A 144,179-nucleotide genomic window follows, 5' to 3' on the forward strand; every position below is an offset into this window, starting at 1 on the left:
TGACCAAGAGTGCAACCTTCAAAGGGAAATTAGGTCAATGTCCTTCTCCAGGAAGAGTATCAGAGAAATAGGGCCTAGATTCTCCCCCTGAATCTACAACAGCAAACCAGAGCCTAAGGTTACCAGAGAACATTGCCTGGAGTGTAGTAGGTACTCATAAATCCTAGTTTATTCACTGACAAGTGAGATCCAAGAACAGGAAAAAATATGTCAAAATCCTTCCAGTCCTGAGGAGGGCATCATAGTCCAAACTGTTTCATTTTTGTCTTTTTATTCCTAGCATCTAACAAAGTGCTTGGAACACACCCTAAATAAAGACTTGTTGATTGATTAAGGAGGAAACTTCTGTGGCTACAACTTTTCCTTCATTCTCCCTCCCCCAATTCCAGTGGTCACACCAGAGCAAGAAAGGAGAGCCATTTAAGGAAATAGCTTAATATTTATTGTTATTATTATTCAAAGATGCTTAGCATACAACTAATTTGGAATTATAAAGAAGTGATCTGGTAGAAATATAGCATTCATATCATTTTATAAATTACCTGAACTATCTACTGTACCTGAAGGGATAAAAGGTCTTAATGAAAAGGTGAGCCTCAGCTGTTCTAAAAATGACTAGCCAAAATTCAGGGAGAACCCAATTACCCCATTGGAATAAAAACACTACAAGTTCCTTATTGGTTTTGCTACTCCCCCCCCCCATCCCTTTTTAAAGTGTTCTATAGTCTAGACAATGTTTTGTTGTTGTATCTATGCCAGCTATGGAATTGCATATTACTTACTTTGAGTTTTCATGGATTCTAACTGTTCATCTGCCTGTTTCTTCACTACAACAGATTGGGCCTTTCTGAGAAATGGGTTAAGTCAGGGGACTGTCATTGTAGCTCTACTTTTTTCTTGTGATTATTAGGGCTGATGGTACCTATGCCTTCTAGGATATTCATGGGCAGAGGGAAGACAATGGTGGAATTCTTTTCTGTGGCCACAGTAGCTAAAGTTTGCAGATAGCGGAGCTGAAGAGCTACAGGAGATTCAGACAGTACCATGGACGCTGACTTCAGTGATTTAGAAGCATTCATCTCTCCTTCTGCTGCCAGTACCTAGAGTAACAAGGGAACAAAAGATCACATTCACCACTATGAATCTCAATTAAATATCAGCAGTTCCCACAGGCCATTTGGGAATCATCACTGCTCCATCTTTGGTATTATTTTACAAAGGGATGACTAGAAGTTGCAGTCATCATCTATTCTAGAGAATCTTTTCTTCATCTTATTGCAGACATTACAAGATCTAATTCAAGTTCTGATAACTCTTATTCATGAAGAGCAATGGATGCTTCTGATTCTGGGAGAGAACTATTCTTTTCCTGGAAAGGTGGGGTGAGGGAGAGGGAAGAGGTAGAGACAGATCTCAAGGCAGACCCTGGGTTATGGTCGGTGGGTCCAGGGTAATTGTGACCAGGGCTTCCTAATACAGACACAAAGCTAGGATAACAGCTAGCAGGTCCCTTGGTAGGAAGAGTCCTGAACTATGGCATCAAGTCCTGGATGGACTGGTGGCTAGGAGAGAACCTGAGTCATAACTCATGACTCTTGTAGGATCTACAATGAAGAGTCCTGGTAAGGGTAGAGAGTAGGTCCTAGGAGACATGTCTATAGTTTGGTAGGTAAGGTCTAGTTGGGAGTCTAAGTGACCTTCAGTCACAGTTTATGAATCCTGCAGTAGAATGTAAGTTTCTTGGCAGTAGAAATTGTTTTTCATTTTATCTTCATGTTCCTAGTTCCCAGTCCAGCATCTACACATAGTAGGTAGGTGATTGAATTAGATTATATAATAACAGTGAATGAAAATATCTCAGTGGGGTTTAAATAGCACTTGGAACACCATGGTCCTCTCTTATTCCTTGACTTTCTTCTCTTCATCCCTATTATCTTTTTTAATAAAATTAGATTTTATTTCTTTTTTATAGGAAATGAATCTCTAGATAGGGGAGTAGAAGGGATATAGTTGGAAATGATGGTGATATGAAAGCAGACATAAAACAAACCAAGAATTGTTTGGGAGTTTGACCACTCTTTTCACTCATCATTGCTATTGCTCTTAAACATTTTTCTACTTTTGATGTCCAAATTCAATGCTTTGTAATATCTGAGGCTGAGCTAATTATATATCCAGATGTGTGGCAAGGAAAGATTATAGAAAAGTTTATTTCATAACAAAACCATTGAAAGAGTTATAGGAAGGAAAATTCTCATCTCTATTAATTCCTCAGAATACAGGGAACACCCCATTTAAAAATCAAAGTTGTTATAGGTTAGGATTACTGGTAGAACTGGAAAGTCTTGAGTTCACTCCCTATTTTCAGCCATACCAGCTTAGACATAAAGAACTATATTAGCTCCAATTTTCTCCTTAGGTAGATTGATCTGGAACCCAGCTGAGGTCTTTTGAGCAAAGAAGACATAAAGTCAGTTCTAAGACATTAGCAATGGGCACTTGAGACTCTTGTGAACCCCTTTCTTCAATGATTTTAACCTCATTTGGAAGTTTTGACTTGCTTTTATCTTTCTCTGAAAGGCCTTTTAACTGCCCTGAAAACTGCTTTTGCCTGGAAAGTATAAGAATATATATTTATTAAATGCATTATTTATTTGAACCTCAAGTGGCCAATTGTATCAGATATAGAACTACTCTCTGAACAAAGGCAGAATACTGGATATTCCCAAGAAACTACTTGGGGTCAGAGCTCTGATTAGGAATTAGTTTTAACCTTATTCTTAATTTCCTCTTATGCTCTCTAGGTAGCACTTCTTTACATAGTAGAAAGTCTTATTTTCCCTAAGTCCAGAGGAAAAATTCTTAAGAACTTTATTAAGAATAAAAAAAATCCTTTAAGGTTTGCAAAACAATTTACATATCATCATTTTATCCTCACAATAACCCTGAGGTTGGTTCTATTACTATCCCCATTTCACAGATGATAAAACTGAGATGGAGTTAAGTGACTTGCCTAATGCCACACAATCAAATAGCAGGAATATTTCTCACCACTTTGGCTCATTTTCCCCATGATCCTCAGATTGGAAACTGACTCCTAAAAATGAACAGCTCTTACCTTGGCTCTAGCCTCTCTAGTGGCCTCAGCTTCTGCTGCCATGGACCTTTGTAACTGCAAAGGAATCCGGACATCTTTAATCTCCACTCTGGCCACCTGAATGCCCCACAGCTCGGTAGCATCATCAAGTATTGTCTATTTCCAAAATAAGAGAAAGTACAATACCATTCAGAAGACAGGCCATTCCTGTACTCTAAATTTATAAGACTCATTCCACTCTTTTTTTTTCTCCTTTGTTATTTACTCCCTTTCTTCACTTTTTAGGCAGTTCCATGGCTACTTTACTGGATTTAGCTTGGTTTATTACTAAAAAAGATTACAAGAAGATAGAAATCTAGACTGATTCCTGGATGGATTAATCTAATCAAAATTGCTTCTGCTAGATAATGCTCCACATCCAGATGTGAATAGTTTTCAGTAAGCAAGCCAGAGAGATCAGGCCATAAGGCAAGTATTTCTGAGAGTGGAAGCTCTCTGCTCCCTAATGCTCTCTTTTCCTCACCCATCCCAAACTTTCCTAACCTCTTACAATTGGGCAAAATACTTAGTTTACTTCACAAGCAAATCTCCATACTAGCTTAAGCCTAAAATAACTCAATTCTTTACCTCAAGGTTCTTCAGAAAGATAATAAACTAATATTTATATGGTACTTTAAGTTTTTCAAAGCACTTTAAGTGTAGAGGGTTTCCTCAAAGCCTTAGCTTCAAGAAGTTTCAAGCTCTTATTATCCTCATTTTACAGAAGATGAAGCTAAGGGTGAGATTAAGTCATTTGCCCAAGGTCACACAACTAGTAAACATTTGAGGCAAGATTCAAATGCAGATCTTTGTGACTCTAAAAATGACATTCTATCCACTATGCCACCTCACTTCCTCTTAGATAATCCTTAATTTATAATGGCAAAATGAAATAAATAAGACAATAAGGTCTGAAAAATCACTGGGGCTCACTGTCACCATTTTTTCTTCAATATACTTTATGATTGTGAAAAGGGGAGAAAATACTCCAGAATGAAACCTATGTCCTTGAAAGCCATTGCTCTTATTTGTGGAAAGAGGGACAGATATATAGATAGATATACAGACATACCAACAGATAGATAGATAGGTAGATAGATAGATAGATAGACAGACAGACAGGCAGATATATTATAGATAGACATAGATAGATAGATCAATAGACAGGCAGACAAAAAGATAGATAGATAGATAGATAGATAGATAGATAGATAGATAGATAGATAGATAGATAGATAGATAGATAGATCGTTATAGACAGACTGATAGGCAATCATATAGATAGATGGATGAATGGATAGATAGATAGATAGATAGATAGATAGAGCGTTATAGACAGACTGATAGACAGACAATCTGAATGGATAGATAGATAGATAGATAATCAGACAGACAGATAGACAGATAATCATACAGATAGATAGATAGATAGATAGATAGATAGATAGATAGATCATTATAGACAGAGACAATCAGAGAGATAGACAGAGAAGCAGACAGATAGACAATCATACAGATAGATAGATCGTTATAGACATACTGACAGGCAGAGATATAGATACATAGACAGACAGACAGTCATATGGATGGATAGATAGATAGATAGATAGATAGATAGATAGATAGATAGATAGATAGATAAAGACTCCTCCAAGCATGAAATGCAAATTGTTAATATTGTGTGCATTTACCTGAATGTTATGAGCAATAACTTCTCTGCCAGATAAGATTTGGGACAAAGTTTGTGTCCCTAAGACATTCCTCAAAGTGGTCTGGGCCAGTAGGAAGGTGGCTTGGTGAACATCAGTGACATTAGCCACAGCGGAAACAGCACTGTGGATTCGGTAATAGACCACTCCATCCACTTGTGTAGTTACAGAGTCTCTAGTGAGGATCTGAAGGAAAGATACAAAGAAACAGCAAATGGTTCTGGGTCTGTGTTCCTATAACAGCTGTTGTGGCGTGGTTAGAGAGTCTGTATTTCAAGTTTCCAAATGTGCTGAAGCTTTTCTATCCCTGCTCTTCTCCCTTAGTATTCCATACCCTGGTCATCACTTTTAACATGGAAGAGAAAAACTGAAATCTGTGTACCCGGGTGTATTTTTTAATAGAATTTTAGAGCCGGAAGGGATCTAAGAGGTCATAGATCTATTCTAACTTCTTCATTTAAATAATGCAGAGAGATTAACTGAAGTTCATACAGCTAGCCAAAGCTCAGACAACCAGGATTCTAGCCTAATGTTCATGCTAATACACACACACACACACACACACACACACACACACACACACACACACACGGTCTAGAGTTGGAGAATTTTTTGTATGGGGGCCATTTCTCCATCTAGTATCCCATTCGGATTCAGAACAATTATCAGAAGCTATAATAGCCTTATTTAACTTTTGTAGATCCATTCAGAGGTAGAAAACAAGTTTCCCTGATTCCAGCATTTAATACTTGATGATGTTCCATTCAAGGAGTAGTTTTGCAGCATCCAAATGTGGATGCATTTGAAGGTGGTTGCTTTTTGTAGCCACTAGATGACACTAGAGACCATGCTGTATTTTTTGGCTAACAGAAAGGCTTAAACTATGGCACTCCCCAGAGAGAGATTACATTGATTTGGACTGAATTGACCTCTTCTTTTTGGCATTTTGTAGATAAGATTCCCCAGTGTATGACACCAGGGAAGAAACTGAAAAAGGTATCTCATAAAAGTAGAGAGCTTTCCAGAAAGAGATGAGAATTATTCCGATTTGGGAAGACAGGGTTGTTTGTTTTATTTTATTTTAAGTTGTTTTTGTTTGGGGGAGTGAGGAGTCCATTCCATACTTGGGAGCAGCTATAACAAAGGGGGCATCCTGGCCTGCCTTGCAGTAGCCTTCTGTTGACCTTATTTTCCTGTGAACCTACATGAGCTTGTCTGGGTTCAGATGAGTTAATTAGTTAATTAGTTATAGCTAAATTCATTAAAAATGTCTTGAATTCGTTTTTATAAGAAAAAAAAATGACTGAAACTGCTCATTTGCTTGTTTACTACTTAAAGAAAGACATTCTCTACATTTGAAAAAAAAGGCAACATAAAATCAGAAGCCTTCCTAAGGGGAAAAAAAAAAAGACTACTATTACTGTTATTATTGCTTATATAAAGGTTAGGGGAAAGCTTTAAAGTTTTCTTTCAGAGACAACTTTATATCTGCATTTTTATCCAATTTCTTTCATAGAGAGTATTAAGCCAGAAATTGGATTTTAGTGGGGAGGTTTTCCTATTTACCAAATAGAACATTAGCATTTTGAATGGCAAATATACACCGAAATTTCACCCTTTAACATTTGATATTCTTAAATTGTCTATAATGTGATTGATGTAGGTACTCCTTCTACGATTCAGATGGCTACCTGGCTAAGATTTATAAGCTGATTTTCATAGATTAAATTTTTAAATTTATTTTTTATTTATATATTTATATTAGATTAACATTTTTAAAAATCATCATTCATCAACCAATCAGGTAATGAGACTGAAAGTATCCTGGCTGGTTTCGAGAGCACATATATATTGATTCTGAAGCCTCTCTAGATGGATAAGCCCTTCCAAAACTTGTACTCTCTTGGCATAGCATGGGAAAATTTAAACTAATATAATCATGGGTATCATTAAAGGAGATGGATCCATAACTTGCAGGAATAAGAAGTTGCTAAACCCCACTGTTTTATACCCTACAGTGGTGAGTTCTGGCCTGAGTGCAAGGTTTCAAAACGATATTGATTAAAAAGAAGAAGGATACTGACGACCTGGAGAATATTCAAAGGAGGGAAACTAGACTGGTAAATGGCCTTGAGTCCATGTCAGAATCAAATTAAGGAACTGTCTATGTTTAGATTGATGAAAAGAAGGCTTGGAATGCAAGTAAGGAGGGACTGATAGATGTCTTCAAATATTTAAAGGACTCTATCATGTAAAAAAAAAAAAGAATTAGACTTGTTTTGTTATATCCAAGAGGAACTAGGAAAAATGGGTGGAAGTTACCAAAGTCAACATGGGCTAGAAATCAGGGAAAAAAATTCTGGAATAGACAGCCTCCAATAAGAGCTGGTTCCTCTCTCTGGAAGTCTTGAACCTAAGAATGGACAACTATGTATCAGGGAAGCCTATGAGGTCTCTTCTAGGCACAGAGCAATTATCCAATAACTCTTTGTTACAGTGGAGGTTACTTTCATGCATAGGTTGGACTATATTACTACTGTGCTCACTTTCAACTCTCAAATTCTATGAATTTGTGACCCCACAATCACCTCTATGGAGCAGTCTTCAGAATGGGACTTCAAGCAAACTCCACCCAGCCAATATTAACTCACATTTCAATGACACTTTGAGGTCCACAAAGTGGGTTTTTAATCCAACAATCAGGTGAAGTATTATCATCCCTATTTGGCATATAGGGAGATAAGTTCAGAGTGGCAATGATTACTTGCCATGGAAGTGTAAAAAGCAGCAGAGTAGAAATGGGCTCCAGACTTAGAACTTTCCTTAATTAGCTCTGTGACTTTGAATGAGTCACTTCATTTCCCTGGTCATTCATTTTCTTGCAAAATGAAAAAAATGAATTAGATGATCCTTTCCAGCTCTAAAATATTATGATTCTATGAAAAAATATTTGTTTGAGTTAGGTTTTTTTAATGTTTTTATCTCATATTTTAGAAATTTTAATTATGGATTGACTCCTAATTTGAATAAATTATTTTATATTCCTCCAATTTCATATTAGTATAATGAATGAGAAAAGAAACAACCTTGCTTAAAACCATTTTATTTTTTGTCTCCTTTCTTTGACTAGATTCCCAACATCTGCACATTCCTATATGCTCTTGATTCTTTTGTTCTACTCTTTACCTTGCTGAATCTTTACAAAAAAGATCCTAGGACCCTGAACACAAGAGCTTTGGGAATATCAGTGCCTCGTCACCCCAACTCAGCTTCCAGCTCCATAGATTCTGTTGCCATCCTTGTGAAAAGGTAACTTACCTTTCTCACTACCACCAACTGCTGAGCAACTGCCAACAGCAGACAAGTAAGTCCAACAAAGTCTTGGAAATAGTAATACTCTCTCTGACCACTGGTCGGGCTGCTACCAGTTTTAGGTATCATCCTAGGAAATAGTTTCTATAGAGATATTGCCTGGAAATTCCTACAACTGGTGCAATTTGTGACAGCTATTGACATTGACAACCTAGAAAAGAAACCTTTTTGTTGCCAAAGTGCTCAGCACCATCAAATAGTTAATCAGAAATCTATTATTTTATCAGTGGAAATAATATTAAAGATCATAAATTATCACTTTCTTTGCTGCTATACACTGAGAATAATTGGATCTTTCCACCTGACTCACCGCTGAGACTTTCTATATGTATTGTATCCTTTATCAGAATGTGTGTTTCTTGAGAGCAGGGATTGCCTTACTTTTCCATATGTAATTATTTAATTTAATTACATAATACATAATGCATAATGCCCAGCCCTTAGCACAATGTATTACACATAGTGAGCACTAAATGAATAATTTTTTTCTTTCATTCAAAAGGACAGGCAGGATCTTTTGAAATTCACAGGAGTCATGAAAGCCATGTGTTAAAAGCCATGAAACTCCTATGTTAAAGAAGTAATAATGGGTAGAGGTCATGTTGCATTTATTATCCTGTGATACTCAAGCAAACTTAAAAAGGCAATGCAGTGGTCCAAGGCTTTATGAAAGTAAAGTTGCCCAATTGAGTTGAGTAAGGCTACTTGAGATTTCCATATACTTTAAGAGTTTGGGTTTGCATTTCTAATAAATTGATCATGAATTATTGGTACCTCTTGTGGGGGAATGTTGCAGGTCACAGTTCGGAGATCGACTTTGACATAAACATCTACACATGGTAGTATCAGGATAAGACCTACCAAAAAGAAGGCATATTTTTAATGTTTTTCTTGAATAGTCAAAAATACATAACACAACAACAATAAATTCCTTGAGGTTAAATTAGTACTCCAAAAACTCATCTGACCTTTTCATATCTGCCATTGGTTTTGAGTTTCTGCTTTCTAAAAAATCAGGACAATTTTAATAAAATGTGTCTGAGGAAAGAGATCATTATAGATCCATATGAAAGGCATATCACCTAGTATTGAACATCATAGGCTTCTCCATGTGGAACTCCTCAATTATCTCTATATTATAATTCAAAAGAAAAATGTAACTCTGGGAATCTTCCTTATATTCCACATTCCTCTAAATCCCCAATGTATTACAGAATTGATAGATCTTCCACAGCTGTCTTCTAATTCAGTTCTACTGAAGGGGAAGTGATATTTTTAGTTTCTCTGTGTCACTAAAGTATTTGGTAAAAAGAAGTAAAATAAGATGCTAGGATAATAATAGTTTCCATCTGCATAGTGTTTTAAGAATTACAAAGCACTTTCCTCACAAATCACTGTAAGTATATACAAAGCAACAATTTTGGGACTGGCAGGAATGCAGGTAAAATATTGCTAGTTTTACTCTGACCTTCCAGGCTGGGCAAGTGAATCTCCTGTTATATTTTGTCTGACACTAGAAGGCAATAAGGGAAAAAGTGATAATTAAAAGGAATTTTCTCTCCAAACCTAAGAAGCAATTTCATTCAATAAACAGGAGTTCCTTGAATAAGAATAGGTAGTAAAAAAAAGAAAGATATGATCTATCTAAGGGCTTCTGCTGGCTTTTGTTGGCTAGCTGGATATGGCTGTGGGTCTGACTCACAAAAAATAAAAGATGAAATGGTTACTAAGGCAGTAGATAAAAGAGCTTGACTGAGGGAATTGCTGAACTATGGAGGGTATTATCAAAATGACAAAAAAATTCACCATTTTACATATCAGCTAATTAAAACTCAAGGGGGTTAAAGCAACTTGCTCACTGTTACACAATTAATAAGTTGGACTATAACTAGAATTTTCTGCACCTGAAGCAAGTGGCAATGATAGAGTGTAACTGCAATACATATGGTAGGAAGAAAAAAACATACACATTAAAATACCATGAAGTTTTTAATTGGTGAAAAGAGAGGAAGCCTACCATAGAATGAAGTTGTTGCTACCATCATGATACTGGGAATCCCCTGAATACCAAGCTCTAGTACCCTGCTCATTGATAGTTATGGCTCAGCTAGTAAGAACCAGAATTTGAACCAGTCTTCTGACTCCAGTGCTTTTTTTTTCTTTTAAAAAATCTTATCTTCTGTCATAGAATCAATATTGATTCCAAGGCAGAAGGTTGGTAAGGGCTAAGCAATTGGAGTTAATTGACTTTCTCAGGGTCACACAGCTAAGAAATGTCTGAGGCCAGATTTAAACCCAGGACTTCCCAACTCTATGCCTAACTCTCAATCCACTGAGCCACCTATCTGCCTCTTTAAGGCTTTTTCTACCACACTATTGTGCCCCCTCACTCCTATACCCCTCCATGCTATGGTGCCCCATGTGAGGCTTTCACAGAGTTGCTAAACTGATGATTTAATGCATTCCTGCCATTAATTAATTATTCATTTGGAGGGAGAATATTGAGAGCAAATGCATTTAAAAAATTAGTGTTGACACTTTGAATGCACCTATCAATTCTCATTCATCATATAGAGTTATAGAAGCAAAAGACTGGCTTTTGATTCTGAGAACCATGCAAGAGGCTATTAATCCCATAGAGGAAAAAACTACTAGGAGTCCTTCTTTCTCCCCCAAATCCTGATCTTTCAACCTTTGTTGTGACTTGATTGGAGGATCACTGCCTTATGGTGACTTTCCCTACTGATGATAGGTAACAGATGAGATACAAAGTGATGGTTAGCTTCAATTAGCAAAAGTGAGGAGTCTTTTCATTAACAGTTTGGATGACTTCCCACTGGTCCTTATGGCATTCTGAGGTAACTCATTAGAGACGAGTATGACGAGTATACCTGGGACATTTAGTACATGAAAACCCAGGGGAAACAGGTTTATTTGTAAAGGATGGCTTATTTTTCCTCCAAATCAAACTACATGTAACTATTATATTGTCCTCAGATCAAGCTTTATTTTATTTCCCAGACTTAGTTTGTCCAAGTTAGAATGGTTCTGTTGCCCTAGTCTAAAGTGATTAATTGCTACATATACTTTTTTTAATAGTCCCATTTCCTCTCTTTTGTCATGGTCAGAAACCCATTCTCTAAGCCTTTAGCCCAGCCATTCTGAACCTTTTTTACATGATAGATCCTTTGTTAATCTGATGAAGATGTTGGGCCTCTTTTCAGAATATTTTTAAATGAATAAAAAAACAAAATTTCAAAGGAAACCAAAATATATTGAAATATAGTTATCAAAGAGAATTTTAAACACAAAAATGAGTACACGAACCCTAGGTTAAGAACCCTTGTGGGTTTTTAAAAATGTATTTATAGAAAAGGGAAGGGGTATCCAAATTATACTTCTTTTCTCTGATGATTCTGGTGTTAATCTGACCTGACCATCCTCTTACTAAATTCCCACATATAAAAGTATTCTCCATTTGTTACCAAACAGTTCTTTAGATCTCATCTATATGGCCACAGTATTTCATTGGGATTTTTAATACTATATTTTTCCCTAGACATCTGGCCTCTTGAGAAAATGCCCTAAGACCGGTGTTTCAATGGAGCTATAACTAAGGCAAGGCCAACATCCTAGGGAGCCTGAAGGATGGATTAACCCCTCCCTGGGCACATATAACCACACATAACCACAACAGACTATCTCATCTCCTCCTTAACACAGAGACACAGAGACACAAACAGACACAGAGACAGACAGACAGACAGACACCCCCACACACACACACACACACTTTCAAATCAAATTAGCCCTGAGGACTAGGATTCATTCTTAGAGCCCTGATTACTTGATATCTTTCTTCATTGACACTCATTATTTGTTTTGTCCTATGAGAAGGAGGATACCTCTCAAAGTATCTCCTTTCCCTTTTCAAAAAATAAAGTCTAGATAATATCTCTAGGAAGTCCTACCTTAGAGCAGTATTACCCAAATTGCTAACAAAGTTTAAATGCAGAATACATTACTTCTTACCTGGTCCTTTTGCTTTTTTTGCTTGGATCCTTCCAAGTCGGAATACAACAGCCCGTTCATATTCCTTAACAACCTAAGAGAATAGTAGAGTGGGTTAAGCCTTAATGTGGTCATTCAGTAGCTTTTAGGAATAATCTCTATTATTTTCCCAGGTATTACCTTTAGGCACATCCATATGGAGAAGGGAAAAGTGATGATCATCAACAGGAAGGAAAGGAAAACCAGAAACCAGCCACAAGCTCCAATGGTTTTACTCTGGGCACCTGTTGAATGAGTACAAAGAGGCAGGTCACCACTATTTTCCATTAATGAGCTTTGACATCTTTACTGGCTGCCATCCAGTTGTGAATGGATGGATTCACCAAATTCTGCTGAAGTAGCATGTTTAGTCTAACCAAAATCTGAAGTTCATGTTCAGGTAGGGCTTTATTGTTTATTAATGTACTTTTCTTGAGTAAAATTTCTCATGTTTTCTCTTACATAAACTGATGGGTGGCATTGCACCCAATTTGATTTGATTTAATTTTTTTAAAGCTTTACCTTTCATCTGATTATCAATTCAGTGCATTAGTTCCAAGGCAGAAGAGTGAGCAGTAAGAGGTAGGCAGTGAGGGTTAAGTGACTTGCCCAGAGTTGCGGAGCTATAAAGTATCTGAGCCAAATCTGTTTGAACATAGGACCTCCTGTCTCTAAATCACTGAGCCGCCCAGCTGCCCCCAATTCAATTTAATTTTTAAAACACTTATTAGTATCTGCTATGCCAGAGCCTGTGGGAGAAAGGTTGAGGAAAGAAAAAGAAAGGAAGAAAGGAAGAAAGAAAGAAAGAAAGAAAGAAAGAAAGAAAGAAAGAAAGAAAGAAAGAAAGAAAGAAAGAAAGAAAGGAAGAAAGGAAGAAAGGAAGAAAGGAAGAAAGGAAGAAAGGAAGAAAGGAAGAAAGGAAGAAAGGAAGAAAGAAAGAAAGAAAGAAAGAAAGAAAGAAAGAAAGAAAGAAAGAAAGAAAGAAAGAAAGAAAGAAAGAAAGAAAGAAAGAAAGAAAGAAAGAAAGAAAGAAAGAAAGAAAGGGAAAGAGAGAAAATGCCTTCAGAAACTTACTTTCAAACAGAGGGATTGGGGTGGGCGGAAGGGGATGATATGTGTCTAGATTAGTACAAAGAAATTTGAAGAGAGTATCTGAATATAGACTACACTTATACAATGAAAGATCTCAGAAAAAATGTATAAGTACATACAGAAAAAGTAAACAGCTTAAAGGTCACATTCAGATGTGATACAAGACAGATTTATGTGGTCAGAATGTAACCTCTCTATAGTATCCCCATTTTACAGATGAGAAGGCTGAGGTTCAGAGAATTTAAAGTGGTGTGACTGAGATCATAAAAGTAACAGTGACAGAATCAGAATTCCAGTTTCTAAGTCAATGGCCCTCCACACTTTTTTAAGCAGGGAGAGGGGGGGAGAGACAGACAGACAGACAGACAGACAAACAGACAGACAGACAGACAGACAGACAGAGACAGAGACAGAGAGAAAGAGACCTTCTTTTGTACTAACTCATAGGAAGTACGTTATTCTCATTTCTTGGCTTCCAACTCTACTACCAAATTATTCTGTATTACTACATTAAATGACCTTTTCTTTGTACTCATTCTCCTTAGTAGATGAATATAAATGATGAAAACAGGGGAGGGATCTGTTGCTAACTTATAAGCTCTTTCAGAACAAGGACTATTATTTATTAATAAACTTTGTTTCTCAATATCTAACACAATAAGCTATATATAGTGAGTGCAAAATACATGTTTACTATGTATTGTTTATGTGTTAAATATTTACTCTATGGTTTATTAGATATTTACTATGTATTTAGATGTATGCATTACTGTTTAATATAACACTCCATAAAAATAGTATTTACTGTATGCCTTATATCAGTAATATTGCACTTAAGCCTGAACTTGGGCTCTCTCATAGAGAAAATCCATATTAACACATTAGAGCTAGTTTTCCCTACAGTATATTTCATTTATACAGTAGGCATCTACTGAGAAAAGCCAAGGCAATTCCTCTTCCCCACTCCCTGCATAGAACAGACGGGAAGTATAAGAGCTCAAGTGAGCTTCCAGCTGGAAGTGTCTCATGGGAAAGGACAGGTGCCCCATGCATGTAGCCAAAGCCATTCCCAAGAGTGTTAGATCCAGGACTGTGCAGGCTAGAGGCACAGAGATATGCCTGGATGCTAAGGCAAAGATGTGAGCCTCACCAAGAGATTTACTTCTGCCATTGAAGATCAATAGACCTATCAAAGGCTGAGGAAAAACACAATCTGTAGTACACTGGGTTGCAATTCCTTTTAGCTATTTATTATTTATTTTATATATATATATATATATATACATATATATATATATGTATATACTATATACATATAGTGAAAACTAATTCACACACTAACTTCTCTGGGACTAGGAACTCAACCTCTAGGGAGGTAAACAGAGTTCACTGGGGGAAATTTCCCCAATTTCTTTACTAAGGACTCAGATACAGACATTCCTTACTCTTAAATAAACCCGTTCTATTTTTAATGCCTTTGTCAGCCTGGCTGCTTACAAAGGAACTAAAGGTCCTTTGAGAGATATGCGGCAGCTTCTGATATTTCCAGGGAAGACATTCTATTCAAGAATAAAACAGTGAATGCAGGAGATCTTGTGACCTGGTTAAAATACAGTATCCCCAAAGTCTTAGAACAGTTTTAAACTTTTAATAACAGAAAACTGCATTAAGGTTTCTAAGGTCCCCTATATACTAATGAATTAACAGCTTCATCAAAAATAGCACACGGGATGGGGATTCGCTAGTGAAATACAGTGGTAGCATAGAAAGAATGAGGTTAGCAATATGTCAGGTGGCTTTCATTTGGGGACAAAGAAAGCTGATATAGAGAATACCAAATACTTGATATCGATGTGGCTCAGTAAATCATGAGTAGAATGTTCAGTCAGGAAAAAAAAATGTTTTAGATGTGGAGATCACAGAACACAGCAGTTCCAATGGTAAAAATGGATTGTATATGACCTTTGTGATGAAAAAGGGCAGATCTTTTCAAACTGCCTATGGCCGTGTCATAATTTTTACTTCAGCACCGCTGGTCCCTTTTCAAGAAGAAGCCCACAAAATCAAAAGAAAGAAGAATACCCAGAGATTCTAACAGCTGTCCAAATTAATGGAGGGAATTCTCCAGGGAAGAGAACATACCAGAAAAGACTTCAGGGAAAGACTGGGGACCAGGGAGGGGAGAAAAGAGATGAGTCCAGATAAAGAAGTTACATTTCAAGTAGCAGTAAGGGAGAAAAAGGAAGGAAAACAGTTAGGGACCTACAAAAGATGCAGTAAGCAAACATTAAGGGGTAAAGAAGGAAGAAGTGAGATGAGACAGCTTTGTCTTGAGATTCCACAAGAGTCAAAGGGCAGAAGAAAGGAAGATCAAAAAGGAGGAAAGAGAGCATTCTAAAAGACTAATGGTAGAAAAGACCATTGAGAATGGGAAGCCCATTGTAGATGGATCTCAAGATCTCTAAGGTAGAAGAGATAAAGAATCTGAAATATAAAACAAGTAGAACAAGAGAAATGAAAGTTCAAATGAAATCTTGACATATTACTTCCTACTACAAGTAGGAAGCAAGAGTTTAAAATTATTGTAACAAGGATTGGTACATGCACAGAAGGCCTTTGATGACACCTCACCACATGAAGAGGCTGGGGACAGAACTTCTGGGAGAGTTGTGATGATGTGTAATAGAAGTGCCTTGGAGAAGCTTTTGGAGCATATTTAGATAATTTGTAACTGGTGCCAATTTGCTAACCATGTAGTTAGAACTGGGAGTGCCTTTAAAAGGACTAGTGATTAGAGTAAAAGTCTATGTTGGCTTGTACCCCAAGGAACAAGGAAACTTGGGACTCAGCCCAGGGTTAGCTGAGAGGAGGACTCATCTGGGAGCATTGGCTGAATCAATGCTGGAACTGATGCTAGAGACTGAGCTAACTCTGATCTGACTCTTTCTAGAAAGCAAGATGGAAAAGAGGAGAGTGTTCCCCTAAAATGATGAGGAGAAATATCTGTGCCTTTATTCTTGAAATAAATATTTAGAAATGAAAAGAAAAAAAGAGGAAAGAAAAGGGTAAGGAAGGGAAGAAGGACAAGGGAAGAGAGGAAAGGAGAAGAGGCAATGAGAGTGGAGGAGAGAGAGGAGGAGAGAAAGGAGAGGAAAGGAAAGGAGAGGAGAAGAGAAGAGAAAGGAGAGGAAAGGAGAAAGAAGAGGAGTGGAGAGGAGAGAAAAATCCAATAAATACTTGGTCTCTAAATGCATCACAGCAAAGTACTATGGATTAAGATAGTCAAGGTTCCTGGGAAATGAAGTATAGGCAAACTATATTTACAAGGAAAAAGTTTGTGAGATCACATTAAAAGGAAGGAAGAAAGAAAAAGAAATAGAATCAAGGTCTTATAGATAAATAATCCAGGATCAAAAATGCAGAAACTTATAAATGTATTAAAAAATTGAGAACTGGCCAGAAGAAAAAGTTAAGTAAGCATAAGAAATGCATATAAAATACATGTAAGCTCTGCAAAGTCTCATAATCCCATAGATGGAGTAAATATTCCCTTCTGCATAAAGCCGTTCCTGGTTCTTCTCATAGCTAGCACCACCTCTCTGTACTGCCCATTACTTTGTATTTTATATATATATAGTAACAGTTAAAATTAGTTTCTCTGCTAAAAGTATTATATTTTTAGAGGTTTATTAAAGATTAAGAAATAAAGAAAATACAAAATAAGAAAGCACATGCCTAGACACAGAGGCCATTCACAACCACTTATTCTACATCTTGCCTGCTAGCCCCTTGTGTTTGGAAGCAGAAGCAGAAGCAGAGAGAGGGCCAAAGTAGGTGGAGAGTCAGTTTAAATACAAATTGTGTTCTTGCACTCAGGTGAGGACTCAGGGAGATTATAAGGCATTCTGGGAACTACAAAGGACTTCTGGGAATTGAAGTCTGGGGTTCAAATCTCCATTTTACAATATGAATGTATATGTCTCCTCCCATGGAATACAGCTTCTTGAAAACAGGAATTGCTTAATTTCTGTCTTTATATACCTACCCAGGGACTAGCACCTAGTAGGGACTTTAAAAAAAGTTTGTTCAATGATTAATTAATGGGAAGATGAGCTTCCTAATTTCTTCTTAGAAGAATTTACTAGACTATCACTCAACTCTCCCATGTCCCTTGGTCTCTTGGAGGGAGAACCATTGGAAGGGACTTCAGAGTTCATCTAGTCCAATCCCCTCATTTTACAGATGAGGAAACTGAGGCTCAGAAAACAGAACCCAGATCTTATGACTTCAAAATCATTGGTCTTTCTATTATACTACATTTCTTCTCTTGAGCAAATAATTTTACCTCATTGGTAAAATGAGGAATTTTGGATTAGAAGATCTGTAAGAGTCCTTCCTCTGTAAGTGCTATGACACCTATATCTATGATGGCTTCTAGAGTCAATTAGATTGACTCTAGGATAGGGGCCAAACCCTGGACTTTTCTGAGTCACTAGTTTCCCTCTCTACTACACATGCAATTTTTTTTTAACCTGGGGAACACACACAAACACACACACACACACACACACAAGAAAACAAACAAAAAAGCAGCCTTGACCTTTCAGAGGAATCCCAAGGTACTACCAACCTTGTGCGTCATCAATCACCAAGCAGAGAGCTCAGCTTCGTTAGACGCTAAACTTATTGCAGAGTGAATAAGGGAAAACACGCTTCATCATCCAAGATTTACACCTGAGCATTAAAATTACCTAGGCTGTCCCTGTTAGGAGAATTGGTGATGCCTATGCTTGTCATTAGCAGCAGGCTTAAGTGAGAAGCTGTTGGGCTCTGCTCCAGAGTCAGCCAGGGCAGAAAGCATTGGGATCAGCTCTGGACCCAGGCGGGGGTACGACTGCTTCCTGCATGAGAGAAAGCCTTCCTGTTCTAGCAATTTTGAGTCCTGACTTTCTTACTTTGTGATAAAAATCAGTGAGCAAAGAGATAGAGAGAGATAATTTATAATAATATGTATTTATTTATACTAATATAATAATAATCTGGAGGAAATACAAACTAACTTTGCCATTATCCCAGTTCTCAACCTTCCTTTCTTTCATTATTTCATAGATGTAAATTACATAAGGATTCTCAAAGTACCAAGTTTACTAAGTAGTCAGCTCCAGATCAGGCTTGTCTATTTCTCACTAACCTTAGCATTACTTTTAGTAGATCCTGATATTTGGCCGGGGGGAGGTTGCTGAATTTGAAGGCAGTTAAATCTGAATTTACATCCTGCATTGGACACTGACTAGTTGTATGACCCTGGGTACCTCACTTCAGTTTTCTCAGCCTCTTGTTTTTTCAGCCCAAAACAAGAGATAATAAATATTACTTATCTCAAAGGAATTGTTGGGAGGATCAACTATGCTAACTCATGTAAAATGCCTTTCAAAAATTAGTGTTCTATAAGTGTTGTCTAAGTAATGTGTGGCTATTGTCGTTGTTATCCTGACTTCACATTTTCTCAGACTCCTCACCTAATGCTCTTTTATTACCTACCATTCCTCACTAGCTTCAGCCCAGCACGGTCAGCTGTGATTATAGATTTAGAACTGGAAAAGGCTGCAGAAGTCATCATAGAATCATAAAAGTAATTGAAGATACCCTAAAGGTCATCTAATAAAAGAACTTTATTTTATTTAGGAGAGATGGAGCTCAGGCTGATGAACTGACTTGTCCATGGTTGCAAAGAGAATACGTAGTATAACTGGAATTCAAACTTCATCTTATGGCTCCAAATTCTACTTTCCTAAATCTCTCACCAATACTCAAAGTCATATTGCCTCCCAAACCCTGAATTTTTATATTTCACTCTCGGAGCAATTTCTTATTCGCACATATCTTATTAACTCATCTTAAACATTTTCTTCCAGTGACGTCCAGTCTTCATTCATCTCCTTCCTATTATCCTAATCTCCCCTAACGTTGCTTGCTCTGTTGTCTTGGCACTGTAATCAGCCTCTGTGATGACTTGCTAGCCACCATCTAGATTTCTTTATCCTTTAGACATTCGAGTCTTCCTTGCTTTTAAATCTTCAACCCTGATTTAACTATGCTATCCAACTTCTGGGGAAAAGTCTCAGAATCAAACTATTATCATTAATCATTATGAAATAGCAGTAAAGAAAATACAATGTGACCTTGGGCCACTCAGTTTCCTCATCTATAAAATGGGGATAATAATAGCACTTATCTCCCAGGATTATTGTAAAGATCAAATAAGATAATATTTTAAAAGTGCCCTACAAACCTTAAAGTGCTACATAAATCCTAGCTATTAATAATAGTGATGATAATAATAATGGACATTTTATATCACTTAATATGGGTCAGGTACTATGATTGATAATTATGATCACAGCAATCCTGAGAGGTAGGTGATATTATTCCCACTTTGCAGTTGACAAACTGAAGCAAAGAGAGGTATAAGTGATTTGTCCACATAGCTGTCTGAGATAGAATTGGAACTTCCTGACTCCAAGCCCAGACCTTTCCTACATATGAAAACTACAACAAAAACAAAAGACAAACGAAAAGTCCCTTAGTTATTACTCAGCAGGTACTGTTTTCCCCAGCAATCATTTTATTCTATTCTTACTCCAGCATGGAATAGAAGAGAGTGAACTCACATTGCAATTGGGAATTCTTGACTAGCTATGGAACACCAGACCTCCCCAAGTCTCTGTTTCCCCACATAAATGAAAAGGTTGGACTTAATTGCTTTTAAGGGCCCTTTTGGTTCAAAACCGATGATTCTATGATCTTATCTTATTCTTCACTTTGGCCAATTTTCCTGAATTCTTGATTAGGACAGCGACTGGACTTGGCACAAAAAGAAATACTAGAGAAAGAAATCTCTTCTACCAATGCTTGTCAGCTCTTCCTCTGGAATATCTAGTCTTGGAAATCAGCCAAGAGCACTAAGCAGTATACATACACACATGAGTATATATATACACATACACATATAAATCCAAATATTGCTAAACACATATGCATGGTTTCTACATATATGTATATATATACATACCCAATCACATATATACATGTCTATATAGCCTATATATTTATTTATATTTTATACACCCCCAATTTTTTTAAATACTTGCCTGTGGCAAAGAAGAAAAATAAGATGGAGCTGAATAGATTAGGAGATACATGGGCTTGTCCATACATACACATATACATACTCATTTATATATACATATGTCTAAGTAGCCTATCATAGATTTATTTCTATTGTTATATATTCCATAAGATTTATTTCTATTGTTATATATTCCATATAGATAAAGAAAGAAAATATTGAATGTATTTTTTAATTTTTAAAAAACATTTACTTATAGCAAAGGAGAAAAATAAGATGGAGCTGAATAGATTAGGAGATATATGGGCTTGTCCATACACATACACATACATGTGTGTATATATGTATACATATATACTCATTTATATATATATATATGTCTAGGTAGTCTATTATATATTTATTTCTGTTATATATTCCATATAGATAAAGAAAGAAAAGATTGAATGTTTAATATTTAAAAAAAAACATTTGCCTGTAGCAAAGGAGAAAAATAAGATGGAGCCCAATGAATTAGGACATATATTGTATGTGCATATATGCATGTATACATATATGTGTGTGAATATGTATCTATATATAATACAGAGAGATATTTAAAACTCATTCCCTGTTTTTTACCAACTCCTTTCCTCATCCTTTTGTAATCTGGCTTCTATTCCTGCCACTCTACAGAAACAGCTCTCTAAAAGGTTTCTGATCCCATTCTAATGGTCAGATATAAAGTCCTTTTCTTGATGTTCCTCGTGCCTGACTTCTCTCCAATATCTGATGCTGCTAGCAATAAATGTTCTCCTAGAAAGTCTCCCCAGTTCTCCCTCTCCAACAATTCCAGAGTCTCCTTCCCCAGCCCTCTGAAGTGATAAAACAGGAGCCCTCTTTTCTCTCTGGACTTTCTGTCTTGGCTCTCCTTCCTCTCTTTAAATGGTCCTGGAGCTTCTTAAATCGTTCTAGGTCTTCTAATTCAATTTGTGCAATTCAGTTCTGTAGATGGCCTCTTCTAAACACCTAGCATACTCTAATTGACATTAAAATTATGGGGTGTAGATCTTATTCTCTTACTAAATCACAAGCTCTTTGAGGACAAGAACTATGTTGTTTGTCATCTTTTTATGACCAGTCCTAAGCACAGTGCCTTGTACTTGCATCAAAAGGTAGGAAATACTTCTTTGTTGAGTTGAATTGTGTAATGACTGCTTATTTGTATGTGTGTGTGTGTGTGTGTGTGTGTGTGTGTGTGTGTGTGTGTGTGTGTGTGTGTGTGTCTTACTTCAGTGTCTAGGTTATAATTCCTCGAGAGCATGAATTGTCTTCATCATCTTTTTTGTAGTTGTTACTTAATAATGGTTGTAGAGACATGAATTATTCTACCGGGGGTGGGGGGGGCGGGATCTGTTAAATGTATCCTGAGATGACCAAAAGAAAAAGGGCATCAGACATCTCTGGTTTGGTTATTACGTCATAATCAATATCCAGTTATTGGCTATCAGAAACCAAATTTTCCATAAGTGCAGATCTGAGTTAGGCTTTCATCTACTGGATTAACTCCAGTGTCCCCCTAATGCCTCTTGAATAAAATGTAAGCTCCTTTGTTTGGTATTTCTTTTTTAAATCCTTGACCTTCCATCTTAGAATTAATATGGTTCCAAAGCAGAAGAGTAGTGAGGGCTAGGCAATTGGGGTTAAGTGACTTGCCCAGGATCACACAGCTAAGAAGTATCTAAGGTCAGATTTGAACCCAGAACCTCCCATTTCCTGGCCTGGCTCTCTATCCACTGAGTCACCTAGCTGTCCCCTCTGTCTGGCTTTTAAAACCCTTTGCTACCTGGCCCTAACTTGTCTTTCCAGTTTAATTATTCATTTCTTCCCTTACGATGCTCCATAGCCCTACTACTCTGGGCTTTTCTGTGTTCCTCACATATGACACTTCAGACCCATGTCTTTTCACTGGCTGTCCCCTTTTTCTGGAATACACTTATGCTTCATTTCTTAATAAATGTTTGTTGATTGATTGATAGATAGATAGTGTGCTGGTGTAAGACATTGATTTATACCCACGATGAGAAAGTCCCATAATATGGATTTTGGAGCTCAGATTACATTGAAATATCTTATTTGGAGCATGTGACTGAAGGATTTGACTAGTGCTTAATGCTAGGCAAAGAAAGACATTTTTCCAGCTTGTCAGGATAGATGGAACATTGGGCTTGGAGTCAGAAAAGCTCCCATTTGAATCCTGCCTCTGACAGTAGCTGGGTGAGCTTGCACAAGTCACATATGTCAGTTTCTCTATCTGTAAATAGGAATAATAAGAGTTTGTTGTATGGTTAAGTGGCAATTAGGTGGCAAAGGGTATAGAGCACTGGACATGGAAGACCCAAGCTCAAATCTTAACTCACATATTTATTAGCTATGTGAACCCAGGCAAGCCACTTAGCTGCTGTCTTCCTCTGTTTTCCTAATCTACAAAATGGGAATAACAAAAGAAACTACCTCCCAGGTTGTGAGGCTCAGATGAAATAATTATGAAAAATGCTATATAAATATTATCTTTTACTAGCATTATCTTCCTAGCCTAAAAGTTCATTCTTTGTTGTTGGTCCTAAGTATATGGACATCTCTCTTGGGCTACCTCGCTACATTCACAGTTATATAATTGATTTGATATGGGTTTACCCTGAAACAGTTCAGATTCCAACCCTCCACCTCCTGCCACATGAAGTTTCTATTTTTATTTTCCCATAAATCCACAACAGGAAACCCTCCCAGTGTGCTAGGGGTCTTCCTTTTCTTCTTTCAACATCATAGAGGTACTGATGTATGCATTTTGTCCTTCGGTTGTCTGCCATTTTTGCTAAGTGACCAGTCCAACTCCTTTTGTAGGCATATGGGATATGGAAGCTCATTTACCTAATAATGGGAAAATATATATGGAAACTCCTAGAGAGTTTCCTCTCTATTTTTTATTCGCCAAGAAGTTCAGAGTCATACCTTGTATGCAGTGGATATTTCCTAAGTTTTAGTTCCATTAAATGGATTTTAAAAATCTAGAACTGAAATTGTAAGGTCACAGTTTGAAAGTTAGAAGGAACCTCAGAAACAATTCAGGCTTCTCACTGCAAAGAAGAAATTGAGATTCAGGAAAGCAAACTGGCTTAAGGTCACACAGAAAGTAATCCTGGAGGGGAAGGTAGGACAGAACAAGGTAAAACCTAAAGCAATAAAGCTGTCCTTATGAAGTAGCAAGGATCTGGGAAATTTCAGGAAGGACTTTTTGGCATGCGACTTATTTTCAAAATAAAACACCTAAGTTTGTTCACCTTACTACTTTGGAGGAACTTATAGGCAATGAGGGTCAAAGAAAAGTATCTATTTCTTTCAGTTTGCAAATTGATTTATAGCTGAAACAAATAGTAACTGAGACTTAGTGCTCTCAAATAACAAAGATTAACTTGAATATTCCTTCCTGGTTAATGTAGCCAGAAAGTAGCAGCCCCATGAGTAGAACCAAGAGGGGATTATATACAGCCACAGATTGAATACTTGAAGAATAACTTGTGAATATCACCTCCAGAGAATCAACTGAAAGACAGAAACACGAAAGACATAATCTAAATATGCATGTTTACTAGATGATACTGTCTATGATGCAGGAGTGGAGAGAGGAGCCTGATAATAAATTATATTAATAAAAAAAAAAAGAAAAAAGAAAGTAGCAGCCTGTAGATTAGAAAAAAAAAGAAAAGAAAAAATAATCAACAACCATACGAAAAACAGATTTCCACCTTCATGAAGCTGAGAAAATAGACCCAACTATCCTGATGGATGAAAAACTATCCCTATGTAAGAGGTAGAATACCAAGGAGTTATAATTCTTGGTGATTTCATTCATGATGGATGAATGAATAAACAAATGCTCACAAAAGAATCCTGAATGTCTCTACCAATCAGATGTTAGCCAGCTATAATGGAAATGAATGTTAACAGTTTTCAGAGCCTTGTGTGACTTAACTATAAGTCCTCTCCTTCCTTTACCTGCCCCCTTATTTCAGGTTTTGTCTAGAGATAAAAGAGATTATTAAAGAGAAGAAAAATGTTAGGTTAACACATTCTACAAACAGAGTGCCTACCAGGAAGAAGGAAGTAGACTTGGTCTCAGGGATACAAAGAAAGATGTTAGATGGCCCCTTCTCTTATAGAATTTAGAGATTTAGTTCTTTAGTATTTGTAAATTTTCCTTTAAATTTCCCTCAAATTGGCATATGGATACCTATTCTCTTTGTATCTTCAAACAGCTCTGAAGGTATCAAGAAACCACTTAAGATGATAATATTTCACATTTGGAAGAAAAAAAGGTACAAATAGGAAGTTACAGGGAACAAGGAGGATCCATAGATAAAATATCATGATATATTAATCATTTGGTCCAACCTCCTCTTGTCTATTTGTTTGTTTGTTTATAGATGAGAAAACTGGGGCCCAGGGAACTTAATTTAAAAAATACTTATTAAGCATTTATTATATGAAGACACTATGATAAGCACTAGAGATACAAAAGCAAACAAAAAATAGTCCCAACTTGTCTAAGGTTGTGTAAATACTCAATAACAGAAATTCAAACTCAAGGCTTTTGATTCCAAATTCAGGATTATTTTATTTTTGTTAACCATGATTTCCTCTAAATTTTGGTATCAAGATACATCTTTAGCATCCTTACTTGACATATGAGAAGACAAAAATCTGCATTATTGTGGCCTCTCTCTCATCATCCAGACACCCTGCCCCTGTCTTTTTACTCGAGCACCTTTCCTGGGAAATTGCAAGCACAGTGAGAGATATGACCACCTTACTGGCCATCTGTGTCGCTTTGTACCACATATACGGTACTTTTCAGAGGTACTCCTAGTGGAAATGAATCTTAATAATTTTCACAACCAAGACTGGTAAAGATATCCTGAAACAGATCAGAATTCTATTATCCAAGTTGTGATCTTGTGTTTTCTTAAAAAAGAAAGTTCAAGAACTGTGTCAAACCTTGTCAAGCTAGAATTAGTCAATCAATTAGTCAGTCAAATGCACTTTCTAGAACAGTCAGCTCAAAGCTGACTCCACAGCCTGCCACAGTTCTATGGCACCTCTGGCATTGCCAGCAGGAAGAGGAAGGGTAAATGTAATCAGGACCAGATGCTTATCTCCTGTTAAAAATTTTTGTTGGGTTGGGAAATGTCAGAAACTCACATGAATAACTCATACAGTAAAATAATACGTTAGATTCCTATAGAACCACAAGACTAAAGAGGATATTCTTCATAACAACCTGGTGAAATCAATAGTACAAGTTTTATAATCTTCATTTCCCAAATAAGAAAACAAATGCCTATCAATAGCATTATTAGCCAGGTCAAAGGGCTTTTTGTGTATAAATACAAACTGCTTTCCAAAATAGTTGAAATAGATTACCACCAATGTGCCTCTTTTCCTCCAACATGCATTATTTCCTTTTTTTGTCAATTTTGATAATCGGATGGGTGTGATGTGGAACCTCAGATTCTTTCATTTGTATTCCTCTAATTAGTAATGATTTGAAGCATTTTATATGGCTATCCATATCCTGAGTTGCTTCCCTTAGGAACTTCCTGTTTTCTTAAACTATTTAAGTGGGGAAGGCTCTTATTCTTATAAATTGGAATCAGTTCCCTCTATGGAAACGAAAATCTTTAAGAGAAAAAGTTGTTTCAAAGAGTTTTTATCCCTTTGCTCTCTTCTTTATACTAAACATATCAATGATTAAGGAAGGATGGAAGGAAGTGTGACTGGAAATGTCAGATAATTTTTCATTTATGTGCAAAGGTGTAATAAATAATCCTCAGGAGAACTGCTTTTCTAACCCAAATAAGCTTCCCAGAGGATACAGTTTTTCTCTTAGAATCTGTTTATGTGATGTGCATTGTTTTTTTCAGTTTTTAATTTGGATTCATTCTCAACATTCAATATATAGCAATCACAAGGAGATTGAGTATTCTCTATCATTTTCTCCTTTTAAATGTCTTGAATTGGGGGATAGAAGGGTAGCTCAGTGGATTGAGAGGCAGGTCCAGAGATTAGAGGTCCTGGGTTCAAATTTGGATTCAGACACTTCTCAGCTGTGTGGCCCTGAGCAAGCCACTTAACCCCCATTGCCTAGCCCTTACCGCTCTTCTGCCTTGGAACCAATACATAGTACTGATTCCAAGACAAAAGGTAAGGGTCTTTAAAAAAACAAACAGACAAATAAATAAATAAATGTCTTGAATTATTATTCCATTTTTCTTTCACCCATTATATAATCAGATGTCTAGTCTATCAAAGATGGCAGAAAGTCACTACCTAATTCTTCCACAAAATTAATATAAAATTTAATATTTTTATACAAATTTTAAAAATACAGCAAGCCACAAACTTTCCTTATCTAATCTAATCCGCCTCCTGCCCTCTAAATAAGAGAAAGTCCAGGCTTCTCTACTTACTAAATTACATGCCAAGATCATATTATATTCAGTCACTAAAGAGATCATAAATTTAGAGAAGATTATTCTTTTCACTATATCACATTGCTTTTTTGTAATGTTTACTTTACCTATTCCAAAATATAATAAGGAAACGAAAGGAACCTACCAACTAAAGTCTCTTTATCCTGCTTTTCAGGGGAGGACACCCTGGAATCCATCACATCCTCAGGAAAGTCTTTATCACGGAATAGTTATGGAGGTATCACTTATCAGAAAGCATATGAAATGTGACTGCAAGACTGTAAGAAGAGGAAGAAGAATGAGTACATGAGAGATGTTTCTTCTCATGCAGGAACACACCTCAAGGGGTTAGTTACCCAGGTGAAGGGAATCTGTTTCCATAAACAAAAAACCCAGATACCCTCTGTTGCTTGAGTCTGCCTTCAACAGAAAGAAGACTTGAAGAATGTGATATGCCAGTGAGTAGTGCTATTTGAAGTAGTCTAGTTTAAAAAAAAGAAGTGAGGGGAGATTTCTGACTTATCCTGGAAAATAGTATTTGCTCCAAATCTTCATACGCTCTCAACAAGTATTCTTTTTTCTTTACCTCCAAATCAACAGGTCAACAATCTCTTATTAAATGCTTAATATGTGCTAGGTAAAAGGCTAACATGCCCAAATTTACTTCTACATAGTCCTCTCATTTCAACAAATGTAATTTCTTTTTGATTTGTTATTTTGTCCTTCCTACTCCTCTCCCTTTTGGTCATATTTTCCTCCCCCTCATCTAATTACATTCCTTTTTTAAAAATATTTATTAAGCATTTTCCTGATGCAAGACACTTGGACCCTGTGGATGTAAAATAAAAATGAACAATTCCTTTTTTCCATGTTCAAATTTCAGTGTTACTATTCATTAATTGTGTGACCTTGGGCAATTCTCTTATTCTTTTTGGCCGCAAATTTCTTCATTAGTAAAATTAAAGGGCTTAAACAGATAACACCTAAGGTCCCTTCTAGCTCTAAATCTTATGACCCTTTGAATGACCTTTCCAATTACCCTGGCATTCAGTCCCATTTCCCACAAGTTCCCCCAAAGTACAAGAACTGTCCATACCCCACTTTTTTCTCTCAGACATAAAATAAAATGAAATATTAGCTATTTGAACTAAGATAAAAGAAGAGATGGCATGGAAACTTTATGTTTCCTGTGTTGACTTTATTTGAAAGAATCATTTCCTCTCTATTTCTGGCTAAGAATGCTATATAGTATTTCTGGTATTTAACTATACATTTCCTGCCCATAACCAAACTTTGGCCATTCCCCATGAATTCAAGGATACGGGATGGATGAGCAGTGAAATAACTTGGCCACACAAAGCCTCCCATCTATTTGGTACATACTGAAGAAGGATTTGTTGAATTGGGAGCAGTCAAATGTTTATCTGATCTAATTTCATCCTCCTTGCTTCTTTGGTCTTCCCCAGGACACTGGTAATTTGAAAGTCAGGGCTAGTTCTCTCCTTTTAGTCGTACATACTAATAGATGACCAGTTTTTCTTCTACCTTCTGCATTATCACTTGGCTGCTTCACTGCTTCACAGCCTAATGAAGAATTAAGGAAGAGTGACTTGGGGCTTAAGGAAAAGGATAACCAATTTTGGGATGCTACCATAACAGGCTTGAACTATTTGCTGTTGAGGAACAATTTAAAAAATTAAAAAAAAAATTCTTTGGATATAGCTTTTCATTCAGTTAGTCAATCACTGAACTGAACTGTTATTTGGTCCACATGGCACTTCTCATGTACCTGTACTGCTATGTATTTTAATGTGTGCATCTCTCACACCTTCCAAATAAATTATAATTTCCTCAAGGGCACGGGGCATATCTGAGACCCACATATAGATACATGTATCATATGTGTATTTTACATATATGTGCATGTACATGCGTATGGGTTTTATATATGTGTGTGTGTATATATATATATATATATATATATATATATATATATATACACACTTAAATATGAAGCAGCTCAGTGGTGCAATAGATAGGTCCTGGGTCTGGAGTTAGGAAGACCTGAGTTCAAATCCAGCCTTAGACACTAGTTGCATGATGCTGGGCAAGCCAACTTGCCTTGGTTTCCTCATCTATAAAATGAACTGGAGAAGGAAATGGAAAAACGATTCCAGATGGTAACAGTTAACACATCTTCCAATTTTGAGAACTTTAGGAGAGGAAAAGACTTCATTAATCCCCTTCATTTTATTAGCAAATAAACAAGGAAAAAATTATAAGGAAAATGAAAAGGAAAGAAAATTAGGGATATTGGGGAGGGGAGAAAAGGGAAGGAGAAAAAATATATGTATATACTTCCATTATAGGACTTCATCTATTGGACATTTAGATAAATTTAGGAACAAATACTTGGAAAGGTTTTTATTTCCTTGTTCTAATGAGAGCTTCCCCCCCCTCCCCCATCTCCTCAGGCTAGACCCTTCTGTGACTCCAAATCTGAGATACATACAGGACAATTCACTCACCCACCCCTCCTCTTACATCATCTGAATTACCTATGTGAGTCATAGATATACACACATACACATACTTCCAATATTCTCTGAATCACAGAATCTTAGAAGAGAAAGGAACCTTCAAAGTCATTCAATCCAACTCTATCATTTCTTTGGAAAGGAAAGAGTATCTAGTGATGCTGCTTCATTTACAAAGTAACGGAGGCAGTGATTTAACTCATTACAATGAATAATTTCATGATATTAATAATTGGTTGCTGCCTGTCACTTTAATACTTGGTAGAAAATAATAATAATTGTTCCCTAGTGGCAGCAAATAATTTCCCTAAGGTGAATGAATGCAAATATGTCCCCTTGGGAGATGACTAATCTGGTGTTTTTCTTTGTCTTTGAAATGCTCCTAATGTCCCACACTAAAAAACAAGATTTATTTCAACAAAGAATAAACATGTACTATGTCTTTAGTAGCAAGCCAAGCACTCTAGGAAATGAACGTCAGTAAAAAATAAATAAATAAAAATAAAGATTCCTCTTTATTTGTAAAAACAACTTGAAGTGACCAGGCCTTTATTACTTAAGACACTAATGTACTTGTCTGATTTATAAAGTATTTCCCTATTCTCAGTATATATGTTCTAACATAATAATTAACTAATTTTTATGGTGAAGGAGATGAGAAAAATATTGTATCGAGAGGGAAATAATTTATATTTTCTTTCTTCCTCAACCTCCTGGAGAATAGGATGTTGACACTATTTGACTACATATTGGCAAATGGAGTCTAGAGAACAGTGATTCTACCAGTTCTAATACAAAATAGTTGTAGTCTTAAGAAAAAGTTATTTAATCCCTCTAAGACTGTTTCTCCGAGGGAGGAAGAAAGGTAAGGAGGGAGGGACGGAAGAAAGAAAGGAAGAAAAAGAAAGAGAAATAAAAAGATTTTCATAGATTCTTAGTTGGCAAGAACCTCAGAGGCCGTCTATCAAGTCATAAAAACCCTGACTGTTCCCTTCTTGTATATTCTTTCAAGATTTCTTAGACTTGTATAGATTACTTCCTTATACTTTTTTTTGAAGTCCTTACTATCTTAGAATCCATATTAAGTATTGGTTCCAAGGTAGAAGAGTAATAAGGGCTAGACAATTGGGGTTGTATTGCCCAGGGCCAAACAAGTAGGAAGTGTCTGAGGTCAGATTTTAATCCAAGACTTCCCATCTACAGATCTGACTCTCCATCTACTGAGCCTCCTTAACTACTCTGTGAATACTTTTATTAATACTCTCAAAATAATGTAGCCTCCAGCTGTAAAAATTAAAATTAGATCTCAATAATGAAAATATATTTTAAGAGATTTATTCAATGATCATTAGAAATCAAGTAATAAAGAGGATACAAAATAAAGACCATGTGCCCATGGCTGATTAGTTATTTTCAAAATCTTCTTGATTAGCTTACCACTGCCACCATGTTCACTGCATCATGCCAAAAAAGGCTGTGAAGAACTGCCCACTGAATATTTATTCCCAGTGTGCCTCAGGGCCCAAGAGGCGAGTGCCCACAGCTTTGGCAGTGGCCATGCCTCAATCTGACCCAGGGAGGGAGGGCTGCTCCACTCTCTGGCCACAAGGGCGGGAGGCATGCCAGGCCTGGGCAGGCAGGCTGACTGCGGTGCTATTTCGCAGTACCCCAGAGACAGTAGGCTGGGGAGGGGAGGGTTAGGGTGGGGTGGGGATAGTGGAAGACTGGGCGGGGCTCCAGCCCACATGCAATGGAGGAGTGCCTGGAATCTATTACCACTTTTAGCACCCTGAAAAATATAGCAATGACTTTACTCACAATTTTTCCCTCTATGTACTTTTGTGAGACCTTATTCTGTGTTAAATAATATCAAAACCAACAAAAGAAACAGATTGACAGATGAAGTTAGAAGCATTTGCTTGCGTATGATGTGTACAAATACCAACCTTCAATTGACTATTTAGCCAATGAAATTCAGCAACAAAAAAGTCACTAATAGGCAGGTTAAAGAATCTCCCCTCCCCCTCACTTATCTTAGTTCACAGTACCCCACACAAGTTAAATTATATCAAGAACAATAAAAGAAACCAACTGATAGATGAACAAAGAAGTCACTAAGAAAGTAAGTTAATTACTTTTTGGTTTATTAGTTATATATTACAATTATACATTTTTGTTAAACTATAAATATCACATAATTATGTTGTTGCTTTTTTTTTTCTTGAAGTGACACACCACCCAAATTATGCTTGGTTTTTTGGCGAATTTTGACACACCAAGCTCAAAAGGTTGCCCATCACTGTAATAGGCTCTGCTGGATACTGTGAATTTTAGTTTTACTGGACCCTGCTTAGTCTTTAGAATTCTAGCAACCAGGAATGTATACACCCCCACCTAAGGATTAACTGTGAGGATGGCCTATGACGGACATGTGCTAGCAAGTGACAAATCAGAAACAACTGACAGACCCCACCTGGGCTGTTTTAAGCCAGGCTTAAGCTATCATTGGTACATGTAAGATGCAGGAAGTGATGTAAAGAATTGTCTATATATTTTGTGTCACTTCCTCTCTCAATTCTCTTGCTCTCGGAGAGGTTGGGCTTTCACAGCTCGGAAGCTTGGGAGCTCCTGGGGTGGTTTGGTGTTTGAGGCTTGGCAATGAGGTTACTGGGAGCTTTGTAGCATGGTTTAGGTGAGGCATCTTCCCTGAGCAACTTTGGCGAGTGGCTGCTGATTCCTCCTTTCCTTTATCTCCTAAATCATTATCCTACTAGGAAGTACTTCATTTCAGAGGGGACCTTGCGGCTAGAAGCCAAGCTAGATTGAATCTTCTGAGGAGGCCTCACCTTCTGAACTTCCCTTGGCTTAGGCTACGCAGGAGAAATCTTATACCCTTTCCTCTCTCTTCTTCTTAATTTCTAACTTCTATTGTAATTAAACCACCATAAAAATCCCAAACCGACTTGAGTATTTTATTGGGATTGAATCCCTGGCGACCACAAAAATAATATATTCCGTCAACAACCCTAAATTTTATCCCTTACAGTACATTGGGTTTGAGATATTCCTGGGACAGTTTGAAAGGTGCATAGAGTATCTCATGTATTGCCATAGATAAAGGAAATCTAATGTATTAATGCCCTTATGGAGTGACAATCTTTTGGAGAATACTCAGCAGAGTGGGTTTCCCTTGTTACTTTGACATGCAGTTTAAACATCCTCTGATTAGGCTGGTAAGAAATACCAGTTGGTGTTTATGCCCTGGGGTTTTGGGTAAATGCTAGTCCCAAAGGGCTGAACCTAGGGTAGCCCAAGACTACATCTATATGTTACCAAGTAGTTCATAGATATTTGTCTCATTATTTTTAGAATGTAAACATTTTGTGAGAATTGTTTCATATTTGAATTTCTGGAACCTAGCACTGAGGCTGGCATGTGGTAGGATAATATCATATATTAATAAAATATATGATAATTAACAAAAACCTAGTTATCAGTTTTTCTTTTTGTATAACTTCCAGATTTTACTCAATTTTCCCAGGGACCAAAGTGGAAATCAAAATTAAAAACACACAAAAAACAATGTAAAAGGAAGTTTTATATCCACTCTGTTATAATAGCTAGGCCATCAACCATTTATGCATAATGCATGTTCAGTGATTTATTTTAAATGAGGAATTAACCAATTTCTGAAGGCTTTTGATAGCACCTGGATGTATATTTTGTGTTAATCACACAGCATTGCAAATGGGCTTTGCATCTACTTGTCTTAAACACTGACTCCAGATAATCGACTAATTAAGTTCAAAGTTTTGTTTTTATCAAGATTAAGTTTTAAAGATTTACCTTTTGCTTCTCTTCTTCCACATATGTATAACGGCATCTCCAAATCAGCTACTGCAGTGAAACTCACTAATGTAAATTTCCTTTTTCTAACAATGATTTCCTCTATGCAGGCCTTCAAGTTCTCCTTTGATTGCAGTCCCCAAGATGGCTAGTCCTTAAAAGTTGTCCCAGCCTCTTCTCATACTAGAGAATTCACTTGTGAGTGGCCTGTCTTGCCCCAAATGGCACTGGGGAAGGGGAACAGAAGTGACCTGAACTAGATGCCCATCCCCTTTCCTTCTGGCCTGCTGGAGCCTCACATACATCTCTTCTCAGTTCCCTTTTTTCCTTAGTTCCCTGGCTGAGCACAAGCTGCTTCCTCCTTCCCCAGGAGAACCATGCCCAGAGTGGGCAGTTGAAGTCTATTGCTTGTTATCACAGAATGGTGGACAGAAGAAAAGCAGGGAGGGATGCTAGCAGAGACTACAGGAGAGGAGCGATTGCTTGAGAATTCCCAGAGAACAAGCCTGACTAGGGGGAAGAAGGTGCCACTTCAAGGGTGGCAGACTGGCTTCCACTACTTTAGTTCATCAATAACTCATTTGATTCTTGATGTATTAGCTTGTGACACATAGGGAACAATCCTGCAAATGAGTCTGAGCAGTTGTACAGATGACTGAGGAGAGAGTAGTGCTGAATTCAATCTTTAAAGTTGATCTTGAAGGGCACTTATGTCAAGGTTCCAAATGGTCCTTCTCACCTTTTGAGGGGCACAGACCTCATCCAACTCTTGTGGTTTCTTAGAAAAAAAAAGAATAAGCAGAAGAATGGGGGAGGGAGATACCACAACTCTGGGGCTTTAGAAGGTAAAAGCAAGATGATTAAAAATCACGTTTTCTGTAAAGAAACCCCAGAAACTTCACCAATGAACAAGTATTCAAAAAAGAGAATCCTTTTTAATAGACACATTTTCCTCAGCTTTTGGCACAGTAATCCCATCCCTATAAACCTCAAGCCAGTGAAAGACAGGTGGAGAATTAATAAATACTAAGACATGTTTACTAGACTTATGACCTCAGGTCAATTATATGCCAAAATATATTTTCTAGTCATGAAGCTAACTAAAATCTCTATGTGTCTTAAATTTCAAAATTTATCAAATGACTTACACCACCTATCCTGCAGGGGTGTTTTTGAAGATGACATCAAACAGTTCTCTAAACTGCTATAAAAATGTTTGCAGCTACTATTGTGCGCTAGGCAATATATTTTTTTTTAATGAAATAACTGTGTGGTTAAAGTAAATGAGAAAAAATGGGATTCAAAAGAAGTTTTCCATTCTTACCCCAGTCTGGTTAAGTAGTTATACAGGTATGGTTTCGTATATTTTTGTGTCTAAAGGTAAATAATTGCAGACATAAGCATGCCCATCCCTCTTTTAATTATCCAAAATTTCATTTCATTTTCATATTTAAGTGATTACTCAAATTTATGTTCCATAGTATGAAATTAATTCAGATAGGCAATAGTTTATTAGCATATTATATAGTAATTTTTATAGACTATAACAAACAACATAAAACAAAGTTTTTCACTTACCCAGGTCATATGAGCTAAGTATCCAAATATTTATTTAAGTATTTTTTCAAGCTAGAAAAAAGTAATCACTAAAAACTTTGTGCCACATCTGTAAACTTTTATTTTAAAAATTGTGTTAAAAACTAATCATACAGGAATATTTTTATTAATAGGCTTAAAAAGTTTTGTTCCCCTGTTAAAGGAAAATACATTAGCAACATCTTCCATCAGAGACCATCTATAAAAAAGTAAAACCTCTAGGTGCTGAAATGTTCTACAGTAGATTTTCTACAGTTTACACTTGTAATCACAGGATTGGAGACTACTCTCCACTGCTTTTCTCTAAAATCTGGTAGATAGCTGTCTTGAACAAATGACTTGTCATGTGTTACACTACCACAGGTACTTAAAATACAGTGCACACTGCATTTCACTAACAAAGCAAGTCTTCTCTAGATGTTGTCATATCATTTTTTTCCCGGTATTTAAGCACATCTTTCAAAGAGAAATACTAAATCCCATGACTGTAAACATTCATGTTTCCAGTACAATGAACAACAGAGATGGCCTAGATGCCAGTCAATTGTTTCCATTTGTATGGATGCTGTCACCATTATTGTTAAGAAACATCCTGAAGGCAAATTATTACAGGTTCAGCTGTATTTCTGTAGGAAAGAATGCCTAGAAGTATAATTTTACTCAAAATACCTGAAAGTCATTCTAATGACAAGAATAAGCACCATTTTTCTAGTTTCTTCTTGTCCAAAATATATTCTTCAGTTTAGTTCAGCAGTATGTGCAAGACATTTCTTATTAGTATTTTAAAACTATTGGAGGCAGGGAAAAGAATGGGAAGGGAAAGGTATTCAGGAAGGAGTCTCATGTCCCCTTCATGTATACACAGAGTTCCTATTTAGGCTAATAGGAACTACTCATGCATACTAAAGGGAAAAACCCTAAGGGCCACATGCAACCTTTAATCCCTAGGCACAACTATTACTGATGTCAAGAGAAATCACAGGCAGATTTAAGGCTGTATTCGGCTGTAAAGAATCCAATCTCCTCTTTGCCATTCTTTCTATATAGAACACACATACCAAAATTTCATGGGATGGGAGCTGATAAATACAAAATACTTTTGTAATATTGTTTCCCATATGGTTTGTCAGTACTATTTACATGGGAAAGTGTCCATGTTTAAAACTGCTATAAAGAAAAATTGCAATCACAATTTAACTCTCTGAGATACTGCAATTTCCCCAGAGTAATCTTTATTCTCATTTTCTTCTCCCCAACTTTTTTTTTCCACCAGGGTGTTCACCACAGTCCTTAAACAATTTTGGTCTTGTTCCAAAGGAAGGAAAAAACAAATGAACACTTAGGAAATCTATGTTCACTGCCACCCACTTTGGGAAAGTCCAGTCTGCAATGAAAATGGGGTTCCTGGTGCTGAAGGATAACTAGGAAACCCATCAGGCTGAGTTGGATAGCTCTCCAAAGCTGAAGCTGAATGTACCTAATACAAAGAGAAAAAAATCAATTTAGAAAGCTGTTCCAGCTATAATTGTTAAGAGAAGTAGATTTTCACTTGTATTTGGCAAATATACAGATAGAGTATAGTGGGAAAGAAACAGAAAAATTTTTAGTTGGGACAACTCTAACTACTAAAATATTTTTTGAAGAGTGCTTCAGCTCCATTAAACACAAGAATGCTAAGTTTATTGATCCAAATTTTCTTTTAAAAAATCCAAAAACTATGAAAACTACAGAATAGGAAAAAATAATTGAGTTAACAAAGCCAAGACTATGTTATCATTTTACAGAGAGCAGTATGATTTGAAGGTTTGGGAAATGAGAGCAATTACAATTTAGGTGAAAGAGCTGAGAACATAAGCACAGAAAATAATTTTTACTACAAAATGTTAGGAACTGATTCTTGGCACTTAAATTGTCACCATTCTAAAGTACTTACAGGTATGACTAGTTTACCTGCTGTAAGAGGGCTGACTGTGCAGCTGCATTGTGCTGCAGTTCCTGCAAGGAAGACTGTGAGGGGTTCTGGGAAAATCCAGGTATTCCGGGGAGGGACAAAAGTCCAGGAAAAACAGAATTTCCTGCAGCTTGAAGTCCAGATGACAGTCTGTAATAGCCAATTGGAAAAAGTTGATGCACAAGATTAAATGTGTAAAAGCTAGATTTCCTACATTTATCAAATATATTTCATATAAATGCCAAACCTTACCATCCTGATTTTTCCAAATTCAACAAACCAAAACACTGAGACCTCATTATCAAGTTTATAATTGCAAGATCATACACGTACCTATTTTACCTATCTATGTCAAATTTGCTTCAAGAAACAACTGCTATTATTCCTGGTACATTATCATTTATATTAAATATAAAAAAATACATTTATACAAAGAAAAAAAGGCTATTACGGAGTATTTGTTTTTTTTTCCTTCCACCTAAAAAAATCTTTTAAAGTATATGCAAAATTTAAAATAAAGGTTTTCATGCAATCTCAGAAGTAAAAACATACCCAGCTTGTGCAACAAGTGCAGAGTTGAAATTGGAACTAAATGCAGATGCAAATCCTGGCAGAACTGGAGCTGGTGATGGAGCTGTAGCAGCTGCTGGCAGTGGTGCTACTGCTGCAACTGTGGATGATGCCTGGAACCCCGGGAAGGAAGGGAGTGCAGGAGTAACTGTTGGAGTGTTGGAGACAGGGAAGCCATGATAGGATGGATTTGAAGATGGTAGAGGTCCTTGAGGAACTGAGAAAAGGGACGGGACAGCAGTCGACAAGTTGAGGGGAAATGGTGCTGCTGAGACAGGGGCTGAGGCTGGAAGACCTGAGATAACAGCTGCTGTAGAACTTGGATGAGGAACTGATGTGGTGGAAGCAGTTGTAGGAGTGGCTATTAATGACCCAGGAAGAGTTACCGAAGGATTAAGTGCTGGGTTACCAGTGAGAGGAAAGTTATTGGTCAGAGAAGTGAAAGGAGGAAGAGCAGTAAACACTGGGGCAATTGGTGTGGAGGAACCATGAGGGGTCAAGGAGAGAGGGGTGGAACCATTGAGGGGAGTACTCAATGAGGAGAGACCTGATAATGTTGGATTAAGGCAAGTGGACAAACTAACTGGCACTGACGCTGCTGCTGAAGTAAATGCACGGCCTAATGCTGCTGACAGGCCTAAAGTGCTATGAGAGGGATTCACAGGATGGGACGATGGGCCTTTGAAAGCTGAAGGAGTTGGGCTTGTAGGCTCAGTTTTGACCATGACAGGGATACTTGTAACGGGGGTAGCTGGAATCTGCAGCTCTGGATTGCCTGGGTGAGAGCCATGCAAAAGAGAGGCCGAGGAACCACAGCTAACTGGCAATGCTGTCGATGATGATGTAGGAGTGGCTAAAGGAGATTGTGCTGGCAAGGAAGGGGGAGTGGAACTTGGATTGGCTACGGAAGGCGATGGAAGACCTGGGAACATGGCCATGCCTGGAGTGGCAGACCTCTGGGGTGTTGATGTAGCCGATGGTGTGTAGCACTTGTTAAGGGATGAAGCAGGAGAGTCAGAATTTTGATTAGTGAGAGAAGATAATGAAGCCAAAGCAGAAGAGTTGATTGAAGATGTATCATTTGACGTGAGAAATCCTTTCAAGACAGACAGAATAGGATTATTTAGCCCAGGAAGACTGGTGGCAGGACCACCAGCAATTACAGAGGGAGCTGGGCTAGATACCACTTGGGGAGTAGGTGTTAAAGACAAAGGGAGTCCAGCAAAAACTGATGATAATGGAGCAGGATTAAGGTTATTAGTAGAAACAGTTGTAGAAGTAGCAGGGAAAGGGAGGTTATTAAAAGGAGCAGAAGAAGAAGCAAATGCTTCATTGGGAACAGGAGGAGCACAGGGTGTAGCAGAACCCTGTGGGGTAGGAAGAGGAGCAGCTGTAAGACCTGACATTGGAGTCAAGCCAGAAAAAACTGTAGGGATAGAGGCTGAAGTTGTATTATGGACAGATGTAACAGGAACACTGGGCAGGGAGAGGGTTTTGATGACAGTTGATGTTGGGATTGATGACTGAGGCGTATGGATCGCTGAAGAGCCCTGCCCTGGGAACACAGGAAGGACAGGAGTGGAAGAGTTCATCCCAGAAATGACTGGAGTTGCTGGTGCTGATGGATGATTTACCGCCTTCACTGGAGATGGGGTAGGGACTGGAGTAGCAACAGGTGTTGAAGGATTAGAACAATGAGGAGAAAAAAGCTGATTTGAGTGGGAGGAAAATGCTGTAAAGAAAGAAAGAACGAGCATTAGTCCCACTGTGAAATTTAAGATTTATTCATGTGTTAAACCCCAACTTTCCTCTTAGAATCAGTACAGTGTATTGTTTCCAAGGCAGAGAAGAAATAAGAGCTAAACACTGGGGCTTAAGTGAATTGCCTGGGTTACGACAGTAAGGAAGTATCTGAGGCCAAATCTGAACTAGGGACCTCCTGTTGCTAGGACCACTGAGCCACCTAGTTTCTCCCTTAAGATATATTTTCAAAACAAGAAACGACAACTTAATATCTACAATTGGTGATTTTTTTTTGCACATAAACACAAAAATCATATAACAAAAGAGATCATAGAAACAGCATAGTACAATTAGAAATAAACTGGAGTTCTGGGCTCAAGTCATAGCTCTAATGGCTGATAATCATGGGACCCTGCTCAAACACTTCATCTCAATGAACACTTCAGATCAACATCTGTAAAAAATGTAATTATTCCTAGAGTATTAATTTCAGACTTCTTGTGAGGAAAATACATTGCAAGCTTATGGTAGCCAAGGGTAGTAGGTCCTGAAACTGTTTCCACTCATTAAGAAACTATGAGAATAGAAACTACTACCATCAACACAGATAAAAAATTAAATGTTTTAGAGTTGGTTAGGGACACTAAGAAATTAAGCACATGGGCTGGCCTTGAACTCAGGTCCTTAATGCATCAAGGCCGGGGCTCTTGTCACTATATCATACCACTTTTCTTTAGAATCAACAAATAAAAGTTAACAGGATACAATTTAAAAAATAGTAGTTATCCTTTCAGTAAATCTGACACTTACTTGGATTTTGAGGTTTTGATGGATTAGAAAGTTCTTCATTTTCTGTAGAGAAAAAATTAGAATGATTTTAAGGTCCTAGAACTGTTTCAACAACTGATTAAATATGGGTGTTACATGGATAAGGTTCATTATGAACATCCTACTGTTTCACAGTAAAGGAACAGGTTCTGAAAATAAGGGAACACAGGGGCCATCTATTCTGCAGTGCTCACATTGTTGTTAAACTCACAATAACATTTCCAGAATTCTTTTCAATCCACAAAGGCTGGGGTCCCATTTTAGTCCACAGAAGAATGTACTTCAAGTATTAATACATTATTTAAACAGAATTATGATTTGGGATCCATCATCCAATATCACATCTTTATTCCACACCATCAAAATTATTCAGGGCTCTAAAAATCCAGAAGGAAAGGACCTAAGAAAGTTTTCAGGGACAGAAACTAATTTCCCTTGCTGATCTAAATCTATGATCCATATTCTTAGGCATTTAGGGAAGCTCCCTCAATGTGCATGTGTCCATATTGCCCACAACTGTTAAAACAACATGAAATAAAATAAAAACATGGGAGAGGTGACTCTGAGGGCAGTTTTGTATAGAGGAGTCAGGAAAACCTGGGTTCAAAGTGAAGACCCAAAGTTCTTGCCATCAATGTCCGGGACATTTCAAATGGTCCAGCATCAGAAAATGATATGATTTTACAAGTGAAAATGACATCAAAGAATAGGCATAACTAACTGCTTTTGCTGTGAAACTCTGAGGACTATGGGTCTTTTCCATTTGATTTGCAGCTGAAACATATGTACTGTCTACCCCATAAGAATGTGAGCTTCTCATGAGCAGGAATTTATATAGCCAGCACTTAATACAGTGTTTTACATATAAGAAGTACATAATAAATACAAGCCTTTTCCATTCATATATTCTTTCACATCCCACTTCAGACACTGGCTGTACTACCCTGGGCAAGTAATCCAACCCCTCTGTGCCTTAGCTTCCTCATCTATAAAAAGTAAGAGTTGGACTGATAATCTCTCGGGCCTCTTTAGATTTCAATTGTGTCCAATAGATGGCAGTCCAGGTTCAAGCTTTCTTGGTAAGATCAGTTTGATCTGGATCAATAATCACTACTTTGATTTCAGTGACCACAACTCAAGGAAAGGCTTCTCTCCTCTGGCCCCTATGACTCTGCACAGTTTGTGCCTGACATTTCTCAGCATTCATCCAGAAGCATGGGTCATTTTCTCAACTGAAAGTTGTCATTGCTCTAGTAACATCCTTTTAATTCTTCCTGTGCATAATGAGAAATGGCTTCTCAAATCCTTTCCACATCAGATTTATGGCATATCAAATATGTGGCAAATCTCTAATTTCCACAATTTGTATATTGTTAAACCTCTCATTAATTATGGACTATTATATATCCTGATGAAACATTCTTAGATTTTTTTTCTTCACTAAGTCCTATGAATTATGATACTAAGACAAGAACTACAGACTCACATCACCTGCACATCCTATAAGTGTGCCATCTATGTCTTCATCCAATTCATTAATAAAAATTCTGAACATCAAAGGACCAAGGACAGATGCCTGGTGACACACTACTCCAGACCTTCTCATAAACTGACAAACACATTAATAGTAGCTCTGAGCTTTGTCATTTAACTAATTCCAGCTTCAAAGGGTTATACTTCTAGCCCAGTGGTATCAGAGAGGAATCCCTGGCTAATGGTATAAAGACTTAGAAAATCATCAATTTACCTTTATCTATGTTGTACTGTATTTTATGTTGTTCAACATTTTCTCGGGACATTTTAAAGTTTTGCTGGCCAGGCTCCAGGGAATGAGTCTGACATCTCTCTTCTATACTATATAACTGAACCTCATCCACAAAGATAGCATCAGAAGCTTCAGTTGCGCTGGTGAGATTTTTAGCACACTCTCTACAGCATTCCCTAACCATTAGTCTGATAATCCTGCCCAAAATAGAAATGAAATTAATCTGGAATCATCTGTTCTTGATAAAGCCATGCTAATATTTAGTGACTCCCTTTCTATGTCACTTTATTTTTTCCAGTATCTTCTAGCTCCTAATGTTTCCATCATAAGATAATAAAAAACAAAGTATCAATTTTTAAAAAGAAATAAAGTGACAAAAAAAATGCCGAGATACAAAAAGCATCTTAGCACTATTACATTCTGATTAATCTCTTGACCTCCCAAAATAATATGGGGGAATAGATTGTTTCAGGAATTTTGGGTAACCTGTTTTAAATCACTTCAAAATAAGGCTATATGCAGCTGTGCATTTTAAAAAAAGTAACCTTGTGGACAAAAATGATATACTCCTAAAATCTATGCAATAAGACTCTGCTTACCTGTTGCCACTGGGTTAGGAGTATATGGAGGTGGAGGTGGTACTCCTGGAGCTATGACATTGGCCAATGGTACTAAACCTGCATTGTTGTAAGCACCTAGAATATATATATACACAAGGAAATAGATTTTGTTGCAAATAAATAAGTCGATCTTATTTAATTTCAATCAAAATATTGACTAACTTCCATGACATTCATTGTTATACTGACCAAAGCATCAGACTTAGTAGGACTTATTTTATATAACGTAAAAAGAAAAGTCATTTAACATTCTAAAATAAACAACTGCTTCCAATTGATATGGTAAAATATAGTAGCTGATGTAAGAAAAAACTCATTGAGACTCTTTGGGTAATTTTTAATATAATATTCTTTCAAAAATTCAATCAATTAAATAGCAAACAAATTAAGTCATATATACACACAAATCAAGTCAGAATCAAACAACGTCTTACTTGGTGCAATTGTTGCATGAGGTCGGCAGGGGGGTATAGGATATGGAACAGGTTTATGTGGATTGTAAGTTGCAGGAGCCTGGATATGGATAAAATAATTTCAGTAATTATAGTAGTAAAAAAACAAATATGAACTACAGCCAAAAAAAAGTTCAAATAAACTAAAGTGTCCTAGCATACATACTAGATACTATAAGGTATTTTTTCCTGTCCAACTACTCAGTGGTAGTGATGACTATCTAGTACCCAATTAGATTTCCATTTCAATCCTAAATTCTAGTTGCTTAATTTATATCCTCATGTAAGTCACTTAACTTAGTCTATTCTTCAAATGTCAAATACCAAGTGTCAACCTCTTAACCATTAAGCAATGATGATGTGGTAGTTTCATATTGTTTTTAGAGTTTTTTGAAAAAGCCCTAAAACAGAATCAGAAAGGCAATATATACTATGACTATAACAAAGTCAATAGAAAAAAAAAAGTGGGGGTGGAGGAGAGGGAAGTGTAATTATATGTATCAAACCTGATTTCTTCCTTCATAAAGAGAAGATGCACCTTCCCCTTTTCTTTACTGAGGCAGCCTCTGGTATGGAACATATAGCACATAGTTTTTGACTTGGTTGATACCTTAATTAATGTAGCTAAATTGAATGGCCTATTTCTGTTCCCCTTTTTTATTAACTGCTACAAGGGAATGCTTTTGGGGGGAGAAGAAGAATATATTTGGAGAAGATAATAAAAACAAAGCCTATTAATTTTTTTAAAGAAAGAAAAAGTGACAATCTAATAATACCTAGATGCAAAAAAATTAAATTTGTATGTAGTACCAATGACAGATTTTTCACAATTAGTGAATTTTTTGACAATAGTATCCTCATATCTCAAGATTCCTAAGAATATATAACTGTATTTTCTATTCCACACATACTGGTTTACATGGTCCAAGTATCCGTGCAGCTATTCCTTTGCCTTCATTTGTACAATCTTCACCATCCTTTTTGATAGGAAATCCCTATAAAAAGGAAAAAGTTACTCAGAGCTATATTATTCCAACTATAGAAGGTAGTATAGTAGTATATAAAATATATATAGTTTAATGGTATAGTAATAAAGAGTATAATATAAGAAAAACAATATTGGGCTGAGAATCAGAAAATATGAGTTGAATTCTTACCTCTAGCACTAAACTAGAAATCATAACCCTGGGGTGATTATATACAAAGAACTTTTTGTCTTGCATACATACATACACACTAGATTTAGAAGCAGTAAATAATGCCAGATCTGGATTTCAGCCCTGACACTATGTAATCATCAGCCTTAAAGTAAAGGTAAAGTAAAGTAAGCTCTTAAAGTAAAGGTTACTTCCACTTTATCAATTCTTAAGACATTATGGTTTCTGATTACAGTTCCATGCAACAAAAAGAAATATCCCTCCCTTTTCCTTTAGGATCTCTGATTCAATTATAGGTTGTCTTTCAACCAATAAAACTAAATACAGCTCCTCTAGGAAATGGTCCTCAAGAGATGCTGAAGCAGAAAAATTCAATACCCTGCAGCCAATATGGGCTTTTCTGGGATGCTGAGGAACCAATCTTCAGAAGCTTCCTCATATATCTCAGATTAAAAGACAGTCTAGCATTTAAGGCCCTTCAAAAAGAACACAATTACAACTTGCCTCAGAACAAAAGAGCTTAAAGCATGTAAAATATTTACAAAGTACTATGTAAATATGAGCTATTACTATTACTATTACTTCCTTTCAAAAACATTACATTGCAAAGAAACTGGAATATTACATCTTCATTGAATTTGACCTTACATGACCAGCTTCACCAAATTCAAAGTTGTCTTCTAAAGCCCAATACTCCCTCTTCTCCTTCAACACTGCTCTGAATTGTAACCAGTCCTCCACAACTCAGTTCATATTCACACTATTAGTTATGCAGCCTCAGATACTTAACTAGCTGTATGACCTTGGGCAAATTACTTCACCCTGCTTGCCTCTGTTTCCTCATTTGTAAAATGAGCTGGAGAAGGAAGTGGTAAAACACTCCAGTATCTTTGCCAAGAAAATCCCAAATGAGGTCATAAAGAGAGGGACATGACTGAAAACAACTGAAGAATGGCATTTAGTTTCTAAGATCTCTGCTCTGAAAAAACAAGGGATTGGGGGGACTGGGTGGGTAAGCAGACAAAGCAATTTATTCCATGTCTGAATTATTATAAATTCTGAATTGCTAAGATGTACAATAATAATGAACTTGCAATTCTGATGACAGAAGATAATCTTCACATTTTTTTCTACCATACATTTTCTTTACAAATTACATTTATATTAAACTTGTTCTTTACCCACAAAAGCATCATATAATTGGTTTTCTTACTGGGAAAGTTCCATTTATCTGACTGGGTTTCCCTTTAGGATATGGATTGCCAGGAATCATTCCACAAGAAGATATCATGGCATGCGGAGCTTTACAACCTCCCTTTAAAGCCTGCAATAAAAGCAAAAGGAAAATAAAAATGAGACTTTTTAGAAACTCATCAAATAGCTAGTACTTGAATATGTCATAAAACAATATTTCAATAAACCCATTAAATGGCATAATAATCCTAAGAGAACTGAGGGAGAGAACAGAATATCAAGATAGCTGCATGATGACACCTAGGATTAATGTTTACTTATTTATTAAAATTTTCTTCTCATAATCACTAAGAAATGACAGTGACAGAAGTGCAACATGGGGAAGTTCCTTTGCCTCTGTGGGCCTTAGTCATTACTTTCAGATTAGGAAACTGGGAGACTAGATGATATCCCAGATCCCCTTTATGTTTGAAATTCTAGTACTCTATAATATTGCTTTTTGTAACTATAAATTAAGTCCCAAAACACATGCAATTGTTTAAATAAAATCTCTACTAAATTACCTGCTCAAGAATTCTTCTACACCGCTTCTTTTCAGACAAATTAATCCTGAAAAGATCTTCAATAAGGCGATAATTCTGTGCATCAATAATGTTCCTACCAAGAAAATAAAGTTAGTTTATTTAAGTAACCTGAAGTTCTAAGTGGACCATGGTATGAGAACTGATAATCTTTCTTTATAGAGATGCAACTGTTTTTCACATACCACTGGAGAAAAAAAATGGTTGAAAATTATTTACATAGTACTACTTAGATGAGTATTGCTTACATTGCAATCCAACTAAAGAGCTTTATTTTATAATGACTAGAAAATGTAACAAATAAAGTTGGCGTAACTGTGATCAATTGATGTGCACTCTCTTTACTCCTCTTGCAAAAGTGGGAAGTGCACAGGTATGGAATGCTGCATATACTGTCAGGTATTTTTTGTTTTGAATGTATTATTTAGTCTCCCTGATTTTTTTCTTTAAAAAAATTTTTTTTTTGTTATAATGGATAGTTCTCTGGAGGGGAGGACAAAGAAGGATATAGGGGAAAATTTAGATAATGTAAAAACAAATATTATTAGTTTTATTTTTAAGAAGTTGTTAAGAGGTGATGCTTCATTTCTGTTAATTTCTAACTCTTTCATAACACTTGATAGCTTAACAAATGCTTTTCCAACAACTCGGATGAAAAGAACTCAGAGTTCTTTATTATCTGCCTAATAATTACAAGGGGCAGACCTGAAATTAATGTCTAAGACCTCAAAGATATCATAAATCTCAAAAATGAAGTTTTGGATTCTTCACTCTTTAACAGAAGACCATCTCTTTAAGAGGACAAAATGAAACAGTAGAAAGTGGGATCAGGTGATCAGAATTAGAATGTACTACAATGTATATACTACCTGTGCAAGTTTGAGCAAGTCATTTATCTTTTGTGGTCCTCTGTAAAATGAGGGGTCGAATTAGAGACAAGCTCTTTATTATCCTATGAACTGTGATAAAGGATTAAAAGGTTTGCAATTTGCAAAAACTGAGAAATGCAAACCTTAGAGGATGATTGACAGTAGTGTGTGACCAAGGGCCACATGGGAGCCTAAGCCTTGGGATCTGGCAAAACTCTATGCCCAATGGTTGCTCCTTCTTAGAGTCTGCTCTCCTGGAAGGACCTAAGGCTTGAAGAAGATTTTCACTGTGATCAACAGAGGAAGGAGGTTTTCTGGATCTGGCTGCTGGCAGCATCAGTGAGAAGATCTCTGAACCTAATTGGACATCTAACAACTTAAGATCCTGGCCCTATTTGATTTGGAATCCTGGTGTGAGATTGGGATATTTGGAAGTTAATGTTTTAGCTTAGTAATACAGTTTAGTTAGTTATAGATATTATCTTTAAATTAAGTATAAGTTTAATCACAAACCCTTATTCCTTCCTACCCTTCCCAAACAATGAATCAGAATTTATTTATCTGTTTTCCTTTTGTTCTTTCCTCACCCCAAATCCTACCATAACAGAACTCAGTATGTAATAGAATAAAGTAGTTATTCTTATGTCTTCTGGGAAACAGCACTAGGAAGTATTAAGAATTCAAAAGGAAAAAGTGTAGAAAAGTAGCAATGCCAATTCCACAATCCAACTTTGTGTTCTCAATTTGGGAATTTGCTAAATATGAAAAGGGTTCTATAAGAAGTACAATGGTTTTTCCTAGAAAGAAGTAAAATAAAATCATAATTCTCTTTCACCAAACACTATCCAGCACTATTTAAAATTCATGGCTACTAAAAGAAACATTTGCTAACTTCCTTAACAGACTAATTGAAATGTTTTCATGTGAAACAAAAAAGGTCACAAAGAATTACTCACGAAGCCAATAGTTCAAGAGCAACCAGTTTATCTTTACTGAAGGTGAAACAATTGAGGATGTTGACTACTTTCACTGCAGGGACAGCCACCATTTTCTACCAAAAGAAATAAGAAAAAGTTAACAGACAAATCAGCATTTATTCCCTTGCCTCCAGTCTCTTCAGAATGATATAGTTTCTGTGGCCTTTGGGCAAGTCACTTCTGCCAATTCAGTTTTTTCATCTGTAAAATAAGGGATTGCATTAGATTGACTAGTGTCAATACTGTCTCATATAGGAAGCTAAACCAGAAGATGTTCAGGTTCCTTTACTACTCTTGAATATGACATGATAGAAGGCAATGTTGGGTTTAGTTAGCTGTGGAAGTTCAAGGAATTTATTGTACTTTTTAGAGCTTCAATTTCCTCACCCTATAATGATGGATCTGAACTAGATGATCATTAATATCTCTTTCAGTTTTAGCAACATGATTTCAAGACTATGTTGGGTATAATAATTACCAGCTTCTTCAAAATGTAAACCCAACAATTTAAAGTCATTTTGCCTAATACACAAGATTCCAAACTGTCTAGAATTAAAAAGCTAATAACTAGGCAAAATATTATAACAAAGAAGAAATTTAAGTCATATATTCTAAGAAAGAAGGGAGCAAAATGCACTTACATGTTGTAATGCTTTCACTGCCTTCAGCTGGGGTTCAGCCCAAGAAAAGTATCTCAGTAATTCAACCACCTGAAAGAAAGAATAATTTAAACTCATATGAGTCTACTGCAAAATTAACTATATTTTAAAATAGTTTTTCTATGAGTCTTATGACTATCTCTATGTTCTTCCTACTGTTTGTCCCAGAGTAAGACTAGGGTTATGATCATGAGACCTGAATTCATCTGAGGTATAAATAAAGTATGAGGCATATCAGAAAATTCCTATTTCTAAAAAAACAAAAATAATTTTCATTACTGAGCTGCAATATTAGTCATATGACTACAAAGACAATTTAGTTGGTAATGAACAAGTGGGAAAATTGCATATAAATATTAAATACTGGTTAAAAAAGTTTTGGTCAAAGACTTAGAGATTTTGAAGCATAGACACTTTGGAATCAATGTGGAAGGGTCATATTTTTAACTACTGAAATAGACTGTACAGCATTAGTACCAATATCTGTTTCTCAAACAGCACAAGCAACTAGTGTATTTCTCAAAAATACGAAGAGAAGCAGCACCACAGATTATGCTATTTTGGGCTACATCGGATTATATCACTTGCAGCTGGACAGGAAAAGAAGCCCTCTGGGATGTCAATATAGAAAATGGGTTCATCATCTTATCTGGATAGTTTAAATAAATTTAAATCAAGAGAGACTCGTGCAATATCATTACTGTCACTGAGGTGAGAAGTGGTGATGGAAAAGAGGGCTAAAGTTAAATCTGGAGCCAGGAAGACCTGAACTTAAATCCAGCCTCAGACAACAAACTAGTTTATTTGACTGAGGGCAAGTTACTGAACCTCTGTCTCAGTTTCCTCAAATGTAAAATGAAGATAATAATAGACTCTATCTCCAAGTGTTATGTGATAATATCTGTAAAGAACTTAGCACAGTGTATTGCACATTGTAGGTGCTTAATAAATGTTTGTTCCTTTCCCTTCATCCATAACATTACCTGGTCTAGACTCCACCTCCCCTTCTACCTCTCTTTAGCCTACAAGTACCTTGCTAACTAGTTCAATTGGAAAGCTGAAACATTAAAAAAAATCTGAGTTTTAATCTTAATTTGACAACTACTTGCATGACTTTACAAATACAATCTGGTTTCTCTGTACTTTATTGTCTTGTGCGGTATTATCCCATTCTTACCATTCTTATCGGCTACTAGGAGACAAAGCTTAAGAAGTCAAATTAGTGAAGAATTTTTTTTTTTGTTTCTTAGAAGTTGCTATATAAATGAGATACATGAATGGTAAGAATGCTTATACCTTTTTAAAAGGTTGCATTGTCAATGCAGTAAAAGGTGTCATCTAGAACCTGACTAACCAGAAAACTTCCTAACCTGGCATCTTAATAAAAATCGGTAACTACTCAGTCAACATAAAAACACTGAAAATAAGTCAGGTAATACTCAATTGTCTTTAATGACTTTAGCTCAACAGAATATTTTTAGTGTAAAAGGGAAAAACAGAGAACTTTTTCTTAAAACTCTATACTGAGAATAAGCAGAAAGCTTTTATTGAAAGGCTTAAAAAATAAATGCTAGTTAAGAAGGTAAAAGACTTCTAAAAAGAAACTGGAAGATTTGTTAAAGCAATAAAGTTTGATTATAAGATTACAGAATTACAAATCTAAAGTAGCCCCAGCATTACTACACAGAATAAATCTTGAAGCTGAAATCAGTTCCATTCCCCTGCCTTCCCTTACACTCTTGCCAATGAAAAAAGAAAAAAACGCCAAAATAGAAATTCTTGAGAAATGCTGGATAAAGAAGTTCCAACATTTAGTACTCCTGGACCCATTTTTTCTTACTTCAATCTATACTTCTCTACTCCTTCAGAGGCCATTTCAGATTTGCATTTCTATTTGTAGTCTAAAAATGATTACTCTAATAAATCCTTTTTTTAACTGGCCAACATAAGTCCTATCTATTTTTAGATAATTGTTGCCATTCACACATCTCCCTCAAATAACAAACCTGATAACAGTGATCAAATTATGGTATTGAGCTTAAAAACATTAGATTTACTCTGGAAATTGATAGAAGTTGTTGCTATTATTGTGACTAATCTAAAAATAAAAGTTTCAATCCATAAACTAGACTGCTTTTATTTGGCTTTTTCCAGCATGATATAAAGAATTCTAAAGGGCTTAAATAAACACAGCAGTAAATGAATCAGGGGCTCAAGTGATCATCAAGTATTAAGGTCTTTTACAGGATAGTATTGTCATGAAAACAGTTTCAATGCTAAAAACAAAAACAAAATCAAAAGGTACCTGTTCGCTAGAGAAGTATCCATGCACATATTCAATTGCTTTTAATTTGTATTCTGTTAAAACAGCCTAAAAAAAATGCACAGAACAGTTCCATTATATATGTAAATAGCACGAATCAGTAACATTCATGAAAATTGTTCTGTAAAGTATCATCAAATAGGCCTGGGTATCACTGAGCAGCAAGACCACAGAAATTCAAGAAATGGTAATACATATAATAACAATAACAATAAAAACAGCTAAAATTTCTAGAGTGCTTTAAAGTTTACAAAATGCTTCACAAATATCTCATTTAATCCTCAGGATAATCCTAGTGCTGTTATCCCCATTTTACAGCTAAGGAAACTGAGGCAAAAGAGAATAATGAAGGGGTTTGCCTGGGCCTCACAACAGCCAGTTTCAAAAGGATTTATACTCCAATTTCTTAACTTCAAGCCCAGTGCTAAATGTATTGCATCACTTGGTGGCCTGATTTGCACCTGAATAGGAAACCATCCCCCAACAACCACCCTGATAGGTGTGGTTCTATTAGCCTCAGTCTTGAGTTTGGTGGGTCCAAAACCCACCACCTCTTGTAGCAGTTCTTTTACATTTTGATAGCTGTAAAAGGAAACAAACATTATATATAGCTGAAAATACCGCACTGAAAATATTTTTTTTAATGACAAAATATATATAAATAAAAGCTTCTTAGAAATACAAATGGAAGGTCTAGAAGGGGCAGAATTAAAGTTATAAATGGTGGAATAGTTCTGAGGATAACAAAATTAAAAGATCATCCTCCTTTGCTTTCTTAAATGTTGTGATCAGTATCCAGTCACTCATTCGTAGCACTCAAAACAACATGGATTTTTCTACATTGCACTCTCATTCAAGTACTTGAGACTGTCTTTTTCAACCAACTTTTCTGTTCAACTTTGAACTAAATTGATTAATCAAGTTTGATGAAGGAAAGCATCCATTATAATTTCAAGAATCTGTGCTATCTTTTGGGGAGGCTATATTCCTTACAAAATTTTATCATCTTTATAGAACATATTTTTTTTCCTCAATAAGGGTCATGTCACTTTTCTCCAAGTCTTTCTTAAAACCAAGGCAATATTAAATATATTATATTAATGTGATTTCAAGGTTCTGAAGTATCTGATGGTTCAATAAGTTATAGGCAGGAATTATATGTTGTATATATGCATATACCCACACTCATAAATATATACATATATACACACTATCATGTATATTTAAAAATATATTACCACACTATGAAAATAAATCACATTTCTTAAAATAATATCAGCTTAGGTCTGCATGATATGTTAAGGCAGTGTGGTGAAATAGAAATTGGAATTAGGTAATCTGGGTTTGAATCCTAGCCTGCTACTTTTATTTATGAGTTATGATAAAAATCACAACTCTGGGCCTTTATTAATTCACCTGTAAAACAAAGGGACTAGACCAGATTTTCTTTAATGTCTCTACTTGCCCACTCACTGTCCAACAACCTAAAATACAGTCAGAAGTGTGGAGAACTAGAATACAGTAGGTAGTAAAGTTAAGAAAGGCATTCTTTTTCTAGGAGGTAGGAGTCTGAATAAATTTTGGAGAGTAAATTAGAATAATTGTATCAAGAATACTTAATAATATAGAATTACAGAAAAAAGAGGAGAAAATAAAAATGACAAACTGGATGCTAAGGAAGATTGCAGAAACGTGCATCTCTAGGCTTTAATTTCTTCAACTGCAAAATCAAGGATTTTGGTCCCTTTCAGTCAAAATTCTACAGCTACTTTTGACTATGAAATTTCCTTCACTATTTGACAAGTAAAGGTCTTACCCTAAGATTTCCTGATGTTTGACTTTCCAAAAGGAGGATTGCAATAGCCATTCTAAGTCCTCATCATTATAGAATAGCATTCTGATCACAGATACTGAAAGACATAGCTTCTCTGAAGACACATGAAATTTCCCATCCAAGTACATTAGAGTCTATTTTTATACAATTTTCCATTTTAGAAATAAGAAAACTACCAGGATGATAATATACCTGGTTGCTTTCAGTCAGGACTAGAATCCAAGTCTACAAACCTCTAGTTCAGTTTCTTTCTACTGTCACCATTATGAATGAACTAATGTTTCAATTTCTAGTCTTAAATGGAGATCTATTGTAAGTATTATGGTCAGATTTTATATGAGAAGAATAACCTGAGATAAAACTAAAATTCCAATACTCTACTGGTAAGGAGCACAGTTAATGTAAATATGGGTTTTAACTTTAAGTTCATATTTCCTTAACATATTGATAGTTAAAATATTTCAACTATAAAACACATAGTACAAAGTAATTGTTAAAGTGGGTTATAATCTGCATGTGTCTACATTCCAAAGTGTCACTAGCCACTAAGAGTATATGAAGTTTACTTTCATTATTGAGAACCAAGAATTCTCTTTTTTTCCCCCAAGTTATTTCAGTTATTCAATTTCATGATGAAACTAAAAACATCCACTAAATAGCCAGCATGCCTCATGTAGAAAGAAATATGAGAACATCTCAATTGTGAATAACAGTAAAGGGGCTTTTGGAATTAGTTTATGCTCTAGGTCTCAGGCTTCACTAAGACCACCTGATCTCACCCCCTCTCTAAACCCATAACATGGATGTCTCTATCATTTTACAATTATGTAGACCCTCTAAATAAACTTCTTATAAAAAGCTTCCAATTGTTCCTATTATTCCTAAAGTTCTTTTGTAAATCATCTGTTTGAAACTGAGAATTTTCCCATTGAATCAACTGTTACATAAAACAACAACAACAAAAAAAAAGCTACCATTTTATGTTTTGAAATGGTTTGAAAACACTTTAAGGCTTATAAAGTATTTTGCTTACACTATCTAGTTTTCATCCTCACAACCCCTTGAAGTATTGCAATCTGCATTTTACAGCCAAAGAACAAAACTTCAAGTGAGCTTCAGTGAGGCACCCATATTCACTGCTGTAAGGTATCTGAAACAGGGTTCAAACTCAGGCCTTCAATTAAAAATCCAGGACTTGTTCATTATTTAATATCAGACTACCTTATAAAACCTTATAAAAGGCACAATGTTGATAAAGTTGAGTACTAATAATGAGCACTAGTCTGATTTCTGGGTCCTAGGCACAAAGAACATAGAAAATCTTTTTTATTTCCCCATCTATAAACTTCCTATTGTTGCCCCACTCCCCAAAGCCTTAACAGACTTGCAGATCTGGAGTTAAAAGGGACCTTAGAGTCCATCTAGCCCAAACTCCATGTTTTCAAAGGAAACTAAGTTCCACAGTGGTAAAGTGATTTTTCTAAGGTAATTTAGAGTAACCAGTAGTAAGCTTCAGAAATGGGATCTGAATATAGATCTTAATTCCAATATCCTATCCACTACACTATGCTACTTTGAAGTCCCTCATTCTACCAGCCTGTTTCCCTCAAAGAGCTTTTCAAAACAAATATCCAAAACAAAGCTCCCATTTTCCTTAGATTCTCTAGAAACCCTTACCTAAGATGGCTGTAAAATCTAGTTGAATATAGTTTGACTATCTGATAGTCTGGCACTTGCTTTCATCTGCCAGGCTGGTTCAGGCAGATAGTTCCAATTTTTCACAGCCTCTCCAAAAACCATTTACTCTAAGATGGTAAGCACTCTGAGGATAGGTAACTATCTTTTTTCTTTTCTTTTTTTATTTTTTTTAAGTCTCAACACCTCCACTAATCTTGAACATGGTGGGTATATATCTTCTTAGATTGGATTTACTATTTCCGTTACTTTCAAAACACATAGATCCTCTCTAAAAAAAAAAAAAGATTTTTTTTCCAATAAGCTCCTACTTTAGTATCAGTCAGGATTTTCAGCAATGAGAGGAGGGAAGGAAGAATAAAGGTAGATAAGAATTAAACCTTAACATACATGAATTATTTGTAAAACAACAAATGTATATAGTGATTTAAGATTTACCAAGGGCTTCTTACATCGAACTTATGAAGTTATTGTTCCTTTTTTACAGATAAAAAACAGACAAGAGTTAAGATATGTGACCAAAGGAAAGCACTTAAGTCTCAAGGTAACAAATCTAGTCCACAGGCACCTGCTCATATTTAACTTCTGTGTTAGACAATGTATTTGTGTAAAGTCATTCCTCTAGCTAAATTACTCTTTAGGGGACCCTCTACCCATTAGTATTTTCTAGTTATTCCCCAAAACCTCAGGAACCCAAAAATGTTTTGATTATAGAACACTTAAATACAATTCTTTCTTGAAAAAAAAAATTGAAACTTCATCAAATGCATAAATTCAAAAGTAGTCCATACAAACATCAAGTGCCCACACTTCAATGAATAAAACTGATTGGTAATTAGCATATCAATTGTTCATAAGCAAAGGAAAGCTTCCAAAGGGTTAAGACAGAGTTCTAGTTAAGCATTTACTAGACAACTTATTTGAATTACAAATTCTTTTTTTCATGGATACTCATTAAGAGAAATATTAGGTCCAGTCAACAAAATTATCATGAATTCAACATCATGTGGACTTGAAGTCAATGATATTTTAAGGCAAATTTAGTTTAATTGGTTTCAAAACAAAAATTTTAGCTTGTAAAATAATGTGCAAATTTAGTGTGAAAGGCATTTATAAGAAATTTTAAATAAAAAACGTATTTGAAATGGAGTCAAAAACAGAAGACAAATTAAGTGATGACAGCAAGGTTAGTATTTTATAGAAGTCAATGAGTTTAAAACCAAAACTAAACTTACTAGTCAAACTCTATTCAAATAAACTTTAAATCTTTCAGGACTAAATGTCTCATAAGCTACTCCAAGGAGACAGCTAGCTGGAGTACAGCTGGACCTCTAGCCCAGAAGTCCTGAGTTCAAATGCTCCCTAATGCACTTAATAGCTGGATGCCCTGGTGCAAACCAGTTGAACTTTCTAAGCCTTAGTTTCCTCATCTTTAAACAGAGAATGTAAAATGGAGAACTAAAGTTAGACATAATTCTAGGGAGTCTATTTCATACTAAATTTACTTTGCTCAAACTAGGAAAAATATAATAAAAGGAGTTTTTTTTTTGGTAACAAATTGGGACAACTTCAATGAGTTCACCTACTTTTGCTGAGGATGAACTACTACATTATGTAGTTAAATTATATCTTTTGGGGGCAGCCGGGTGGCTCAGTGGATTGAGGGCCAAGACAAGAGGTCCAAGATTCAAATTTGGTCTCAGATACTTCCTAGCTAGGTGACCCTAGACAAGTCACTTAACCCTCATTAACCAGCCCTTACTGCTCTTCTGCCTTGGAACCAATACACAGTACTGATTCCAAGACTGAAGGTAAGGGCTTAAAAAACAAATAATAAATTTTATCTTTAATGTTTTGCTATACCAAAAAAAAAAAAAATCTTTGCTCCAGGACAGCTAGGTGGCTTAATGGATAGCCTAGAGAGGTTCTGAGTTCAAATATGACCTTAGACACTTCCTAAATGTGTGTCCTCAACAAGACAACACCAATTGCCTAGCCCTTACCCATCATCTGCCTTGGAACCGATATCAATTCTAAGTGAGAAGGTATGGGTTTAGAAAACAAAATCTTGGTTTCTTCTGGTTTGTGACAAATAGATAAAAATGCTCTAGAGAGAACTTAATTTCTGGAATTTTTAATCAATATTCAAATGTTTCAGTAGCATCATTCCAAAAAGTTAACTAATTCTTCTCATCAAAACAAGAAATTGCTTGCTTTTTTTTTTCTGATTTAATCTTGGAAATTAGAAGAAAACCATTCAGATGACAAATGGTATTAAATAATTTTGTCCCAGGAGGACTTGAGAATCATACATTGTTAATAATCATATTTAAGAACTCTTTCCTGATATTAAGCCAACTACTAATTTTGGAGATACTGTCACCTCAAAGTTTGAGGGCCTAACTGGAAATGAAAACAAGTCAGATTCCTCCCCTATTTCTTTTCACTCTCTAGATGTAAAAATCTGTTTTGCCGATCCCCTCCCACACACACATTTTTTTAGATATGTGTTAAATGAGATGGTTCTCAGAGGGGAGTGGAATATTTTGAAAAAGCCTCGTGAAGAGAAATCAGAAAACAAAAATATATAGTGAATATAGATGCATGTGTTCACATATACATGTGCATATATTTGTGTACTTATACGCATGTGTGTACATGTATGCATGTGTGTGTACACACATAAACATATGGATATACACAAGCGCCTTTTTTTTTTTAAAGAAATGACACATGAGAAAAACACTAGAACTCCTGCCCCCATCTCTCTGGTCTAGCAATCTCTAAGGCTTTGCACTAGAGCATCCTATCTCCAGCTGGATCAGACCTTTTCCCAACTGCTCAAAAAAAAAAAAAATCAGAAAGACAAGGCCATTCTACCGCACTACTTTAAGCCACCTTTTGAAAGAACATTTTTTTACCTTTCTAATTTCATCCAGCACCGTTTCAAAGGACTTTTTATCCATCTTGACTGCAGTCTAGACGTAGTTAGGTTTCCAACAAAAGCATTCGTACTCGCACTGTTCCGTTTTCTTTTAAAAAGTCACTAAGATTGAGGTATCGATAAATGACCCCGTAGGGAAGACAAGAGCTAGAGAATTATTAAAAGATTTCGTTTTTAAAAAGGTTGGCTAAAAAAGCAGAAACTTGGGAGAAGGAAAACAAAACAACAAATCCCTGTAAAGTTTCTGTTCCAGTTACGTACAAACACGAAGAGGACAAGACCGTGGAGGTCTTATTCCCCCAGTGAGTTACAAGCAGAGAGCGGGACTCCTGCGAACACTGGGTGGTGCTTGAGGCCCAGGGGGAGGAAGGAGGGAGAGCCCCGAGGAGGGCAGAGGAGCAGCAGCAGCGGCCGCAGCACCTGCGCCAGGGCTGCAGCCGGGGAGGAGGAGGCAAGGCGCCCTGCACCTGTCCCCGCCTCCACCACCGCCGGCCCGCACGCCTGTCACAGTCGGCCCGGCCCCATGGCCAGTAGCGCACCCACGGCGCTCGCTCGCTCACTCTTTCACTTCCTTGCTCAGGTCCCCTCCCCGCCCGCGCCCTCGACTCCACACACTTTGGGCCGCCGCGGCTGCAGCAGCAGCGCAAGGGCTCTCTTTGTTACCAAAACCCGCGGCTTCCGGGAGCGGGCAAGGCAGCAGAGTGCCAGGAGAGCCGGATGGAGGGGGAGACTCCTCGAGGCAGGGGGAATCTCGAGCAACGAGCAACGAGGCCCCGTAAGGTCGCCAGAGGACCGGCCACCAAAACTCCACCTGCAACCCCCACCACTGAAGGGAGTGAGGAGGAGGGACCTTCAAAGCTGTACGTCGCGGCGAAGAAACTCAATTCTCCGCGCCTCCTCCACGCGGGGAACAAAACACAACCCCCCCACCGCTCCTCCCCGGCGGGGCCCTAAAATGGTGTGAGGTGTCTAGGGAGAATGCCAGAATTCACAAAGAATCGAGACGGGAGTTTAATTTTTCTTTGGAGCTGCCTATAAGAAGTCTAGGCGTGGACTACTTAATCATTCAAATTTGGTAGCAACCTGCCCAATTTCCCAATCCAAGCTAAGGAGTATGGGGAGTGGGAGTAGTGAGAGCAGGACCCAGGGCACCCCTGGATAGGACCCAGGGAAGCCCAGGCTCGGAAGGGCCCATAGGGGAGGAGCCGGGCAGTCACCTGACCCCCATCACCTGTCAGGTCGCGTGACTTTCCTTTCCTGAACGTAGTTTGAAGCTGCGGTTGAAAGAAACGATTCCAGTGTTGGGTTTTCCCTCTGTGTCGCCAATGCATCCCTTTTCTCAAAGAATTGCTCAAGTTCCTTTCCTTCCGCAAAACTTGTCCTCGGAGTGCAAGGAGCCGCCTCCCTCACTGACTTGCTGAAGTCCCTCGGAGCCGCTCCCCACGCAATCCTCTGCTACCACCGTTCATCCTAGTCGCGACCCCGTTCCAGTCCCTACTGAGCTGTGCTAATGGCCCGACTCTGGGTCTGCGTTGGAGCCGCCACCTTTTCCCTGGCTCTTTTGGTTTTCCATTCCCACTTCTGCAGGTCGCCTGTGAGTTTGGTGGGGAGGGAGAGGATTCATCTTTAGGGATGTATGTGAATGGGTGAGTGACTGACACCAAATAGGACTCGGCAGAAATTAGTGCCACCCCCAAATAACAAGGAGTATCTTGTAGCATCGTATTCACCTACAGAGAATAATGTTGTGTAGATCCGTTGTGCTGCTGAGATAAAGCAAAGTAAGCATAGTTGTACTGCGTCGTTAATTCCAGATTCTTCTTCTTTTTTTTTTTAACTCGGAAGTTCAAAATCTTATTGGTGCCCTGGACTCTCCGGAATCCAACAATAAAGCTTTTAAATTGATAATCATAATATTAGGGGGGAATCTTGATATACAGAAAATTTAAAGTAGTGAGCATAAACTACATTTGTATGTACTAATAAGAGAGAATAACTGATAGCAGCTAATGCTACTGTGGTTTATTGCCAACACTAATAACTAAAGGAAATGGTAATTTTAAGTTAGAGGCTAGTGCAAGTTAAAAAAAATATGAAAGTATATATTTGCTTATATACTTATGTTTTTTCCCCACCAATCTAAATTTACATTCCCTCAAGCTTCCGATCTATAGACCTGGATTTAAGGACAACTGCTTTAACCTAATAAAATGTTTGATTCCTTATAATTGACTGTCATCTCCTATGAATGCCTGTGAGAGAAAAAAAATGAATCTCAGGAAACTTTGGAGAATCTGGAATTCTTTAAGTCTTGTTTTACTTTTAAATGGAATTAATTCTATTTCTCTTATTTTTAAGGGCTTAGGAACCTTTGTTTTCTTTGCTTCTTGGAAGATAGAGAAACCTCTTTACCGTTTGGATTTAAACTGGCCCCAAAATCCAGAGTACTTCACTGGCATAACATTTTGTGTTGCAGTAGATTCCCTTAAAGGATTAGTTTATGTAGCACAAGTAAGTAAAAATGGAAGTTTTTCCCCCATAGAAAATGATATAGTTCCTCATTTTATTGTGGCAACATGGAGGATATAGGATGAGGAAACTTTTCTTTACCTTTGAAAACTGACCACCCCTATGCAATTTGAGGTAGAGGTTTGTTTTTTGTTAGTAAACATTTAGGTGCCTGGCATTAAGAACTGGGAATATTAAAAAAAAAAGGCAAAAGACAATCCTTGCCCATGAGGAGCTCAAAATTAGATAAGAGGATAAGCAAATAAAAATGTACAAATAAGTTACATATGGAATAAATAAAAATAATTAACTGAGGGAAAATGATAGAATTAAAAATGGTTGGGAAAGTTCCTATAAAAGATGGAATTTTTATTGAGACTTAAGAGAAGCCAGGAGGTAGAGATGAGGAGGGAGGGCATTCCAGACAGGGAAAACAGCAAGAGAAAATGCTAAGAGCTAAGAGATAGAATGCCTTGTTTGTGGAACAGTGCTTAACAGTGTGCCTCACACATAGAAAGTGTTTAATAAATGTTGATTGATTGGAATGAGACCAGTATCCCTGGATGAAAGAATATGTAGCAGAGATTAAAATGTGATGAGTCTGGAAAGAATTACCTGGGGGAACTGAGACATTAAATGACATTCTTCTTGGTTACACAATGAGTATAAATCAGTGGCAGGACTGGACCCTTTCTACCTCTGACTACCTGTCCCTCTATCCACACTGCCATATCTTCTCTATAGTTTTTAACAATTAACATTATATGTTTGTAATGTTTCTTAAAGATATTGTTGGAGTTTAAATACTATATTGACTTAATCACATAGCATTCAGCCTTTCTGAAGGTATTAAAGATTTTATTTGGGGTGTGAGAATACAGGTATCATCTTTATATAGGGGTTTTTTTTCTTGTTAATTTTTGTAGATTTTCTAGTTAAGTTTACATTTTTTTTTTTACTCTACCACAATAAGGACTGTATTTACTTAAACCTGGTCTTGTCTAAGCTATTTTTGTATACCTTTAGAGAGGGGATAACATACCAAAAGTGTTAGTGTTCACAGAGGATGGATATTTCCTTCGAGCCTGGAATGACACTGTTGACACACCTCATGGTATCTTTGCAACCAGTACTCAATATGAACAATCAGTCTGGATCACGGATGTAGGAAGTGGTATGTGTAGTAACATCTAATAAATTATGATGGAAGAACTTAATGGCTTCTCCCATAACTTTCTTTGTTCTGCTTCATTTTTTGAAAGCTGATTTCCTCAAATTAAATGGGCTATTTCTCAGTTCTAAAACATAGACATTTCTTTACCCCTAAGGAAACAAGTCTAGGCTATAAGCAATGGCAGCTTCTTTAGGTTCATTAATGATTCTCAGCATGCAGAGGCCAGCAATTACCCCCATCATTATTGGTGGTCTGGCATTGAGAATCATTGAAATAGGCTGAGTCAGTGATAACATTGTCATGATTGGCTGCAGTTGTCTCCTTTTTGATCAACACCACACAGGAGATCTATTCAATAAGGAAGGCCTTTTCTCCCCTTTATAGGATGTTAATACTTTGAACTCTACCCATCATTTACCAACTTGAAGAGCTAGTATATCATATTTTATCGCACCACAACATCTCCAGATTGATTAATTCTGATTACTAGTTTTAATTCCCAAAATTCCTATTAATGTGGCCAAGAATTCTCTAAAGCTAGCAAGAGAGGAGAAAGATAACTTAGAATAATTTTGCTTTTGCTTATCCACATCATTCTTGTGCATTAATGCAAGAATGTTAGTTTCAAAAGAAAATTCTAATTGCTAAATATGTTCATAGATTTTTAAATTGTAATTTGCTTTTCTGCAGAAATCTGGGCTCCTTTATTAAGAAAGAACAAGGAATATAGCTTTCCTACCTCCAAAATTGATCTGAAATAGCTATTTTTTTCAAAACAGTTTGTACAGTCACCACCATTGGCAAATTTAAATTTTTATCAATGAGTGTATACATTTACTCAAAAAAGGACCTGTAGTATAATAATTTCTGTAAGCATTTCTGCAACCCCAGTGACATCATTAATAGATCTGTGAACTTGTGTCTCTCAGGCATACTAACAAGAGTGGAAAGACATCACATCTATTTATTAATTTAAGATATCAACATTTAAATTCACAGATTGGGTTTGGGGTAGGGAGCAGTTAGAACTTGAGGCCCAAGATGTAGGTCACCAAAAAAAAAAAGAAAGAACAAGAAAAGCAGCAGCAAAGACTAAGTTTCTTCAACTAAGATTAAAGTGAAAGTGACATTTTCTAGTCAGTATTGTATCAAATTGTATTTTTCCAAATTTATTCTTATAAAATGGGTTGTAATTTAGCTTATTTGTACATACTACATTCTATCTGGTTTATTTGACCTTTTAAAACATAAGTTTAAAATTTTCCTATTTCAAGAAACCACATTTACAAGACTTGTGTGTACTTGCAAGTTTTAGTAATGTTTACTTTGTATATATAGCAAATGAATTTTTAAAGAGTTATCAAATAAAATGTAAAATGCTTTAGGAAAACTGGGGAAAGTTTCTTTTTTTAGAGTAAATCCTCTAATTTATCTGATTTGTAAATTTAGATTTTATTTTATACTAGTAAAGCAAAAATTTGTAGTATAATGCCCATTAGTGCATAATTTGAATCAAATTCTGCTCTCCATTTGACTGGATACTAATAATGATATTATAGTAATAATAATAATAATAATCACATTTATTACCAGGCACTGTGGGAAGCATTTTATTATTCCCATCTTTACAACAGTTCTTTTGAGGTAGGTGCTCTATTCCTTATTTGATAGTCAAGGAAACTGAGGCACAGGTTAATGACTTGTCCAGAGTCATACAGGGCTAGTAAGAATCTGATGCTAGATTTGAACTCAGTTCTTCCTGACTTCCAGACTTAGTATTCATATGGACTATTCCACCCACCTGCCTCTTACCTACCTGCCTCTTTAGTGAGATATCTAGTTTCTGTCATTTAATGAAAATTTCTGTCACTAATAGGATTTTTTTGATCTAATGCTTTTAGAATTGTTAAAATCTTAAAAATAGATTCCATATCCTGTATATAATTTTCCACCAAAAAAAATTTCCAGGCTTCAACTGGATGGCTCATTTGTTTAACCAGTTTTGCTGACAACATTCTAGGGCAGCTGAAAAACCTATACTATCTCTTGAGTTAATTGTAAGATTTGCCTTGTACTCTCACTGATTAAAAACTTGAATTTTCAACACAGTTCATCCTATGATTCTATTTTATAACATTCCAATGAATCTCACACATGCAAACAAGACAAATTACCTTTCTTCCTCTTCCATTATTGTGTTTTTTTTTTCCTAACCATAGGTTATGTCAAAGTTTTTCCTAGTTGTCTCAATGTAAAAGAAAATCAATCTTGTGAGTCAGGGAGTTGGCTCCTCAGCTTTATTTTATTTTTTTTTTATGAGATTCTTTCCCTTTTTCTCTTCTTTATAATCAAATAATGCTTCTTGCACTTTTCTAAACATCTTGTGGTTCTACATCTAAAATTGTTCTTCCCAGCTAATTAAGACTCCAAAATAACAGGATCTAGATGTTGAAGCGATACTGTCTACTCAAACCTCCTCTTTACACAGACCAGGAAACTGAAGTCACAGGAGGATAAGTGACTTGCCCTAAGCTACAACCTTTTTAGTTTCAGTGGCAGGATTTGGACTCAAGTTTTCTAACTTCAGAACCATGTACTTTATACTCTAATCATTCCCCTTAACTTTTAGTAATTTTTAAAAATACAAATTAGTTCAGATTACTTTACATTCACATGAAATTTTCTACTTTTGTGGCCCTTCAAATTATAAATTGGGTTAGTTTTGAACCTCCATTTTAATTTCCTTTAGTTTTTCTCTGTGATAATTTCCCTATTCTAGAATATATATATATATATATATGTCCATGCTTTTCCTTGCAAGGAAAATCTTACATGGGAAATAACTGTCCAAAAAGTTAAGGCATGTAATTTTAGGACATTTATTCTTGCTTTTAAAAGCGTCAAATTATGAGTACCAAAAAAAAAATAGTACATTTGCATTATAGAAATTATACCTTCTGGAAACCTACTTCACCTTGAATATTATAATAGAGAATTTGAAGTTACCAACTAATAATCTTCAAAGTTACACCTCAGTACTTAAATTCCTTAATTACAAATGCTTATGTGATATCAGAATTGATCAAAAAGGTTACATTTATTTGGTATTGTTGATTTAGTAACACAACTCGGAAAACCCTTCTAAAATAATCAACATTAATCAGGTCAGTCTAGAAGACTCAATATAAAAAGAAATGCCATTTGAAAGAATTAGAGGATTAAAATCAACCTTAAACAGTTGAGATTGTACATAGTAACTAATTTAGATATAGTATATACCAGCTTATAATTCCTCATTATTTACCCCTTCCCAATCTTTTCTGATTTTGTTCATTATTTTTCTCATTGAATGCATACTTTTAAAAAATATTTGTCTAAGAGCTATATTTGTGAAAAGTCCTTATTTTTAAATGCAGGATCTTATGGACATACAGTGAAAAAATACAACTCCTTTGGTGACCTCATTCAAGTTCTGGGTACCCCAGGCAAAAAAGGAACTGGTGTAAACCCAATCCAGTTTGATAACCCAGCAGAGATATATGTAGAAAACACTGGAGAAATTTACCTTGTGGATGGAGATGGAGGAATGAATAACAGACTGCTTAAACTGACCCAAGGTATATAATCTCATTTTGGTGCTAAAACTAGAATGGTGGTTTTAATTAAGTTAGGGCCTCATAACCACAAAGGACCATGTTATGATCCAAGGGGGCCAATGAGTTTGTGGGAAGATGGATAAGCTAGTAGGCTTATCTCTAATTCTATCATTATTTCCCTGGTCTCCTGTATTCACAAGACTTCAGTGACTATGCAAGCTCTTAAACTCCACCCTTCTGCGTAGGGCATAGATTCCTCTGGACACATAACCTGCCTGGGACACTGTACCAGGAACTATACAGGCAAAATTGCCCACCTGAGACTACTATGTTCTGCCCCCTTCTTCCTCCTCACCCCCTCCACTCACCATGTATCTGTGACAGGTGTCCTTAGGGCTGGTGAATACTCTCCTTCTACTGCTTTCATCATTAGTGGGACAGAGCCAATTGCATGGGATGAGTAGAAATGGATAAGCTGTGATCTATATCACAGATCTTATTACATTATTTCTTCCCCCAAATCTGCCATTCTTTGGAACTTCTCTTTCTGTACATTTACCCAAGTTCACAACTTATGGAGCGTCTTTGATTCCTCACTCTCATTCACTCTTAGGCAATCTTTTCAACATCTCAAGTACATTCTTTTTTTCTCTACTCACATATATCATCCTCTTTCAGTCCCTTAGCACCTCTTGCTTATATTATCCCCATACAGAGCTGCCAAATTGATATTCCTGATCATGTGTGACCATGTCTCTCCTTCAATTCCAATGATTCCCTATTGACTTTGGAGACAAGTAATAATTCATCTTTACCTCAGCATATTCATAATTAGGAACACATATAACATTTTAAAATAAGTAAATTTTCATATATGGTCATTCATGGTCAGAAAACTTTACTGTTAAAAGTATATGCCCCCAAAAGTTTCAAGATCACTATTCCAGAAAGCTTTTACTGATTATGATATATGTTTGCCACCACATATATAGCATTTGGATATATTGTGTGGAAGAATGACTCCGACATGGTATGAGTTATTTCTTAACTGGCAGCTCTCAAAAGAGTGGGTCAATAAAGTGAAGTTTTCATAGTAGCTATAGTGAGTTCAGGGGCTTGAAAGTGATGTGGTGACCTTAAGAAAAAAGATTTAAGGATAAAAAGTCCAAGAGTTGAGTCTAAGAATTAATCACTTATTTTGTTCTAATAGAAATAAATGGTTGCAATAAAGAGGAAGAAAGCTAATGCACAATTAGAGAATGTGTAAGTGCTCAACTGTGGTATTGACTTTAATGCAGGTTGTTCCAAAAGCTTTGTGTTTTATAACCACACTAAGACTTGTGTTGCATTATATAGGAGATTAGAGAAGGGAAAGATTTTATTAAATGTGAGCTGACTCAGTAAGGAAGGCTATGAATAAAGTGGAACTTGAATTGAGCCTTGAAAAAATGAGATTTGAATAAATGATTGGTAGAAAGGAGAACATTCTGAACTACAGGAATGGGGAGGATACTGAATAAAGGTGATGAGGCAGTAAAAAGGGTATAGCATGTGATTTTTCCTATGTATCAGAATCAATGAAAATTTTTGTAGGAAGAAAGTGACATAAAAGCATTGTTTTAGGAAGATAGAACCAACTGCAGAGATAATATGGAAGAGAGAGATTTCAGTCAGACCCCATCAAGGAAGCTGTTTTGATAATCTGGCCATGAAGTAAAGAAAGCATGAACCAAATTGATAGAAAAGGAATAAAAAATGAATAATAAGTATTTTTTCTATAGGGAAAGGCAAAAGTGAAACTATCACTGCCCTCAAGGAATGAGTTTCCTTTGAGGAAACCTATTAGGGGTATAAAGTGTGAGGATCATAAACAGCACTTATGTGAGTGCACACACATAAATATACAGTATGTATAAACTAATTAGAATGTACAGGGCAGGGGAGGACACTAGTAGCTGAAGGAATTGGGAACTGCCTCATGTAAGAGATGATTCCTGAACTCAACATTGAAGGGAATTAAGGATTCTTAGACATAGAGGTAAGGATAGAGTGCATGCTAGGATAAGAAGACAGGCCTCACTATAGACCAGAATCAGATTGCAAAGGACTTTTAAGTGCCAATCAGGAGTTTATATTTCAATAGGGAACCATGGAGCTCTTTGAATGAAAAAATAACATAGCCTTATGTTTTAGTAGAAATATCATTTTACCATCTGTATGGATGATTGACTTGAGAAGAAAGAAGCAGAAACTCCAATTAGAATATTGCAATCCAAACATGAGGTGACAAAAGTCTGAAATAGTATGAGTAAAGAGAAGAATGCAAGAGATGTTGTAAGGCATGGAATTGACAAAACTTGAAAAGATGTTGAGATGAGGGAAGAGGGGAAGAGTAAATAATTGAGGATCATTCTAAAATTGCCCATCAGAGTGACTAACAGATTTAGGGAAGTTGGAGATCATTTGGGAGGAAAGATTTTTGAGTTGGTTTCCCACTGGATACTCAGTTAGAAATGTCCTATACAAAGTTGGTAATGTAGAATTATAACTCCTGGGAGAGACTGGAGTTGTAAGTAGAGGAGATCTAAGAGATGATCATTTAATCTTGAACACATTTAAGCTTAAACACAAATTGGAAATAAGGGCAGAAAGAGGAATATTACAAAAGACTTCAAAGCTAGCATGGCAGACTAGAATAATGATATTGGTGACCTTTCTTATAAGCATTAGTCAGGCATTTAAGGCCTTTTATCTGGCTCCCACTTAATTTATAATCATATTTCATGAACTCTACATTTGAGCCAAACTAACTTAGTGATTATTCCTCAGACTTAACAGTCTTACTAGTGTGTATTTACATACGTTATATCCCTTTCTTAAAATGTACTTCCTCCTCATCTCAGGTGTCTTCTGACCTGTGAAGTTTTCCTTGATTTTCCCTAATAGGTTTCCTCAATTTTCTAAGGAATATTTTGTTATACTTATCTTTTTTTACCACCAGTAGCCATAAAGAAAGGGAGTGTTTTGTTTGTGCTTTTTATTTCCCATACTATTCATTTGAATTTAATAAAAGAAGTACAAGAAGGTAGATGGAAAATTAAGTCAAGTTTCTGGTGGATGTGAGAGATCAGATGACTTAGGAAAGAATAATACTATAATATAGTTCCTCCAAATTTGTTTTGACAAGTTTTTTTCAACTCAATTATATAACCATACATCTTTCATACAATAATAGGATATTGCCATTATTTTTTGAAAGAATACTTCTTTCATTGTTCTGTAGATTTGACTATATAGGATATAATATTTTCTCATATTTTAGATTTTATGATGCAGTGGATTCGTGGGGAAAATGGAACAGGTCCAGCTCAGTTCAACATACCGCATAGTGTAACAGTTGATTCAACTGGTCGGGTAAAAATATTTTTCTATCTATATCCAAGTTCACATTAATTGAAACATTATTCATATAAATACCTTATAGATAGGTAGTTTATTATTTTTAAAAAAAAATCATGTTACCCATACTTTAAGTCCTTTAAAATGTAGGAGGAAAACTTTTCAACAATTCAAAGTTTGATTCATTTTTGTAATAGAAAAAGTGTTGATTTTGAAGTCATATGAGACTTAATACTAGCCATGCCACCATGGGTAAATCAGTTTCTCTTTGTGAACCTCTGCTTGTTAGCTAATAAGTTCCTTAGCATTGTTCTGAACATCAAGTGAGATTAGTCTGAAGCACTTGGCAAACTTAAAAATGCTATTAAACTTTTAAGTTCTATATGCTATTCTGATTTTTGTGAAGGACAAAAATTTTAGGACCAGAAGAAAATGTGTTTTTAATTGTGAATCTCACGTGATTAAAGGAGATTGAGAGATTTCAAACCCAAGCCTCAAAACCCTTTCTTCTATAGTATACTAAGGCTTTATTACTCATTTCTAAGCAAGATTAATGATGATGGTCACCCACCAATCTGAGAGCTCTCTCTATTGGCCAGACTGAACCTCTTGGTAGAGACATCATCAGAGATTCAGTCAGTCATCAGCCATCTGGCCATTCTCAGCACCAAGATGGTTCACGGCCCATCCATGGCTACTTATCCTTTGAAAAATTGCTTTTCATTTTCTTCTATAAATCCTTATGGAAGCTACTGGAAGTCAGTGCAATGCTCAGGTTTTTTATATGCTATCCTGCTCCCTCACTGAGACCTGCCCACATCTTCCAGGTTCCAAAAGTCTTTGTTGCTGCCTTTTATTCCATTTTGTAAGCACACCTACTTATGCTCACCATATCTTTTTTTTTTAATTTAAGTATCAATTGACATTTGATAAATACAGGTTTTCAAGGCATATCTTAAGTCAAGTGACTCAACCACAATGTATTCTCACAGTGTAATAAATTCTTCTGGGTCTTTGCCACTTTTAACTCTATAAAGATCAGACCAAACCAGCCAGTGGATTCTAACAAATTATGATCAAAATGACTTAGCTGCTATGTCTATGGAGTTATCTGTGAAATAGCGGGTCCCTTGTAGGTCCATTTGTCTCATTGACTTTTTTAATTGACCTTTTTGGTAGAAAATATACTTTTTGTGTGAAATAACTAATGCTTTATTATGTTGTTATATGGTAGTTCAGTTGTATACAATAAAGCAGGTGTCTGAAAAAGTGTTTTCAATATAGATCTTTTCTAATAACTATTTCATTAACTCCTAGGTATGGGTTGCTGACAGAGGAAACAAAAGAATCCAAGTATTTGATAAAACCACAGGGGAGTGGTTGGGAGCATGGAGTGATTGTTTCACTGAAGATGGTCCTTATTCTGTCAGGTAATGTTTAAAAAGAAACTCTAAAAGCAATTTGTAGCCCTATTCCTCTGAAAGCACCTGTTATTAAGGATTTGTTTAATGTTAAAATTTGCAAGCAAAGAAAAAAGGGAGAAAAAATAAAGACTGTGATACATAAGAGAGAAAAGTCCTGGCATAGCTTATCAAACCCAAGGCAAAGTTTATAAGCTTTAGGCTCCTGAATATGCAGCCGGCAAATGGTGTGCATATGAAAAGAAACTTTTAAAGTAGCTGGGGATGGAATCTGTAGACTGAGATGTCCAGACTACTGATTGATACCTCCAGCTTCACTTATTTGCAAAAGACTATTTTTCTAAGACATCTATCAAGTATTGCATAATTAGCCTTTCATTTTCTTCCTTTAAACAGTAAATTAACTCCCAGGTCTTTATAAAGTGCCTGGTGTGTACTTGGCACTAGGCCGAGTTTGTGAGGGTACAAATGTATTAAAAAAAAAAAATCTTTGTTCTGAAAGAAGTTATAGCCTTGTTAAAATGGTTGTCGTATTTAGAACATTTCGCATTCATTTATGATATAATTCTTGTGTTGTTCTTTTATAGATTTACTCCTGATGAAAAATACCTCATTGTTGCCCAATTGAATATCAACAAGCTTTCTCTGTTGGCTGCCCCGCCTGTAGGGAACATTGGGGACTGTGCTGTGGTAAGCACAATACAGCTAGCTGATCAAGTGTCACCACATCTTGTAGACGTTGATAGGAGAACCGGAGCCATCTATGTGGCAGAACTTGGGGCAGCACAAGTTCAGAAATATGTCCCTTTAAAATAACTGTCTTCCTTCACTTAGATATCCTTAGATTTATTTTTTCCAAAGAATGAACATTACAGATGTTTCAGGTGAAAGCTCTTGTGATTTTTCTCATTAACAACTAAATTTTCATGTAAGAATTTAGTGTTCTGCTGCAATCCTTTTAAGAAGTGTTTCAGAAAACTTTGTTTTTATTAGTAATCATTGGATCCAGATGTTTTATTGGTACCATCATGTCTTAGTTTTTCTTCTTTTTTTAAAGGGCAACTTAATGTAGAAAAGGTGATTCCAAAGAATTGGAATAGAAAGGTACCTCATTTTGATGTTCAACAAAATGGCTTGCCTTTCAGGTGGAAAGTAATGATGTAGATGTAAAAGTTGGAGGATATTTTAAAATGCTTTTCAAATAAAAACCTGAGAGCCTCAGACTGATAGGATCCATGGACACAGAGAATGGCAAGTGAGATTGTTAGGCTGGAAACAAGGATTTTAAAACATCAAAAGCATTCCACTGAATCCATTTTGCTTCTAGGCAATGAGAGATATCACTTAATTCTTTTGTTGTTATAGTTGTACCTATGCACTTTACCACAAAAGATTTGAAAAAGTTTTTTGAGCTTTTGCTTCTAAGACCAGTTTCCTTAATGAATGTAGATGTGAAAGAATGAATACACATCTACCTCCGGGAGATGTCCAGACAGTTAATAGGCTGCTATTTACCAAAAAAGTTTGAGATCACAAGATCAGTCTTTTTCTCTTTTCTCTTTCTTTTCCATTCTTTCATGTGTTCTACCAGCTTAATTATAACCAATTTTCAGTTTGTTTTGATTCATTCTAGGATTTAATAGTACATTGGCTTATTTCTCTGCTATCCACCTTTCCCCAGTACTCCATATATCACTTGGCATAATTGATTATCCACCCTGAATTAGTTATAGCAAATGTTTACTCTCAGAATGTTTCTCCCTTGTAAATCATCAAATATCCCAGCCAGCCTCTGAGACCTGTTAGTTTTTCACTATCAGAATTCTAGTTCATTTCAGTGTTTGCCCAAATAAAATATAATTCATAAGGTAAATCTCTGCAGAAATCACATAATGCACTTGAAATGCAACTATAAATGATTTGCTGATTGTCCATGCAATTCTAGAATCCTAAGTTAAGAGTTGATGGGTCAGCATTTTGTTGGCTTTTTCTACACTTTGTTTTGGTATATTCTTTGGAATATAATTTGCATGAAGTCAGAGACAAAATGATTTGGAAGCTCTTTTCTGTTATTCAGCACTTGGTTCAGTAGTTCTCTTTAGTATAGCTTACTAATTAATTATCTTAGAACTACAGTAGTTGAACTTTTGATAGTCATCAACACCATTATCATCTTTGGGCATGGGGATTTTTTCTTCCTTATCCTTGATTTGTATGATCTGTATCCTTAATCATAAAATCACACAAAGGCTTTGGGGGGGCATTTCCCCACAATTAGTTTAAGTTTAACTGGATACTACCAAACTAGTTAAATTTAAGATAATTGTCTTGATTGCCTAGGAACATCAATAAATAGGCAGTAAAGTTGTATAATTTCTAGCTATCAGACGAACCTGGTACTTAGCCAAATGATTTTGAAATTATAGCTTCCCTACACTTTCGCAAATTCCCTATGTGTATATAGGAGGCAGCCTATATAAGAAGGTGAGTGTTAGAATTAGAAGGCTGAAATTTAGTCTTTTCAATCTGACTGTCTGACTGACCAGCTGAGTCCATGGTGGCACATAAACCATGTGACCAAATGCACACACTAAACTCAAAGTAGTTGTACAACTGAGCAATTCACTTACCCTAACCAAGGCTTAATTTCCTCATTTAAAAAATGGAAAAATGACATTTTTACTACATACCTCACAGGATTTTTGTAAATAAGGGAAAAAAATCTTAAAACCCAACATAAATATGAATTATCCCTAGATTATCTCTGCTCAGAATACTTGTTAATAACCTGTAAACTGGATTCATTATTGTAGTGTAAACATATGACTTTTGAGAGAGTAGATATTGATGATGTTTGTGAATCATGGTATTTTTTAGTCTTTATAATCAAATTTAGAACCCAAGAAGATCTAGTGGAAGAATTTAGGATCCAGATATCTAAATGGATTAGTCCTATCATTTTAGCCAGCCTTTGTGACTTTGAGCATTTTACTTCTTTAGATTTCTTTTTTTCTTCTGCCCAATGAGTCATAGGAGTGTGGCTATCAAACTGGAAAGGACCAAATAATACCTGCTCTCCTACTTTGGAAGAAGGTTGCTTGAAATGAATGACACCGTGTAGATAAAAGCACTTTGAAAAGTTTAAAGCACAAACGCACCTATGCAAACAAAAAGATACTGTTAGTATATTAATAGATAATATTTTAATGTTATATAATTAGAAATTTAAGAGTTTCACTTGCTTTTATTATTTTTACCAAAATAGAACCCTTCTCTCTCAACCTCGGTTTCCTTATCTGTAAAATGGGGGTGATAAGAAAACGTTTAGTATTTCTCTGATGGGGTTGTTGAGGATGAAATGAAATAATGCCAGTTATCTCATTTTGAAATCTACACCTGTTGATTGGTTTTGGAGGGACTGGTTTGAACTTTTGTTGTAGGAGGAAAGATCAACTGTTAATTACTCGTTTTGTAATTTTAGATTTGATGTTATATCCCAGTTTTCTGCAGAAAACTTGCTATTAAAATTTTCTTAGCAACATTCTGGTATTTCACCTTCTTCCTTCAGAGATTAACTAAATAAATACAAATGCTGGGGTTTTTTAAAGCTAACTAAGCAAAAGAGATAGAAACTTCAGATAATCAACATTAAAAATAATGGCACTCTTTTTTTTTGCCTCAGATTCATCAGAGATGACTTATTAGCATGGAAAAGACTTTTCTGGTTTTATTTTTTTCTCATGTGTTATGTATCAGTGAATAGCAAAATGAAGAAAATTACTACCTGATTTTAAAAAAAAAATGATTGGAAATGCTGAACTAAAATATGTCATTATACTTTCTCTTTGAGAACAGAAGAGGGCAGTGGAGTTCTGTTCAAGATAATAAGCATTCTAGCTACATATTAAAAGTAAAAATGTTTAAGGCCCCATTAAAAGCACAGTTTTTAATTTTCTCTATCCTTTTTTCTCTATCTAACAATGAACATCATTTTATGGTTGACTCAGTATGTGTTTAAAGTATATTTGAAGGCATTTTCCCTAGACCTCTTAATTAGAACAAAAATATGCCTTCATTGATGTAGTCTATTAGCCAGAGGCCAACATCTTAGCATTAGCCAGATGTGTTAGTATAACTTGCTATTATAAATTGGGTATAACAATAGCAATGGTTTATTTAGATAAACATACCTTTCAAGTTCTCCAACTTGGTTTTTCTAGCAGTTCTGCTCTTCAAACAAGTACAATTTTGTGCTAAGAATGCTCTTTATTTATAATAGATAAAAAGATCTGAGTAAAAGATTTAATACGGTAATGTTTTAAAACCAAAACCCCAAATCATATTCCCATATAAACAAGTGATAGATCACAATGTTTTTCTTCTGCATTTCTAACCTCAGCAATTCTTTCTCTAGATGTGGATAGCATTCTTTCTCATAAGTCTCTTAGGATTGTCCTGAATCATTACATTGCTATGAGTAGCAAAGTCTATTACATATGATCATGTGCAGCATTTCAGTCTCTGTGTACAGTGTTCTCCTGGTTCTGCTCATTTCACTGCACATCAGTTAATGTTCACATAGAAATCAAGCAGTTCATCATTCCTTACAGCACAATAGTATTCCATCACTATCATATACCACAATTTGTTCAGCCATTCCCCAGTTGATGGATACCCCCTCATTCTCCAATTTTTTGACAACCACAAAGAGCGTGATTATAAATATTTTTGTGCAAAAAAAAATTTTTTTATCTCTTTGGGGTACAAACCTAGTAGTGGTATAGTATAGCTGGATCAAAGGGAATACAACCAGACTATATTCTTTCGAAAGGGGCTAAAAATAACATTTGCCAAAGAACTGAGACCTTTGTAGACTAAATAAATGCTTCAAACATTTTTATATACAGCATCGGCTATTTTCTAGATCAGACTAGGGAATACTTGAGATGTACTACAAATGTCCTAATCAGGCTGGAGGAATTGTATAACTTGTTTGTTTTGGGAATCTTGGGAGAATATACGTGGTCATATGTCATGAGCTTTTGATTCTCAATTCCTTAGGCTATTGAGCTACATATTTCTCAGGATCCTTTGTTCCTTCATGGTCCAGGGAAGGCAATACAAGAGTATGACCCAGATTCTCAGATTTGCACATATGACCTGAGTTCAGCTCCTACCTTAGACACTAGCTGTGGTAACTTTATTCATCTATAAAATGAGCTTATTAATAGCATCTAACATCTAGCATTGTTGTGAGGATAGGTTGAGAAAATATCTGTAAAGAACTTTACGAAAAACCATGTAGAAGTTGTTGAGCTTGTTGATGTCTTCTCTGGAACAGCAACAGCATAGTTTGGCAAGTTTCATCATTAGGTTAGGACAAAGTGATTAAGACTTTCCATCGCAAAAATTCACAAAAACTAGCTATTAAGGCATTAAGAAAAGCAGTTAAATTGAGGAAAGGAACTAAATAATCTTAGTATTGGCATCTCTAGTGCCTCGCACATAGGAAACAGACCTATGATTCCACTGGTAAAAGGAATTTCCAGAGAGGAAACTCCTAATATATGTAGTAGACTTAGAATTTAGAGAACTTGGAGAATTTCCTGGGATTAGTGAGATATCAATGACTTGTCCAGACTCTCAAAGTGTGTCAGGGGAATACAGATCTTCCTGAATCTGAGACCTGCTGTCTAGCCACTATACCACACTATCTCTTGACTTGTGCTTAGTAGGTACTAAATTAAGGCTTGTTAATTATTGAACATATTGATAAGCACCAAACAAAATCACAAGATGAAATTGTATCTTAATAGCCTGGAAATGATTAGTTAGTCTTGGGAATTATGCTGAAATTAAGTGGTTTGTATAGATAACAACAGATTGGAACAGTGATTCCCAACATCATTTGTTTCTTGAATCCTTTTCAGCAACAACAAAAAATGTGTTGTGAATCCCTAAGGTAATTTAATATGCTACTCAATATTCTTTTAGATTTATTCATTAATGGCTTACAATAACTACAATAATTGCTCTTGTCCCCCAAATCTCTAATTTAAATTTATATTATATCATTATTCAACTTTATTTTGCCTGTAATTATGAAAACTAATAAAATTATTAAACTATAATTATTTTTAAACTACAGATACTATATCTGGGACATTCTTTTAAAAATTAAAGAAGCAATCAAGTAGTACTTCATATTAAATTTAGTTATTTCACAAATTTTATTCAATATAAGTAACATTTTAATGAAATACATTACAACTTGGAAGTTGTTTAACAACATAATCATACATAAACTTAATTTGAATGTTGGAATTTTATTTGAAAAAAAATTGCAATATTTGGCTCAACACAAGAGGAGTAGCCTTAATTATTTTCACATTGATGCTCTTTCTGTATTTTGATTTAAAACAAGAATAAAATGAAAATGCTTGCACAAATATATGGTAGGGGAATTTACAAGCTTTTTGCATCTCATAGATGGCAATTTATTTTTTTTAATCATTTTAAAAAGTTTTAGCCACCTAATCAATTGTTGAAAACAAATAGCTAATTGTGATTTTTAAAATACTTGGTTTTGATTCTTGAGGGCAATTTGGAACTATGCCCAAAGGGCGATAAAAGACTGTCTGCCCTTTGATCCAGCCATAGCACTGCTGGGTTTGTACCCCAAAGAGATAATAAGGAAAAAGACTTGTGCCAGAATATTCATAGCTGCGCTCTTTGTCCCTTCAATTGGAGAATGGCTAAACAAATTGTGGTATATGTTGGTGATGGAATACTATTGTGCTAAAAGGAATAATAAAGTGGAGGAATTCCATGGAGACTGGAACAACCTCCAGGAAGTGATGCAGAGTGAGAGGAGCAGAACCAGGAGAACATTGTACACAGAGACTGACACATTGTGGTACAAGAGAACGTAATGGACTTCTCCAGTAATGGCTTTACAATGTCCCTGAACAATCTGCAGCGATCTAAAAAATCGATCTTAAAAAAAAAAAAAAAACCTATCCTCAAGCAGAGGACAAACTGAGGGAGTAAAAACACCGAGGAAAAGCAACTGCTTGACTACAGAGGTTGAGGGGACATGAATGAGGAAATGCTGATGCAAATACCAATAACAAGGAAATGGGTTCAGAGCAAGGACACATGTGATACCCAGACGAATTGCGCATCGGCTAGAGAAGGGGTTGGGGGGAGAGGAAAAGAAAATGATCTGTTTTCAATGAACAATGTATGAAAATGACCAAATAAAATAATGTTTAAAAAAAATTAAGGATACAAGATAAAAAAAACAAACTTGGTTTTGCATTGGCTAATGAAAAGTGCATTTCTAAATAATAGAGCATCCTTAAAATTCAATTGCATGTACATTTAAACTAATCTTTCAAGTAAGAATATTTTCAGATTGACTTCTACAACTGGCACACTAGCTATCTTCTCAAAGAAACCCTACTGAATGACTGATCAATGTTGCCCTCCAATTCATTTGAAAGTGCCAGTGAGAAGAATATTAACATAATAAGTTCAGGATAAGTTTAAAATGGAAAATAGTCTAAATACTATAATGAAAAGTCTTATAAGGTTTGTTTCTGCAGAGTATTTTGTGATGATCCGTGAAAATTTAGGATGGCTTGTAATGCTCATACTTGGCAATCATGACTTTCAAACAGCCTGACATTTGCACTGAAAGAATACAAACATCTGCTAACATCTTGATCATGTGATTATACAGCTGATGAGGCAGGATTATAGGGAAATGGAATAAGGGAGCTACTTGAGTACTGTGTACAGAATGCAAACAAGAATATACATACATCTGGTTTTTCATATGGAATAGATTTGCTTTCAAATGTCTAATCTTATTGCAGGTTTGGAAACAATTTGATAACAGGTTAAGAAACTACCATAACATGTTGCTCTTAGACACAAGCAGTCAAGAGTTTAATATAATCAATGCAAGAACACCAAAACTGCATGATTATGATGGTTTTAAATTGTTGCAGAAAATAACCTATTATGCTTCAGACATGCACATGCTCATTATAACAAGAATAAATTTGTACCAAAATTGGGCAATTGTTTACTGCTTAAGATATATTAAATAATTTTTAGTCTGAATCTCTTGAACGATTGTCACCAATAACACACACACACACACACACACACACACACACACACACACACGGATTTGCAAACCATTAACTAAATAGAAATCACTAAAAGACATCAAAATAGAATACAAGATAATAAAGAACAGGAGATGAATAAAACTGCCACAACTTCAATCTTATCTATTCAAAGATAAATATCAATACCAAAAGTGGGAAAAATTTAAAAGGCAAAAATATTCTCCATTTTCTACAAATGTTTTAACAGATTTAAGAAATGTAAGGGGAAATTTTTGGGTTATGACTTGATCTAAATTTAATTGGTCACCAGGGAATATCCTAAATAAAATACCCAAGTCAGTTTTTATGGTGGTTTAATTAATATATGGGGAAGGAATTAAGAAAAAGAAGAGAGAGGGAAAGGGTATAGGATTTCTCTGGCCTAGCCTGTGCCAGGGGGAGTTCAAAGACCTCTGCCACAAGGTCTCAGAAGATTAGGGGCTTCCTTAGAAGGTAGTGTTTTAGAAGGTAAAGGAGAAAGGAATCGGCCTATACTCCGAGAGAGCTCAGAGAAGATGCCTCACCTGAACTAGGTTACTAAGCTTCCCCCAGTAGTGTATCAAGGACACTCGCTGCCAAACCCGGACAATAGCTGCTGCCATGCCGAGACACCAAGACACTCAGCATGCTGCTGCCAGCCACTTCTCCGCACCAAGAGCCTGGAGAGAGGAAGTAACACCAAATATATAGACCATTTTTATATCACTTTCCTGCGTCTCACATGTGCCAATGGTGGCTTAAGCTTGACTTAGGACAGCCCAGTGGTCTGTCAGTTGTTTCTAATTTGTCATTTGCTAGCACATGCCTGTCATAGGCCATCCTCAATACTTAATCCTTAAGTAGGGGTGTAGACATTCCTGTTTTGTTAGACTTAAGTAGGGTGGAGTAAATCTAAAATTCACAGAAGTAAGCAACCATTAGGAAATTTAAAAAGCCCAGAGTCTGCTTTAGATTGTTAAAGGGATTTTCTTAATCTCTAAATCAGCTGTTCCAGTTCAAATTAGAAGAAAAAGTGGCCCACCTCCTTCCATTCCATTATTAAAAGAAGCAATCAAGGGAATTACCCCAATGATAAATTCTTTAAGCAAAAAAAAAAAATCCCATGCAAATCAGAATACAATACACCTATGTTGCCTATTAAAGAACTGAAATTATATGAAAATGGAAAACCTGTTTATTGATTTGTTCAAAATTTAATGGCTGTTAACAATCATGTCATCAAAAGGCACCCTTTTGTTCAAAGTCCATCAACCATTATTTCTTCTATTCCTAGCACTGCTAAACATTTCACAGTAGATTTATGTTCTGCCTTTTTTTTAATACCCATCCATGAAGATTCCTGAAAAATATTTGCATTCACTTGGGAAAGTTCTCAAAACACATGGTGTTGTCTGCCTGAAGGTTACATAGAAAGTCCAACTTTATTTTCCCAGATTTTGATACAAGATTTGATAAATATCAAGTTTAAGAGGAGCCATTTAATACACTGTGGGTCATTTGCTCTTAGCCTCATTAAATGCTGCATCAAAAACATCTCCTGTTGGAATTATATGAGAGGACACAAGATCTCAAGGGCAATGGTTCAGTGGTATTTCCCAAAAATGGAGTATTAAGGATTTATTTTAACTGATGACGTCCACTTCATTTCCCCTAAGCATGTTGAAGATATCCAAAAATTGAGCCCACCCTACCCACTAAGAGACAGTTGAGAGCAATTTGGGGAACAATAGGATTTTGCAGGTAATGGATTCCTTGCTATGGGAAGATCACCAAACTCCTTATAACTCTGACAAAAGATGCAGTCACTGAATCACTTAAGTTGGAGGCAGAACACCCAATAGTGCCTACCACATTAAAACAGGCTATCCTGTCTGTCCCTGCTCTAGGCATCCCAGATTACAACAAACCATTCACTCTACATATACATGAATGGAGAGGAGTAGTGTTTTAACACAAGCTTTATGACCTGTTCAATGTCCAATTGCATATTATTCGGCTCAACTAGACCCAATAGCTTCAGGAGCACTATCATGTCTTAGAGGTGTAGCTACAATAGCTTTGCTAGTAACAAAATCTGTAGATTTAGTATTGTGATTCCCACTAATGATAATTTGTCCTTGTGAATTTGAAGCATTGTTGCTAAGGCATAGAACACAGGCATTCTCTGACCAAATGCCAATACTCCCTAGAACCTTTTAATCATAAAATCTGTTGATCCATCCATAAAAATGGCCATGTTCGAACCCAAGGCATTGTAGACTGAAAAAAAGTATGGATAGCCCTTGGCATAACTAACATTGCCTCTAAAGTGTGTGTAGCCTGTCAAACAAACCTACCAAGCATATAACCAACATTTATTTCATGGAAAAGCTTTTGGTGGATGTCCTTTGGCTTACACACCTTTTGAACATTTCCAAATAAATTTCATTACAGTGCCAAAGGCTGAACATTACAAATTTTTTTTTTAGTTATAATAGACCAGCTAACCAGATGGTCAAAAGCATTTCCAACCACTAGAGCAATAGCGGCGTTTGTTGCCAAAGTACTTTTGAAAGAAATCAGACATCATTTTGGTTTGCTGGCAAGTATTGATTCAGACAGGGGAACTCATTTTACTGATATGGTTTTGCCACAAATTTACTCATGTTTAGGAATAACACCAAAGTTTCATATACCATACCACCCCAGAGCTCAGGGCAAATCAAAAGAATGAACAGAGTACTGAAAACTATGATCATAAAACTATGCACTGAGACTCATTTAAAATGTCCTGAAGCTCTACCGCTAGGGCTTCTCATCTTTGAAGCAGGCCCAGGGGAGATCTACATGTCTCACCATTTGAGATGCTGATTGGTCATCCACCAATGCATACTAAATCATTTAATCCTGTGTATACATCATTGCTAGGAGGAGATACTTCTATTGCCTCAGATATACAAGATCTTCAAATAAAAATACAAGAATCCTGAGCCATAGTACAAGCTGGACCTATGGACTTTTCATTATTTAAATCCAGGAAATACAATATAGGTGAAGAACTTCCAGCCCACAAGAGCAACTCAGCTGGCCTGGGAAGGTTCATTCCAAGTACTGGCAACAACACCAACAGAAATAAAAATTGGGGAAAAGACATCATGAATCTATTGCTCTCATGTAAAAAAAGTACCTTCTATCAGAAATGATTGGTTGCATGCACCAATGACATTGAACTTGCAAAGATTGAAATTAATAATTTGATACTCCAAGTATTATTTTAATACTATTTATTAAAATCAGCTTAGAACAAAGAAATTTTTAAAAACAGAGAAAGAAAAAAATCATTCCCTTCATGCCAATACAAGCCAGAGAGAGCTTCTGGGAGCGAGAGCACTAGCTTAGAGGAAGTTGAAACTAAATGTCAAATTACCCAATCATACATGACAGGAAAAGGAAAAGGGGATTGTGGGAAATTTAGTCTCTAGGGTTCAAGATTCTAAATCAATACAAACTACTAAATGTATTTTTTAATAAAAGATTTTATTTTCTTGTATTTAAAAGGTTTAATTTTTAAATAGAATGAGTAATAACTAATAGATAAGTATATAATTTATGTTATAGAATTTCTGTTTAGAAATTATTATTATTAATATACTTTTATAGGATTATAGAAAAAGTTAAAATAACTGAATGATACGTATATGATAAAGTGTTACAAAGTGTTATAAGTGTTGGTCAACATCCACCTCAGGGGGGAATGTTGTATTTATATAATGTTCTTGTATTTTTTTTATACATAAAAATTGTATGTTGAATTTGGATTAATATCTTTAGGTTCTTATTTCTGTAGAGTATAGTCAGGATTGTGTTATTTGTAACTAATTATTTATAATTTTGTAGCTGTAATCACTTGTAATTTGAGACTTGCTTTCTTTCTCTTTACTTCTCCCTGTTTCTCATATTATTAGAGTTTTCAATTAGAAAGAAGTTATAATACAGGCAACTTTGACTAGGAATATAAAGTATTAGATAGTTATGTTTGATAGATCCATTGGGAAGACTAGTCTCCCAAAGGATCTCAGAGGAAATATGTTAAAGGGATTTTCTTAATTTCTCCCTATGTCTCTTTAAGAGGCAAGAGAGCAGGATTTCCAAGTAGAGCAGAACTGACAGGTGTCTGTGAGTTTCTTGACTCTAGTTACAAGTCATTTTCTCACACTGAAGCCCTTGAATTGACTTCTTAATACTATTCTCACAAGATTCTCTCCTGTATTCATCTTTAGTGGCCACCCTTCATTTTCATCTATTTTGTAGGTGTTTTAACCTAAGTTTGTCACTGAGTAAACTGCAAGGCAATGTCAATCTCTTCATATAATTCCCTGGCTTCCTTCTTAGTAAATGTTTATAAATATAGTTAATTTTGTCCCTGAGTTATACTTAGGAATAGACTTAAGCTGCATTTCCAGATAGTAACTTTTAATTGTTTATTGTAAAGCTGATGCTGAAATTATGTTTAATGGAAATATATGTAGATAAAAGAGTCTGCAAATAATTATAGATAAATAAAATAGGAAAAATGTTGGTATTCGTTTAACTTAGCAAGAGTAAGTAGCAGGAGCATTAATTCAAATTTCTTTGTAATGGTTTTGTTCAAACATTTATTGTAAAACCCCAAAACTAACCTTACCCAAAACTTTCCTGTATAAAATTCCTTCGATTAGATGAGATTATCATAGAATAGAGATAGAGTAATTGACAGAAGTTTATTATTTGGGAGGAGTAGTTAGAAACTAGAATAAGTAGCTTGGTAAGTATAATAAAAACAAGTGACCTTGGGAAGGTCACAACAAAAAAAGGGGATGATTGTGGAAAGGAAAACTGAATCAAGCTTTGGATTTTCTGACATTGAGGTGGAGCAAACAGCAGTTGGAATGTTAGAGTGAAGATTGATGGACAGTGATGACAGTTGGTGGGAGAAGGGGTGACTTGGAGAGTGACAGTTGCTTTTGAGGACTCTCTTTCCTGGCCCTTGAACTGGAAGGAGCGCTCTCTCCCTGTATCTGGATAGAAGTATTTCTAGTCCTGAATTTTTCCATATGTGTGCTCTACCTGGATTCCTATGGATCATGTCATTGAACAAAAGGATTTAAGGGAAGCAGTTTGAACTTAAGGCTGGTTTTTAGGGCCCTAGCTTGAAGAGACAGGCCAAACCAGCTCTGAAGATCAGAATATTTTCTTCCTCTTGCTTTCTACTGCTAAAGACTTTGAACTTAAGAAAGCTAGCACAGATTAGCATAGACAGGAAAATAGCCTGTGAGGCCTGGCCTCAGCTCAAAAGCTGAGATTCAAACCCAATCTGGGTTTGTTTGGGGAAAGTATAGGGAAATTCCTCTTCCCTCTATTCTGACACCTTCCCAATCCAAACTTGTTATTAAATTCATCTTGAGTTAAATAACCTGGAATCAGATAAGAGGACTGTCATTTCAGGGAAACATAGAGGCAATTGCACCTTAAAGATAGCCATTCAATCATAAATGGTCCTTATTGGCCCCCTGCTGGGTGACCTTGGTTGGGGGGAGGTTTGTCCCTCAGGAGGGTCCATGCTTACCTGCTCTAGGGTATCTTCAACATCAATCAATAGAGAAGACATCCCCTCAGTCTATCATAGTTGGCCCATTTCTCCAGAACCCCATTTTTCACAGACAGCCTCTCAGTAGGGGATATCTCTCCTTTTACCTCACCAGCATCCATATTCCATTATCCCTTCAACTCCTCCATTCCCTGTTACAAAGCCTTCCTCATCCCCTGTACCTCTTCAATCCTTACAATTCCTTTAATTATTACAATATATAACAAGTAAAGGCATAGCATGACCTTTTCAAGATAATGAAATATATCTACTAAAAATGAAGAGCAAGTGTCATACTCACTACACTAGAATCCTTTCCAAACAAGTACAGAAGAGCAAGAATGTCCACTTTCTCCACTATTATTTGATAGAAATCTGAAGATATTTTCAATAATAAGGCAAAAAGAAAGGAATTAAAAGCAGGTAAAGAGAGAAAAGCATCTTCATTTGCTTATGATATGACTATACTTAGAAAATCCTAGGGAATCAGCAAAGATGATAATTAAGACAATAGTTTTAGGAAAATTGCAGACTAAAAAATAATATCCTCAAAAATCAACATTTTCATATAACAAAATCTGAGAAGCAATAATAGATGCCCCCACTTTCTCTCTTCTCTTCTAAACCCCCTTACAATGTGGCTTCTGCTCTCCAAAGTTACTGATGTCTTTATTCTGTTTTCATCCTCTTTGACTTCTCTGCAGTCTTTGACTCTGTCTTCTCCTCTATACTTTCTTCTCTAGACCTCCCACCTATCTCACTGTTCCTTTTTTGTCTTCTTTGCTGGATCCTTTCAGATCATGCCCTTTATCCATAGAGGTTCATAGGCCTTCTTTTCTTCTCCCTCTGTCTTAGCTAACTTGGTGATCTCATTAACTCCCAGGGATTTAATTACCATCACTATGGACACAAATCTCAGATTTACCTTTCCTACCCCAATTTCTCTGCTGACTTCCAATGTCACTTCCAGACATCTCAAACTCAATGTCCAGTAGACATCTTAAACTCAACATGTCCAAAGCAGAATTCATTATCTCTCCTGCTAACCCTCTCCCACCCCACTGCCTCCTACCTTCCCTGTTATTATTATAAAAGGCAAAATTATAGTCCTTCAGTCAATCTGTTGTCAAGGTCTGTCCACTTCACCTTTGCCAGCTCTGACACTGCATCCACTCTAGTGCAAGCCCGTATCATCTCAAGCCTGGACTATGGTAATCATTTGCATGTGGATCTGTCTACCTCAAGTCTTTCCCAATTCCAAACTATTTTCTGAAATTCAGACACTAAAGTAATTTTCCCAAAGGACAGGTCTAAGCATGTTATCCTTTAACTCAATTAAGCTCCAGTGACTCCCTATTGCCTCTAGGAGCAAATACAAAACACTTTGTCATTCAAAGCCCTTTATAATCCAGCCCCCTTCTACCTTTCCAGCCCTCTTACACCTTATTCCCCAACATGTACTCTTCAATATAGTGCCCCTGGCCTCTTGACCCTTCCACAAATATCTCTCAGCTCCCAGCATTTCCTCTGGTTATCCTCCAGACCCAGAGTGTTCTCCCTTCTCTGCTTCACCTACTGACCTCCCTGGTTTCCTCAAAGTTCCAGCTCAAATCCTATCCTTTAGTGGAAATTTTCCCCAATCTTTCTTAACTCTAGTTCTTTTCCTCTGTTAATTAATTATTCCCTATTTATCCTATATATAGCTTGCTTTGAATATATTTCTTTGCAAGTTGTCTTCCCTATTAAACTGTAACTGCCTTGAGGCTACAAACTGTCTTTTGTCTGTTTTTATATCCTCAGTGCTTGACACAGTGTCAGCCCCAGCATAGGCACTTAATATTGACTGATTGATTGCTGTTATTTAATAATAATAATGGCAAACACTTATTTAGCACTTACTATGTGCCAGACATTGTGTTAAGAAGTATGTAATTATCATCTCATTTGATCCTTACAACAACCCTAGGTAGGTACTTTTGCTATCCTCATTTTACTGATGAAAAAACAGAAGCAAAGAGTAAAGTGGCATGTACAGAGTCACATAAATAATAAGTATCTGAGGTTGTATTTGACTTCAAGTTTTCCTGACCCCAGGCTGGGCACTCTAACCAGTGTACTATTACTATTTTACAACAGGAAGACCTCCTTCCTTATATACTAGCTATATAACTCCGGGAAAGTAATTTAATTTCTCATCCTGTTTCCTCTCTTGTAGAATGGGGATAAGAATATCATCTGCCTTATGAAGTTGTTATGAGGATCAAATGAAATAATGTAAAATTCTTTGTAAATCTTAAAGTGTTATTTGTAAAAATAAAAGCTACAATTAGCTATTATTATTTATAAATCTTTCTACATCTAATATGCTATGAGAATCATGAGAGGAGCTGAATGCTGGACAGACCACCAATTGGTTAGAGCGACTCTTCAAATGCGCATTGCACCTCACCATCCAAAATGCGCCCAGACAGTTCGCACATTTTACAACGTGAGTCATCTTAGAGATCCATCTTATTTGCAAACATTCCTGCCTGGACGACAAGCTGTCTGCCAAGGGACCACTCACTGGAAGCTCACCCGAGAAATGGAACCAGTTCAGAGATGCAGTGAAGGAAACATCAAAGGCAGTCCTAGGCCCCAAACAACGCAACCATCAGGACTGGTTTGACGAGAACAACACTGCTATTGAAGACCTATTGAGCAAAAAGAACAAAGCCTTTATGGAGTGGCAAAATAACCCAAACTCTGCTCCTAAAAAGGACAGATTCAAGTCTCTCCAAGCCACGGCACAGCGTGAGATCAGGAAGATGCAAGACCAATGGTGGGACGAAAAGGCAGAAGAAATCCAGCGTTTTGGTGATACGAAAAACTACAAACAATTTTTCAGTGCCCTCAAGACTGTCTATGGGCCATTAAAACCCACCACCACTCCCTTGCTATCCTCTGATGGTGACACTCTCATAAAAGATAAAAAAGGCATCAGCAACAGGTGGAAAGAACACTTCAGTCAGCTTCTCAACCAACCCTCTTCAGTCAACCAAAGCGTCCTTGACCAGATCCCCCCAAACCACACCATTGAATAACTTGACATCCCTCCTTCAATAGAGGAAGTCCAAAAAACCATTAAACAAATGAGTGCAGGCAAGGCACCCAGTAAAGACGGGATCCCAACAGAGGTATACAAGGCCTTAAATGGAAAGACACTGCAGGCATTCCATATAGTGCTGACCAGCATATGGAAAGAGGAAGACATGCCCCCAGAACTCAGAGATGCCTCCATCGTAGCCCTATACAAGAACAAAGGCTCACGAGCAGCCTGTGACAACTACAGAGGCATCTCACTACTCTCCACTGCTGGAAAGATCCTCACCCGTGTTATACTCAACAGACTCCTGTCATCTGTTTCAGAGCAGAACCTGCCTGAATCACAATGTGGCTTCCGACCAGATCGCAGCTACATCGACATGGTCTTCACGGTGAGGCAAATGCAGGAAAAATGCCTTGAGCAGAACCTGAGTCTCTACATTGTCTTCATAGACCTGACAAAGGCGTTTGACACAGTGAACAGGGACGCATTGTGGGTGATCCTCAGCAAGCTTGGTTGCCCAGCAAAATTCGTCAAACTGATCCAGCTCTTTCATGTTGACATGACAGGGGCAGTTCTATCTGGTGGAGAGACTTTCGATCGCTTCAACATCTCCAGTGGCGTGAAACAAGGTTGTGTCCTCGTTCCGGAACTATTCAACCTATTTTTCACCCAAGACATGCTGTGATGGATCTAGACCTGGGTGTCTACATCAAATACCGGCTGGATGGCTCACTATTTGACCTTCGCCGCCTGACTGCAAAAGCAAAGACAACAGAAAGACTCATCCTGGAAGCTCTCTTCACAGATGACTGTGCTCTCATGGCCCACCAAGAAAATCATCTCCAAACCATTGTGGACAGGTTCTCCACTGCAACAAAACTGTTTGGCCTGACTATCAGCCTCAGCAAAACAGAGGTGCTGTTCCAACCTGCACCAGGGAGGCCAACTAACCAGCCGTGCATTACAATCGACAGCACGCAGCTTTCTAACGTCAACACTTTCAAGTACCTGGGCAGCACCATCGCCAACGATGGGTCCCTAGACCACGAGATTAATGCCAGGATCTAAAAGGCCAGCCAGGTACTCAGACGGCTGCACTCCAAAGTCCTCCAACACAGCGGTGTAAGCACTGCGACGAAGCTCAAAGTGTACAACGCAGCGGTCCTCAGCTCGTTCCTGTACGGTTGTGAGACATGGACACTGTACCAGAAGCTCATGAAACAGCTGGAGCAATTCCACCAACGCTCCCTCCGGTCAATCATGAGGATCCGATGGCAGGACCGAATCACCAATCAGGAAGTCCTCGACAGAGCCAACTCCACCAACATCGAAGTCATGATCCTCAAAACCCAGCTACGATGGTCTGGACACGTCATCCGCATGGACCCCCAGCGAATACCAAGACAGGTATTGTATGGTGAACTGTCAGCTGGACTCAGGAAACAAGGCCGACCAAAGAAAAGATTCAAGGATCAGCTAAAGTCCAACTTGAAGTGGGCTGGCATCACACCAAAGCAACTAGAACTTGCTGCCTCTGTCAGAAGCAGCTGGCGAACCCACATTCACCATGCCGCCATCACCTTTGAAGATGAGCGACGTCTACGTCTTGCCGCTGCGCGTGAACGCCGACACCAGGCCACAACCGCACCTCCCGTAACAACTGGCGTCCCATGCCCCATGTGCCACAAACTGTGCGCCTCAGCCTTTGGACTCCAAAGCCACATGAGGGTACACCGTAGATGAAACTGCACAAAGACAATCGTCATTCTCGGTCACCGAGAGACTACCACTATCTCGCTTCAATACATCAACCTCAACTATTGATAATATGTGTTTATTTTTACTTTCATGGCAGAGACCTAGGTTAGCTCAGTATTAGGGTATCATAAACTGACAAGTGATTATACTTAACAAGAGCTGGAAGCAGACCTTTGATTCATTAATTGATAATTACTCTTGGCTGTTACATCCACTAGAAAACTTCAAGATCTATAGAGATCCATTTGAGCTAATGTCCATAAACATCTTTTAATAAATCCATTAATTAGAATCTAATTTATGCCAACCTGTTTCCCAAGAAAATCATTTTTTTAATGTTACATACAATATGTTTTCTGTTATCCTTTGCTTTCTGAGACCTACAAGTTTATGAGATTATTGAGTCCTCTGACAAGATGACTAACTCAAGTAGTTGCTACATATGTGTGCAATTCAGTCTTATGCCTCTCTTTCTTTCTCTCTCTCTCTCCTCTCTCTCTCTGTCTCTCTGTCTGTCTGTCTGTCTCTCTCTCCGATGCCATAGTTATTTTAGTAAATGAAGTTTTCAGTTCAACCACATTTCAGTAGCAGTATAAGTTGTTGGTTATAAACCCCATTTGTTGTTTTATTATTCATATTTCTTGTTATGATTCCAAGTTTAGTCTTCAGTGTCTAAGATATCTGGGCTTATAGATAGATATGATTATAGCTCTTCATATTTGAAAACTATACTAGTGTTACTTACATCATCTATCAATACAAATAGGTACCCTCCAGTCGGGTGTGCTGGAATAAACTCCTACTGGCTCTCCAGAAAGAGTGAAATTCTTTGTACCTCATAAATCAACAAATTGTATAAATTAGGAGTTGATCTATTGTTTTGTTGATTGTCTAGACATGGGAAAGTAATGTAGAAAATATTAATAATGCAGGTTAAATTGAAAAATGTGTTGTTAGTACACTTTTTTTCCAAAAAGTCAGATGTTAAAACATTTCCCAGCACATTTCTGCCTATAACCCTTTAATTCTTCACATCTACTACAAGTCTGCATTACCTAAGGCATTATATTGGGCACTAGGAAGATAAAGATACCATAGAGTCCTTGCCAAGGTCCTTCTAATTTAATGGCAGCTATGTGGTGGAGTAGATAGTGTACTGGACTTGCATTCAAATCTGTCCTCAGACCCTGGACAAGTTACTTAACCTCTAAATGCTTCAGTTTCCTGATCTATAAAATGGGGATAATAATAGCACTTTTCTTTCAAAGCTGTTTTGAAGATCAAATGGCACTATGGCCAGCATGTTAACTATTATTAGCAATAGAAAACAAATAATGTTACCAGAAAAATATGTGATGAATAAAAGAGATCCAAATAAAAGTATTATGAGAAATTTGAAGTAAGAGCAATCACTTTCAACTATTACGGTGGTGCTTTGTGGTGGTGGTAGTGGTTGTTTTTGGAATGGGAGAGGGGTGGTACATTGGTTGATTGTTTCAGGTCTGTACATGCCTAAAGATGGTAATTCAGTACTTTAGTTTAGTTTGAGGATGGATCTTGGTTTTTTGGTCTTGGTTCTTTCTTTTGTGTATTCTTGGTGAGACCTCTTAGATTTACAGAGTTTTTTCAATTTTTATTTTTATTTTCAGATTATGTGTTCATACAATTTTTAATGTGCATTTTCTGACATTTTGCAATCAATGTTCCCTCCCTCTCTCCCATCCCTACACCCTCCCCAATAAGGCAGGTAATATGACATAGGTTATACCTATATTATCATATGATGTGGTGAAACAAGACACACATTGCTTACACTAGAGAAAAATTCAGAGAGAAAATAAGGTGAAGAATGGTATGTTTTGATCTTCTTTCCAACTTTGTCTGTTCCTTCTACAATGATAGATAACTTTTTTTTTTTTGGTCATGAGTCTCTTAAATTTGTCCTGGGTTTATGTTTTTTGGATAATAGTTAAGTTATTCACAGCTGATCATTTTACATTATTGCTATTACTATGCATAATTTTCTCCTGGTAATGTTCACTTCACTCTGTAGCACTTCATTAAGTCTTTCCAGGTTTTTTTTAAAGCATCCTGTTCTTCATTTCATTTGACACTATTGTGTTCCAACAGAATCATTTACCACAACTTGTTTAACCATTTCCCATTTGATAGACTTCCCTTCAGTTTCCAGTTCTTGACTACCACAAAAGGAGCTTCTATAAATATATTTTTGTACAGGTGGGTTCTTTTCCTCTATCTTTAATCTGTTGGGGATACCAACCTAGTAGTGCTAGTGCTGGATCAGAAGGTAAGCCCAATTTTATAGCCCTTGGGAATGGTTCCAAATTGCTCTCCAAAATGGTTGTTATCACTTTACACTTCACCAACAGTGTATTAGCTGTCAATTTTTCCAGATTTATATTCTTCTTAAAATCACTATTCACTAAAAAGGTCTATTAACTCATAATTGTTGCTTGGCAGGTTGATTTGAGTAGGGTTGTTTGAGATCTTACAACAGACCACAACTTCTATACCATTTGAAATTCTGTATATTTGTTCTGGTTCATTGAATCCTCCAGAATTATTGAGAAAATAACTTTCTTCTTCATCAATTTTTCAGTTCCTGCATAAAATCCAAAGATTATGTATCAGATGTTTAGACTTCCTGATCTCTGACCTCTGATCACTGATCTATGAATTAGGCTTTAGAGAAAGGAGTAGAGGAATCAGGAGTTGTTAATGAAATCCCAACCTTTTTTAATTCCTAGAACTCATTGGAATAAATTTAGAATTTAATGATTCGGTGTCAATAAATTCTGCTCTCACTGGCTCAGATGTTTGATTGGTTGATCACAGGATTCTAAATTTAGGTATAAAAGATATGGGCAGGGTTAATTAGTCCAACCTCCTTATTTTACAGATGAGGATACTGGGGACAAGGGACAGGGTCTAGAGAATTCAATGTGTCACACAAGTAGGAAGCATCAGAGCCAAGACCTGTATTCTTGCCATTACCAAACATTGCTTCTTTCTGATTTCTGGGATTTGCAGTGAAAATCTTTGATTCTTCCCTTCAAACTCCCTATTTATGAGAGGCAGTGTTGCTAGAAACTAGAATGACAGAATATTAGGCCTTCCTCTCTCTCTCTCTCTCTCTCTCTCTCTCTCTCTCTCTCTCTCTCTCTCTCTCTCTCTCTCTCTCTCTCTCTCTCTCTCTCTCTCTCTCTCTCTTTCCCCCTGAGATGGTAAGCAATTTGATATAGGTTATATATGTGCAATCATACAAACATATTTCCATATTAGTTGTGTTATGGAAGAAGACAAATAACAAAGAAAAAACACTAAGAAAATAAAGTGAAAGTATGTTTTCATCTGCATTCAGATTCCATTAATTCTTTCTCTGGTTGTGTATAACATTTTTCATCATGAGTACTTTGGAGTTGTCTTGGATTATTGTATTGCTGAGAATAACTAAGCTATTCACAGCTGATTATCATACACTGTTGCTCTTACTGAATATAATATTCTCCTGATTCTGTTTATTTAACTTTTAATCAATTCATATAAGTCTTTCCAGATTTTTCTGAAATCATCTTGCTGGCCATTTCTTAAAGCACAATAGTATTCCATTACAATCATATACCACAACTTGTTCAGCCATTCCCTAATTGATGAACATCACCTGAGTTTCCCATTCTTTGCCAACACAAAAAGAACTACTATAAATATTCTTGTAAAAACAGGTTACTTTCCCTCCTTGGGGGAATCTCTCTTGGAAACAGACTGATTGGTTCCCATAAAGTGTGGGAGCAACAGGAAGTGACTTCAAGAAAACTGCATTAAAAAGGCCAGCTTGAGAATTCAGTCATTCTCTCTGTGTTGATGAGCTGGACTAGAGGAGGAGACTCTTTTTCTGGATCCTGCATCAGCTTGTGGTGGTGATGAGTGGAGTGAATCTTTCTTTGGTTCTTTGGTGAGGAGACCCTCTCTGCTAGTTGGCACTTTTGTGGGGCACTCCCTTCAGCATGAGTTCTGGTAAGATTCTTGGCAGTCTTAGCCTAGTGTGCACTGAAAGTTCTCAGTGGATTCTTCAGCATCCCCAAGGCTCTTCAGCTGTTGGCTTCCTAATTAGGATTTTGGATTAGCATTTGTGGTCTGGAGACATTAGGATTAAATGTAGGGTATTTGTAGGCAGTAGTTTCTGTCTCTTTATCTACATTTTTCCACTTTCACTCCACCTCTTCATAAATAAAGCTGCTAAATCTGACTTAAGCTACAATATTTTTTTAAATCAGCAACCACAATATTACTTTAGAACTTTCATATTAGCATAAAAACCTAAATTTAAATTCTTACACTTTTTATATCATATTAGCCAATCTGGTAGGTATGAGGTGGTAACTCAGAGCAGTTCTGATTTGCATTTTTCTAATTAATAGTTATTTAGAGCATTTTTTCATACATGTAATGGAGGGAGAGAAATGGAGTCTCCCACCACTGAATGCAGGACCAGAGTGAGGTAGAGATGTAATGGAGCCAAGAGGTGGGAAGAGGGAATAGATTGGTTTCCCTCTCTCTTTCCCTGGTAAACCCTACTCTGATTGCCTTTCAGAATCCCAGGTTACTGTTCCCTCAGAGACTTGGTTAAAATAAAGTATAGTAAAGACAGCTTCTCCCTCTCTGAGGAGAGAAGTGTAACTTCCTCCCCTAAAACTCTAGGTCTCCCTTCTTGGATACTATGAAGCAGGCACTTGGTCTAGTAACAGCTATTTATTCTAAAGGAACACCTGAAAGGTAGGACAATTGAGTTGTAGGATAAGGTATTGGGAAGGTGGGAAATAGGAAGTTCCTAAATAACAATTGAACCCCTTCTCCCAAGATCCTTCAGGGTCAGGCTTTGCCAGCCTGACCCTCTGGGGTTAATTGTGAGAGCTGTCCTGACTCCTAGCTGTCCTAGCTATGACATCAAATTCAAGGCTGTCTAGAGGTATTGAGAGGAAATCTTGTGATGAATAGCTTTCTGGCAAAGTCCTATTCACTCTGGTTGTCTTCACTGGATACTGGGGTCTAGCTTCACAGGAGAATGTTCCAGGCTCAGAGGTTAGCTCAGCTCAACCTCCCTGGTGGGCTTCCCAAAGAGAAGTGAGTTGAACTGTTTGGATCTTCTCAGTTCCTCTGTTCCTTCTCCAGAATTCTCTCTCCTTCCTGCCCTTCCCCTGCTCAAGATGGTCTTCCAGCATGCTGAAGTTGCTCTCTTCTCTTACATACAACTATAGATAACTTTTATTTCTTTATCTGAAAACTACTCTTTTATATTCTTTGATCATTTATCAATTGAGGAATGACATGCTCTTATAAATTTGATTCAATTTCATATGTATTTGAAAAATGAGAACTTTATCAGAGACACTTGCAGTAACACTTTCCCCCCCAATTGTTTCCCTTCTAATCTTGGTTGCATTTAAAGTTTTTAAAACATAATTAAAATTATCCATTTTACACTTTGTAATTCTGTCTTTTGCTTTGTCATAAAATCTTCCCTTATCCATAGATATGACAGGTAAACTATTCTATACTCCCCCATTTTCTTATGGATGCTGATTCTAAATGTTTCTCTCCCTCCCCCCCCCCTTAGAGCTTACAATGGTTTTCCATTATTTATCATCTTTTATTGAACTTGTACTTAAAATTTCCAATTGGCTTGAAGTCTGGAATAACACTGAATGGTTATTTCCATTCTACAGAGAATCAGTGTAGGGTATGGAACAATTTTTTTTTTTCTGAATCATCCTCTACTCCATTAGTCTTTTCATTCAGCCTCCTTTGCTGAATTTACTGGTTCCCTAATGATCTGAGAGACCTAATGTGACTACCGACAAGCAAGTCCGTTATATCCTTTGCTCATTACAGCAGTTGGTAAAGCCTGGCTTGGGAAGAAGATAAGATTTCTAGATGACTGGAAGAACACCAATTATTTTAATCAGATTAAATCCTTATCCTCTAGGAGTTTACACACTGAACCAGATAACATTAGAAAAGAGAGAACTGCCAATGTACATTATACACACAAGATAATTCACAAAAAATCTCCACTATAATGAAATGAACTTAAAATTTTGTTTCTCTACCATGTTCTAGTAGCCTGTCTTTAAACATTTGTATATTTTTTATTTATTTTGTTTTCTCCAGAGCGGGGGCAGGCTAACTCCATGACTATTACAAAGTGAGATGGGGAGGCAGAAAAATATAGCCTGACTCACTATTGATGACAGGGTTCAATAGTGCCCCAGGATGGATCGTATGAGGGAATTGTTCCAGGTTCATAGATGGAGACTATGGCTGCCTTGTGGAGCTCATAAGCAGGAATCTCCTTGCTTACCCTAGATGGGCTAGATTTTTAGCTGAGGGAGGAATAGACAGTAGGAAGCAAGCATTTATTAAGCAGCTACCATATAGAAGATATTTAACAAATATCTCAAAGAGTTTTTATAACAACCCGGGAGGTAGGTGCTATTATTACCTCATTTTACAGGTGAGGAGCCTGACAGACAGAGGTTACGTGACTTGTCCAGGGTTACATAGCTAGTATGCATCTAAGGTTGGATTTAAACTCAAGTCTTACTGACTCCTGTACTAAACACCAACATCATTTCTAGCTCTAAATCTGTACATTTCAACAACATGCTTATTTTAGTGGGTTGGATTTTATGATTGATGTCAGCTGTTATTAAAACATTAATCTCATCACCCAACCTCTATTTGCTTTATCTCAGTTGATTACTGGTTTCTCTTTCATTTGGCTCCTCCTTAATTCTCTATGAAAGTGGAGGAACTAAAGGTAGCTCCTTTGAATGTATACAAGCAAGACCTCAGATCCTGTGAACTAGTTGTGTTTCCCAAGGGGATTAAAATCTGCAGCATCCATGCAGTGTTTGGAGTCAGGGCAGGGAGGGAGGAAGGGAGCCAGGACCTTGGGGCATTGACATGGGTGTGTTTGGACTTACCCAGGTGCTCATTTGGAGAGGGCAGTGTAAATTCCATTACTTAGATAAGCACAGAACAGATGGCCCTGTCAATACCAGGCCCAGCACAATCATGGACCATATGAGCATTCCCAAACAGTGCTGCATATGCAAGCCCAAGCTGCCAGCAACACCTCTGGTATTTAAATCCCAGAGTACCACCCCCATCCCTCCAGCACAGAGCTTACAGCAGGGAATTTGCTTAAACAATGTGAGCTCCTTGATTTTAATTTTCAAGGACAGAACTGAGGTTTTTTCTCTATATTTCTTTTCATTTTGGAAAATCAGCACCAGCCAAGTTCTTTGTAAAGCAGGCAGGTGGTGCCTAACAGCATCCAAAAGAAGGAATACATTGGGGATTAGCATCAAGATCTCCTTGTCCTACTAGGGTGGAAGTCATTTGAATTTACAAATATTTAATAGCCTCAAGATTCCAGATGTAAATAATTTATATTTCTAATATTGCTGTTTGGTACCATTAAAAACCTGTTTGGAGACATGTCCTATAGATCAGAAGTCCTCATCTTCCCTCTAAATTTCATCCAACCAGAGTCTCATACATAAGTCATCACAATAGTTAAAAAAAAAAAACATTTACTTAAAATAAAATAGAAGTTAATAAAAAGAGAATCAGAATCAGGCTGTAATCACGATATCACCCATTTCCCAAAATTATATCCTCTGTATCTTGGAAGCCAAATACAAAAAGTTGCTCAGGTCTAGGGGTTAATAACCAGCTTCCTGCCATGATGACAGCCAAGAGAGCCTTGTGAGTTCTTGCTTCTCATCAGAGCTACAGCATTGGAAACTGGGCTTTTTGGAGAAGTGACCAAAAGACAATCACTGAAACCTCAGACAGGTATTGAGACCTCACTGCCTCTAACCATTGCCATCAAAGTCCAGATGCTAGATCACAAAGCAATTTCTTCTCTTTTGTTCCTCATTGTTACTTTTCTTGTAAGACCGTGCCAAGCTCCCCCTTAGATATGCTGCAAATGTTGCACTTCAATTAGAGTCTGTAATGGGGCAGTGTCATTCCCTGCTATACTTTACCCAGGCTTGTGAGGTGGTGGAGGTAAAATCCCCTTAAATTACACAGAAGATGAATAGGAATTATTAGAATATAGGCCTGTCTTTTCTTTGGAAATTAGTCTTTTAGAAACTTCCCTTTGTATGATGCTCACCTATGAAGCCAGAAGCCAAATTTCAGATGATGTAAAAGATAGGGAGATGAGAAAAAGTGGAGGCAACACTTGTAGACAATTATTTTTTATTTTTTTAAGGAGTTTCACTGTGAGAGGGAAGAGAGCATGGGGCAATAGCTAGCAAGGATGGTAGGATTTAGTAAAACATTTTTTTTAAGTTGAAAGATACTTGGGCGGGGTGTAGACAACAGAAGAAAAAAAAAACTTAAAGTCAGGGAGTGATTGAGGATTAGATAAAGAAAGGAAATGAGAGTAGAGCCAATCTGCTAAATATAATGGGAAGCAATGAGATCAAGGATATAGTTGGGGGAATGGCCTTGGGAAGAAGGGTCATTTCATTAGAGACTGGGGTAAAGAGATGATGTTGAGAGGTTTTGAGAAGAAAGGAAAGGATGAAGGGAGAAGAAAGTTCATGGCAAAGGCCCTAAATTTTCTCAGTAATGCACAAGTGAGGTCCTCAGCTGGAGGGCCTCTCAGTTAGTGAGGAGTGCTATGGGGATCTTCAAGAGACTAGAGAAAATATGGTGATTGGGATAGAGAATCAATTAAGAAGAATTAAAAGTGTTTCCTTTTGTAAAGTCCCAGTTGGAATTAGACTTCATTCTGTAGTGCAGGAGTGTCAAACTCAAATAGAAACTGTAAGGGGTAAATTTAGGGGTTATTGACTGAATATATTATATTAGTGGTCACCAGGGATTAATTCAATCCCAATAAAAATATTCAAGTCAGTTTGGGAATTTTATGGTGGTTTAATTACAATAGAGGGAAGGAATTAAGAAAAAGAAGAGAGAAAAAAGGATATAAGATTTCTCTGGCCTAGCCTAAGCCAAGGGAAGTTCAGAGAACTCAGCCACAAGGCCCCCTCAAATTAAAACTAGCTTGGCTTCCATCCACGAGGTCTACTCCTAGATGAGGGGCCTCCTAAGAGGATAGTGTATTTAGGAGCTAAAGGAAAAAGGAATTAGCCTAAATCACTCACACAGGTTGCTCAGGGAAGACACCTCACCTAGCCCACACCACCAAGCTTCTCCAGTCCTTTGCTGGCAAGCTGCAAACGCCAACCACCAAGATGCCAAACGCCACCCAGTACTCTCCACACTGCCAACAGAGACCAACGTCTCCATGAGCAAGAGTTAGAGCGAGTGCCACATCTCTGCGAGAGAGCCTAGAGAGAGGAAGTGACGCCAAATATATAGACCATTCTTTACATCACTTCCTGCATCTCACATGTACCTACAATGGTAGCTTAAGCTTGACTTAGGACAGCCCAGGGGGTCCATCAGTTGTTTCTTATTTGTCATTTGCTAGCACATGTCTGTCATAGGCCATCCTCCTCAACACTTAATCCTTAAGTAGGGGTGTATACATTCCTGGTTGCTAGACTAAGCAGGGTGGGGTAAATCTAAAATTCACAAAACCAAGGTTACTAGACTATACTTAAGGATCCTGGATGGCCTTAGATTGACTTGTAAAACCATGTGTTAATCTCCATATAGTCTATGATATCTTTACTTATTTTGTTAAATATTTTCTGATTACATTTTAATTAGGTGCCTCTTATTCTGGGTGTTTGATTCCTCTGTTGAAATGGACTCTCAGCTGAATGACTTCTTCCAGTTTCATTCTGCACTTTATGAGTAGGAACAGAGGAGGTAGCTGGTTTGTGTAATTCAGTATTGGGGCTTGGCCAGGTTTGAATAGTGATTACCCAAAGGAGCAAAGGATTTCAGAGCAGAAGACAGTGGGGAGTTGAACTGGTCAACTAATGGGTCAAGAATGAGTAGATAGGGCAAAGTTGATAGAGTGGGAAAGTTTTGAGAAGCAATAGAATCAGAATTTCTAGTGACTGAAAAGAATAAGGTTTAGGAGTTGGGGAGAAATTGAATGTTAATGATTAGTTAAAGGAATTTCAGAGTTCTTAATTAAGAAGTGGAATGCTTATGAATAACAGGACCAAATGTGGGTACATCTCTGAATGTAGTTGAAGTAGGGTGGAGGGTAGATTCCTAGAAATTGAGATTGAGGGACTGAGAGGTGAGGGTATTGGAGGGGACATCAATCATGTATTTTCATATTCCTGTAGTATTAGGGCAGGAGGAGGAGTGCCAAAAAGGAGATTATGAACCAGGCAATAACCTCATTGAAAAAAGAGAGAGAATGTCCTCAAAAAATCTAGATGACACATGAAATGAAAGCAAAAGGCATTTAATTAGAAGAGAATGTAAGGCAAATAGCACAATATTAAATCAGATTATCAACATTTCTTTACTAATCCTTCTTTTCTCCCAACACAATAGGAATGGGACACAGTAGTTCAAACTCATGGCCCAGGTGTTAAATATCTGTTAGAAACTATTGGGGGCAGCTGGATGACTCAGTGGATTGATAATCAGGCCTAGAATTAGGAAGTTCTAGGTTCAAATATGGCCTCAGACACTTCCTAGCTATGTGACCCTAGACAAGTCACTTAACCCCTAAGCCTAGCCCTTATCACTCTTCTACCTGGAACCAATACACAATATTGATTCTAAGATGGAAGGCAAGGGATTAAAAAAATTCTTTTTAGTTAAAAGAAAAAAGAAAAAGCAACTATGTATTTTTTCTTAATTACTTTTCTTTATATCTCAGCTTAGTGACTAAGAAATACTAATTTATAAGAATCAGACCATTATATCTGAATGTCCAGACCAAGATTTCCACATTTTTGCCATCTCCATTTATTCTAAACCAAAGCTTGCATCTGATATCCATGCTCCTAGGTGTGGTTAATATTTATTCTCAGTTTTTTGCCCCACCATACCCTGTGACTTGTGTCTTTACCTGTCATCTGTAGCCTTAAGTCCTTTCAAATCTGTCAAGTTCTTGAAAACCCTTTTAAACTACCTTTATTGTGAATACTCCGATCAGAGTGCTTATTTGACAACATCATTGTACTTACTACAGAGTTCACGCATAATTTTTTGGTAGATAGAGTTCATAGAATTTCTTCCAGTGAATGAGATTCTCTCAGACCTAACCAGACATTATGAGAAAAGGGATTCTGTCCAAAGACTCAACCTTCTACAAAAAAAGAAACTTAAAAAGTATGGTTTGATTTCTCCTCTGGCTATATCAATATTATTTCAATACCTTGTGCTTCCATGAAATATGTTATGATAGAGAGAAGAATGCATAGAAAGATAAATGAATTGATAGATAGAACCTGTGTGGGAACTATTTTCATTTTTTTTTGATGAGGTAAGGATACCAATGGTCTACACATCGAGAATTAACCCTCATTTTCATAGGTGGTATTGAGATAGAGAGGCAGAGACAGAAGAATGGAGAGAGATATATAAGAAGATAGATAAATGGATAGAAAGATAGGTAGGTAGATGAATAGATAGATAGATAGATAGATAGATAGATAGATAGATAGATAGAGCATTTTTAGGTGCTTGCTACATGTCTACATGCTACACACACTGTTCTAAGCACTGAGTTTGTAAATACCACCAACCAAGGCAATCCTCGTTTTCAATAATTCTAAGAATGGACAATGCATAAAGAGAAACTGGGAGTGCTGGTATGGAGGAGGCTAGTAAGTAATATGTAGAACTGTGCTTTTAGAAGATAAGGTAAAACTTCACCTATTAGAGATTTCCATTCACTTTGGGAACATTCTAATGAAGTAGTTCTTGGAAATGTCATATGCAGCCCTTTTTTATTATTATAGTAAATGAGAAATTTACTAATTTTGTGACCCAGGGCAAGCCATTTCACCTTTCTGAGACTCAGTTTCTTTGTCTGTAAAATCATAGGGATGGTTTTGTAAGTGGAATCCTATTCACCTTCACTACCCCTCCCTCATCCCATCCTCAACAGCTATCTGAGAAAGCAGGGGCAAGTCCAGGAGTGGATTCCAAGGGTCAAAGGTTCTACCAAACTCCATCTTGTGATCTCTGCACCTGTCTGTTTTCATAGTATTTCCCATCATTCCCCTCTTTGTCTAGTCAGTACTTCTCTGCTACTCTCAATCTGATCATTAATGTTCCCTCCTTCCCTGTTTTCTGTTGCAGAGGGCAGACTATGTCCTGCCCCCTTTTCCTATTCATTCAGAGGGAAGAGTTACCTGAGTTTAGTCTTTTCTACAACCAGTCTTCTCTATCTCAGCCACAAAGCTTCTCTGCCAAAGTCAAATACCTTTCTAGGCAAATAGCTTTCTGTAACCAGGAGGACCCAGATGGCTCTCCTCAAGGGTTCTGAGTAAATCAGATCAACAAGCATTTATTAACCACTTACAATGTACCAGGCACTATGCTAAACTCTGGGAATTGAAAGAAAGGCAAAAACAGTCCTTGCTCTCAAGGAACTAACATTCTCATATGTGAGATAATTAACAAGATCCTTTATATGTACAAAATACATATAGAATAAACTGAAGAAAATCCCAGGGAGAAGGCACTAGTATTGAAGCTTCTTGCATGTGGATGATTTTAGCTAAAACTTGAAGTAAGCGAGGCAAGCCAGGAGGCAGAAATAAAGAAAGAGAGCTTTCCAGGATGGGAAACACAGCTAGAGAAAATGAAGTCAGGAGATAGAATATCATGTGCTAGGACCAGCAAGGAAGGCCAATGTGGAGAGTAGAGTATAAGGAAAGAAATCAAATGTAAGAGGAGATTGGAAAGGGTCAGGTTGTAAAAGGCTTTGTATGTGATCTTGGAGAAAATTGGCAGCCACTATAGTTTATTGATGAAAGAAAGTGGAGCCTAGGTTGAGGCATAAGCTTTAGGAGAATCATTTTTGCAGTTAAGTGGAGGATGAATTAGAATGGAAAGAGATTTGCAGTAAGAGGACCAATCAACTGGTCATTGCAATAGTCTAGGTATGGGGGGGGGGGGGGGGAAGGACTTCCGGGTAAGCATGGCGGCAGTCTAGACATGGGAATTTTCCTCTCCAGCACCCACCAATGTAGACTACCTCAAAAGACCCCAAAAACCCATTTTCATAAAAACGGAGGGACTCTGCAGTGGGGCACAGCATTGAAAGTATGTGGGATTCGGGCATTTCCACACTATAAGAGGATGAAAATGCTCCCACCTAAAAGGGAGCCGATCACCCCTCCCCCACCCCACCTATGGAGCCAGAGTCAGAGCCAGCACACACCAGAATCAGCAAGTGAGTGAGGGGGCACTTCTAGAGCAAGCACAGGGCACCTCTAGGTCCTTGGGAGCTGATTAGGACCACCAAAGACCTACCTCTGTGAACAGCTATACCTGAAACCCCAGCAGGTGGGAGAGCATAGACTGTGGGCACCCCTGGGAAGGTAGCACAGAAAAGAGCTATAAAGGACACAGAGATTTGAGAGTTTGCCTCAGGCAAAATCCTTGCTCCTTAACTCCATACACAGAGAACCTGCCCAGCTCACTCAGATTTCCGACTAAAAAGAAAAGGTAAAACCTCCACAGTGATGGCAAATTGTCCACAGGAGCAAACACCCTCCAAGAAAATTAAAAAAAAAAAAAAGGCAGAGACCATCAAAAATTTTTACAGAGGAAAAACCCAGGCTACAGAGGAAATACAGGAGGAAATTCAAACAAAGCCAAAAGATTCCCCCCAAATGGAAATTGTCCACAAACTCTGCAAGAATTTAAATTGGAGCTTATCAAAAAGGTGGAAACCTTCTGGCAAGAGAAGTGGGAAATGGTTCAAAGAAAAAAATAAAAAAAATTATAACAGAAAATTTTAAAAAATTATAGCAAAAAAAAAAAATATATATATATATATATATATATATATATATATATATATATATATATATATATATCTGAAAACCAGGCCTTAAGAACCAGAATTGAGCAACTGGAAACCAATGATCTTACAAAACAGTAAGACTTAATAAAGCAAAGTCAAAAGACTGACAAAATAGAAGAAACCATAAAATATCTCACCAACAAGGTGACAGATCAGGAAAACAGAGGAAGGATAGACAATTTAAGAATCATTGGTCTACCTGAAAAGTCAGAAATAAACAGAAATCTTGACATCATACTACAAGAAACCATCCAAGAAAACTGCCCTGATGTTCTTGAACAAAGGGGCAAAATAGACATTGAAAGAGTTCATAGAACACCCTCTACACGAAATCCCCAAAGACAACTCCCAGAAATGTGATTGCCAAATTCCAGAGCTTTCAAGCTAAGAAAAAATTCTACAAGAAGCCAAAAAGAGACAATTCAGATACCAAGGAGCACCAATCAGGATAACACAAGACCTGGCAGCTTCCACACTGAAGGACCGGAAGGCCTGGAACATGATATTCAGAAAGCCAAGAGAGTTGGGTCTTCAACCAAGAATCACCTATCCATCAAAACTGACTATATACTTTCAGGGGAAAGTATAGGCATTCAACAAAATAGAAGATTTCCAAGTATTTGTAAAGAAAATACCAGAACTAAGTGGAAAGTTTGATATCCAAACACAAAGATCAAGAGAAACATGAAAAGGTAAATAAGAAAGAGAGGAGGGTTGTTTTCTTATTCAAACTCTCTTCTTTAAGGGTTACAATTAGATCAAATTATGTATATTAATATATGGGGGAAATGTTATTTGTAACTCTCAAAAATTGTATTCATTATTATAGTAATTAGAAGAATCACTCATAGGAAAATATTGGGGCATTAAGGGCTATAAGATGATATGCAAAAAAAAAGAAAGAAAAAGGGTGGAGGGGATCTAAGATGGTACCAAGAGATACATGAAGAAATGAAATAAATAGGATAGTCTTTATCACACAAAGATACACATGGAAAGGGGAGGGGAATAATACTCTTATAAGAAGGAGAGGAAGAGAGTGCTAATAGGTAATACTTAAGCCTTACTCTCAGTGAAATCAACTCTGAGAGGGAAAAGCATCTAGATTCATTGGGGTATTGAATTCTATCTTACCCTATAGAAAAAGCAAGAAGGGAAAACTAAGGGGAGTAGGGAGCCAGGGAGTACAAAAAAGGAGGGAAATAGAGGGAGGTGGGAACTTAACAGATCCTAAAAAAAAAAAGCAAGAAGGGAACAAAAAGGGGGGGACCTGAAAGGGAAGCATATGAAGGGAGGGGATTAGGGGGATTGATAAAAAAGTAAACCACTGGTTTAAAAGGACATAGCAAAAGAAGAAAGGACAGAACTAGGAGAGGATATCAAAATGCTAGGGAATTCACAAGTGACAATCATAACTTTGAACATGAATGGGATGAACTCACCCATAAAATGTAGATGAATAGGAGAGTGGATTAGAATCCAAAATCCTACCATATGTTGTCTCCAAGAAACACACCTGAGGCGGGTAGATACTCACAGGGTCAGAATTAAAGGTTGGAGCAAGACCTATTGAGTCTCAACTGATAGAAAGAAGGCAGGAGTTGTGATCATGATATCTGACAAAGTCAAAGTAAAAAAGACCTGATTAAAAGGGATAGGGAAGGTAAATAAATTCTGATAAAAGAAAGTGTAGACAATGAGGAAATAGCACTAATCAGCATGTATGCACCAAATGGTATAGCACTCAAATTTCTAATGAAGAAACTAGTAGAATTGAAGGAGGAAATAGATAATAAAACTATACTAGTGGGAGACCTGAACCTACCACTATCAAATTTAGATAAATCAAATAAAATAAATAAATAAGAACAATGTAAAAGAGGTGAATGAAATATTAGAAAAATTAGAGTTCATAGATATATGGAGAAAAATAAATAGAGACAAAAAGGAATACACCTTCTTTTCAGCAGCACATGGTACATTCACAAAGATTGACCACATACTAGGCCATAAAAACATGGCATACAAATGCAGAAAATCAGAAATAATAAATGCAACCTTTTCAGATCATAAGGCAATAAAAATAATGATCAATAAGGGTACATGGAGAGCCAAATCAAAAATTAATTGGAAATTAAACAATATGATTCTTCAAAATCAGATAGTTAGAGAACAAATCATAGAAACAATACTTTCATTGAAGAAAATGACAATGATGAGCCATCCTTTCAAACTCTATGGGATGTAGCAAAAGCAGTATTCAGGAAAAATGTATATCCTTGAATTCATATATTAACAAATTAGGAAGGGCAGAGGTCAATGAATTGGACATGCAAATCAAAAAACTTGAAAGGGAACAAATTAAAACCCCCAGAAGCAAACCAAATTAGAGATCCTAAAAATTAAGGGAGAAATTAATAAAATCAAAAGTGATAGAACTATTGAACTAATAAATAAGACTAGAAGCTGGTATTTTGAAAAAACAAACAAAATAGAAAAAGTACTGGTCAATCTAATAAAAAAAGTAAAGAAAACCAAATTAACAGTATCATAGACAAAAAGGGAGAACTCACCTCCAATGAAGAGGAAATTAAGGCAATCATTAAAAACTATTTTGCCCAATTATATGGCAATAAACATGCCAATCTAGGTGATATGGATGAATATTTACAAAAATATAAATTGCCTAGATTAACAGAAGAAGAAATAGAATTCTTAAATAATCCCATAGCAGAAAAAGAAATCGAACAGGCCATCAAAGAACTCCCTAAGAAAAAATCCTCAGGGCCTAATGGATTCACAAGTGAATTCTATCAAACATTCAAATAACAGCTAATCCCAATACTATACAAACTATTTGACATGATAAGCAAAGAGGGAGTTCTAACAAATTCCTTTTATGACACAAATATGGTAAGGATTCCAAAGCCAGGCAGGTCAAAAAAGGAGAAAGAAAACTACAGACTAATCTCCTTAATGAACATAGATGCAAAAATCTTAAATAGGATACTAACAGTAAGACTCCAGCAAGTGATCAGGAGAGTTATTCACTATGATCAGGTAGGATTTATACCTGTAAGGTATATATTCATGCATATGCCTGATGCAAGGATGATTCAATATCAGAAAAACCATCCACATAATTGACCATATTAACAAGCAAACCAACAAAAATCACATTATCTCAATAGATGCAGAAAAAACCTTTGACAAAATAAAACACCCATTCCTATTGAAAACACAAGAACGTATAGGAATAGAAGGGTCTTTCCTAAAAATAATAAACAGTATCTATCTAAAACCATCAGCCAACATCATCTGCAATGGGGATAAACTAGATGCATTCCCAATAAGATCAGAAGTGAAACAAGGATGCCCATTATCACCTCTATTATTTAACATTGTCCTGGAAACACTAGCAGTTGTAATTAGAGAAGAAAAAGAAATTGAAGGTATTAAAATTGGCAATGAAGAGACCAAGCTATTACTCTTTGTGGATGATATGATGGTCTATTTAAAGAATCTTAGAGAATCAACCAAAAAGCTAGTGGAAATAATCAACAACTTTAGCAAATTTTCAGAATACAAAATAAACCCACATAAGTCATCAGCATTTCTGTATATCTCCAACACATCTCAGCAGCAGAAATTAGAGAGAAATTCCATTCAAAATCACCTAGACAATATAAATATTTTAGACAATATAAAGTACTTAGAAATCTATCTGCCAAGACAAACACAGGAACTATATGAACACAACTACAAAACACTTTCCACACAACTAAAATTAGATCTGAGTAATTGGAAAGACATTAACGTCTCATGGGGAGGATGAGCTAACATAATAAAAATGACCATCCTACCCAAACTTATCTATTTATTTAGTGCCATCCCCATTGAACTTCCAAAAAACTTTTTTTACTGAATTAGAAAAATCCATAACAAAGTTCATTTGGAAGAACAAAAGATCAAGGATATCCAGGGAAATAATGAAAAAAAAATACAAAGGAAAGTGACCTTGTAGTACCAGATCTCAAGCTATATTATAAAGCAGTGGTCATCACAATAATTTGGTACTGGCTAAGAGACAGAAAGGAGGATCAGTGGAATAGACTTGGGGTAGTTGACCTCAGCAAGACAGTCTATGACAAGTCCAAAGATCTCAGCTTTTGGGACCAAACCCTACTATTTGATAAAAACTGCTGGGAAAATTAGAAGACAGTGTGGGAGAGATTAGGCTTGGATCAACACCTCCCACACTACACCAAGATAAACTCAGAATGGGTGAATGACTTGAACATAAAGAAAGAAATTATAAGTAAATTATGTGAACACAGAATAGTATACATATCAGACCTTTGGGAAGGGAAATATTTTAAAACCAAGCAAGACTTGGTTTCACAAAGCAAGCAAGACTTGGAGTCACAAAGTGTAAAACAAATAATTTTGACTACATCAAATTAAAAAGTTTTTTTTTTACAAATAAAACCAATGTAACCAAAATCAGAAGGGAAATAACAAACTGGGAAACGAGCTTCATAACAAAAACCTCTGACAAAGGTCTAATTACTCAAATTTACAAAAAGCTAAATCAGTTGTACAAAAAATCAAGTCATTCTCCAATTGATAAATGGGCAAGGGACATGAATAGGCAATTTTCAGTTAAAGAAATCAAAACCATTAATAAGCACATGGAAAAGTGTTCTAAATCTCTTATAATCAGAGAGATGCAAATAAAAACAACTCTGAGGTACCACCTCACACCTAGCAGATTGGTTAACATGACAGCAAGGGAAAGTAATGAATGTTGGAGGGGATGTGGCAAAGTCGGGATATTAATGCATTGCTGGTGGAGTTGTGAATTGATCCAACCATTCTGGAGGGCAATTTGGAACTATGCCCAAAGGGTCCTAAAAGACTGTCTGCCCTTTGACCCAGCCATAGCACTGCTGGGTTTGTACCCCAAAGAAATAATAAAGAAAAATACATGTACAAGAATATTCATAACTGTGCTCCTTGTGGTGGAAAAAAATTGGAAAATGAGGAGATATCCTTCAATTGGGGAATGGCTGAACAAATTGTGGTATATGTTGGTGATGGAATACTATTGTGTTCAAAGGAATACTAAAGTGGAGGAAATCCATGGAAACTGGAACACGCTTCAGGAAGTGATGCAGAGTAAAAGGAGCAGAACCAGGAGAACATTATACACCGAGACTGATACACTGTGGTACAACTGAATGTAATGGACTTCTCCATTAGTGGCAATGCAATGTCCCTGAACCACCTGGAGGGATCTATGAAAAAGAACACTATCCACATTCAGAGGAAAAACTCTAGAAGTAAAAACACCAAAGAAAAACAACTGCTTAATGACATGGGTCGAGGGGGATATGATTGGGGATGGAGACTCTAAATGAACATTCTAGTACAAATACCAATAACATGGAAATGGGTTCTGATCAAAGGCACATGTAATACCCAGTAGAATTGCACTTCTGCTATGGGACCTGTGAGGGGAGGAGAGGGAGGAATAGAAAATGACATTTGTAATGAAGGAATAATGTTTGAAATTGACCAAATAAAAATAATGTTACAAAAAATATAGTCCAGGTATGGGGTGATGAGGACTTTCCACTAGGGTATTAATTGTGTAGGAATGTGGGTATATGAGGAATATTGGAAAGGTAGAACCAATAGGACTTGACACTATATTTGATGTGTTGGATGAGAGTGAGAATTAAAGGATAACACCTAGGTTATGATCCTGGGTGATTTGTACTCTTAGAAATAACATGGAAGTTTGGGAGAAGGGAAGAATTTGAAAGAAAGAGCTCTCTTTTAGACATGTTGAGTTTAAGATGTCTGTAGGACATTCAGTTTAAGATATACAGTAGGCAATTGGAGATTTGACAAGAGAAAGATATAAAATAGGTTGGGGGCTGGATAAATAAAATAAATAAATAGATTTCTTTATAGAGATGATAATTTAATCCATGAAGTTGATATGGGCTAGTGGTCCTCTTGTCTCAGTAACGGTTTCTCTGGAGTTAGGGTGGCAAAGTCAAAGAGGCACCCATCCCCCAGTTCTTATGTGAAGGCAAATGGAGAAATTAAGAAAGAGACTGATACTGGAAATTTTGAAGTAAGCCATCGAATTTGCTGGACTTTAGATTCGAGGAACAAAGTAACACATTTTGAAATATTTGGGTTAATGCTGAAGTACAATCCAGGTGATGACTTGTTGGCAGATATTTCATGGCTTGTATAGTAGTGAATATGCTAGGCTTGGAGTTATGAGGATTAGGGCTCATGTCCAAACTCTATACTTTCTAAGTTAGTTTTTACGAGCCTTAAACAACTCCTAGGACTCATTAATTAAATCAGAGACAGACAGGTTACGTCTATGTTGATGGTGAGAGTTTCCACAGCTTGTTCCTTCAACGATAAAATCAGAGATAATGTCCGTAGGCTCAGGTTCCATTTCCATATCTCATGATGGTGAGGATATGACTCTGGATGCTTAAAGGATGGACTAGGGAAACACAAACTCTCACATGTCCCTGTGAGAAACTGATTACCACAACAGAGAGATTTTCAAGCAGATGCAAGGAATAGAAACTTGAAGGACTGTCAATCAAGGAGAGAAGGTAAGATTCCAAAGAAGAATTTGATCAGGGAGACAGTTAAGAAAGACAGCATCTGAAACTTGACTTCTGCTCTCCTGAACTGGACAGGAAGGAGCTAGCAGACCATTGCTCTGAATTCCTGGCTAATAACTTAACCTTGGAAAATATTGAGGCATAGCTCTGAAGATCTTTTTCAATTTATTAACAATATCCCCATAAAGACAAATCAACCTTACTTCCTTATATTGAACTTTATAATAGATTGGGAAACCATAAATTCCCTCTGCCTTAACCCACCCCCCTAACTTCCTTCCTTTAAAATAAATTCCCCTTTGAAAGTACTATAGTTTAAAATTAGTCTATTGAAAGCTGCTGTTAACTTACCATCTGAGAAGAGTTGTTAAGATCAACAGAAAGAGACAGGAAGTGGGTGGGGAGGGGGAGAGCCAGAATCTCAGCTTCTCCTCTAACCTTATTTCCTAGTGTCACTGTTCCAGCACTTCTCTTGCCTTAAATACCCTAGTTGAAGGAGCCTCTGTTACATCCCACAATGCTGGAAAAGTATTAACTATGTCTAGTGATAGCTTGCCTCCAGAAGTGGCCTACCAGGTTGTGAAGACCATCTACTAAGCTGAGGTGGGGCAAAGGGAGAAAGAGAGTACCTGCACTAAAGAAATATTAAAGTAATTTACTCCTGGACCCAGTTGGAAATAAATATAATACTTCCTCTTAAAGACAAGCTGCCTCTTACTCAGCTATCCCTAAACTCCAGGCCCTAGTAAAATATGGGAGAAGCTCTCCAACTAGTGACAGTGAACAATGAAATCTGCTGCTAAAAGTCATCTCAGGGTGGTTTAGTATGGAAATTCAGTGCCTACATTTCTTTAGAGGAGTGGGGGGGGGGGAGAAAAGTAGATTATGTTGGTCTGTGGTTTTAAGTTGGTTTTGTTTGTTTGGTTTTGTTTTATTTTTGCTGAGACATAGCAGTTTATGCTAAATGCATTGACCTACTAGCAAATAAATCAATAAACCTGAGGTGACTTAATTAAATGATGGTGGTCTTCCATTAGAAAAACTGCCTCAAGAAGCCTGCTTATTTTGACAATTATGACATACTTTAATTCTGATAAGTCATCTTTTATTGAAGGGGATGTAAGTTTCTCTCTCTGTTCAAAACTAGTTTACTGGTCGATATAGTATTAAATACAAGAAGAAAAGCTGAAGATAAGGACCAAATCCAAACAAAATTTATTAAGAGGACTGATTGCAAATACTTAGCATAAAAAATACATATAAGGTGCAGAAAGCATTGGTCAGTTAGGTGACTAAGTAGATAGAGCACTGGACCTGGAGTTAGAAAGATCTAAATTTAAATCCAATTCTTCGACTTCAGAGATTTATTACCTGTGTAACTCTGGGTTAAGTAACTTAACATCTATCTCCCTCAGTTTCCTCTCTGTAAAATAAGGATATTAAAAACACTTAACTTCCAGATAAGTATCTATATCCAAATAAGTATCCAGTCAGGATAAAATGAGAAAATTGTAAAGCTCTTTGGAAACCTTTGCTTGCTTGATCTTTTAGTGGAAGATCTTGTTCCTCCCAGCTTCTAGTGCTTCCTTAGTTACCTTGTCTATATTTTATGTAACACAAAATGGGAGTTTTGGGCCCCATCCTAATTCATTTGCTGTAAACACAGGCAATAATCCAACATGATGAACTGTTAACATGTTAACAATGGGTAGCATCTTGTGATTCCTGTATGAAGTATAAACACCCCTCTCTGAGTCAGAAGAAGCAAAATTGGAGAAAAAACCCAATTGATCGTGCCCCAGAATTCCCTTAAAATATACAGTGCAATATTTTGAGGTAGTCAACAAGAAATTCAGTGGTCAGGGAAAAGCCTAGGTCTTTGCCTATATTGTGTAAGAGAGGACGGAATTTTCACTTCTTCCCCAGTCCCCTCCAACCCTCCATTAGCCTTGCCATCTAATAGCAGAGCTATTGACCCGGAGAAAGACATTCCCATCCAACAGTCAAAGAGTAAATTCCAGAGAGACCAATGCACAGTTTTAAAAAAGCAGAGATACATAATCCAGACAGACACAGATAACAAAAGGAAATGACTAAAGACTGGAAACAGCTTCAAGGAGTTTGTCTCTGTGGCAGGGATGTGACCTAGCTATGGATTTAGGTGAGGGATAGGACAAGCATTAGAGATTTGAGTTTTGTGAGGACATGATTAGGAGATAAAGGATTCTGACCCTGTAGATGAGGAAAATAGAAAAGGAAGTAAAGGACGAGGGAATAGCCTGAACTTGGACCTATGTTCACTACCTGTATGTTATTACCATTATTGTTAAGTTGATGCATACTTTCCCCCTGGACAATATGTATATTTGTGGAAAAGTGTGCCCAAGGTTTAGAGGAAACTCTGCACATAGTTACTTTTCTGACTCTGCCTTCAATAATGATCTTTTCTGAGAAATAACTATTAATAGGAAACCTGGTCTGTGAGCCATGATTTAGAAGCAAGGAATATAGACTACTACTGGATATGCAAGCAGTGCAAACTGGGGAATTATTCTAGAGGGGCTGCATTTCTAAGTACACATATATGCTATCTCTTAGAGAATGCAGACTCCTTGAAGGCAAGCATCGCTCCATTTTTGTCTCTATTTCCAGCTTGCAACACCGTGCCTGGCATATAATAGTTACATAATAAATGCTTGCTAACTAATTAATTGTTTGGTAAAATAGTATAAATGAAAGAGATCTTGAACGTCATTGGTTCCATTTCATTTACAGGTACCAAAGAGTGAAATGATTTTCTCAAAATCACACAGCTCATTATTGATACCTCTGGTTTGAGGATCCAAATCTTCTTACTCTTACTCTAATAATTATTTAATAAAATGTAATTAATTTAATTGAATTAATTGTTACTAATTCATATGCTGCCTTATTGTTTCATTTATGCCTTAAAAATTCTTTGAAGAAAGTTTTTTAGACATTTGTTATTTCCATTTTACATATAAAAGCTGAGACTCTTAGAGGTTGTGATTCACTCAGGGTCACTCATATCAGAGGGAAGATTTGAACCCAGGTTCTCCTGAGTCCAAGTCCAATGCTTTATCACCTATTCCATACTGTTTACTGCTATCTTACACAACCCCACAAGATTCAGATCTTCATATGGTACTTCACCTACCTCTTCTATGGGAAAAATTTTGTTTTTCTATAAATATACCACTGCTACATGTACTTTAATGCATTTAGTGCTTCCAAAATTGCATCTTACATTCCATAGGGAATTGAGTTAGAAAAAAGTGAAACAACAAGGTGTACTACAGTCACACATGCACTCCCTTTCTCTGCACATGAGTAAGATTTGGGAAGAGGCAGACAGATATTAGTGGTGCACCTGGAAGTGTAAAGAAAATATCTGAATCTTGCCTAATGTAGATTTTGGTGTGCATAATTAAATCATGCATAAGTGCTTGTTTAGTTCCACAAAGTCTTCTTGAAGTTGTCTTACCTACAAATACTGCATTATGTCCTCAGGTAAATGAGATTTAGATGTGTTGGTAGATAGAGCAGACACAGCCAGTTGCAGGTTTAATTAAACGTTTGCCTAACCATATAAAAAGACAGTGATAGATCTTCACAGCATCTGGCAGCTTTGCCTGTCCTCTAGTCATCCTTTAATTAGCATGCTAGTGAATCTAATAGAAATCGGCTCTAATGGAAGGCCAGATGGCCCTCCCAACTGACATGGAGAATGACAATTTCTGTCACATTTATTTCAATGCAAATTTCCCAGAGCCAATAGAATGAAGGGCTTTGTGTAGTAACCTCCTAAGGAAATAAGTTCTTGATTCTTCTTCAAATAGAAATGTTCTGATGTGTGGCTATCCCAAGTATGTTTTCTCTATCTATTTATTTATTTTTTATTAAAAAAATTTTTAAACTGACTTTTTGAAAATGTATGTATGTAAAGAGAAATCTTTATATAAAATAACCAAGTCAACTAAGAATCAGGCAAAGTCATATCAATGGACCAGGTACCAACTGGAACATAACACACATTATTATGGTTGTTAAAACAAGCAAATTCCTTTGCCATAAGCATCTCTCAACCAATTTTGTTAAAATGCCAATGAGGCAAACCCAGAGAAGTACACAGGGAAATGCCAAGGGGTGAAAAGTTTATTTAGTTTTTAATGATGAGATGTTGATCTCTGTAGATATGCTCTTTGAAATAATGGCAGAGAGAAACAGATATCTCCATTGGTGAATGATCAGAGAAAGACAACTTAAGAAAGATGAGAGAAAACATGATGTAGTTGGAAGGTTTGAAACTAGCATTGACCATTTACTATCTGGGTGTTTTTGGAAAGGACACTTTGCTTTTCTTATGTTCAGCTTTCTTAACTATAAAATGATGGAGTTGGACCAAATGACCCCAAAGGTAGTTACCCATGTTATATCTATGATTCTATGAATATAACTTATAGAAACAAATTTTTATTCTTCTAGGGGTATTTGTTCATAGTTCAAAAGTGAATCAGTGAAAAAGATGATCGGATATGAAATTAAAGAATTTATGTTCAAAATCTGCTTCTATCTAACCCTGAGCAAATCAATGAACCTTTTTCGAGTTCCAGTTTCCTCAAATGTAAAGGGGCTAGGTGAGACAACTTTGAAGTTTCCTTCTACCTTTAGACCTATAGATTTAGATCTGTGATCCTATGATTAGTAGAAGGCACTCATGCATTGTTAAGAGTGGTTATAGTAGTTCAGGGCTGAACCAGACCAGTTCGTTAATGCATTTGAGATTAGAATGAAATGAGACCATCATAATCCATCTAACAAAGTATAATAGATGACCAGAATGGGATCACCTATGTTTTCTTTGGTGACTAGAAAGAGAGGTATGAAAACATCAAATAGATGAAGAGAGGGAAGAGATTGGTCCTCTCTTCTTTTCCCCTAGGGAAGACAACACAAGTTGGCTTTTGGAAGGATAGAATATGTTCCTTTAGAGACTGAGTTGAATATAGAAGTTAAAGATTGGAGCTGGCTCTCCGGCCTTGAGGAGAAAGGTATAGCTCTCCACCAAGCTTCAGTTCCCTTCCTTGATGTTATGAGACAGGCTGACTGAATCTGAGAAGAATATTCTTTTATTATAAGGAACACACAAGGGAGGGAGAGTGGGGTTGTTGGGTAAGGAAAGTGGGAAAAGGGAAATCCCTATGAGCTAACAACCAACCTCCCTCCCCAAATCCTGAGGGTTCAGGCTATCTGCCTGACCTTCCTTGGCCAGTTGTGAGATTTGTCCTTCTTTCTATCTAACCTAATTGTGGCTTGAAGTTCAAAGGACAAATTTTAGGGAATAGAGAGAATTCTTCTTTGGGTGAATGACTTTCTAACAAAGTCCCATCCTCTCCATTATCTTCAGCTGAATTCAAGGGGGTTTGGGATCACTGAGAGGTGGTCAATGCTCAGAAAGGTGTTCTGTCTCAGAGGTTTCTCTCAGACTAACCACTCCAGGACAGTTCCCAAATAGGAGTGAGATCATCTAGCAGTTTCTCCTCAGCTCTTCTATAGTCCTTCCTGGAATCCTCCAACTTCCTTAACCTTCCCCCTCTTGGGTTGCTCTTTTCCATGCTGGATCTGACTTTCTCTCTTACAAAAGGCAGGTTCACATAGCTATAGTAAGGTGAGGATACATTAGTGATTCAGTTGATTGAGGCATTCCTGTGATTAATGTTAGTCAGACTGCTGGTCAACTGCTCAGAAGCTTTGAGAAGCTTCCTTTGGCTGTTCTACCCAGGAGACTAGGAAGTTACATTGCTGTCCTAAGCCCTAATTCACTGAATCAATTAAATTTTGAGGAGCATTTTAAGGACTTTTAAGGAAAGTCTTTTAAGAAAAACTAGTTCAGCTCACAGGAGGGTGGACTTCAGTAGACATTCCTTTACCATAACAGTTCATTTCAGAGGTCACCAAGTCCTGTCTCATTTTATAAATGAGAAAACAGCCCTAAGCCATTAATTGACTCCCTCAAAGGTCACCCAGAGATTGAGCAATTGAGGTGAGATAGGAACCTAGATCTTAAAAAGAATTTTGATATTTTAACATGGTGTAGATTTTAAAATTAATATCCAAAATACTCCAAGTATTATATTTAATAAGATTTATTAAAATAACTACAATAAAAAGCTAGAATAAAAAGGGTGCTAATTCAACCATGCATGTGGGAAAAGAGAAAGAGGAGGGGAGGAGCCACAAAATTATATACACAATGTAACAAATGAAAACATGAACAAAGAGAAAAGGATTCTTGGGAGAAGAAAAGAATTCTGGGAGATGGAGTCCAAAGGTACAAGATTTCTAATTATACATTCCCCCTGTGATCCTTTGGCAGACCGGTCTTCCCAAGGGATCATTTAAAACATAATCAATTTAAAACTCTAAAGATTTTTAACTAAAGGTATATATAATATTTCAGTTTCTAAAGGGAAATTACAATAATTTGAGGATAAAGGGAAATAAAAGAGAAAAAGAACAAAGCCAATGTTAGGTGCATTGACAAAAAGCTAATTAGAGGGCAGTCCCCTTTGGCATAAGAGTGTACATTCAAAACAAATACATTAAATTCCCCATAGCTAAAATTCTCCTCATCCCAAAGTTCACTCAGGCTCACATTCAAATCGTAGTTCACAACAATAACATAGTCCCCCCTGAGGAGATTAATGACACATTTTCCCCCCCAGAAGGATACAGAAATATACATAGTAATCACACAGGGATACATGGTTAAGTCAAAAGGCATATGAATGAATTATAAAAAACATAAAAGAATCCAGAGAAATTAAAAAATAACCTTTGAGTGAAATGTAGAATATAAGAAACATGAAAAATTCTTGGAAGAAGTAAAAAAAATTCACAAATCACAACAGGTTCTTGTAGAGATCCATGACCCATGAGCCTACAACAATCACTCATTAATCCAATTTAGCAGTCTGGACTACAGTAAACTTCCACATCATGAAAGAAAATGGAGAAAGAGACTAGATCTCCAAACAAATGGGAAATAGCATTCCCTGGTTTGACACTTTTCTTTGCTTTTCTGGGATAATGGAGCCAGAACAATTAATGTTATGTACTTGATATAGAGTCTGGTACAAGTAAGTCATGCATTTAATGCATGTTAAATAGCCACAACTTCGAGTCTCACACATGATCAAGTTATTGCACTTTTTTTTCCTTTTTTTTTGGTGCAGAAAGGCACCAATTCCCCCTACAATTGGTTGGGTTTCTTTCTTTTTATCTTTTGTGCACTTTTGGCACTTTGCAGGTCAACTTCTGTACTCCTTTGTGGTCTGTTTCTCCTTGAATTAGACATAGTCATCAAGCAAAAGTCTCATAATATATAAATAATTAGTGGCAGATTACCATAGTCTAAAGCTTTGGGGGTACACTTTTATATGCTAGGCAAAATGGACATCTTAGCCTATTCTATTGCAAAAAGCAAAAAAGTTTAAAAAATCTTCTCAATACTGGTAACATGTGCTTCAAATACAAAAAAAGAGAGAAAAAACTCATACTATATTGCACATATATATCAGGAAGAAAAATAATTTTAAAATGTTTTAAAAATAAAAAATATATAGCTTATGATCAGTGGCACACTGTATCAGTCAAGGAGAGACAGAATACAAAGGTTCCTCACCAAAAATGAGATCCATTTCCTTTTTAACTGGGTCATGAATCACTATGTGAGTGCAAATTATTTTCACAAAGTAAGAGCTTTATAAAATGTAATACAGTAGATAAGGCACATTCAAAAAAAGTACCAAAATACCCCAAATTCACAATAGCCCAATTAATGACAATAGCAAACAAACCTCTATATAGGCATTTGCTGTATGATATTTTAAAAAAATCTATGAACTGATGGATATTTGTTACAAGTTCTACAGATGTAGCAAATCTTTCACCTTGGCAAAGATATTTTTAAGAAAGTCTATTACTGCCATCATTCCAAAATTTGGCAGAAGAGCCTAGAAAAAACCAGAAATTTCTCTATGGCTGATAAAAAATTTGGGGTCTAAAACATCAAGAATCTAGATATATCTGGTGGAAGTAGATTAAAATGAAGAGTTAAAATATGCAGAAGCTATTTTAGCTTCATGCCTTATATAAAACATTTGTGGTAGGAACTTCTATTTTGTTCTTTACCTTTAATTCAGCATTCCTTATATATATATATTTAATATTCATATTAATAATTTCTATATAATTTCTGAATATCCCTTAAAATCAATTGAGATATTTAGTTCATTAAATTATCCAAAGGTTGTATACAGGTTATAACCAGTTTTGATGGAGTCTATTCAGCATCATCTATGTGACAATTAACAAAGACAAAAATGAAGAAAAGGCTGTATAAGCAACATATGACCTTGATGGATTAGGTGAAAAATCCAGCATACATAAGATTTATGGTTTTACCATTGAAGAGAATTTACTCAATTTATCCATGACCATGGGCTTGTAAAATGATATTTTGTTCAGTACAGTTATAGGGGAAGGGTACAAATAAAAATAATGTAACAGAATATATCTAATAGACAAAACACAGTAGCCTAAAATGAGTCAGTGTAACCTAAAGATATTGATTAGATTAATATATGAACTTAAAAGAAAATTAAACCTTAAAGCAATCAGCAAAATATAATAAGCATTGACAAGGTACAGGCAGTGAATTCAAAAATCCTTTTCTCCAGTACCAAGAGACTTCTTCACTATTATGGAGGGGAAACAAAACTCAAAAAGTTAATATCAATAAACTTCCAGATCTCTGTAAGGTTCTTTCCCTTCCCCAGTATTTATCATCCTTTCAGATTCCTTTTATCACACTTCTGGAGTTCCCATACATGCACTGGGCATAGTGTGAACAAATCCCATAATAGGTTTGTTGCAGAGGCTGAGCAGGCCAAAATAGTGAGAGGGTGTAAGATGAATCTCCCATCTGAATCTTAATATTAGTCAAGCTCTTGACTTGAGTGGGCCATGCTTGCAATCTCTACTTATTAAATTGGTTGCAAATCTATTTCCTTTTTGGAAGAGTAACCTTCCTTCCATTCCCCCCTAGAAGTAAAAACACCAGGGGCCATGTGCTACCTCAGTCCCCTCCCCCACAGGCAGGAACATAGAAGCTATCTGGGTTAGCTAAAGTGGGGTAGGTCTGGGTTTGTTCCCCTACTGAAAAGTGGCTAGCTCAAGCTTGAAAACCCACATGGGGGGTGGAGTTATACTTCACACTCCACAGAAAATACAGAGGTGCTTCTAAATGGCTCTTGAACCCTTGGGCAATCAGGCACAGACTGCAGTAGCTCACAGATAGCAGAAATGGCAAGGAACCTCCAGGCAGTGTCTGCTCAAAACTGGGAAGCAGCAGTGGCAGCTGCAGTAGCTCAAGGTGGCAGGAGCAGCAGTAAGAATGGCAGCTGGAGAAAATGAAGCTTGCAAAATTTATCTAGGCTATCTTGAAAAAAATTGAGAATTCTTTTCCAGCTTCGGTGGTTGCCAAATCGTAGGTTTTAAAACTAATATCCAAAATACTCCAAGTATTATATTTAATAAGACTTATTAAAATTACTAAAATAAAAAGCTAGAGTAAAAATGGTGCTAACTCAGCTGCGCATGTGGTAAAAGAGACAGAGATGGGGAGGAGCCACAAAATTATATACATATGTAACATGCATATGTGAATGAAAGGAAAAGGATTCTTGGGACAAGAAAAGCATTCTGGGAGATGGAGTCCAAAGATACACGATATCTCATTATACAATGAATATATTTATTTTATTGGACATTTATTATTTATTTATTGGTCAAATAGATGGGCATGGTGGATAGAGTGCTAGTCCTGGACACAGGAAGTCTCATCTTCTTTTTTTTTTTTAAACCTTTATCTTCTGTCTTGGAGCCAATACTATGTATTGGCTCCAAGGCAGGAGAGTGCTAAGGGCTAGGCAATGGGGGTTAAGTGACTTGCCCAGAGTCACACAGCTGGGAAGTGTCTGAGGCCAGATTTGAACCTAGGACCTCCCGTCTCTAGGCCTGACTCTCAATCCATTGAGCCACCCAGCTACCCCCAAGGCTCATCTTCTTGAGTTCAAATCTAGCCTCAAACACTTAATAGCTACATGACCCTGGGCAAGTCACTTAAGATTGTTTACCTCAATTTCCCCATCTCTAAATTATCTGGAGAAGTAAATGGCAAGCCATTCCAGGCTCTTTGTAAGAAAATAAACAAACAAACCCTAAATAGGGTCATGAAAAGTCAGACACAACAATAACTAAATTTATTTTAGAAGTTTTCAGAAGGAATTAAATTTTAGATGATAATTACTAAAGTAATAAATTATACTAACCTAGGACAAACCAAACATAGAAACAAGATTGATGCTAACATATTTGGACACACTGAATATTGTTCAGGAGTGAACCTTTTGGGAAGTTCATATTCTGAATAAAGGTGTTCAATTTAACACCTCAGAGGCAGTGTTAATCTTCAGTGCATTCAATTTTCTCCTTTCAAACATCTATTCACACCATTAGTGTAAATAAAAAGAAGTGTTTGCCTATGGTTTTAGATACAAAAAACAGAACAGCAGAGACTTTCCTTACTGCAGGAGCAAAAAGAAATTTCAGTGAATCTCAGTTGATACAAAAATGGCCATAACCAGGTCAGAAGCCTAAATAACTAAAAGAGGCCAACCAGTGAATATTTAGTACTCTAGGGTATACTCACTTTTACTGAAGAATCAAAAATCTGGTTCAGGTAGAATACCTCAAAGAACTTTTCCCCACAACTTGAATAAATATGTCATCTTTCTCACAGAATTCATTTTTTATAAAAATTAAAGAAATTGGTCAGATGAAATTCTTTGTATAGGTTCAACAGATGGTCATCTGTTCAAAAAAACATTTATTAAGCCTCTTTTCGGTACAAATCACTGTAGGAGGTACTGAGGATTATCCATACCCTCATAAAGTTTACAATCTAGCAGGCAGGGAAAGAAAAGGCAGGAATAATTATAATACATACTAGCACTTGATTAACACAGGAAAATGCAGAACAAATTGCTAGGTGATTCCCAAAGGTAAATGTTGTTGGTGACCAAGGGACTGCAGGGCCTAGGGGAAGGGCAAATAGGGGTAGGATCAGAGAATACTTTATGGAGAAGGCAGAATTTTAATTGGGTTTTAAAGGAGGAGATGAAAGACCTATTCTGCATTAGAAAATTCCAGAACTCTTGATAGAAAATCTAGCATGCCAGTGATTGGTCATGTTTCCATATTGCCATTTCTTATATTTGGAGGTGTTGTAATGCAACCAGGTGAAAAAAAAGATTTTATTGAACAATTTCCCTTTCTCTTCTTGGATGAGGTAGCACATCTAACTGCATTTCAACTGAATTGACTAATTATGCTGGTCATTTAATTAAAAAAAATTTTTTTAGTTATTCTGACCTTGACAAACATCAACAAATATGATCACTTCCATATATAAAGAACAGAAAATAGTATTATTTATGGAACTATAAATTTTTATACATAACTTATTTTTAAATTTAAAAATTCAACACAACTATTCAAAAAGCTTTCCTGCCTGTCTTTGTTTTCTCTCTAATTCCGTCTGAGCTCTCCTGTGTATTAGACTCGTTTTACTCATGCTTTTTTCCTTCCTTCCCCTCTTTCCTCTCTTTCTTCTCTTTCCCTCTCTTTCTCCCTCCCTTCTTCCCTTTCCCTTCTTTCTTCTCTTTTCCTTCCTTCCTCCCTTTCCCTTCCTTCCTTCCTCCCTCCCTCCCTCCTTTCCTTCCTACCTTCATTCCTTCTAATCTTTATTCCTTCTCTCCCTCCCCCACAAATCTACCCCCCAGAAATAAAAAACCCTCACTTGTAATAAATTAGCTTAGTTATAACTAGATACTGAAATTGGCCAGTCCTCCAAAAATGAATGTTTAATTATGAATCTCTTATACTCAGTCTTTTGGAGTCATGGCTGGTCATTACATTATTCAGACTGATTTCATGTATTGAAACAAAGAATATGAAGAATCCTTTAATACCTAGTCTTAATGAATCATGTATCAAAAATTTCATTTCTAGGAAGAAACTTTGAATACTTTTTCACTTAAAATACCTAATAATAACATATTCTTCCCAAAGTAACCTATTCCACTTTATTATGGTTCCAATTGTTATGAAATTTTTCTTTATATCAAATCTAAATTTGTCTCCTTGTAACTTTCACTAGGTGACATAGTAGATAGAGTTCTGGGCCTGAAGTTAGGAAAACCTGAGTTCAAATCTAGCCTCAGACATTTACTAGCTATGTGACCATGGGCAAGTCACTTAACCCTGTTTTCTTGAGAGTCATCATCTGTAAAATGAGTTGGAGAAAGAAACAATAGATTATTCCATTATCTTTGCCAAGAAAACACCCCAAAAGGTGTCACAAAGAACCAGACATGACTAAAAAATTGCTAAACAACTATTATTTCCACCCCTTACACTTAGTTATATCCTCTGGGACTAAGCAGAACAATTTTGTTCCTTTTTCTATATATCATTCCTCAAAATACTTGAATCCTCATCCAGTAAGTTTCCTCTTCTCCAGACTGACTGTTCTGATTCCTTCAACAAATCATCACATGTCATGCATGATCTTAAAGCCCTTCTCTATTCTGGTTTCCCTTTTCTCAGTATTTTCCAGCTAATCTCTTTTTTCCCCCTTACCTTCTGTCTTAGCAATAAGTCTAAAATGGAAGAGTATCCAGGGCTAGGCAATTTGAATTTAGTGACTTCCCCAGGTCACGGGGATAGGAAGTATCTGAGACCAGATTTGAACTCAGAGTCTATCCACTGTGCTACCCAGCTCCCCCTAATTATTACTCTTAAATCATATCACCACAACCTAAAAACAATACTACGGATGATGTATTCAGGGCAGAAATGCAGCAGAACTGTGCTATTCCTGGTTCTTGACACTGCTCCTCTCTTAATGCCGTCTAAGAGTGCATTAGCATTTTAGGCCACATATGATATTGTTGATTCAGATTGTTCCCACTAAACTCCCCAGCACTTTTCTAGGTAAACTACTGCTCAATCATGATTCACTGATCCTGTATGTGGGATGCTGGCTTTTTAAAACCAGAGTAAGCTTTTACATTTAGCGTGATTCCATTTTATCTGATTTAAAGGTCTAGCTTATAAAGATATTTTGAGGTCCTAACTCCATTATCCAGGATGCTAACAAACCTTTCTTATTTTGTATCTTTTCCATATTTGATTGCCATAATCTTTGTGCCTTTGTTCAAGCCATTGGTAAAATGCAGTAGTACGACGTATGGGGTCCTTAGACAGCTTCCCAGGAGGCTTTATTGCAAGCAAACACCACACCATTAAGGACTGCTCTGTGCGACCAATTCTGAATCCACATAACTATATCACACCCACAACTTGTACCCAACAATAGCTCTGGACACTTTGTTAAGTGCTTTGCTAAACTCTAGGTAAACTATTTCTGTGGGAAGGAAAGGAACAACATTTATTAAGTATGTACTATCTTCCAAGCATTGTGCTAAGTACATTCATTATAAATATGATCTCATTGAATTCTCAAAATGATACTAGGAGGTAGTTTCTATTTTTACCTCCATTTTATAGTTAAGGAAATGATCATACAAAGAGTAGGTGACTTGCACAGGGTCCCACACCTAGTGAATGCCTGAGACCAGATTTGTATTTAGGTCTTTCTAACCCAGGTCCAGTGTTCTATCCACTGGACTACCCAGCTGCTTTGACATTCCTTTGATCAACCAGTCTAATCAGCCTATCAAAAAAAAAAGGAAATGAAGTTAATTTGGTATGACATATTCTCAATGAATTTATATTGGTTCTTCCTGTTTTTTTTTTTCATTAGCTATCATTCTAATAATACAATCTAAAATTTTACTGGGAATTGAATTCAAGCCAATTGACCTATCATTTGTAGATTTGATCTCTTTCCTTTTAATTTTTTTTTAATTTTGCCAAGATGACTACCTTTATGAAAGATGACCATTTGGAAATATTAGTACTGGTATTGTGAAGATTGGATTTGACTATCTCCTAATTGTAACAATGAAAGTACTTAGCTCTTCCTTTATTGGGAAGATTAAATTGTAATCCCCTATCTATCTTTAGATTTTAATCCCCAAAGTGTTAACTCAGTATTTAAAGTAGATCTACCCATTTTAATTATAAAATGGTGTTAACAAATCCCCAAAAGATGTTAACTAACTACAAACAGTGTGAACACCCATTTCATACACTGAGTGGGCAGTCCTGGAGAGGAGTGTCTGCTGTGATTGGTAAACGTAAAAATTTAGGGGAGGTGACACAAGAGAAAAAGGTCTTTAAAAAGAGAAAACAGAGGCACACAAGGATAGATCGAAGGATCAGTCATGTGGATCAGTGACTTGGGCTTGGAGTGAAGAAGAGTCACTTGGAGGAGAAACTAGAAGACAGACACTTGAGGAGAGACTGAAAGACAGATTTCGAGTGAAGACACTTGGCTGTGGAACTGGACCCCTGGAGGAGCTCATACAGGAGACCTCAGACTGCTTTCTTTTTAGATGGTCACCATGGTGAGTGTAAAGGCTGACTTAGTTTCTGTGCCTTTCTGGAGGTGTGAACATCCGAGAAAGCCCATCGTCTTGAGACTCCTTTCCCCTGGCTGGGGCTTAGAATTTCTACTTGACTCCGAGGAAACCAGAGCTCTCTCTCTCTCTTCTCTCTTTTTATCTTTCCCCTTTTATCTCTTCCTTAATATCTTCCCTCTATTGTAAATAAACTACCATAAATTCCATTTACTTTAGTAATTCATTTTGGGAGTTAGAAATTAAAACCCTGGTGACCACAAATTAAATATTAAGTCCAAACTAACTATAAATTTAACAGTATACTTGTGGCAGCATAATGTAGTGGATAAAGAATTCACACCAGAACCAAGAATACCAAGTACAAGTCTCACTTCTGACATGTACTGGCTCCGTCTCCCAGGCCATGTCATTGGGAACCTCTAAGTGCTTAAAGCAGCACACTAAGATTGAAGTTCCTTTATCTGAGAGTCCCATAATCAATCTAATAACAGACCCAATTTCTTTTCTCTCTATTTGTGAAGACAAAATAAAATAAAACTGCTTGTTACTTTGTAGCTATACTTTAGTTCTCAGTGAAGAAGGAAAGGTGAACGGTGGTCAGTCAGTCATCTACGCCTTCCTTTAATTAGGCAGACAACTGGGACAAGGGAAAGAAAATTAAAGATCTACTTCACTATATTTTAAAGATGAGGAAGCTGAAGGCCTCAGAAGATTCAGTGACTTGCCTGAGGCCATGAAGCTAGTAACTGACTGAACTAATATTCAAACTTTGAATTTGTATTTGACTCCTAGCACAGCAGTTTCCACTAAATTAGTAGCCCAGAGTTTCCAATAACGTAAGGATAATTGTCAGTTAAGGACATTTCTTGGTGCAGTGGATAGAGAATCCTCTGGATTGTGGCCTCATCTTCATTAGTTCAAACTGAGCCTCAGACACTAACTGAGTGACCCTAGGCAGGTTATTGAGCTCTGTTTGCCTCATTGCTCATCTGTAAAATGAACTAGAGAAGGAAATGGCAAACCATTCCAGTATCTTTGCTAAGAAAACCCCAAATGGGGTCCTAAACTGGCTGACATTCCTGAAATGACTGAACAACAGAATTTGTCAGATAAGAAACCACCAAAAGATAATGATTATGTTAATGGCTTGTTTTAACTTACTATGGTATAGCTAAATGATCATGATCCTGAATCAAAAAATGTGTCTGAATCAATTCTGCCATTTATAAACCAGGTGACCTTGGGCTAATTATATTCTTTCTTTGAGCCCCAGTTTCCTATCTTTAAAATAGATATAATAATACTCCCACTCTCTACTTCATACAGTTTGTGTGAAAATAAAATGAAGAAATCGATGGAAATTTCCTTATAAATCTTAAAAATGAATATAAATAGAAACTATTATCATCCTGACATAGCTTCTTTAGAGGTTGGTCTTGAGTTTAATCTATCAAACAAGTAGATTAGACTTTGCAACAGCAAAAAAGGGCATTTTCCTAAATGAGAATTTTGATCACTGAAATGCCTATTCTGAGTTTTTATATCCCTACATCACTATAGCTCCCTATGCATGAAATATGTAATACAGTAAAGTATCATATAAATTGCTCAATGATATTAATAATGAGAGTGCATTGAACAGAAAGACAATTGGCATTAATTCATCAATACACATTTAAATGATTCCTTGCTTTGCTTACTGGAATATCTTACATGTAGGGTAGACTCCAAAGGCACCAAGACAAAAGACTTTCATTTTCCATGTGCTATCACAATTGTTTCATTTTCATTTCAGATCTTCCCATTAACAAAATAGATGCAAAGGATGGGGATAGTGGAAAGTGCATTAGTCTTGAAGCCTATGTTATTGGGGATACTTAGCTTTAGCTAATTCCATAGTTGACAGAGTTATGGACATAATTATGGGTATTGTCAACTTACCAATGGGAAGGAGTCCCCTTCTACATATTCTTTTGGTAGTAACTGATATCTTATATAATAGCTATTTGACTGGAGAGAGCACAAAGAATAACCCATAAACCATTCTCCCCCCCCCACTTAATTGTAATAACAACAATGATCAACATTTATATATCGTGCCAGACACTATACTAAGTGTTTGTCAATTATATATACTATACTAAGTGTTTGTCAATTATTATCCCATTTAATCCTCACAAACAACCCTGGGAAGTAAGTACTATTATTATGCCTATTTAACAGATGAGGAAACTGAGGCTAACAGTAGTTAAGTGACTTGCTCAGTGACACACAGGTGGTAAGTATCTAAGGTGGGATTTGAGCCCAACTCTTCCTAATGCCAGTGCCAGACCCTTATCCATGGTACCACCTAGCAACAATCACCCCTACACTGACTGAACATGAGGAAGATCAATGATTCTCTCTCTCCCTGAATTAGTTACTAATAGTTCGGGAATGTCTTCCAATAGATTATGGATTAAAAAGGTAGTTTCTCATCATGGACATAGAACAAGACCACCCATGACACTATCAACAGAGAGATCAGATTTCCCTCTTTTCAACTAAATCCTTCCGTTTGCAAAGCTTCCAGTACAGACTGATACACAATTACTTCACATTTACAAAGTAGAGTTGAGAGCATAGATGAGTAATCAAATTGGACAAGAAACAGTGGACAAAGATTCTGAAATTTTACTCTTTTCATTTCTTCTTGTTATTCTCTAGTTTTAGGGCAGCTGAGGGAGCAGGAGGATGGCCTCTCAGCTCCAACTTTTCTTCCTTCACCATCTAGTACTAAGGAAAACTGAATTGGGAATATGCTGGAATCAGCTAGAACCTGAGAAGAGTTCATTGTAAAAATTCCAGTAGGAGCATTCATACCTCAGAAATAGGCAAATGCTACAACTCAGGGCTTCATTTATTGTTTCATTGACAGTCAAAACTTAAGAAAGTGATGTGAAAAAATGTTAATAGTGCAGATTAAACCTAAAAATATTTCATCAATACATTTTTCTTTTGGAGAGCTAAGTCATCCAAGTCTAGTGGCAAGGCAAAAGTCAAAACAACTAGCAATGGCCCAGGATGCAGTGAATGACCTTGGTGTCTTCCATGTCTAATCAAGCTCTAAGCATTCCACAATGCTTGTTTCATGACTATATGTTCTCATTGTTCTCATTGGCCCAATGTGCGGGGTGGGGGCGGGGGGAGAGTTTTCAAATGCTTGGCATAGAAATCTCCCTCACACTGATAGGTCTGAGGTTTGGTTAACTCTTACTTGTGTCTTCAAGAAGCTATATCATGCACAAGGGCCATCCCAGGTAAAATTATCTAAGCTAACGGGGAGGAAAAAAAATATATATATATATATGTACACATATATACACATAAAATGCATTTATACATATAGGATACATACAAATATACATATATAACACATTTTCTTTAGAGCATCATTGTGATAATATCAGTGAGTTCACACTATGGGATATTTTATGAGTTACTTAAAATAGCTTTTTTGGGATACATCTTATGAAATGTAGTCACATTTGGACAAGCTTCAAGTTGGAATCTCTCTTCTGATTTTTGTTCTGTAACTGATAGTGTTATTGACTTCAATCTAAAAAGTTTCCTATTGATTTTCCATGGAATCTTGATTGACTAGCTAATTATAGTTGAATGATTTAAAATAAATTTAGTTTTTAGCTCCTATTTTTAGTAATTTAGTAAATGTGTTCAGGGTCAGTCAACCTACTTTCATAAAGAAACTGTCAAAATTTATGATGGCCTGCCAACCAAATTATTTACAGGCCACAGTCTTGATTAGTTTTTCCTTTCTTCTTCATCTTGTTTTGCTTCTATATTTCTTATTTAATATGGGAAATAAGTGTTTATAACTTATAAAGTACCATCGGACTCCTTGCAGCTGGGCAAGAGAGAACATAGTACCCCAGAGAACTCTGGAGGGAGATGGCAGATCATTTGGTTCTCAATCAATGACAATTAAGAAGGGGATGGTGGCCCCAAGGGTTAGAATAGTGTGAGACTCTGGATTATCTCAGGCAGAAACTGAGGGGTGAGGTTTGACATCTACCTGAGAGTGGGGATTCAGTGTTTTGGCAAGGGAATGAGGGGAACACAAAACCTGTTATTGGTTTGCCACACACTCATTGACAAGTGAATAGCAGGCAGGCTGGCGTGAAGGAGGCTGAGAATGATCTCAGAGTTTTAGCATACTACAATCTCAGTATGAATTATTTATGTGATTTGGTGGATCAAAAAGCTAATGTGATCTTGTGCTTCCTGGAAAATGACAGCCACAGAAATCCCAGAGTTGATAGTCACAGAATTACAGATTATTACATTTAGAACAGATTAGAGCTGCCATCCATTCCAACACATGTCTTAAGGGAATCCTTATTGACAGTATTCCTGACAAGTGGTTATCCAACCTCTGCTTAAATGTCTCCAGGGAAGGGGAGCCCATCACTTCCCAAGGCAGTCCAATTCCATATTTAGGCTACTCTAATTGTTAGAAAGTTTCTCTTGAAACTATGAGTAACTTTACCTCTTTTTTTGATTTGGAAGACCAAGCTGACCTTCATGGTGAAAGAAATTTGGGAAATTTAGCCTACATAAAGAAGAAATTGGACTCAGATATCTGGAGGGTTGTCATGTGGAAGAAGGAAAGACTTGCTTTGCAAAGGACAGAAACTACAGAGAGGCAAGTTTAGAAGAAATTTCCTAACACTGTGACCTGTGTTGAATGTCGTAGGTTGCCAGTGTCATCTGAAAAGTAGTGAGTGTCTTTCTTGGAGGACTTCAAATAGAGTATTGCAACAGTTGAGTCTGATGAGAAATTGGCTAAGCAAACTTCTAGATCTAGTCTAGCATTGACTTGAACCATCAACTGCAACACTTGTAAATGCAAGTAAGGTTTCTGCTCACCAATGGAAGGAAGGAAGTTGCCCTTTGCTGACACGATATCCTGAAATAAACTAGTTAGGGTTCATTGGAGGAGAAAACACTAGCAGGCTTGGAGTTCCACAATACTCCACGGCTCTTTGTGTTCTATTATTAAGTTGTACTAAGCTCTCTCTGCCAGGGATTGAGTTGTGTGCAGAAGGAAGTGTATACCCTTCAGTTTGGAGGCTATTTTGTATCTCCTACCTTTGCTATACCTTCTCAATAAATATCCATTTCTAAAAACTAATCTTTTTTTAACTAACTTATGACTAGCACACTGGATAAGGGTTCATACATCATAATATTAAAAACTATAACACCTCAGAATTAGCCAATGCTAGGACACTGAAGGAAGAAAGAGTTAATTGCCTTCTGAGGACCCCATTGAGCAATGGGAGTGAAACTTGGGGAAGCAGTCTGAAGTGGATATTTTACTTTTGGGGAAATATGCATTAGCCCAAAGAGCCACTGGAGTCCCTTCTAACTGTAACTCTGTACTTTTCCCATTGTCATAAAGCTAATGATTATCAGAAAAGTAATTCCAACCCAAGTCTCTCTCATTTTAGTACCTTCCAATCAAACACATTGCCTCTCAATAATAAAATTAAACTTTTAGAAATGAAGATGAATGAGAAAAAATTCACCTGAATTAGTTCAACACAAATTCTTCATTTCATGTTTTGAATGTATCTTACCAGGGAGTTGAGGAAAAGTGGCAGAATGGCCACTTAATGAAACAGCTGATTCGAGATCTAGAAAGCAGACAGAATTTATCCTCTAATGATACTGAAGGCATTATTGCCCTTATAACAACAGTCATTGAGCACATCGGAGACAATGGCATTGATCTTCTTTCTGCCTTCTGGGTCATGATAAAGCTTTGTGTGCCACAGCAGACAATGCTTCATTTCCTATGGGTGACATTTTTTAGCAGATTCACTAAGGGTTTCTTTTTTTTTCTTTAGTTGTTTATTTCTTATTGGCATCTGACTATATCTGTCTACAACATCTTCCAGGAGAGTGCCTGCTGTCTTAAAAGAAGATAACTACCAAATAATTGTAATTCAATATAACTCTTCACTGGAATGCCATCCACATTAGTAGAAATATACTTGGGCAATTGTATTTTTAAAATAGATTCAAATATAGTGTTAGAAATGAATTTTTAAAAATCATAAAACATCCTTAAAATTTTTTAAACCCGTATCTTCTGTCTTACAATCAATAATATATATTGGCTCCAAGGCAGAAGAGTGGTAAGGGCTAGGCAATGGGGGTTAAGTGACTTTGCCCAAGGTCACACAGCTAGGAAGTGTCTGAGGCTAGATATGAACCTAGGACCTCCCATCTCTGGGCCTGGCTCTCAATCCACTTAGCCACCCCCGCAACCATACCCTCCCAAAACAAATCCTAAGAAGAATCAGTGTATGGAAGACAAATGTTAAGAGCTTTCTTTTACATGTTATGATCATAAACAACCATGTGTAAAAACAAGTTGTGGGGGGGGGGGCATGTTTGTTTTTGTTTCTTTTTATTTTTTAGCAGGAGTAGGAATATATTTACTGTGTATGTCCCTGAACTAAGGCATTCAGGAGACTAATGATGCTCTATTAAACAGTTGCAGGTCAGAGCATCAGTGCTCAAGCATGATTGTTAGCCGATAATTGCACAATTATTTCTATGAAGACAATTTATAATTATAATTGCCAAAATAGAAACAGTTCTTTCTGTTAAACCCCCACTGAAATTAATACTAGTCCTTTTCAAATGTCCATTAATACTAACAAAATCCAAAGCTCTTTTCAGGTATTCTCTGATTCATGTGCTGATTGTCAAGGAAGTCTGTGGGAATTGTACTGGATTAATAGTCAGGAGACTGTCTGGACTGACTGGCAAGGTCCAACCTCAACTTTGACATTTTTAGTTAGGTAATCCTAGATAAATCCTTTAACCTCCCTAAGTCTCAGACTCTTCTTCTGGAAAGCAAAGGTTTATAACTATGCTGCCTGCCTTGTGAGTTTGTTTTGAACCCTCAAATGACATATAACTACAAGTTATTAACACACACTTATACTGTCCTTTTAATATTTTTCCTATAGTAAAATGATGGGTTTTCAACTATAGGCATCAGAGATCTAAGCTAAGTTCTCTCTTTCTACTAAAACTTAGGGACTTACACAAGGACATATAGCAAATTAGTAGTCAAGCCAGAACTGGGAATCAGTTTTATTGATATCTAATCTATTTTTTCTGCTGTGCAGGGCTATCTTCTGGACATTGGTTAGCCCATTTGAGAAGAATACACTCTTGGAGGTAATATGGTACCTTGGCAGTGCTATTTCAAAAGCCTCCTGGCCGAGGGATCAAACTAGATCAGGGCTGCATATTTCTGTCTTTGCAAATGTGTTTCATGTGGCCCAGAGTTATACCTGGAATAATTGCTATTGAATTCTAAGAAGTGCTACTTTGATTTCTCAGAATCAGAGAAGGTCTTAAAAAGGACTGAGGATGAGGAGGGGAGTATGGGCCTTTAGGTATTGTATCCCTCTTTATGTAAACCTCCTTCTCTGCCTCTCTCTGTACCTGTTTGCCTGTCCTTCTCTACTCACCTCCTTCTGAAGAGCTTCCTAGAAACTCAGAGTTTCTCTGTCACTCCTTGCCTCAGGCCTCCCATTGGAACATCTAAATAAACACTGCTCTCCCATTTGGCATCCCATGTTCCCACTTTTTATCCTGTCAAAAGTGACTAAACCTCCTACTTCAGTTTCATTAATGTGCGAAACTAAATTGAGCTCTAGTTTTCTAGAGCTTAATGTCTTACTACCGCCTAGATAACACAAGTATTTGAATAGAGCCCTTAGCTCTAAGGTCATATGATATGTGGATTTTAGACCCTGTGGGAGGTCCAGGGGGAGATGATTGGGGTCAGGGTGGAAGGTCTTACTTGGTGCTTCTTCAAGTCATACCACTCTGGTGGCTGCTTACTTTACCTTTTCTTTTAAAAAATGTTGGCTCTTCCTTAGCCCCTAATAAGAAGGAAGGAAGTCATTGTTACTGCCACCATCACACTAATAGGTCACAGGACTGCTGTGAGTATCAAATGAAGTCACATACCTACTAACTCCATACAAAAGTAGGTAATTGCTCCTACTGATTGAGCATTGGCTCAGAGCAAAGGAGGCAGTGAGGTGGTCAGGAATGAGCCTGAGACTTGGCATCAAAAGATCATCCATCTAACTGTGTGGCCTTGGAAAAATCATTATCTCTTTGCGACTTGGTTTTATTTCTCAATTTAAGAAAGTCTTTCAATTAAAAATAAAAATAATGAGGCACCTATTACCATAGAGTTTGTTATGAGCATCAAACGAGATCATATGTGCCAAAGTTAAAGTACTATGGTTATTCAACAAATATTTATTAAGTTATTACTATATGCTAGGCACTAGGAAATAAATAATGAAAAGACAGCTCTTTTCCTCAATGAATTTAAAACTAATTAGAGATAACATATACACAAATAACTATAGTAAAAAAATAGAATAAGATAAGAACATAGGGAAAGTATCCCCTCTCCACAAAAAGATATTATAAGAGATCCAAGGACAGAGAAATCACTTCTAGACAAGAGGTTAAAGGAAAGCTGAGCTGAGCCATGAAAGAAGGCAAAAAAATTGAGCAGGTATATGAAATTCCAGGAAATTTTAAGGGGAAAGGCATCCATTCCAAGCATCATGCCAGCACAAGTGAATAAATGGAGTCAAATGAGGGCAGAGGAGACAAGCATGTTTGCATTGAAAATGCCAAGAGAGAGGTATGGGTTAAAGATTTGAGAGATAAATAGGACAGTCAATGAAGTAAGGTCTAAACCTCTGCTTATGTGATAAGTATAACAAATACCGCAGTGTTTTGTTTTGTTTTGTTTTTGTAATATAAACATTATGACTTTACATTTTTACTTTCTTGGAGAAAATGTGTTTCTAATGCTCAGATGCTATCTTCCCTTTGCAATCTTCCCTGCTACCACAATGAGACATCAGGGTGGGACTTCTACATAGTACAAATAACTACAACATGTTATATGAGCTCAAGAAAGATAAGAATAAAGTTAAGATGTCTCTTTTTAAAAAGTTATGGCCAACTCTTTGGCTAAGGAGCTCTATGGGATGGATAAAAGTACAAAATGGCCCTCAAGTCTATATGGTCCTCTTGTGCCTCTGTTGTGATGGTGGTAGAGTGATCAGAAAGAATTATAGGCTCATAGAGTACAACCTGGAAGGAATGTAAAAGTCATCAACATAGAGGATGGTAAAAATCACAGTTTTCAGAACACTTACAAAAATGAATTTAACTGTTGGGATTCTTAATATGTGATTTTTCTCTAATAATCAAGTCTTTACTTTAAAAAAAAGGTAAATTTAGATTTTGTGGCAGGAAAAACTTCTTAATAACTAAAGTTGTCAAAAAGTGTAATGGGCTTCCTTGAAGAAGCAGTAGATTCCCCCCTTCCTAGTGTTTCAATCAGAAGCTCAATAGCCATTTGTTATATATTTTGTGATAGGGATTCCTTTAGGGTACTGTTTAGGCTTGGTGACCTCTGAAAGTCCTTGCAACTCTCAGATGCTCTGTTAGAACTGACCTATGCTAATAGTAGGGGTAGCTGTATGATTTATTGGTTTGAATGCCAGGCCTGAAGTCAGAACAACTCAACTTCCTGAGTTCAAATCTGGCCTCAGACATGTCTTAACTATCTGACCAAATCACTGAACTCCCATTGCCTAGTCCTTCCTGCTCTTCTACCTTGGAGTCAATGTACAGTATTGATTCTAAGGTGGAAGGTAAGGCTTTAAAAAATATCTGGTACTGACAGGTGAGAAACTGTATTGATTCATCACACACACAAAACTGATTTTTAAAACAATCTCATCTTATATTGTTCATTATGAGTATGTGTAAGCAAACCCCAACAAAGGTTAATTGAAGCTTATGTGCTGACACCCATTACAAGAATGAAAAAGTGAAGAAATTCTATCAAGAACTTGAGAGGATACTCAAAGCTCAATCTACACATATTTTTCCCATTGATTTCCTAGAATCCTTATATGTACCCATAACCATTTGGGGCATGTGGACTATAGGTCAAGAACCTTTAGCTTAGAAAGTGCAAAATACTGCTGCTACATCTATTTCCTAAAAAATGATTTGATTCATTGTCACAAAATTAAAAATTAAAAATTCTTTTTACACAAGGTGTCTCCCACGGATACATTAACATTATAGTAAACTCTATGACAGATGTGAATATGCATGAACTATGTTCAGTGATTTGAGAAGCAAAACAGGAGACATCTGCAAGTGTCCTGATGGCTTGCATGGAAGCCAAATAAAAGAAATATCTCCTATTGATGGTGAGATTCTCCATATGGTTCTATTTGCAGATAACATTGTATTAACTGCAGAGAGTCTTAAAATGCTACAAAGCCTCCTCAGGGAATTAGCACAGCAAAGGAGATTGGTGTAATCATTTGTCAGGGAAAAAAAAAACAAAAGAAAATAAATTGAAAACACATCTTGCTCAATATGTGTCATGAAGCTGTGTTCATGTGACCATGAAGTCAGCACTGGAAGAGGTTATCTAATTCAAATGCCCTTATTTTATAGATGAGGAAACTGAGACTTCAAGACAATGTGACCTAACAAATTCCACATAGGTCAAAAGGATTTGAACCTAGGTCTCTGGCTACATGCCCAGTGCTCTATATACACCATTCCATGCTGTTTTCAAAGGGAGAAGGTAGAAAGAATGTGACAAGAGTCAGTAGACTGACAACAGATTAGGAAAGATAGGTATGAATTGATGGTAAGGGCAGGGTCTTTGAGTTATAATAGCAGAGTGAAATGGCAGAGGAGAGAAAGGAGTGACTTTTCAAGAGCTGGTCCCTCACCCTGTGACTTGGGAGATGGAAAGGGTGAGAGAAGCAGCAGTCATAATGGAATAAGTTATCAAAGATGGTATACTTTCAGGAAACTTCTGGGTTTCAGCAAATGTAAGGAGGTAGAAAGAATGTGAGATAAAGAAGACATCAAGAAAGACAGAGAATTTGTTTGGAATGGAATATGTTGGATTAAAAAAATAACCCTTCCCTACTGTTTTAGTATCAATTCTAGGACAGAAAAGTGACAAGGGCTAGGCAATTGGGATTAAGTGACTTGCCCGGAATCATAAAGCTGGGAAGTATCTGAGACCAGATTTGAAGTCATGTCCATTCAACTCCAGGCCTGGTGCTCTATCCAGTGTGCTATCTAGCTGTCCCTGGGATGTTTAAAAAGCACACAGTGAAAACAGCTAATGAAAAGGCAAGCAGCAGAAGATTTGAAAAAGAAGAGACAGGGTTTCATTGAATAAAATGTCTGAAAGTAGGAAAAGGTAGTAAAGAAAAAGAATTTGGGCAATCTTCCATTAACACTGCATACATACATTATATATATATATATGTATATATATATATATTACATACATATATATTTATATACATATGCACACATATTTGTATTTAGTTATTTACACGTTGTCTTTCATTAGAATGTGAATTCCTTCTACGTATGCCCAAAAGGTTATATTGCTGGGCATAGTCTTTGATCCAGGCATGCCATTACTGGGTCTGTATCCCAAAGAGATAATATGAAAGAGGAAAGCACCTACTTGTATGAAAATATTTGTAGCAGTTCTTTTTGTGGTGGCAAAGAATTGGAAACTGAGGAGGATGTCCATCAGTTGGAGAATGACTGAACAAATTGTGGTACATATTGGTGATGAAAGGCTAATGTACTGTAAAAAATGATGAACAGGCTGATTCCAGAAAGAGCTGGAAAGACCCACATGCACTGATGCAGAATGAAATAAGCAGAACCAGGAAAATGTATACAGTAACAGCAACATTGTGGAATAATCAACTGTGAAAGATTTAGCTACTCTCAGCAATGCAGTGATCTGGGACAATACTGAAAGACTTATGACAAGGAATGCTATCTACCTCCAGAGAAAGAACTGTTGAGTCAGATGGATTTGGATCAAAACATAATATCTTTCACATCACTGATTTTATTTTGGGGTTTTGGTTTTGTATGAGGGTGTCCTTACAATAATGACCAATATGGAAGCATATTTTGCATGACAATAATTTTTTTTAAATAATTTTTTTTTAAAGAATATGAGTTTCTTGAGGGTAGAAACTATGTTTTTGCCTTTCTTTTTATCTCCAGAGCTTAGTACAATGCCTGGCACACTGTAGGTGTTTAATAAATACTTGTTGATAGATTCAGTATGACAGGAGTGGTAGGTTGGTTGGACATCAGCAGGAGACTACTGAGCAGTCAGTTTTAAAAGTTTATACAATTGGGGACAGCTAGATGATTCAGTGGATAGAGTCAGGTCTGGAGACAGGAGACCTTGTGTTAAAATCTGGCCTCAGACACTTCCTAGCTGTGTGAGCCTGGGCAAGTCATTTAATCCTGATTGCCTACTCCTTACTGCTATACTGCCTTGGAACCAATACATAGTATTGATTCTAAGACGAAAGGTAAGGATTTAAAAAATATTTATTTATTTAACTTGTCCCAAGTTTTCAATGGAGACAGCTAGGGTAGTTTACTGGATAGAGAACTAGGACATTAAGGAAGACCTGAGCTCACATCCAACCTCAGACACTCACTAGACATGTGGCCTTGGGAAAGACACTTCACATCTATTTGTCTTAATTTTCTGAAGAAAGAAATGGCAAACCATTCCAATATCTTTGCCAAGAAACCCCAAATAGTACCAGGAATCTGACACAACTGAATGATTGAACAAGATCAGGGTTTCAAATAGATAATTGTCTTAATTCCAACTTAATGAAAGGAAAAACTTCTAAAGGAAAGATTTTCCATCCAAAAGTGAAACATGCTATTTTGGAGGTCATGGAATTTCCATTCCTGAGAATCTTCAGTCAATAGCTGAATCACCATGTGTTAGGGATATTCAAGATCTGAAACTCTGTGAGTTTTGTTGTTATTCTTTTAAAATCTTTTTCCAGATTACATTTTGATAGAAGTTTTAATATTCTTTTTCTGACATTTTGCAATTCATGTTCTCTCTTCCTCACCCTTACATCTCTTTCCTCCCCAAGAAGGCAGGAAAAATGACATCATCTTTATGTATATTATCACATTATATATGTATACAAATACATATATACATATTTCCACATTCATCATGTAAAAGAAGACATATTGCTTGCACTAAAGAATAAGTAATGGAGGAAATAAAATGAACAATGGTATGTGTCAATAGGCATTCCGACTGACTCCAAACCACTTCTATAGCAGTGGATAGCCTTTTTGTCATGAGTCCCTTGGAGTTCTTGGATCCTAGTCTTGTTGATACTAGTTAGGTCATTCATAATCGATCATCATACATTATTGTTGTTACAATGTACAACAATCTCCTGGATATACTGACTTAACTTTGCATCACTTCATATAAGGCTTTCCAGGGTTTTTTATGGTCATCTTGTTTGTCATTTCTTTTGGCACAATAGTATTTCATTATGTTCATATACCACAAATTATTCAGCTGTTCCTCAATTGATGGACATCCCTTCTGTTTCCAGTTCTTTGCCACCACAAAAAACTTCTATATTTTTGTACAGATAGGTTCTTTCCCTCTATCTTTAATCTCTTTGAGATACAGACCCAGTAGTGATACCTTTGAGTCATAGACTATGCATAGATCTATGGCCCTTTGGACATGACTCCAGTTTGCTCTCCAGAATGATTATCATTTCAGAGTTTCATCAACAGTGTATTCACATCATAATTTTTCTACATCCCCTCTAACACTTATCATTTTCTTTTTTTGGCATTTTAGTCAGTCTGATGGGTATGAGATGGTACCTCAGAGTTCTTTTAATTTGTCTTTCTCTAATTAATAATGGTTTGGGTCACTTTTTTCATACAACTAAAGAGAGTTTTAATTTTTTCACCTGAAAATTGTCTGTCCATATCTTTTAACTGTTTGTGAATGAGGAATGCTTTGTATCCTTATAAATTTGCCATTGTTCTCTATATATTTCCTCCATGAGTTTTTGATAATGTTGTATTCATAAACCAGGGAATCTAGATCTTAGTAGTGTAACATAAATCAGAACTTCTTTTAGGGAATGGTTATTATTAGGAACACTTAGAAATGGGAAGAAATTGTAGGTATACCCATTATTTTTTTTCCTGTTTTGGGGATTAGGAGGAAAGAGACAATGGGCAAATAGTTCTGATGTGCAGATGTAAATAGTTAAATTCCTTGTTAGCCATCGTCACATGGTTAGAGATGTGATTGATCAAGACTCAGTCATCTGAGCTCCCTCCCTGCCACTCACTCTGACCTTTGACCATACTGATTTTGCCTAACTACCAATCATCTGTAGGCTATATCATCTTTAAATAACTAAATCAAACTAATAAAACATGGGTCAGGAATTCAGTTTTTGTTGTGCTTTCTTATCATTTGGGCATTTATTTTTTAAGAGCTTTGAAAATTTGAACCACTCAGTTAACATTGTGGGGCTCAGTAAGAGTTGATCTATAACTCCAAAGCTCTTCCTCTATAGATTTCATTAATAAAACAAAGGATTATTATGCTTCATAAAATACTCTAAATATGCCTTCATAAGTTATTTAATATTGATCTGAAATGTTTGATCTTTATGGCTCACTTCCATTAGGAACATATTCAATGGTACCCTTTCTAATGAGTGAGATGGATAATTGTGTGGCCCATAGAGAAGCACTGTGAAAAACATACTTTAGAATTGGTTTATTTGTCATATAAATCCTACCCCATTTATTCATATCTTAAAAAGGAGATCAGAGCCAAAATGGTGGAGTAAAAGCAGGGAAGCCTGAAACCACCATGAGAATCCTTTCCAATTTATCTTAGAACAATGCCACAAAACAAAGACAAGAGTGAAAGAACCAACAAGAAGACAGAGTAAAACAACTTTCAAGAAGAAAAAAAACTAAAAGATAGGTAGAGAGAGCATCTGGGGCACTGGGGTGAGAGGGAAGCACAGATGGCAGGAGGCTACAGCAAAGAGTGAGAAGCACACGCCCACCCCATATATGTTGTTCTAGGTTCTGAACCTGAGCCCCATCCAGACCCTGAGACCCTGCTGGGCAAATAGAGTTCCATGCCAACTCACACACCCCTTGAAATTCTAAGCAAACCTGCCATGAAGTCTAGAATTCCAGTCCAGGGCTGTCTATACTGAAATAGCTTGATCTGTGTGGGCCCTGAGCTTGTGGCAAGGACATAGATCCCAGTTTAGGGTAGTTGGTAGACCCAAAGTGGGGGTAAGAGGGGCCTTAATCCTTTTGCCAAAAACGCAAGGTGGAACCCCAGGTCAGGGCAATCTACTGTTTGCCTGACCAGATCAAGCCCTGAGTGAGACAAAAAATTTCACTGAAGACTATGGTAAGAATTTCAGCCATCAGCAGTCTCAAGGATTAATTAAACCAGCAATGGGAAGTGACTCTCAGAGTTCTCAGCCCTCAGGCCATCATACCATCTTGTAAGAACTGAAACAGGCAGAAACCTAGAAATAAAGCTAACATTAGCATCAAGGAAGGTCTGAAGTTAGAGAGGGTACCCTAACCTCCCAGAGAACAGAGACTATCAGGTAGGAAAACAGACAACAAAAAAGTGCCTAACTATAGATAATTTTTATGGAGACAAAAAGCAAGGTACAGGAACACAGAAGGGGAAAATGAAAGCAAAACAAACACATACAACGTCCAAAAGAAAAATATGAATTGGACACAAATTCTGGAAGTGCTCAAAAAGGACTTCAAAAAACATTTAAGAGAGGCAGAAGAAAAATGGGTAATTAACAGAAATGAAAGCTATGCAAGAAGAAATGAAAAAGGAGACAAAGATTGACAGAGGAAAAGCAGTTCTTATAAAGGAGATCAATTCTTCCACCATATCTTATACTCTTAGACTAATTTGTGCACCAAATTTTGGTAGCAGGGGAGGCAGAAAGTAGGAATTGGTTTCTAATGAATCTTTTTTTTTCAATCTTGTATATGTTCCTTTACAATTTATTTGCTTCTGGTGCTTGGCATATACAACATGCACATAAGTCCAACTCTTCCAGGGCCAGGTGAAATACATTTGCAACTCAAAGTTCTTGAGTACCATAAAGGTTTGGTTGTCTCTCTGTTCTCTGCCAAGGACCACAAACTCTACCATCGATGGTCCCATATCTGTTAGGCACCAGTCACTAACATCCCAATTCTATTTAACCATTTAATTGTGGGTAGTTTTTATAAAGTGATATTTATTTCACAAAGATAACAAGAATTAAAGTATAAACATTCTTCCCAGTACTTCTGGGAATATTCCTCCCTCCTCCATCTTAGTATCTGGATAGGATTAGGTTTTATGTTTAGTTTGGCTCTTACCTAGAATCATTCCCACCAAATTCACAACCAAAAGCAACATGACTACTAGATAACTCTTTCTGTTAGACTAGGGTCACTCTGTATTGACCCTTGCTCCTCAGGGCATCAGTGATAAGTCATAACCTGGATTCTGATGCCTGGATTTCTGTATCTCATGCTACCAACCCAAATCAGAGATTCAGATCCTTTTGAACACAACAGAAAGGAATAAATAAATGGGCTGAGGAGCATTTTTTTCAGGAGCCAACTGGCCTGAGAATGGAAGAAGGACCTGAGGCCTTTCCTTTTACAATATATCATCGTGGGGCACTGAAAAAATCACCTCATTCCCCCAACAAAAATGCCTCTCTCTCTCTCTCTCTCTCTCTCTCTCTCTCTCTCTCTCTCTCTCTCTCTCTCTCACATACACACACACACACACACACACACACACACACACACACACACACACTCCATAATTCTTTAATCCTGTGACTCTAGGGCAAACTTTCACTTTAGTGCCTTATTCCCTGAAGAAGCCCATAAGAGATCCTTGCATTTTAATCATAGGGACAAACTTTAAAAGAATTCAGCAATATGAATGAGATATAACAAAGCAATGTTGACCTTTTTATTAGCTACAAAGCCAGAACAACAGGTCCTAATGGAATGTGTTCCTTTCAAATATGGGCTCCTTCTGATTCTGGGTTACTTCTCTCCTGCTGGTAGGGATCACTAAAGATGGACTGTGGCATAATTAGAGAAGACTGGGTCTTCTCATTTCTCCCAACCTTTAGCAGCTTGTTTCCACTGTAGTCTAGGCACTGGGAAAACAAAAATATAAAGAGTACTTGTCTGATTCTTCCAGCTCATACCACAGTGAAGAAGTTGGGCCGCGATGTAGATTTGAATGATTTATGTGTGCCCATAAAAACATACAGCAATTCACAAGACTATTGACTCTTAGTCATGAAACAAAAACACCTGCCAAAGGAGTTTTATTTTAGCTTGTTAATGACACTGCAAATAGACAGACATAGGACGAAGCCATCATTTAAAAGGACAGATTTACACGACCAGCTTGCCACCAGTGCATTCGGGATGCCACAGGCTATCTCTAGATTCTAATTAGAAAGGCAATTTCAGGGACACTATAAATCGGTTGTCATCAGAGACTTGTCTTTGTCTGTATGCAGAGTGTGTTGTATCCATTAGCAGAGAGGCCAAGCCCTTTAGTGATTATTATTGTCCAGTTGCTCCTAGTTGGGGCTCACTGCTTTTTAGATACTGTACTATTTTCCTATGGCTCTGAGATGTTCAAATGACTTGTTGGGTACCATTTTGCCCATTGCATGAAGGTAATCTTTTATCACACCAAAGCTTTGAACTTTTGTGAGAAACATTCTTCAAAAGGTGAAATTCCTAGGCAGGTTCCAACATCAATAACTAGCTCCTGACATTCTAACTTCATGTAAATTCTCCTGAGGAATTGAGTTTAGCTTCTGCTTTTGCCTGTTATATACATGTTATGACAAATAGATGCCATTTTACATTTTATAGGAGCCGCACTGGATAACAATACTAACAATACTGCCCGGAAGTATATTTCAATAATTATTTAATTTTTTTTATTTTTAAAATCCTCACTTTCCATCTTAGAATCAATAGTATGTATTGGTTCCAAGGCAGAAGAGTGATATGGGCTAGGGAGCAGGAGTTAAGTGACTTGCCCCAGGTCACATAGCTAGGAAGTATCTGAGGCCAAATTTGAACTCAGGACTTCCTGTCTCTGGGCCTGGCTCCCAATCTAGTGAACCACCTAGCTGTCCCTGCAACAGTGATTACTAACAATCACATGAAAGCATGCTTCAAATTACCAACAATAAGATACATACATTTTAAAAAATTCTGAGGATTCACCTCATATTCAACAAATTAGCAAAATGACAAAAGATGAAAATATTCAATGCTGGAGAAGTTGTGGAAAGACAGGCACTCTAATGCACTCTTTGTAGAATTATAAATTGGCCTAAACATCCTGCAAAACAATGTGGAATTATGCAAACGTAATAACTAAAATGCTCATACCCTTTTAGCCCAAAATTCTACTGCTGAGTACATTTCTCAAGGAGAATGGTGACAAAAAGACAATATTTATAGCAGTATGTTTTCTGTTGTTTTTTGTAATAAAGAACAGAAAACAAAGCAGATGCCCCTTGAGTGGAAAATGGCTAAACAAGGTTTCAGTACAAATTTAATGGAATATTGCCAAGTTGTAAGAAATGATAAACATGAGGAATACAAAGAAGGCATGAACTGGTACAAAGGGAAATGAGCTGAATTGTGAAAACAATATAGACAAAGACCCAACAATGCAAATGAAAGAATAATAAAATCATTAAAGCAATGCTTTGATTAAAATTATAATGGCCTAGCTTGATCCCAAAAGAGAGATGTAAGAAGGTAGGTGTATAACAAACAATATATTGTTTCAATTTATATTATTTAGTTTTCTCCTCATTTACTGGACTTTCCGACTTCTGCCTAGCAACCTCTTTATCCCCCAGATACCTCGACCTGCAGTCCTTGTTTCTGATGGGTGAGCTCCTGATTTGGATCATTATATCACGAGGTGCCTATGCCGTCCTCACTTCATTCACAACTCTATTCCTTTCTATCTGGACTTATCAATCTCCTCCATAGCAGCTTTGACCTATCTAGTGTACTCTTACCTCACCCCCATCTAATTACCCTTTATATATCGTCTTCCTCCACTAGAAAGGAAACTTCTTGAGGGTAATGACTGTCTTTTTTGCTTTTATTTGTAAGTATTTATGATTACCAGAACAGTGACTGGCTCATTAATAAAAAGCACTTTGTCTCTTTCTCATTTTGCTAAGTTGTTTCCCCCTTTGTTTTTTCAAAATTATTTATTATAAGAGAGAGATGTCTAGGAAGACATGGGAGAGGGATACCCTGTGAATTTGAGGTAATGTAAAAAACAAAATGTATTTTAAATGTATACATATTTATTAAGCAAAAGAGATTTGATAGGCTACCTGTAGAATATGGTCCACACAAAGCTTCCATTCCAGGGTCAATAAGTTATTGATAAGCTATTCCACAAGGCAGCTAGGTAGCAGAGTAGGTAGAGCCTCAGATCTAGAGTCAGGAAGGGCCAAGTTCAAATCCAGCTTTAGACGCTTACTAGCTGTGGGACCCTAGATAAGTCAGTTAATCCTGTTTGCCTAAATTTCCTCATTTGTAAAATGAGCCACAGAAGGTCATGGCAAACTGCTTCATATCTTTGACAAGAAAAATCCAAATGTAGTTAAAAGGAGTCAGGCATAAATGAACAACAACAACAATGAGATATTCCACAAATCAAAGCCAGAAATCCTTGTTGAGTAGATCCAGGAGATCAGGGAGGAAAATAACACCATTATTAGGAAGCAGTGGATTTGAAATAAATGAGAAACATCTCAGAGCACTATCAGAAGAACAACAGACTACTGGTGATGTTTGTATAGTATTTTAAAGCTTACAAATATTCTTATAAATGGCTTATTAGCCCTATTATTTGCGAGAAAATCAAGGATAAGAAAAATTAAGAGATATGCTAAGGGTTGTAGAACTACAGAATTTTAGAGTTGATAGGACTCTCAAGAGACATCTAGTTAAACCTGTATCTGAAAAGGAATCCTCAGTATAACAGACTGGACACAGCAAACAAGATAGATGAAATTTGAATCAAGATATTTCTTGATTACAAATCCAGCTACCTTCTTACCACAATGTCATGCTGCCTTTGGAGGTGAGGGAGAGGAAAGAAGTGGGAGAAAGCTTTCTTTAATAATGATTTCCTTCACAGAAAATAAGCCATAGTTATTCCATTTTATGATAGCTGGGTTCTCACCACCACCTTCCTTGCTTCTCCTTGTAGCCCCCAGACTCCCCTCAAAGTAGCAACAAAGCTGGCTTAGATACCCCATGACATGCGTTTTACTCTGCTATGATTTTAGTGGCAAATTGGTAGTTTATGTTCACACAAGGTTACATTATCAGTTCAAATTTAGGTAAAAAAATGGGAAAGGGTACTTTGCCTTGAAAAATGATAGTCTGGATTCCTTTGGAAATGGCTGCTTTGAGGAATAACTACAGAGTCTATCATTATTCTAAATGTTCTTCTGTGGTACTGTGTGGCAGATGACAGTAAAGAGCATGGAGAGATAGATTTTAGACACCGTCAGGAAAAGAATGGCATTTGTAGCTCTCTGATGCTATTCTTTGGCAGGTTGGTCTTTTTTCCCCTTGATACCTACTGTGCTTATGACCTCTCCATCTGGTAAAAACTTCACTGTTAATATTCATCTGAAAGGCAGCCAAGGAAATAAAGTGTAATTTAGGCCCCTCAAATGATTGTTTGGTTATTTTTTAGGTCCTTTATTGTGCAGACTTTCTACTTTCAAAGCAATAGACTTATGAAAGTCATTGATTGCCCAAACCATAATGAAATTATAG

General features: G+C 36.7%; 3 protein-coding genes across 4 annotated transcripts; 1 reads left to right on the top strand and 2 right to left on the bottom strand.

Annotated features, from left to right (window-relative positions):
• Nucleotides 1-429: 429 nt before the first annotated feature.
• On the bottom strand, nucleotides 430-27,382 carry STOML3 (stomatin like 3). The gene is made up of 7 exons (XM_007495372.3): nucleotides 27,143-27,382; nucleotides 12,409-12,512; nucleotides 12,250-12,322; nucleotides 8,992-9,074; nucleotides 4,828-5,031; nucleotides 3,119-3,253; nucleotides 430-1,100 (listed from the first exon to the last, which is right to left on the bottom strand). The coding sequence occupies exons 1-7, from the start codon at nucleotides 27,192-27,194 to the stop codon at nucleotides 876-878; spliced, it is 876 nt and encodes a 291-aa protein (XP_007495434.1). The 5' UTR covers nucleotides 27,195-27,382; the 3' UTR covers nucleotides 430-875.
• Nucleotides 27,383-35,034: 7,652 nt separating this feature from the next.
• Nucleotides 35,035-57,326, bottom strand: PROSER1 (proline and serine rich 1). The gene is made up of 13 exons (XM_001368123.5): nucleotides 57,116-57,326; nucleotides 50,648-50,713; nucleotides 48,325-48,393; nucleotides 47,663-47,757; nucleotides 45,820-45,913; nucleotides 45,276-45,386; nucleotides 43,817-43,900; nucleotides 42,888-42,966; nucleotides 42,433-42,528; nucleotides 40,051-40,092; nucleotides 37,480-39,229; nucleotides 36,927-37,077; nucleotides 35,035-36,453 (listed from the first exon to the last, which is right to left on the bottom strand). The coding sequence occupies exons 1-13, from the start codon at nucleotides 57,158-57,160 to the stop codon at nucleotides 36,331-36,333; spliced, it is 2,805 nt and encodes a 934-aa protein (XP_001368160.1). The 5' UTR covers nucleotides 57,161-57,326; the 3' UTR covers nucleotides 35,035-36,330.
• Nucleotides 57,327-58,593: 1,267 nt separating this feature from the next.
• On the top strand, nucleotides 58,594-72,777 carry NHLRC3 (NHL repeat containing 3). Of its 2 annotated transcripts, XM_001377807.4 has the most exons (7): nucleotides 58,594-58,732; nucleotides 59,497-59,649; nucleotides 60,673-60,820; nucleotides 64,237-64,437; nucleotides 67,739-67,830; nucleotides 69,133-69,245; nucleotides 69,824-72,777. In XM_001377807.4, exons 1-7 carry the CDS (start codon nucleotides 58,649-58,651, stop codon nucleotides 70,050-70,052), a joined length of 1,020 nt encoding a protein of 339 aa, XP_001377844.1. In that variant the 5' UTR covers nucleotides 58,594-58,648; the 3' UTR covers nucleotides 70,053-72,777. The 2 variants fall into 2 exon arrangements, with proteins under 2 accessions (XP_001377844.1, XP_007495436.1); XM_007495374.3 differs by lacking the exon at nucleotides 59,497-59,649 and having other exon boundaries at nucleotides 58,598-58,732.
• The last annotated feature ends 71,402 nt before the right edge of the window (nucleotides 72,778-144,179 follow it).

Source organism: Monodelphis domestica, chromosome 4 (genome assembly GCF_027887165.1).
Source record: "Monodelphis domestica isolate mMonDom1 chromosome 4, mMonDom1.pri, whole genome shotgun sequence".
Classification (NCBI taxonomy): domain Eukaryota; kingdom Metazoa; phylum Chordata; class Mammalia; order Didelphimorphia; family Didelphidae; genus Monodelphis; species Monodelphis domestica.

Excerpts from the sequence above, each read along its gene's own strand:
- STOML3 (XM_007495372.3), bottom strand. The coding sequence starts at position 27,194 with ATGGATTCCAGGGTGTCCTCCCCTGAAAAGCAGGATAAAGAGACTTTA. Across the intron at positions 12,323-12,408 it reads CCATATGGATGTGCCTAAAG|GTTGTTAAGGAATATGAACG; the intron begins GTAATACCTGGG and ends CTATTCTCTTAG. Across the intron at positions 9,075-12,249 it reads AAAAAAAGCAAAAGGACCAG|GTCTTATCCTGATACTACCA; the intron begins GTAAGAAGTAAT and ends TCTTTTTGGTAG.
- PROSER1 (XM_001368123.5), bottom strand. The coding sequence starts at position 57,160 with ATGGATAAAAAGTCCTTTGAAACGGTGCTGGATGAAATTAGAAAG. Across the intron at positions 45,387-45,819 it reads GTAGAAGAATTCTTGAGCAG|GCTTTAAAGGGAGGTTGTAA; the intron begins GTAATTTAGTAG and ends CTTTTATTGCAG. Across the intron at positions 37,078-37,479 it reads GCACTTGTTGCACAAGCTGG|ACTGTCATCTGGACTTCAAG; the intron begins GTATGTTTTTAC and ends TGGCTATTACAG.
- NHLRC3 (XM_001377807.4), top strand. The coding sequence starts at position 58,649 with ATGGCCCGACTCTGGGTCTGCGTTGGAGCCGCCACCTTTTCCCTGGCT. Across the intron at positions 60,821-64,236 it reads GATCACGGATGTAGGAAGTG|GATCTTATGGACATACAGTG; the intron begins GTATGTGTAGTA and ends TTTTAAATGCAG. Across the intron at positions 64,438-67,738 it reads ACTGCTTAAACTGACCCAAG|ATTTTATGATGCAGTGGATT; the intron begins GTATATAATCTC and ends CTCATATTTTAG.